The 121,896-nt window shown below is 38.1% G+C and overlaps 4 protein-coding genes across 8 annotated transcripts; 2 read left to right on the top strand and 2 right to left on the bottom strand.

The window, feature by feature from the left end:
- Positions 1-1,489: 1,489 nt before the first annotated feature.
- Positions 1,490-25,844, bottom strand: mfsd14a2 (major facilitator superfamily domain containing 14A2). 2 transcript variants are annotated; one of them, XM_065277087.2, is made up of 12 exons: positions 25,620-25,844; positions 21,019-21,114; positions 13,458-13,520; positions 12,823-12,950; positions 12,617-12,731; positions 12,162-12,380; positions 10,970-11,083; positions 8,848-8,919; positions 8,598-8,710; positions 8,033-8,130; positions 6,280-6,446; positions 1,490-3,245 (listed from the first exon to the last, which is right to left on the bottom strand). In XM_065277087.2, exons 1-12 carry the CDS (start codon positions 25,701-25,703, stop codon positions 3,033-3,035), a joined length of 1,482 nt encoding a protein of 493 aa, XP_065133159.1. In that variant the 5' UTR covers positions 25,704-25,844; the 3' UTR covers positions 1,490-3,032. The 2 variants fall into 2 exon arrangements, with proteins under 2 accessions (XP_065133159.1, XP_065133160.1); XM_065277088.1 differs by having other exon boundaries at positions 21,019-21,108.
- Positions 25,845-27,428: 1,584 nt separating this feature from the next.
- On the bottom strand, positions 27,429-90,094 carry myo9b (myosin IXb). 4 transcript variants are annotated; one of them, XM_065276987.2, is made up of 42 exons: positions 89,756-90,094; positions 88,450-89,346; positions 71,836-71,930; positions 70,341-70,403; positions 69,992-70,091; positions 68,546-68,646; positions 65,167-65,290; positions 64,553-64,642; positions 64,264-64,380; positions 62,733-62,867; positions 60,831-60,952; positions 58,681-58,822; positions 58,373-58,568; positions 58,220-58,295; positions 58,042-58,134; positions 57,716-57,823; positions 57,519-57,558; positions 52,168-52,290; positions 51,878-51,958; positions 51,677-51,787; positions 51,300-51,422; positions 51,052-51,201; positions 48,099-48,223; positions 47,517-48,014; positions 44,728-44,815; positions 44,329-44,526; positions 42,156-42,241; positions 41,029-41,123; positions 40,695-40,882; positions 38,506-38,613; positions 37,697-37,870; positions 35,309-35,356; positions 35,101-35,212; positions 34,793-34,866; positions 34,328-34,520; positions 31,543-31,671; positions 31,274-31,379; positions 31,062-31,193; positions 30,703-30,826; positions 29,814-29,914; positions 28,591-28,718; positions 27,429-27,952 (listed from the first exon to the last, which is right to left on the bottom strand). In XM_065276987.2, the coding sequence occupies exons 2-42, from the start codon at positions 89,284-89,286 to the stop codon at positions 27,717-27,719; spliced, it is 5,970 nt and encodes a 1,989-aa protein (XP_065133059.1). In that variant the 5' UTR covers positions 89,287-89,346; positions 89,756-90,094; the 3' UTR covers positions 27,429-27,716. The 4 variants fall into 4 exon arrangements, with proteins under 4 accessions (XP_065133059.1, XP_065133061.1, XP_065133060.1 ...); XM_065276990.1 differs by having other exon boundaries at positions 27,815-27,952; positions 28,579-28,718; XM_065276989.1 differs by lacking the exon at positions 44,329-44,526 and having other exon boundaries at positions 89,756-90,093.
- A 5,134-nt stretch (positions 90,095-95,228) lies between these two features.
- On the top strand, positions 95,229-102,612 carry myadmb (myeloid associated differentiation marker b). The gene is made up of 2 exons (XM_065277149.2): positions 95,229-95,358; positions 98,597-102,612. The coding sequence occupies exon 2, from the start codon at positions 98,725-98,727 to the stop codon at positions 99,604-99,606; it is 882 nt and encodes a 293-aa protein (XP_065133221.1). The 5' UTR covers positions 95,229-95,358; positions 98,597-98,724; the 3' UTR covers positions 99,607-102,612.
- A 6,059-nt stretch (positions 102,613-108,671) lies between these two features.
- Positions 108,672-117,212, top strand: ftr66 (finTRIM family, member 66). Its single transcript, XM_065277211.1, has 7 exons — positions 108,672-109,309; positions 111,303-111,307; positions 111,895-111,985; positions 112,066-112,287; positions 114,304-114,457; positions 114,555-114,614; positions 116,325-117,212. Exons 1-7 carry the CDS (start codon positions 108,728-108,730, stop codon positions 116,852-116,854), a joined length of 1,644 nt encoding a protein of 547 aa, XP_065133283.1. The 5' UTR covers positions 108,672-108,727; the 3' UTR covers positions 116,855-117,212.
- Positions 117,213-121,896: the final 4,684 nt, after the last annotated feature.

The following is a 121,896-nucleotide window of genomic DNA, read 5'->3' as shown; positions in this document are numbered from 1 at the left end:
AACCAACTTTTTTAGTTAATGATCTGTAAGAATGGAGCTTTATTAGTGCTGTTCATTGATTTTGTTAAGTTTTTTGACATTTGGATATAAAGTGTTTCAATACTACAATATATGATGTAAAAACGTCCGAGTGCTGCCCTCTTCAGGTTAAACGGTGGCAACTGCAGTTGAATTTTCCTATTGGATGTTGGGTCCAAAAAATAACTCGTGATGTAAGCAGGTTCAAGCTCAACACGCCCTTGTTACGATCTCACCACACACTTGGTACGAGCTTAGTATGTCCCCTCTATCTCCGTTGGGATCTGCCCACTTTTCTTGCATTTTTCAAATATTGCCAGTGGGTGGAGTCAGGCTCTGACCAGGGGTTTAGTTACACTTTAATGACCCAATAGTAATGGGGAACCCACCTAGCATCACCCGAGTGGGCACCAGATAAGGGCATTTAGTTTGCAGCACTTGGACCTCGGTCACAGTAAATTGACAGAAGTTTGAGCGAGAGAGGGAGTAGTCAGGAGTGATGATGTTACTGCGCGCCGAGGTCAAAGTGCTGCAAACGAAGTGCTCTTCCGCCATACAATATAGTTCTCATTTTTTATCCGCTTAAAAAATCACCACGTTTTATTTTGTGCCACCATACTTACTCATGTGGCTTCTAAATTCATCCCTGTTTGGATCCTAAGGAATGAATGGGGCTAGGCTAAATGCTAACACATTCACGACACACTGTAGAAAGATTAAGTGCACGCATTGAAAAAAGAAAGGTATGTATTAATTCATCTAAGTTGAGGTAAGAACATAGCAAAATATTAAAAAAACTGTGCTGTTTTCCTTTAAGCTGCAGTCACACTAAACTTTTTTAGTGTGACTGCATCACTCGCAGATAACCAACCACCCACCTAGCTCGACAGTAGTGACAGTTCATTCGTCACTCAAGTGGCCACTCCCTTAATTATGCATAATTTTAAGGATTAACATAATTTAAACAGATCAGTTACAAAAAAATTCACTCCCCTCACAGTTGTCATGAAGGGTAAATTTAGCTATATAGACCAAAAACACTTTTTGTACCAGGCTGTATTATTTTCTACTGTAAAGTTGGCCATTTTTAACATGGGAGTCTATTGGAATTGACTCTCTTTTGGAATCAGTCTTGGCTTCAGGAAAGAGATCGGAAAGTTGCCCCTTGTGAAGTGAATGCATCTTTACGACTATGTCTAACTTACTATGTCATGTGGGTGTCCAAAACAGGTTGAGGAGCTCTATATATGAACGGAAATGACAAAGCAGTCCTCAGTTCTGAGTAAAACAAGCTTAATGCAAATATTATATGCAAATTTAATTTTGATAAATCTGATTGTGTGCATCTCTTTTGGGTAAGAAAGAGAATAAATGCACACGTACATATTTAAATCTCCCTCAGAACAAGCAGACAAGACAGAAGTGAGTATCTATTTAAGGATGATCTGAGTAAATAAAAACACACAGTGACTTCAATATCAATAAACTTTTAATAAATAGTGTCTCATTAGTTCCTAATATTTACAGCCAGCTCACAATCCACACACACTGTTTGTATTCATTTCAAGCACATTTTAGGCACAAATTAATTGGCTTTTTTGCGGAGGCAAACACCAGATTTCTTTACAGATTAGTGGCTAATAAGAGTCATTATGCAGGTACGAAACAGCACGATAACCATTATCTCCGTTTCTAGTTGGGATATTTTAAAAAGATCATAATTCAAGTTTGGTCATACAGATCAGCAGTGATGACATTTAAACAGAAATGGTCCAAAACATTAAAAAACTGTTACAACGACAACGCCCGAAGATACTCTACAAATACCAGAAAAAGTGAAACACGCATTTAAACTTAAAAACAGAAATAGTTGTAGGTATGGCACCTAAAACAAAACAAAAACCCAGAGCTTAATTAAAAAATAGTTTCTAAATTAAATAACTGATCTGAATGCACTTAAGGTTTACTAAAAAAAAAAAACACCTGTTGAGATCTGATGATAAAAAAAATGCACCACAAATAGAAAGAGGAAATATCAGGGTCTCAAATGACAAAAACATACTCTCAGTTCTAATTATAATACCACATTTAGAATCTAGTATTATTCCACAGGACTTCCTAAAATAGCAGCATGTGAGATATTAATTGGATCGTCCAATCACATTTAAGCCATTCCCCCCCACATAGGTGCTTGCAGTAATAGAAAAACAGAGTATGCGAGTGGATGTTGTCAGTAAGACCCCTGCTGGCCTGGTGTAATGTGGCAGTGCTGATTTTCACAGAGAGGTCTGGAGGTGAAGCGGACAACAAACAAAACCTAACATGCACGGGCTCACACGGGAGCAATGTGATTACTGACCCCTCTCAGAGCGTTGTCTTCATGTGGGTTTGCTAACAGCAATGAAAAGTCACTTAAAGGCAACTTTTAAACAAATCTTTCTTTATAATAAAAGTCAAGAAGATGTGATGTAAAAGAACCCCAGGTGATTCTTCAGTGATGATGATGAAGACCTCGGTTTCTTGGTTACAGGAGGCAGTCTGAGGTGCTCGAAAGCTCCCAAAGCATCTTTCACCCCGGTTAAATACAAAACCCACAACAACCAGTAGAAAGCAGCACATCGAAACATACCCTGTAACATCTCACAACAGATATATCTCTACTGTTACAGTTACCAGGTTTCTTTGGACGAGGAACATTTAAATTCTGAAAGAAACACAGAGACTATGTAACAAGAAAAACCGTCACACAAAATCCTTGTCGGCACGGAGCTGCGTCTGCTTGCGTTCTCCTCGAACGAGCAAGAAAATGTCTTTAGCTCCACAAACCGGTTCCTCTCGTTCCCACACTGTTCTGCCTGAAGCCGACCCGGCAAGCCTTCACCGAGCTGCGGGGAACAAGATGTCATCTTCCTTAAGACTCTGCAAAAGGTGCACTGCTCGTGTGCGCCTGGGGAGGTGGGGTTAGTGAGCGCGAGGGGGTTTGGGGTCTTTGCCCGACCCCCTCGTCGGTAGGGTTATACACTGCTGTCGTCCAGGAGAGGCTCTTTGCCCTCACAGGGTCCGCCCTGCGAGCTGTGCGAGTGGCTCTGCGCGCCATTGTTGTGCTTTTTGTAGCTGCCGGGTCGCATGTTGGGGGCGTTGTGCTCCGGTATGAAGAGCGCAACTAGGAGGGACAGCAGCACTGAACACGCTCCGAACAAAAAGGGAGGACCGGGGATGATGGCACTCTGGTCAAACAGATAAAGACGGATTTATTAACAGACATGTGCAAGCATTCAAACAGAAAAACCTAGCAAGCTGCCTCCGTTCACAGTAAAGGTCTAAAGAAACGAACACGACTTGAAATGACCTGAATCACTTTTTTCTCAAACCCGACATGCATTAATAATTTTTTTATTTTATTTACAAAGACCTGACCCGAGCCGAACCAGAGAAAACTAGACCCGAGGGCCATTTTTTTCCGACTCTACCTAAACGTGTATGCAGTCTGCAACCCAACAGGCACCAATTTGCAACCAAATTGCAATCTGCTCCATTTATTTTCATTTGATATTTGACAACGACACCAATTAGCATTCAAAATTTATTAACACATCTGGCTCAACATTAATTAACCTACTGCCAGCCACACAATGTCGCAAGCGCTCTTGGCAAACGAGATATGTTCGGCAAAAACAGATTAGCTCTTAGACCCTGCCATTGACAAGATATCCTGTCAATTAAGAGAAAACATCTGCATAAAAAACGTGTTCCTGATGAATTTTTATGTTAAAGGATTAGTCCATTTTCTTAAAAAAATCCAAATAATTTACTCACCACCATGTTATCCAAAATGTTGATGTCTTTCTTTGTTCAGTCGAGAAGAAATTATGTTTTTTTTTAGAAAAACATTCCAGGATTTTTCTCATTTTAATGGACTTTAATAGAACCCAACACTTAACTCAACACTTTAGTTTTTTTCAACGGAGTTACAAAGGACTCTAAACGATCCCAAACGAGGCATAAGGGTCTTATCTAGCGAAACGATTGTAATTTTTGACAAAAAAAAAAAAATCTGCACTTTTAAACCACAATTTCTCATCTAGGTCTGGTCCTGTGATGCGCCAGCGCAACCTCACACAATACATCATCACGTCAAGAGGTCACAGAGGACGAACGCGAAACTACGCCCCAGTGTTTACAAGTGTGGAGAAAGAGGACCGTTCCATCGTTGTTGTATGTCAACTGATACTAATTAATGTCTTTGTGTCAGTTTATTGTTTACAATGGTCCGGAAATGTGCGTTTCATATATGTAACACGTGACCTTTCTACGTCACTACGCATTAACGTGAGGTTGCGCTGGCAAGGTACAGGACCGGAGATAGACGAGAAATTGTGTTTAAAAAGAGCATATTTTTTATTTTTCTTGTCAAAAATGACAAACGTGTAGCTAGATAAGACCCTTATGCCTCGTTTGGGATCATTTAGAGTCCTTTGAAACTCCGTTGAAAAAAACTGTTAAGTGTTGAGTTAAGTGTTAAGTGTTGGGTTCTATTAAAGTCCATTAAAATGAGAAAAATCCTGCAATGTTTTCCTCAAAAATATAATTTCTTCTCAACTGAACAAAGACAGACATCAACATTTTGGATGACATGGTGGTGAGTAAATTATCTGGATTTTTTTTAAGAAAATGGACTAATCCTTTAATCTGCAATACCGCGATTATCCACTACATGGCTTACCCAATTTATGAAAAAACTAAAGCCAAAACGTTATTTACTAATTTTAAACTCTATATGTGTTTTGATAATCATTCTAAATCTGATCCCCAACAAAATTCCTACACAAAACTGCAATTATTTCAGCTTTTTGTTTAAAAAAAAAAAGTATTCTTAAAAAAAATACCCATATTTAAGAGTTTATCAACATATAGATAATGAAAAATATAGATAATGAAATTTTTTCCCGTTTTGTTTGTTTGTTTGAAAGCAGAGTATCTTTTCTTTTCTTTGATATATTTTTATGTTTATATATTTTTAGAAGAACATTTTTGTGGAAGGCATTTTGTGAAACTTTTGTGAAAAATTACAAAAAATGCTGGTTTTCAAAAAAAAGGGTAGGGAATGAGTTCATTTAAAATTTCCCGAGACCGCAAATATTACACCTGACCCGTGTCCAAGCACACGTGAAACTTTTAGACCCCAACCATTCTCTGGTCTCAGGTTGATAGGGTTAACCTGAGACCCGAGAATGGTTGGGGTCTAAAAGTTTCACGTGTTTTCGGATTTAAGTGGACCTGTGAAGACCTCTAATTCACAGCCTATAAGCGATCACAGACATGCACAAAAAGGTATGAAACTTTATTATTCTGCTTCCTAAGATAGCTTGTTTTTGATACGGACTTACAGAGCACCGCATGGGACTTTCTGCAGCAATGCCAATCCCAGACTGCACTGCAAAAGCTGTCGGTAATATAAATCCAAGTTGGCTGATATTTTCAAAGTAAATGTCAACTGTAATATATATTTATTGAATACCAAGTAAGAAATAATGTATGGGAAGCAATTTGTTATGGCAGAAATAAGCCCAGACAGTGTGATTAAGAGGGTCTTGTATCACACTGAAGGGGCTTATTTCGCATTAACCACCTGGTGCCTGTACATTATACCGGCTATTTACCTAGGTAGGAAACATTAAATATTGATTTAAAATATTTTATTTGTTAATTTTAATGAATGCAGACCTTCCACGAGGAAAACACATTTACTTTTGGTTTTAAGTTGAATCAAGACGTTTAAAAATGTCACAAAAACACTATTTGGGGTTTAAATATAATGCCATACATGTTATTAAAAAGACATTTGTATTTAATTTTTGTCTAATATTAAACTGTACCTGTCAAAATGATTTGCAGCTTTTAGGTTATCATATGTTATTACTTTTGAGTGGTTGTTGTGGTCTGGGAATAACAAAACTCGCATATGTCGCGACTGGCCAATCAGAATCAAGCATTCCAATCAATGAGTCGTGTAATAAGATGTTTATATAAACTAAAAACCATTAACCCAAAATGTGTACATGTTTTTAAGTTTATGCACAGTGTATCACATCATTGCTTTTGCATCAACTGAGAGTCCCCCTGTGATGCACTGACCAATGCACAGTGTCCACATCAGTCACTTTTTCTAGTTTCATTCCAGTTAGGCTGCTGGCATAGAGAGTGAACAGCAGACATCTTACAAGGTTTCGGAACAGAGCCAACAAGACTTTAAATCATTACCTCATCAGTGGGGTTGGCCATGTTGAGTTTGGCACCCTTTCCTGGGCTATCTGCAGGGTCCATTTCATTGAGCTCCACGTGAAAAAGGTAGAAGACAAAGCCATAGAGTGCTGGACCGAGACCGTTACACAATCCTCTGATTCCCGTGATCATACCCTGCACCACACCTGATACACAAACACACAAAGTGATTGGAGAATAATGCAAACACTGACACCAGATAACGGCTCCATATTCATTCATTTCACAAGATTTTTTAAGATGTCAAATAAATCTTTGGTGTCCCCAGAGTGCACATGTGAAGTTTTAGCTCAAAATATCAAATAGATAATTTATTATAACATGTTAGAATTGACACTTTGTAGGTGTGAGAAAAAATTTGCCATTTGTGGGTGTGTCCTGTAATGCAAATGAGCGGATGAAATGCAAAAACTGATCACCATGATGGTGGTTTGTTAAAACTGTTTTTTCTCTCTCTCTCTCTTTCTCTCTGCACTAAATGGCTGTGCCGTGGTTGGATAGTGCAGATTAAGGGGCGGTATTATATTATAAAATCCCCTTATGACATCACAAGGGGAGCCATATTTAAATGACCTAATTTTTCACATGCTTGCAGAGAATGGTTTACCAAAACTAAGTTACTGGGTTGATCTTTTTCCCATTTTCTAGATTAATAGAAGCACTGGGGACCCAATTATAGTACTTTAAAGGAATATTCTATTTTCTTAAAAGAAAAATCCAGATAATTTACTCACCACCATTTCATCCAAAATGTTGATGTCTTTCTTTGTTCAGTCGAGAAGAAATTATGTTTTTTGAGGAAAACATTGCAGGATTTTTCTCATTTTAATGGACTTTAATAGAGCCCAACATTTAATACTTAACTCAACACTTAACAGTTTTTTTCAACGGAGTTTCAAAGGACTCTAAACGATCCCAAACGAGGCATAAGGGTCTTATCTAGCGAAACGATTGTCATTTTTGACAAGAAAAATAACAAATATACACTTTTAAAGCACATCTTCTCGTCTAAATCCGGTTCAGCGCGACTTAACATAAATGCGTAGTGACGTAGAAAGGTCACGTGTTACATATATGCAACGCACATTTGCGGATCATTGTAAACAATAAACTGACACAAAGACATTAATTAGTATCAGTTGACATACAACAACGTAGGAACAGTCCTCGTTCTCAACACTTGTAAACACTGGGGCGGAGTTTCGCGTTCGTCTTCTGTGACCTCTTGACGTCATGACGTATTGCGTGGGGTCACGTTCGCGCATCACGACCGGATTTAAACGAGAAGTTGTGCTTTAAAAGTGTATATTTGTTATTTTTCTTGTCAAAAATGACAATCGTTTCGCTAGATAAGACCCTAATGCCTCGTTTGGGATCATTTAGAGTCCTTTGAAACTCCATTGAAAAAAACTGTTAAGTGTTGAGTTAAGTATTAAATGTTGGGCTCTATTAAAGTCCATTAAAATGAGAAAAATCCTGGAATGTTTTCCTCAAAAAACATAATTTCTTCTCGACTGAACAAAGAAAGACATCAACATTTTGGATGACATGGTGGTGAGTAAATTATCTGGATTTTTCTTTTAAGAAAATTGAATATTCCTTTAACATGAAAAAAGTCAGAATTTCATGATACATCCCCTTTAAAAACATATATACCGAACAATACATAAACAAATGCTAAAATTAAGTACTAAGTAATATGATGGGTCTGTGACAGTGCTGTGTGTCTCACCCTGTTGGTCGGGGTCTGCGTTGCGGGACACTATGGCACTTATCGCTGGGAAGGTGATGCTGGACATGGCAGCCACAGCTCCAGCGGCCCACATCATCCTTAAAGAGGAATTAAACAATAAATTCATACACATACACTGGTATTCCTATCTTTTAAAGTCAGCAGGAATGGTTTTAGCGGCTTGCTTTTCAGGATATTTGTCCACTTAAACATGAACGTCTCTTCAGCATTAATCTTCATACATGGGTATCTGTTACCCTTTGTTTTATCAAGGTCTCTGTCTTGTGTATCAAAAGTGATGGCACAACACTGAACACACACGAGAGCACAGCCAAGAAACATAAAATAACGTCATGCAAGCAGTGACGTGAATATTTAACAAAAGCAGGATATAACAGCATACATATGTGTGAGATCCTCTTTATTCATTTTTCGAAATCACTTGTAAAGCATCTCATTCATATGCATTCAACAAAACATGGTGACTAAAAGAGAAATCAATCACAAACACACCATATCTAATCAAGACTTTGCTGCCCCCTACTGACACATTGTGAATACTCACCAAGGCTGGGAGCCAAAGCCGTACCAAGCCAGCTGCAGGATCTGAAAGCCGAGGCCTAATAAGATAGTGTTCTTATTCCCTATAGACCGCATCAGGATTCCCAGGACAACCGTCTGCAGAGAGAGACGATGCATTAATCGATCTACAACACCTGATGTGTATCGAGCAGATTAATACAGACGAACACATGCTGTGCTGCTCGGAGTCGGATGACACAAGCTCACAGTGGGCAGGAAGGAAAAAAACAAACCTGAGCCAAGATGGAGAGGATTCCCACCACTGCGATAAAAGCAGCAACCGTTTCTGATGTGAAACCAATGACCTGAGGGTTGACAAGACAAAAGTTAAACTGTATTTACTTGAGAAGACTATAAAGATATGTAGATATTTCTGCTCACAGGATTGAAAAAATTGGGAGGTGGGATCATCACAGGGGAAAAATGGGGTACAATCAGGCTGATAATCCTGTAGTGTGAGCCCAGCTTTAGATGTTGTTAAAAAGTATAATTTAGCCACATGGCACAGCTGTTTCCCTTATGCGTTTACAGAGCTGCACCATCACGTTCTGATTTTTTAATATGACGACTCTCCTTCTTTGGGTGACTCCTCTCCCATGATAGTAAAGTGCGAATCGAATGCAAAATCTGGCAAGATTTTTAGGTAAATCCTAAAAATCGCGTTGTGCCTAACAACGCCCCTTAGCTGTTATAAAATGCACTGGTAACCCACTGTTTCTTGGGGCTTATTGCTTTAGTTTGTACCTTTTGCATATCGTTAACAGCAAAAAATTATTTACTTTGTATTTTTGTCTTGTTTTCAGTAAAAATATCTAAAAATTCTTAAATTAAGATGTATTTTCTTGGTGAGCAAAATGACCTAAGAAAATAAGTCTAGTTTTTAGACAAAAAATAAACAATTTAAGTAAATTTGTGCTTAAAACAAGAAAAAATATCTGCCAAAGGGGTGAGAAAAAAAATCTTAAGTTTTCTTTTTTCTTAAACACTTAATTTAAGCTAAATTTCTTCACCCCATTGGCAGATATTTTTCCTTGTTTTAAGCGCAAATTAACTTAAATTTTTTATTTTTTGTATATAAACTAGACTTATTTTCTTAGGTCATTTTGCTCATCAAGAAACTACATCGATTCTTAATTTAAGAATTTTTAGATATTTTTTTTGCAGTGTAATACACACAGTGTATTTTTTTTTACAGCAGAGGTTTTATATGTTTATACATTTAAAGAAGAAAGTTTGCTGGAAGGCATTAAACTTTTGTGAAAATCATAAAAATGCTGACGCTGGTTTTAAAAACAGTGGCGGGGAAAAGTTAATCTCTCCATGTACTGGCTGACGCTATCTGAACATTTTGATTGAAACGTTGTATTACTGGCAATTCTCGTGTTTATTGCCTTTTTAAGATGAATTGCTTGTTGTATTGCTTTGGATAAAAGTGTCTGCTAAAAGAATAAATGTAAGAGGTTGTGCACACCAAAACTTTTAAACACGGCTGAAAATGCCTGGAGGACACAGATTGACAGCTGTTTTTTCAGCTGAGCGCCAGCTTTCTTCAGCCGAGCGCTTTGGTAGCTGTGATACTTGAACGGTGAGCCGGTTGGTTTTTGGGATACTTGTCTCGCCCCTCCTCCACTGTGATTGGACGGCCGTGTGAGAACTGACATTGACAAGCGGAGCTTTTCACCCAAAGTTGAATCTCTTTCAACTCTCGACGTTCAGCGCCGAGTGCGGAAAAACCGCTGAGCGCAGGTTTTCATGGCGGAAAAAACGCTAGCTGCTGGCTTATTTGAAAAAAGCCGAGCTTATATTAGAAACAATTGAAAACATGCGCCGGCCGCGGGCGTACAAGTTTTGGTATGCACGCCCCCTAAACGCATTTAAGGAATCATAATCAGTTGGTGTACCATTGAATCTAATCACGTCTGTATTGAATCTTTCATATTCCTCTATAGAAACAATTAACGTCTCCAGCAAACAATGCTGTTCATACTGTGGCCCACATTTACTTTCAGTCTGACAGTAAAAGGGAAAAAGCAGACCTGTGGTGCAATAAGCATGCATAACACAAAACCACACCTGCTACGACTTCGAAATACGTGCAAATATCCACAAATCTGCAGTCTGACAGGCTGTTTTCATATGGTGTAGTGTGTCAAGTTTATTTTGGTTTACTCAAGAGGGAGTTAACAGAAATACGTAATGTGTGAGTAAATCATGACTCACTTATGGGTATTTGCTTAAGCACCCCCCCACAAAAAAATCCCTTTTCACATAAACATCCCAGCATCAACATTAGCAACCGAAAGCTCAGACCTGTCATGCATTGCTTAAATGTCGATGTTTAGGTGTTTACTGTACCTGTCTGAGATACAGGAAGAAGCTGGAGTACTGGCCAGCCTCAGGCAGGTAGGACAGGAAGACTGTGATGCAGATCAGGAGGACAGTGGAGTCTTGACCCACCTTCCGCAAGGACTGCGTGTTTAAAAGAGATACAAAGAGAGCGTGATTCAATGACATTGAAAGGACAAAGTGGGCGGCACTGCAGCCATTCTTCAAATTCCAAATACGCCAACTTGTTTAAAGATGGTTTCACACCGACAGTGATTTGCAGCAACAAAGCTGAGTGATTCAACAAGTTTTCTTTTTATCTTTTACAAAAATGCAATGGGAATGCAAACAGCGACGCTCACACACAACCTAAGACGCAGCCGAGTAGGTGGTGACCTTCAGTGTCGTGCATTATTGTACAATGATCAACTATCCAACTGCCATCCGATTCTCATGATTCATTTTAAGCCCGGGATACACTGCACGATTTTTGGCTGTCCCAGCCCAAAGATTGCCATCGTGAAACAATCGTCGCGATTCCTGTGATCGTGGCTCTTCATCGGTCAGCGAGAGAGGTTCAAAGATGGCCGTTTTCCCGGTCTTGGGTCCAAAGAAAGCTTATGATAGTTTTCTGAGAGTGTCAGAAATTCATTATGATCACCGCACAGTGTGTTTGCTGCTACGACCTGCGTACTGGTATTGGTTTACCACTAACGCATGCTGGTAACGTTGTGCCAACGTGTCATCATCGTACCCAAGTTTAAACGATCCAGTTTGATGAGGTAATGATCTTATAGGAGTGCAAAAACCCTGCAGTGTATTCCAGGCTTTAGATGGTACAAGTGGCATCACATGACCTTGCGTTTGGATTGACATCAGTGGCTGTTTCTCAATATGCGTTCTTCAGCGATCTTGCGTCCTTGTGTCCTCGCTCTACGTCATCATTAACAGTCGAAGTTCAATTCCAATTCTCAAGAACGCAAGTACAGAGGACGCGTGAAAATACCCGGATGTGTTCTTGATATCGAGGATGCAACGAGTGCAGACTTGCGCGTTGAAATCTGGGGAAGTCACGTGACCAGCAGGAAGATCGCACACATCTCAATTCTCACAAGTGCGTTCCGTATTCTCGCGACCTGAGTTCGCCTGGCAAGACCAATCTCCACAAGAACGCAAGTCCGTTCTTTGCGTTCTTAGAATTGAGAAACAGCCAGTGACTTACCGCGAAAGGATCCGCCTGCTCCCAGGATATGGGGGCGCCCCAGGAAGCCGGCCTCATCTTCTCAGGCAAGGATTCGGGAACGGCTACCAGGATGAAACAGATGTCCAGAAGGGCTATGGCCGTGGCAAGGATCACCACCAGAGTATCTCCATATGTCTGGGACAAGTACGCACCAATCGCTGGGCTCGTCACCAGACTGGCTGCAAAAGTGGCTGACACCTACAATACAGAAGAAGATTCAAGTTAGGCAACATAACGCATCTAAAATTTCTGTAGCGGTCCTGTGATTCATAGGCTATGTTGACCACAAAGGAAAATATGACAAATCAACACATTTATCACATTCATGTAGGGCCGCAGGAAGTTGTCAAAAGTACAGGAAACCAGATTTCAGAGTTGCAATATGCAACAGCACAAACATCAAGAGGAAGTTTCGAGTCATGTCTTATGCTCACCAGGCCATATGCTGTGCTCCTCTCATGCTCCTGGGTGATGTCAGCCACATACGCAAATATCACAGAAAAGGTGACCGCAAAGACCCCAGACATGGAGATCACTGCAAAGTACCACCTGCAAAATAACAACAAAGTTAAATATAATAAGTGTCAACTTAAATCTAAATCATGACGGTTGTGGATCTTCATTCAAGCAGATGACGTACCATGGGCTGATCTTCATAAGAGGTATGGGTGCGCATGTGAAGAACACAGTGAGCAGCAGGAAAGACTTTCGGCCCCACACATCTGACAGAGCACCGATTAATGGAGCGCTCAAGAAAGACAGCAGACCCTGAAATATCAAGAAAAACCAAAATAAACTACTTGAACAGTTACTAAAACAGACCCACACACACTAGATCTCTTCAATCCTGCTCCTGGAGATCTACCGAGTTTAGATCCAACCCAATCAAACGCACCTGCCTGTAATATTTAAGTCATCTTTGACCATCTGGTTTAAGTGCGTTTCATTAGGGCTGGATCTAAACCATGCAACAGCCCTCCAACAGTGGGATTATAGAGATGTGCACTTAAGGTCTGGTCTCAGTGTGAAACGCTCAATGACAGTACTAGTTGGGTCAAGTTGATTTGCTTGTTTATCAGTCAGGAACAGGTTTTGGTTCAATGCCCATACAAGCCACACAGCATGGTACAAAGGGTACGTTTTGTTCCCCGTTTACTTTATTTAAGGGGTATCGAAGTGGGTTTATCGTGAATAAACATGGCAACCGGAGGAGCAGCAAGCTATAGGTGTTATCTCACATTAGAGAGGGAGGAAAGTAAAGAGTAATCTTCTTACCTTGACCCCATGAATGAGGCCGTTCATCAGGAATGTGTGCTGTGGGAATGTATCACGTAAAACCTGGGACAAAAACACAAATGAACAATCACTGCAGGCTGTAAATAAATAATCTCCTGGAGTAAAGTTTCAGTATAACCACTGTATGGTTAATGATTAGCTGGATCATGTAGATTTACTCTGTGGCAATACTCATGAAAGAAGCCGCTATGAATATATACTGCATGCTGGCTATTAAAAATTTTATAAAAGGGCATAAATGTGTTGAGATAAATGCAGTTCAACATATTGTCAAAGACAAAATGGCAAGTGTCAGTTTATATTACTAGTTTTACCTATCAAAATATCTCAAATCGGTTCAAAACATGACGCGTGGATTAGAAACATAGAGTACAGGTTTATGACAGGTGCATGACTCTATCTGCAGCAAGGATTCTCACAGTCTGGTTATTCATTATATGAACTGTATACAATAAAAGGCAAAAGTCCCTTTCACAAATACAGTCTTTACTGCTAAATTACAGGACTATTTAAAATATACAGGTAAATTGGTCCTTCTAATTGCTTTGTGAATGAGGCTACAGTTTAAATGGGTATCAAAAATCTCTGTTTGCAGTTTGAAGTGAAAGTGAATTAAAAACTGACTTTTGCAGTATGGAAAACAACTGCAAACATTTCTAGTTTGTCACCCTATCCCTTTAGGTCCAAAGCTCAGTGCGTTTACATGCACAGAATAAGCAGATAACTATCAAAAATCTACTTTTCATGTGTTTACATTCAAATCAATAAACTGGCTATGCAGAAAACTGTGTTTACATGGGATTAAAGGGCAATTCACATTATAACGATAACTGTAACGTTAACTATAACAATAAATATATTAGCGTTCACATCATAACGATAACTTTATGCTAATTTGTTCACGCGTGCGGCATTCGTGCAAATCACTTGCCTTTAATGGTTTGAAGTAATATTGGATGTTTCCTGTAATAAAAACTTTTGCAGTTGTTGCAAAAAATGTCTCTGTGCATTGCAATTACACAGCAGGTAACCAGCAGATGTATTCAACACACTGCATTTCACGTAACTCTCAACAGTGAATCTAGTAGTTTGTGTAATAAGATGTTACCTTTTGGCGTAGTCAGTGTGGGAGAAAAAAGCACTACGTAGTTTCAAATAGAGCCCGACCGATATATCGGCAGGCCGATATTAGGCATTTTCCAAACTATCGGTATCTGCATTCATAATGGCTGATAAATGAATATAAAAAATAATAATAATAAAAAAACGGACGAAACAGCCTTCATTAGATTTCCTCACTGTTGGTGTTTTTGACAGAGCGCTCTGAACCAGTAGCTGCTGGTGGGGTCCAGATTTAGGCGTCTAGCCACTGCCTGAGTCAAGTGATCAACAATTTATATTTTGCTGTTGTTGTTATTTATCAAAACTTAACAGAAATTGTCTCCAGTCCTATTCAAAGTTATATTTATGAATCAAGGCTTTTAAAACTGGTAACTTTAATTTGGTGGGTGTTGTTTTTGCGTTTTTTTTTTTAAAGGTTTTTACGTTTCATATCTTAAGTTTGTATTTTTATACATTTTATTTATCAGAACTTTAATGTATTTTGATGTTCCTCTGTTCTGTTGTGACAGTAAAAGAAACACGTTTCTTTTTAAAATGCATTATCATATTATTTTAGTTAAAACTCATAAATAACTACATGTAACTAATGTAAGGCAACTCTTTTAATGTTTTGTTGCGCGTTTCTGGGAAAAATATCGGCCGATATATCGGATTTAAAAACCATCAAACATTTGTATCGGTATCGGCCTTCAAAATCCTTTATCGGTCGGGCTCTAATTTCAAAGCAACTGCATAAGCGCTGGATACCTGAGATAATTTTATGTTATGGACATCGGCAATGAGCTCCACTGCCATTTCAAGTGTGCATGCACTTGAATTTCAAATCGATTTGATTGGCTGTGAATAGTTTATGGTTGATCAGATGAGAGAGAAAAAAAACAAACAAGTTCGCTCAGAAAGTGATCCCAACGATATCGTTCAATTTATATTTATTGTTATAGTTGTGGTGTGAACTCTGCCTTTCTCTTTAATATAAAACAGTTTTCAAAACAATCTTTTTTATATTTATCATTATAATGTAAATGGCCCTTAAGAGATTTGTAAGGTTTATCGCAGGTAGTGACACCCCCGCTATATAGGGCTGGGCAAAAAAAAATCTATTTTTCGATTAATCGTTTTTTAAAACGTGGTTGATTGAAATCAATTCTCAAAGAGCAGAATCGATTTTTTTCATATTTATTTCCGCAAACATTGACCGGAGGAATGGAAGCATTTTAGATTTCGCAAGCAAGACGTGTTGTGGCTTTTAATTTCTTTTTATTAATTACCCACTTGTAAACTGCTGTTCACTGTTCTTTTTTATTAATATAATATGTGTATTAAATCTATATTCATTGAGTTGAATCGAGAATCGAGTATAAAAACCTACCTGAGAACCGGAATCGAAAATTTAACTGAGAATCGGAATCGAATCGATAGCTTGTGAATCGAAATCGAATCGATCTGGAACATCTGAATCGATACCCAGCCCTACGCCTATAGTACATAAGTCGTTCAAAAAGCTGACGGCATATGTGTCTTAAGCTATACTGTTTTATCTCTTCTCGTGCCTGCAGAACCTGTAAATATAACATCAACTTTAATTTTTTACAGTTTCTCTGCCAACTGCTTTAGTCAATCAAAGACTTTTATGCATTAATTTCTCGCAGTTTTCTTCATGTGCGCTTGTCTCTGTGAAAGATAAACGTAACACACAGAGACATGCGCACATGAAGAAAACTGCTAGAAAGCAGGTTAAGGTTTAACATGCCACACAAAATCGGGGTAATGAGCAAAATAAGTACCTGTGCCAATCTGTTTTTGCTTACGCCATTTATGGGCTTTCCCCAGTAAAAGAAAACGTTTTGTTGTAAACGCGCTCAACATCCCAACCAAACAGCGCCCGAGGGCGTTAGACCCCCCAAAGCCTGGTTTGTTTGACTAGTGCGATTGCTCCGTACTGTGCCCGGGCTTGGTTAATCGTACTCTGGCCGGCTTGCAGAGGTGGGCTTGAGTGCAGTTCACATGGGCTCAGGCACGGAACGAGCAGTGTGATCGCAAATCGAGCCAGGGCACGGTTCAAAAGGAGAAACGTAAATTGCGCGACCACTATTCCTTCGTAAAAACCTTCTGATGCGTGCAGCAGGGTTACGTGAATGTCGGAGCTGCACACATGACAGAACAACTAGGCAATATGATTGGCATGTGAGAGGGCAGTGTGTCATCACCCACCAAACGACAAAGAATAAAAAAGACGGTATGATGGGTTCTAATGTTAAGAGAGTGATTAACTTCCTGTTTTCTTCAAAACAAGTGCATCCTAATGACGAAAGCGTGCCTGGGTGAGTACAGTGTGAGTGTGTGCTTCTTGGGGAGTAGGGAATAATCGAGTTTGGGCATTGTTTGGTTGGGTTAGGTATGATATTAGTGCGCCCTTAGTACAAACCCGAAAATATCCAGGATAGGAGCATAAACATGTCTTAGGTTTCAGATTCAAGAGGTCAACAATACACAGAAGACTGAAGTCCAGCTGATCACGTGAGCTCATTCGGTCCTGTATTCAGTTCCCATTCACTCCGGTAAAACTAAACCTCATTGAAGCTACTGTCAATGATTGAACCTACTTTACTCAACTGTCCCATGATTATAAACAGCAGCAGCTCTGTACAGTGTGTGAAAAGATAACCTGACACTATTACACCGCTATGTCTCACTGTTATCACTATGGGAATATAACCAGCCCATAATATTCCCATGAGGAAACGGTTTAACTGAAATAACTGAGAAACCAGAAGAGACATCTAGCTACATTAAGTAAATTAAGAGTTTTTCTTTGTTTAAATGTGTGATGATCTGTGGGTGAATTTGAAAAGAATACCATTTACACAACATTTGACCGCATGTTAAATCAGACTATCCACGGATCAAGATAGTCAGCCTACATCCGCTATCAAACTTAACTGAATGCTGTAAACAGGTTATTCCTTTGGTCTTTTGGGAAATGAAGGAGGTAAGTGAACAAGCATCATTCACACCTGCTGTGTTCATTTGATACCATACTCAGATATTAGGCCATTGTCTAGAGGAGACCACAGAGAATGAACCACAGAGAATTGAGGTCACTCTTTGGCTCACCTACACCACGTAAATGCAAATCATGCATCCACTTTAGGAAATAAGTTGACTGAAAGGTCAGTTTGTCCATATGACACAAAGTAACTACAGATGAACAGGTATGGAAAATTCAGGCATCTACAACTGAAGCAAATAGTAAAAGTGATGTGATGGTCAAGTATGGCAGCCTCTGCATTTAACCCATCCCAGTAAGCAGTTTACACATACTGGAGCGGTGGACATCTCTCACGTGGACATGCCTTACTCAAGGGCACCACAGTCATAACCTGACGGCCATGGATCGAAGCCTAACTCCTTAACCATTAGGCCACGAATGTCCCCGGACAAACCAGGGACACACTGGTGGGATAACACCACACAGCTGCTCTGGAAACCCCATAGGAGAACTGGAGGAATTGGCCGAGGTAATGGATGTGTCGCCTGTAGGTGTGTCAGAATTCTTCAAATCCTCGATTCGATTACATTTTCGATTCTAAGGCCACGATTCGATTCTCAATTTTTAAATTATTAATTTAACAAAAATTATATGCCTTTATTATTATTATAATTTCACATTAACATGCACATTGCCTGCTTTTCCTCGCATGGGGGTTTGTGGGCTTTACTTTACGCGAGAGAGCTTGTATGTAGAGAGGATTCCTTCTTGCACGCAGATGGACTTAATGCACGTGTCTTGGACTTCTCCTAGCATCTGAAATAAAACCGGTGCGTCATAAGCAGCTGCGCTTCTCTCTGTCTCACGTGCACGCGCTCTCGCATCTGTACAAAGTCTAAACATAAACTAAAGTAGTAATCCTTACGTATTTGTTCAGTTTAATGCGTTTTATGCAGGCTAAGCCAAACTATCCCTATTGTTTAAAATATAACCCGCTGCATCTTGGCGGCTTTCTCACGCACGTGCAGAGAGCTGGGCTCTGTCCGAGGGCATATCACTAGGTAGTAATCCTGTTTATGATATGCATTACAAGGAGTTGTAGCAATACATCCCTCATATTTAAAATATAAATCGCGTTCCGCTGGATCTATGTTTTTAAAGGCACCTCTGAGAGGTTTATTTTCCCCCGAACGGAAGTGACATGGGGGCGTGGCAGCATCGACGATCCCATTTTTTAATTCGAAGTTCGAGGTTGTGACTTAATTTCGATCGATTTCGATTTAAAATTGAAATCGTGACACCCTTAGTCGCCTGCCCTTCTCAACAACCTGTTGTCACTGCTAGGTCCTGGATAAGAGCTGCCATTGATGGACATTATATATTAATTTATTTAACTTTGAAAAATATACAATGTATCTACTTTCAACACTTAATCAACAAAACTATGAAAAATTACATCTATATACGTTTCAGTATCGTCACTGCAATGTGCGCAACAGCAAAGGTCACGTAAATGCAGAGCATACTCTCGAAAGGAAAACTATTTGGATGCCTTTGTCAGTGTTACACTATTTGACCAAGGTTTTCAAACTTTTTTTGTCAGCCAAACCCCCTTGACCAAAATGATTTACTTTAAGTTCCTCCTGAGATTTTAAGTAAATATTTCAATAATTTAATAGCACACTTGCATGTTTAACCTCAAAAACTTACATATACATATAAATAAATAAATAAATAAATAAAATACATACAATTTCATAATAATTTATCAAACTATAAAATAGAAAAATGTTACAATTTAATTATAATTGATTATTTTTTCATAAACTCATGAAGCCCCTGGGATCTACAACGGGTTCATAAACCATAGTTTAAGAATGGTTTTTAAATAGCAGAGAGAAATCACAGATTTAATACGATTTTAACCTTGCAAAAGAGATGGCGGTAACAATCATGTTATTATTATTTTCCTATATCTTCCTATAAATAACTGTAAGCTCAGCTTAAAGGGATTTTCAACCAAAATTACAAATTCTGTCATCATTTTCTCTAGCTCATGTTGTTACAAACCTGTATAAATTTAGTTGTTCTGAGAAACACAAAGGAAGATATTTTGAGAAATGTTTGGAACCAAACCGTTTCGTGGACCCCATTTACTGCCATAGTATTCTATTTTCCTGCTATGGAAGTCAATGGGGTCCACAAACAATTTGGTTACAAACATTTCTCAAAGTATATTCCTTCGTGTTCATCAGAACAAAGAAATTTGTACGGGTTTATAACATGAGAGTGAGTAAATGATAACAGATTTTCATTTTTGGGTGAACTATCCCTTTAAAACATTAGACAATGTTTTAGGGATGCACCATATGTTCGGCAGCTGACTCTAAAAAAGAATTTTGGTGTTCGGCCAAAGACTGAATACATTTTGCTGAACACATTTTAAAGGCTTTATAAATGCAGCCAACATGATGGCAGTGTGAAAGCATTTGAAAGTGTTAAGGCCAATTCACATTGGTCCAACAACAACCAACTCCAACATTTCCATTTACTAATTGTTGTAAGACTCTTTGTTCATACATAAAAAAACAGTTAAGGGAAAGTACATTAGAAAGAACTCAAACAAAATGTAGTAAACTAGCTGCTTTTGTATTCATTTCATGTTTGTTCTTAGCTCTTATATGAACACAAAACAGTCTGTAAATGAGTAAACAATTCTCAAAATCAAACACACTACAAGAACCTTATTTTTCTAAAACAGCTCTGAGGGGGCAGCGGACCTGCAGTGAAAGCAAAAACCAACACTCGCAACATTGCTTTCAATTCATGAATTATTCAAACAAAGAAAATGCAATGCCACTTTGCATGTTACACCTCATCTTGAGTAGATGCTGGTTACTCTCAGAGCCACACAGTTGACTTAAAGTTTAGAAATAGCAAGCTGCGACTGGGATCATGTGACTATACTGGATACAGTGTCAACAATAGCGTCATGCTGAATAAAACAAAGGACCAAACTACAAACAAAATCTCAGGTTCAGCCTCATTTGCAACTGTGCGGCCTGGCGAACCCTTCAGTTAGCGTTTATAATTAATAAAGAACGTTTTTAGCAAAACGCTATTTGATGTTGTGTTAATGTAACACTCCATTATCCATCTTCAAGGCCTTTGCCAACACAATTCATCACTCATCAGCCAAGACAGAGAGTGCGTCATCCTGGCCTTTCTATTTGATCAGAATTCATTTATTCATAAATGCATGCAGCCTGCTTGAGTCCGGGCAATGGGAAATGTCACTCTTTGTTATAAACTCAAAAGGAAGGGAAAAAGAGGGCGTCTGGATAAACCCAAACATTCATGTCTGAGGCTTTCCATAATTTGTTTATATGTAACAATTTTAAAGAGGGTGGAAATGTAAAACTGGTTTACCGTAAGCATCGGAGTGGTGAGTAGTCCCCAGGCGAAGAACTCCAGGAAGATAACCACCACGGCATGGTAAACACTGGGGTCGCCAATCCCCTGTGGCTAATAGAGGAGGAATTACATTACTAACAATGCTACCATAAACAAACCAATTACAGGAAGTATCAGCATGAACTACGGAAGCAATATGGTGGATGATTAGACAGGACAAATGAAGCTTAGGCACACCAAACACACCCAAAAAGACAAATATCAATATTCAGACCTTGTGTTTTATTACCATTAGATAAACAGCATAATACTGTGCAATAATAGGGTACAAGGTATATAAATATGCATCCAGGCTTATCTACAGGCCTGACGGCTTTCTTTCACATCTATTGAACTGCATACGCTTTCACATTAAGGGTCCGTTTACACAACATTGTTTTTAACCAAAAAGAGAACGTGTGTGTGAATTTTGGCTGTCCGTTTAAACGAAAATTAGATTTTTATGTGTCGCTGTGTGTACGTAAAATTTTTAAAGGAACAATTGAAAATAAAATTGATGTTTTGCAGATTGATACGTTAACTCATGATTACAACTTTGAGCCTGTAATGGGTTTGTATTATGAACGCAGAAGCCACTTTATTCGTGTTTAAAGGAAAACAGCACAGTTTTTGAATATTTTACTATGTTCTTACCTCAGCTTAGATGAATGAATACATACTTATCTTTTTCCATGCGTGCACTTTTAATCTTTGTACAGCATGTCTTGAATGTGTTGGCATTTAGCTTAGCCCCATTCATTCCTTAGGATCCAAACAGGGATGAATTTAGAAATTACAAAACACTTCCATGTTTTTCCTGTTTAAAGACTTTTACATGAGTAGTTACACGAGTAAGTATGGTGGCACAAAATAAAACGTGGCGATTTTTTCATACAGGGCAAGCTCATGTTTACCTCATACAACGCGAGAGGCACGTTTATTCAGGCGATCTTCTGAACAGCCGACCAGCTTGGTTTAAAGCATGAAAGCAAAAATGCAAACTAACACTGGTTACTTAAGGTTTCATTTCCTTTAATAAAAGTGACTTTGTATTTGTGTAATTGTTTATGGGTTTTCATAAAAATATTAATGAACCTCAAGCATCTTTTGTTAAGTTTTAGGGGCTGTCCACACGGAGACGCGTATCACTGTATACGTATACATTTTTTATCATATTGGCGTTTCGTCCACACGGATCCGGCGTTTTGGGAGACTGAAACCGCTATTTTTTTGAAACCGGGTCCAAAAGTGAATAAAGCTGAAATCGACACCCTTGCGGTTTTGTGTGTAGAGCCAATCCGTATATTTTGTGAAGCGAAAATGTTATAACATCACGTGTCGGAAGCGTCACACTTAACAGCAACAACAATAATGGCGGACTACATGATTGTGTTCATGCTACAGAAGCTATGAAGCCTACTAGCTTTATAAAAGCAAAATCTATTGCTTCTATTCAATTGTGGTGAGCAACAAGCGATAATGGACAACACCATACGCCACATGCTCTTAGATCCACCGCAGAAGACAACCAGGAGAAAGACTCCACTCTTTCTCTTGAAGTTGTTGCGTTCGCCATCACTTCTTCTTCTTGGTTCGTATACAGGGCGCAAGGTTATGCGCATGCTCAAAGTCTTCTTCTCCGTGTATAGTGTATATCTGTGGCAGAATTACAGAGCCCCATACTGGTCTGGCATATATACTACACCGCTTTCAGTCGGTTTCAGTGGTTTCGTGTGTGCGCAGATATTTCTTGAGACGACCCCGTGTTTACGGATTATTTTTTTAGAACAAGGAAAAAAAATTATTGGATAGGGAATGCACCGGCTTTGTGTGGACAAAGCCTTAAAGTAAGGGGGAAATCCACGTTTTTATTACTGTAACAACGCATGTAAATCACCACTTTATATCATAATGGCTTATTTATTTTGTTAATAACAAATAATTTTAATATTCATCAAGGTCTAAAGCTGAAGATTAAAATTAGTTTATTAATCTGTGGCAAAATTCTCAGCACACACTTAAAAACGTAATTCATTTTGTTAATTGCTATTTTAACATTTAAAAATGTTTTACTATTTAAAATCTGCACAAACAAAAATCAAAAATTATAGTAATTATTAGTAAACTCTGTAGTAGTGTGCGGCTTTTGCACTTTTAAAAGTACTTTGTTTTTGTTTAAAGCAACACTAAAGACTTATTGCTCTTTGCTCCCCCTACAGGTTAGAAGCGTAATGGTTCATTAGCCCTGTCGTAAATACTGCAGCATAGCTGGCTCTGATTGGATTGTAGGTCTGCCGTAAAGCAAGTTTTTGTAGTTTTCACTCGACCTACAGGACCACTACCCGACGGTTGGAAACTTCTTTAGTGCGGTTTTGGCCGAAAGAGGGCTGCAAAGCGAATGTGAAAGTGCCATTCACCCTGTTTTGAGTGGATAAACCACTGAAACTTTTTTGGAAACGTTATTTTAAGGTAAAAAAAACTATTTGGTGTTGCTTTAAGAGTTCAGTTTTTAGAAACTAGTCAGACTGTTAAACAAACAGAAACCGGAAGTAAAATTCAGACCAGATGCTTAATCGCGTCACGGCACGTTCGTCCGATGAAACGGTCTATAGTTCTCGTTTTTATCTGCTTAAAAAAAAAAAATAATCGCCACGTTATATTTTGTGCCACCATACTTTAAATAGGGAAAACATGGAAGTGTACACAGCGAACACACATTCACAACGCGATGTACAAAGATTAAAAGTATAGCGGAAGATTTTCCCGAATTATTTAAAAGAACCGCCCCTCGATATTTTAAAAAAATGCTCCCGAGAGGGAACGCCTGTTAAACGCGTGCACGAGACAGAGAGAGAGCGTGCAGGAGCTCAGTTCTTCTCTTCGCTCTGTTTACAAGTTTCTGTAAACAAGTTTACCGTGTCTATGCGGTTCGTGACTTGTGCCAGGGCTAGCATCGCAAATCATAGCTTACATCAACTTTTACCACCAGTGATTTTAAATGGATTTCTCCAAATAGCATGACAAAATGTACCTTTCCAGTAGAAACTTCGCGTGGGAAGCCCAACCTGTGCTTTTAGCTCATGCCAGCGTGTAAAATAGTCTCCCATAAACATCTGGTCTTGTTTCTTTATTTATAGTCCTTTCTCTTCTTGTCATACAATTCGTAGACACTTTTTCTCTTGCGACCCTCAGACATTTTGAAAAAAACACAGTGAGAACGCGACCCTCAATGAATGGTTGAAACCGTAGCACAACACACATACACGTGAAAGTGCGCATGTGCAGAAAGCGAACGTAGAGGCGAGCACGTGCGACGGTTATACGTCAACATATAATCAGAATGATTGACATCTGGAATGACCAATAACAGTGGTGATCCACCCGGAAAACGAAAATCTTCCACTATACCTTTAAGTGCATGCACTGAAAAAAAGATAGGTGTGTATTAATTCGTCTAAGTTGATGTAAAAACATAGTAAAATACTGAAAAACTGTGGTGTTTTCCTTTAACAGCCAACAGACTGAGCTCCCATGGATCATTGCTAATGAATAAAGAAAGACCGTTGGCCTGTGTTTAAGTGGTTAACTGTGCAGTACAGCTTTGTAGAGAAAGAACAAACAAGCCAGAGAGAGCTTGGCAGGTTAAACAAGCATGAAAGGTTATAACAGGTCTTCCCATCTAGCTGGAAATACTTAATATTAACAGAAGATATTGTAGCTGCTGTTGACACCAAAAGACAACGATTAATTTAGGCTATTTTGTAAATAAACCTTTTATATAAAAAAGTACATAAATTATATTGAATTGTAGATACAAAAAGATAATATCAAAATATAACAAGTGCAAAGCAACGTCCTAATTCTTCCTATAACGTTTTTGACCTTTGGAGCGTGTATGCAAAGCAACTGACTACTGTGAATTTTGTCCGTTGACCACAATGCTTTATTCCTAAATAACGTACACACTGACTGATGCCATAGACTCGCACTCATCTGTCCATGTGAACACATATGCTAACAGTTTCATGAAGCTAAATCTGACAGCATGTTAGCAGCTGTTTGACATCATTTAAGTTTTTTCCAAATAGCCCACAACCAAAATTGCATGGTGCGACCAAACTTGATCTTTATTGAGAACACATTATTTTAACACACATTTCAAACAGAACATATGTCAGGACATACACGTCTTTCTGGTTGAAGCATCCACTTCCATGAACATATGTTACTCGTGATAACACCTAACATTAAAGTCTAGCGATTTATTGTAATGCTTTTCATATTTCCAACCTTTCTACTTTTGCTATATGTAAAATAACGACAAAATTAATCGATCTGGTTTAATTTCTCGCCAGCTGCCTTGTTATGACTGTTGGCTGTCTAATGCAACTGTTGCCTTTTACAAATCAGTGTTAATTCAAATCTCTTGTAGTGAAGAGTTAAAAATCACACAACAGATACAATTATCAGGACCTGTCTATTTTACAGGTGTTAAAAGCTCAACATTTAAATAAAATAATGTTTTCGCTTGCTAGCACTGATTAGCATTATGGCTAATGTTGAAATGCTTTACTCACAGTGCCTCCATCTTTAATAATGATTTTCTTAGCCAGAAGAATGCTGCGGTTCAGCCGCTTTTTCTTCTTCTTCTCTCCAGTCATTGTTAACTTATATCCATTCTTGTTTGTGTGAGCTGGACCTGCGAGGTGTGGCTAAATCTTACAGTTTATCGTTAGCATCCACGCTAAGCTACGCGACCGACACTTCCTGTACTCCCTCTTCAGTAACAACCGCCCTCTTCGGAGAACTATTCCGCCAAACAGGCGGCTGATTGGTCAACAGCGCAAGGGAGCGGCCTGACTCGTGATTTGATTGGTCGAGTACATTATCCGTGTGAGAATGCCCGACGTGCTCATTACCATAATCGCGTACACAAAACAATGAGGAATCCTGTCAAAGTGCTGACAGTTGTGTTGTTTTTATTGTGTTATCCAAGTGAAAAAAAACTTAACATGGAGAAAAATTATTCAAACAGGAATGACAACAGCAAGAAAAAAAAAAGTCACGAGATAATAAAACGTGTCTTGAAGATAGAGATCAGTCAGCATGTACAGAACTCATGCACAACATGTGCGTTTTATTTCTCATCACTCGTTTATAATCTGCAGCTTTACAACATTTAGTAATGATATACAATACACCTGCTGTAACAATTGCTCCTTTCTACAGTAAAACATATCTGAAGTGTCTTTCTTATATTAATGTTATATGACACTGACATGTTCTCACAGATATCTCGGTGAAACTCTACAATAAGGTTCATTAGCTAACATTAACTAATAATGAACTGCACTTATACAGCATTTATTAATCTTTGTTAATGTCAACAATTATTAATACATTTTTATACCACGGGTCTGTTGAATGCTGTATTCTGATTGGCTGAGAAATGTTCAGTGGGTATGCATTAATTTCTGATAACCGCACACCTAACTTGTCAAATGTCTTAAAAAAAGGCACCTGAGCAATGTTTGTGGTAACTGTGGTATAAGAGGAATAATTGACTCAAGTCCTTTGAATTATTTGAAAATAATGCACACCCGCGGTGTAACATTGCACCTTGGGTGTGCATTATTTTCTTATAATTCAATGGCCCGTCGTCAATTATTCCTTACTTAAAATATTGTTAACGTTAGTTAATGCACTGTGAACTAACATGAACAAACAATTAAAAGCTTTATTTCTATTAACTAACATTAACAAAGATTAATAAATACTGTAACAAATGAATTGCTCATGGTTTGTTCATGTTAGTTAATACATTAACTAATGTTAACTAATGAACCTTATTGTAAAGTGTTACTGATTTCTCTCTCTAAATAAACATCAATATCTGTATATAAAGCTTTGCATGTAAATTTGATGATATAACATATGGAATCTGCTATTGATAATGGTGATTTATGAGACCTGCATTTAGGAAAAAAATCAAAGACTTTTTGACATGTTTGTCTTGCAGCAGCTTCACAGTATACTTCAAACATACAAGCAAAAACAATTATGTAAAAACCTCCGACCGGCTTAAAATAAGTTTAAAACAAATATATAAATATTTACACATTGTGTGAATCCTCAACAGTTGTCAAATTATTTTTTTTAACTTTGCATTTACTATACAGAAATTTATTTTACTAAAAACTACATGATGGGAATGATGCTTGTGATAGGGAGCAAATGCATGTGTTTTTGTTTAAAATTTGTGGTTTGAGAAAAAAATAAGATCAATGACCTTTTATTTCCTCAAGCTGCTGCTGCAGACAGTTATATTATCAGGTCTAAATGATTGCATATAGAAAAGTTGCAGTAGACAAAAAACAAAAGCATGCGAGTAGAAAAGCTGTTAAAATATTTAATAGTCCCAAAATGCTGTCAAGATTAGGAGAACATTTTAAATAAACGTAGAACACTACTATACACAATTCACAATGGCTTTAAAAAATTTTTTAAAGCATTCAAATGTTTTACAAAAGTATTTTATAAACACAAAATGGCAACAGCATTTTTTAGACAGAATTAATCTAGCATTTGATTTATTATTCAAAACAAACCGAGTGTTCATACGATCGAAAACGGATACTGACTTTTGCTTGAACGGCAACCGGAAAGACAAATAACTAAATGTCCTCCTCATCTATAAAAGGAATGTCAAGTTCAGAAAATCTTCTTCTGGCCTGACTGCTTGGTGAGGAGGATTTTGAGAGATCTTGGTTTCCAACGATACACATGGACTGGACTCCATCTCGGCGTGAGGCAGACTGGTTTTGGTTCCAGTTCCCAGGTGGGGGATGTGTTGGATTAGCAGGTTTAGCAGGTTCTCCTGGCCTGCTGGGGGTCTTCAAGGCAGGGCTCACTGAAAGAAATGCATTGGATTAGCCACTGCTGACCCCAAAATAGACAACCATGCTTTTAGTGCTTGCCAACAACAGCATTTAAAAACATAAAAGTCCCCCTGTGACATTTTTAATATGCTTTCAGATGAAACTCATTACTGAGTATTTCCAAAGACAGTTGGTTTCCTATCACATCAACAAAGTTGAAAGAGTGGATCAATAGTTCAAGCCATATAGATATTATATATGGATAACACGGCACTGAAACGCTCGCATAACAGCTGCTTCATGTGCATTGTGTGAAACAGGGCTTAGCAACAGAGACCAATTTGCATATAGATACACATACTAAATGAGGCAAGGGTGTAGAGCTAAATTCACACTATTTAAAAGCATGAAGAATTGACTGTAAGGAAAAACTTTTACATGTGCCATTCTGATGCTTAAAGATGAGTTTTAAGGGATAAAGTTATTAGCAACAGGGGGACTTTAATATATGAATATTAATATATTAAAATGTAAAAGCAGGCAAGTGCACCATGGTTAGAGAAATGGCTGCTTTAGTAATAAACTTGCAAGACCAGCAGATCCAAGCCTTCTGAAGCACAGCATGCAAGACTTGCAAGGTATTTAAAATGGTCTATACCTCAGTACTGACCTTCCGAGTCCAAACTCACAAAATGATCTTCCAGAAGACTCTCTGAACTGATCAATGACTCGCTGTCAAGGTTCTCACCATCCGAGCTGTCCTGGAAGAGCTCAGGCAGTCTGCAGGCCAAATCACTCCTGAACCATAAACAGGACGAGTTATGAACTGAACAATGCTGTCATTGAGAGATACACAAACTCTTGGGGAAAACTGGTTGAGGTTTGAACAGATCAAAGCAAAATTCAAAGGTTAACTAAATAAATTATTTTAAGGAAAAGCAATTAAAATTGAGGCTAAAGTTTTGTAATCAAATTATTGGAGATTAGGAGCATCAAAGCTAGATGACCTTATGGAGTCAATATTAAAGATATTAAAGGGACACTCCACTTTTTTTGAAAACAATGCTCATTTTCCAGCTCCCCTAGGGTTAAACATCGGACTCATACCGTTTTGGAATCCATTCTGCTGATCTCCGTGTCTGGGGCTAGCTCTTTTAGCATAGCTTAGCATAATCCATTGAATCTGATTAGACCATTAGCATCTCGCTCAAAAATAACCAAAGAGTTATATTACACAGTGCCTAAAAATAGTCCCCTGCTATTGAAAGTAACTAAGGGGACTATTTTTAGGCACTGCGTAATATCATAACGCCTGCTGCTGCCATGTTACGGCAGCAAAGTCCTTGATTATTATGAGTATAGAGAGTATAGTTCCTAGCCAAATCTGCCTAGAAAATCGCATCTTTTAATTTTCAGTCGGTCTTAGTACACGATGTAACTACAGAAGAGTCAAGTTTTAAATAGGAAAAATATTGAAACTCTTTGGTTATTTTTAGCGCGATGCTAATGGTCTAACTAGATTCAATGAATTATGCTAAGCTATGCTAAAAGTGGAGATCAGCTGAATAGATTCAAAAAACGGTAAGAATCAAATATTTAACTCTAGGGGAGCTGGGAAATGAGCATATTTTTAAAAAAAGTGGAGAGTCCCTTTAAGGTTATATTTGTACATAATGGTCTCCACATAATGTAGGATGATTTTATGTAGAAAACAGTAAAATCACAAAATGACGACTTTAGCTGAGTTTTTTACAGACTGGGTCACATTTTTGTTAAAGGATTGGTCCAGAAGTCATTTTGGGGTGAACTATTTCTTAAATAGAGTTCAATCTTTTACTAAAGTAAGAACAAATTAATAAAACCATAAAATATTAAGCATGCATTTCTACTCACTTATCCTTCTTTATGGACCTTATCCGATCAAGCAGGTCATTTTCAATTTTAAGTTCAGCATTCTCCGTTGAAGAGGAATTCAATTTCGCCCCCTCAAATACCTGATGAAAATTTAAATCATGTAAAATAGGAAGCCGAAGCATTCCACAACACCAAAATGGCTAAATAATACACAGAAAATGTCATGCATTTAAGAAGTGTTATAAGAGGCCATGCCATATTGCCAATAAAGTCACATCCAATAATGTCATTGATGCTGCGCTGGATTATCTCCAAGGCTGGCACTCAGGCTTGGACGGCGGTCTCTATAACCCCTAAATCCATGTGCGCTAGTCCACCAATAACTACTGGCAGCAATAGAAAAAGTTATAAAGTGAATTCAACTTCATGTGGCGCCGCAAAAACGGCAGGTGGATGACATCGGAGAACGATTGATATGCAGACTCCTCTGTATGATTTCTTGAATTACTCTTGCGGTACTTTAGATGTCATCCGCCTGTCGGTTCTTGCAGCGCTGCATGAAATCGAAGAAGCCTAACCTATATGATAAACATCGTTCAAAACTCTGCAGCTGACTGACTTGTAAGTGACGCTGAAATCGGTTATCAGGTCCTTTGTTTCCTGCTTAGCGAAACCGGCATGCAAAGACATGATGCAGGTATTTTGAAATGATTGTAATGCATTGTAAAAATAAAATTGGCTTTGTTCTGTGTATCAACGTCATTTCAGGACAGATTAAACTTGAGCGCTGCTGACACTTTGAATGCATGGCCACTATGTCCTGATTATACCACCGTAGCTAGACATACATATGAATGTTGCAAAGCTGTAACTATTTTTGTAGATTGAAGCATGAAGAAAACTATTTAGTATATAAAGACTCTCTTACCGTGTTTTGTCTCCTGAGCTTGAGCTGTTTAACGGCCATAGCTTCTGCATTTTCCAGCTGCTGAATTTCTTCCATTATCTGATTGTATCGCCTTGTTTGCTCATTAATCAAAATCTCCACACAGCTGTACACATAAAAGCTGGACTGAGATCCACGTGTACACAAATGCAATGGAATAAAACTTCCAAAATGTTTGTTTTATATTCTGATGTTATCAGCAATGCTCACACAAAATCAAACTTGCGAAACAAAAGTTATCTCTACATCCTTTCTCAACTATCAATCACTAGTATTGAGAAAAACCAGATTAACCAGCTAAACGCAAGTCATGAGGAAATCAAGAAAGAAATAATTCTCACAGGGTGGTCTTGTTTATATCTCTCATACTGAGGAGAGGATCAGATGAATCTGGGCAGCGTAAAATGCAGGGTGCAAAGACGATAGCCAGAGAGTTGGCTGACATCCGATTGTGGGCTTCCTCTTTTGTCACTCTGAAAGAAATGAGGCAATGGTGAGGCAATGTCTTATATTCAACCCAGTCATATGCAGTTGCAACTTTTTGAGTTCTTACTTCACAAGATGAAAAATAAGCCTTTCGAGAGTGGAGAAATTTGAGGGAGGTAGTTCATCTAACTTTTTGTAGACGGCACGTAATCGCTCGGATTGTTCTGGCAAATCTGAAGGGAAAAATATATGTTGTACAAATGTTTAGCCTTTGAAAAGGAATATGGGTATATTGAATAGTTGGTGTCACTTCATAGCCAATAGTTTGTCACAGCAACAAAGGCTCTGGATTTTAGTATATTTCATACTATGAAATGCATATGGTTAATAACCCACCTGCAGCATATAGGAAGTCATTGTAGAGACTGTATGTCATGAGTGGGTCAGGTAGCTCCCGTAACCACTGTTTGACCAGGCCCGTGATGGTGTGGATGGGGTAATTGTCAAGAGCGACAGTCTGAGGATCTGAGAAAAACAAACAACAAAACCTTTTAGCAATATTAAAAAAAGTTTAAGCTGATTTGTACGTAGGAGGATTAGGGCAAAGTAAAATTAAAAAATTAAAACGTAGAGACTAAAATCATTATAATGCAAGATTTCACTTTAGCAATATTTTCCAAGAAAAACATACATTTTATTAGCATTTTTTTTATTTCTTTTAAAAGTGGAAAAAGCCAAAAAATATTAGAATAAAGTCAGAGGATGTATTCACAGGGGACACAAAAAACAGCCAAAATTGTACTTGTAGGGATATGTGTAGACAAAGAAAAGCCTAATATTGTTTTTCAAAAACATTTATTTATTGCAATATTTTTGAAGTTGAAGCCACCAATGAAATTTGAACTTTTAAACATAATGATTATTAGCTAGGTCAGGGGTGGGGAACCCTGGGTCCTGGAGGGCCACTGTCCTGCAGAGTTTAGTTCCAACCCCAATTAAACACACCTGAAAAATCTAATTAAAGTCTTCAGGATTACTTGGAAATGAAATTCAGGTGTGTTTGATTAGGGTTGGAACTAAACTCTGCAAGAAAGTGGCCCTCCAGGACTAAGGGTTCCCCACTCCTGAGCTAGGTAATGTTATAATCAAAATCATATCGGACTCATGGAAAAATACATTAGTTACATGTATCTTTATTTTTTGTCATGATTAATTTAATAATGACTCTGTATCATCTGTATTATCAAAGAGAAAAGAATCACTTCATCACATGTTGACTGTTCGTTTAAAGTGAATAAAATAATTTTGACAGCCAACTTACTGAGGTTTCACAACTACTCATTCTCTCTCGCCAGACTTGTGTGTCTAAATGTGGTAAACAAGGAAATAAGGCAGCGCACCAAACTGCTGTGAGGCAAGGGCAAGGGACTAAATGTTTCTTAACTTAAAACACGTTTTTTCTGCCCAATTTGGATTTGTATTGTTTTACACAATTATTTAAAGTATATATGTTTATATTATTTATAATACAGATGGTTTATAATGATAATTTTAGGGGGGGCAACTCTAAAATGGAGGACCTGTCCCCTCAACCCCCCCCCCCAAGATTTTTGCCTATGGTGTATACTGAATTTGCTGTTTTAATATGTCGTTATGTATTAAGCCACGCTAAGCACTTTATTTATAATGATCTTCTATAGAAATGAAAACTTCTCATTACTTTTATATTCTAGAGACATATCTGCTTGCCTGTATTGTCATCTGCTTGTCTTGCATTGCTACCATATCCGGAGTATAAGTCGCATCAATCAAAAATGCGTCATGATGACGAAAAAAACAAATACACAAGTCACAATGGACTACACGTCAACTTTGGGGGAAAGCTCAGCTCGTCAATGTCACGTCTCACACGGCCGTCACAATGGAGGAGGGGTGGGATAAACAACCAATGGGAAAAACGTTCAACACCTGATAAACAAACCAGAAGTATCATAGCAAGCAAAGCTCTCAGCTGGCAATCCTCTGAAAAGAGGAAGTCGGTGTCCGCCTGCCGTTTTCAGCCACGTTTAAAAGCTTTGGTGTGCACGCCCCCTAAATGTGAGTTAGCTGCTTAGGTTGAGGCTGAGTTAGTCGGCTAGCTTGAGTGCACACAATGTACAAAACTACATATGTAGCATATACAAAAACACAGCATCTTCGTTTTCATAATGTTATATATAGGTGCAGTGTTGAGGGTAACGCATTACAAGTAACGTGAATTACATAATAATATTAATTTTTTGACGTAACGAGTAAAGTAACGCATTACTTTATAAATGTACACATTAATATTCAAGTAACTTTTTTTAAAAAGTAATGCGAGTTACTGTTCAGTTTAATTAATTTGATGTAAAAAAAAACAATGTACTGCATTAAACTGACATATTAACGTAGATTTATGCACTTTATGCGTAAGTGCCTGATCGGGAACAGTTTGAGTCAGAAACGGAGATGGCAGGCCAGAGCTTGACATTTTTACGATGGAAAAATGCAATTTCTAAATGCAGAACTTCTCAGTCGTAAAAGCCACCTGCAAGGCCTGAAAGAGATCAAGCCTCGGCCAAGTAAGAAAAAGTAATGCAAAAGTAACTTAAAAGTAATGTAAGCATTACTTTCCATGAAATGTATCTATGTAACTTTACTAAATAACGCAATTAGTTACTTTTTTGGGGAGTAACTTAATATTGTAATGCATTACTTTTAAAATTAACTTTCCTCAACCCTGTATAGGGGTGTATTCGCGGAGACCACGTGGTACCCATTGCCAGGCGTGAACTAGCAACTTTACGGAAATGGGATACTACTTGATCCAGGGACTTCAAATCGCCTCTTTCTTTTGAAAGCCAATAACTTGAGTTATGTTTCATTTTAGCTTTGCAGCTTTTGCAGAGTGTTTACATTCACGTCACACTGCATGAAAGGTAATTTTCGCGATAACACAATACCTGCTCTTTAAACTATATTTAAAAGAAATTGTCTTAAAATTTTAAACAATACCGTTCTCGTCTTAAGACAACTCTGATGAACATTTTGGACACCAATGAAGGACCGCCTACCAACTTGTCAATCATCCACTATGCTTGTATCCTCCAATCTCTGCTCATGAGGTGTTCATAAGCTAACAACCGGACCATACAATTACCTTTTTCCAGTATATGGTGAAGCTCTTTGGCTTTGCAGGCTGAGCCCGACTTGCGGTAGATGCCCTCTGTATACAGTCCATTCATTTCAACGTGCACCAGCATCTTGTCCATGACAAAAGGCACAGAGTCAGCGGTGTGGACCAGTATGCACAAAGGCACACCAAAGTGAAGAGCGCTTTGCTCACCCTCTTTCTGAAGAATGCAAGCATACAATGAAACATTGATTATGTTGGTTTGCTGGCATCATATATAACTATATTGATGTAATTGCTCAGTTGTATGAACATCTTCAACCTTCATGGTACAGAAAAACAGACTGGACTCTTTTTGGTTTTAATGAAATAACATTGTATGCAATATCTACATTGAGGGTTTCACTGACTGTAAATGGTTTTGAAGGTATAATGTGATAAGGAGATAAAGGTCACCACTGTGTATTACAGTAGTATGACAGCAGTACTCACCTTCCTACCACAGGGAGATGTGCAATTTACTGTTATCTTGCTGATACACTTCTTATGACACACCATCTTACAAGCTGAAACAAAAAAATAGCATGAAGTACTTTACTACACCTTTTTGTCTGTTTCCTGAACAGACATTCACCATCGACACATATGTAGCACACATTTGTCACACTACATACACATACATGTACTTAATAACTGGTAGAAATACGTAATACCTCGTAATTTTTTTTTTTTAAATAAGTCAAAGTATCATTGAATTCTCAGCGCTGTGCACTGTTTAGGAGATAACGTTGAATGCTTACAGCTGCACATGAAGGCTTTTTCCATTCCCCATATGTATGAACTGCACAGGTCACATGACTGCATGATGGTCACTTGGTATGTGCTAAATAAGTGATTTAGTGGGCTGTTAGGCTAAGAGAGAGACAAAACAAAAAACAACTTTCATTAAAAGGTGCAATAAATATAGATCATAAATGTATGTTTTGCATTATCACTAAAACAACTTACATATTTCCCATCTCCTTTAGTAGATTTTCTTCTGCTTCTTTCCTTAATCTGAAAAATGCAAACGCATGAGTCACTAGTAGGGTTGTGCCGATAGTAGTATTGTGTATCGATGATCGTCAGACATATCGCCAATAGGGGCTTTAATGACGATAGTTGCCGATGGTTATTATTATTAGTTTCACACTAACATGCACATTGCGTGCCTTTCCTCGCATGAAAGGGTGTGCGAGAGAGCTTGTAACACGCGGATTCCTTCTTGCACGCACCTGGACTTAATGTACGCGTCTTGGACTCTTGCAAAAAACCTGAATGCGCGACATGCATTCCTTATGTAATACGTATGATTGGGACTCTTCTTCGCACATGAGCTTGTAATACAGGCGGATCTGACATTTCCTTGTACTAAAGAGGTTGTTAGTCGCGCAGAGGGTTGAAACCAACGAGTGTTTTGTTCCTGCTCCCTGGCCTGGACTTTTCCGCGCTCTTATTAATGCCATCAGTTTTAAAGCAACACTATGTAGTTTCCATGTAAAAATGACTTACAGCTCCCCCATGTGGTTGAAAAGCGCAACAGTGCCTGGTATCAGACACTCTTCTGCAGGCAGGGGGAGGGGCAGGGCTGTGTTTCCTACCCTCCACCGCCACTTTCAGAGTGTGCTTGTAGCAGCTAGGAGGCTGCTCAGGTTGCAGCAACAGTACAATATGTCCAGTTAAAAGTTGTTCTATCACTGAAATAATTTTAGAGACATTATTTAAAGGTAAAAAAACTACATAGTGTTGCTTTAAGAAGGTTGCGGTCATGACAGTGTTGCCCTTGTTCTTTTTGTCCACCAATCAAGTGACTTGTCTTAAATGAGTAAAAAAATGAACAAATAAATAAATGAGTAGACTACTGTCCCGCCCCCGATACTATTGTGTATCGGCAATCTCACAGGCTGACGATAGGACGATCTCAAAATGGGGAATATCGCCCAACACTAGTCACTAGCTGTGTTTCCGTTACCCTTTAAATTGTGCAAACTGACAATGCAAATTGAAAATATGCAAGGTTTCGCAAAAAAGCTTTTACCCTCTCATGAAGTTATTTTTTAGGCAATTCAGAAAAGGTGTATTTTGCAAAACCGCAACGGAGCATTTTATTCGCATTTTCAGGTCACCTGATGCAAGTAGGACACATGATTATTATTTGAATATGAACACCTCAATACGTGTCTGCTCCCAACTGTAGTATAAAAGGCTTTCCTTTTACATCAATTATTTTTTCAATTATCTTTTTATTGATTTTTAACATTTTGTTAACATAGCAGACAGAAAGAAAAAGAAATAAAATTACAAGAAATAAAAATGAATAAATAATAATAAAAATTAATGAATAATAATAATAATAATTATTATTATTATTATTATTATTATTTATTCATTTTTATTTCTTGTTATTTTATTTATTTTTCTTTTTCTTTTTTATATATAGCAAATTAAATCAAGTCGGTCCATGGTCACAAATCACGATTCATTTTTTAAAGTTATGTAAACATGCAAACCCTGTTATGACATTGTAGCGTCAGAGGTCCATAAGCGGTTCCCATATCCTTCAGAAGGCCTCTCCCCTATTTTTTAGGGCGTATGTGCATTGTTTTACATCTATTTTGATTTAAAATAATACACCATTACCTCCAAGAAACACCTATACATTGCCGCTCCTAAGTATAAGGGGCTTTGGCATTAATGTTTGGATAATTCCGTTACGCCTCCTTTGGTTAAAAATACTGCCTAGTGCGGTGGATGTAATATTAGTAAACCTACCAACATCAGTTGACGTGATGTTTGGAATGACTTGTTGTGAGAGGAAAAACTATATTTCAGTCGTATATCATCGTTTAAAGGCGGGGTGCATGATCTCTAAAAGCCAATGTTGATATTTGAAATCACCTAAACAAACACACCCCTACCCCAATAGAATCTGGACCTTCTTTTGATAGACCCGCCCCACACATACGCAAGTAATGTGTGTAGTTAGTAGACACGCCCCTTACTGCTGATTGGCTACAAGTGTGTTTTGGTACTCGGCCAGACTCCCTTTCCAAAGTGTTTTTCAAAAATCATGCAAACGCATTAATGGAAACGCCAACATTTCGCAATAGTCATTTGTCGACATTTATAAAATAATGCTAATATTTTGCGCAAGTCTGCAGACTACTGATAAAGACTACACAAAATCTGCACACATTTTGGAGGAATATTAAATATTATAATTTGTCAGAATTTATAGTAATATACAGGGTAGGCAAAGAATAAAACGTTGCATGTTGACTGTTTGACAAAATTTCTTGTGGGCATTGAGAGTTCTTGCCTTACATTAAAAAAATTTAGCTTTATTACTGTAGTTACCTTACAAGTGTCAGCTCCTTCCAATCGTTTGAGCTCTCCCCTGATAAACCCATCCAGAACCGACTGGAAAAGATTCACCACCAGCGGTACCTCAGAGGCTTTCTTTAGACCTGCCAGATTGGACACTTTCGCCTGGTAGCCTGACATCAGTGTCTTGTAACCAATACTGGGATTCTTTTGGACACAGGGAACACAAAATATTGAGTTTTATAACAAAACAAGGCAACAAAATCTTTTGGTAAAAAATTATATACTATTTATTAACCTTTATAAGCTTTATAGAACTATGGTGGGCATAAAAACAAAAAAGTTGTGCCAGGTTGCGACACTTGTTTTAATCAGGTAACATGACACTACAGTGAACACACAGGCAGTGGTGTGCCGTGACTTCAATTCTGGGGAGGTTGGAATGCAAAACGCGTCAAAACATGTATGTAGCCTGTCATGTGTGGCTCGACATGTCAAAATTTTTTGCTGCATCATGTGAACATATGCGTCAAAATACGTGCCTGCTGCAGATGCTTCGAAGGGGTTTACAATAAAAAAAGATGTTTGAGCTTGCTATAGATACTCGCTTTAACTCATGTGTAATCAGAGTTAAATGAGTGTCTTGCGAGTATCGTGTGAACGCGAGCGTCTCTTTTATCGGAAAAACTTTTGATGCGCCTGCAGCAGGCATGTATTTTGACAAGACGCATGATGCACATGGTTCACACGACACCCCAAACACATATTTTGAATTCCTGCCTCTCTGAAGAGAAGTCACGGCACGCCGCTGGTCCATAGGTAGGGTCTATAATGACACTTACTGAGATGGAGTACATGCTTTTGATGGTGTCTCTGAACTGCGTGGTGGCCGTGAAGAAAATCTTTTCAGTCTCTGAGAGTTCCTTGGTGCGGGTGCTTAGATCATTCATCTGGATTCAGCATCACAACAACTTATTAAGTATTTCAAAAGTACAAAGCAGCATTCATTTCAACAAACAGAAACTAATTAGCTTGTCAAGTCTAACATCATGCACTTACGGGTCCAAACGCTCTTTCAAATTCCTAAAGCAAACAATAAGTTGGCTTTAGGCATCTAGGTCTTGTATCACACCAAAGTGAAGGGACTTGCATTGTACCACACTGAAGAGGCTTATTTTGCGATAACAACCTGTTGCCTGTACATTATCTGACTTATTACACTGCTATTTACCTCATAAGTAAAGTAAGGAACATTAAATATTGATTTGAAATATTTTATTTGCAAATTTTTAATGAATGCATACCTTCGGTGAGGAAAAACAGTTTACTTTTGGTTTTAAGATAGGACGTTTAAATGTCACAAACACACTATTTGGTTTAATAATTAGTAAATATAGTGTCACATGTTATTAAAAAGACATATTTATATTTAATTTTGTGTAATATTAAACTGTACCTGTCAAAATTATTTGCAGCATCTGGGTAACCATGTGTTATTAGTTTTGAGTGCTAGTTATCTGAAAATAACAAAATGCTATTGAGCCACTTTAACGCCCAAGACTGTGGTGTTAACCGCAATTTATAAAAGCTTATCCTATGGGTGATTATACAAGTCATTATTTTTTTTATGGTTATATATTTAATTATTTTACTAATTTGGTATAAAGTGTCTTATATAAGTGAAAATCATGATTTCCTGTTGTTCGAATTAGTCAGTCTCAATTTTGTCACTGTCAAAAAAATAGGACTGCAAATAAAATTTTTTTTAAATATATCGATTAATCTGGCAAATATTCTTTTTTTGATTAAAAACAGAAATATATACTCAATTGGATTTTTTACTTTTTTTGGCCATAAGGGACTAAATGAGGGTATTCACATGTAGAAGTATACTTTAAAAAGTGCAAAAGCCACACACTACTACAGAGTTTTACTGATATAATCATTCAAATTTAAATAGATAAGCCTTAAATAAAAAAAGTTTGTGCAGCTTTAAAATGTAAAACATCTTTAAATGTCAAAATATAAATAAACCTTTTAGATTGTGAAACCATTTGGCAAACATGTTTGTATGTTTGCCACCGTATATTGTGGAAGGTTTTGTTTTGTATTATTTGTTTTTTATTCTGTGTTTTTATTTTGTTATTATGGATCTTCCTGGGTCTGAAATAAAAGATATCTCTAAACCAAACAAATTGAGTTTGGTAGGGTGGTACTGGTGAGGAAATTTTGCCACAGATTAATAAACTCATTTTAATCTCAATTTTAGACCTTGATAAGTATTAAAAATTTTCGTAATTAACTAAATAAATAAGCCATTATGATATGGTAGTGATATAAATGCGTTGTTACAGAAATAAAAACCTGTTTATCCCCCTCACTTTAAAACGTATGCTAAGTTTCATATTTTTATGAAAACCCAACAACAATTGAGTAAATACAAACTCATATTAAATGACAAAATTAAACTTTTAATAACCAGCGTTTGTTTGCGCTTTAGCTTTTGTCATTGTCCTGTCAAGGTTTCCAAATCTGCATAACAAAACCAGCCTAATCGCAATTAAAAAAAACCATACGAAAAGCATCCCAATGACTATTCACAGCCCAAATATCAACAATTTGTGAACCAAATCCTATAATTTCTAACCCAAAGAAAAACATAAACCTGCCGAAACTAGCCCAATTAAAAACTGCGCCGAAAGGCAGAGGACCTGGCAACGCTGCGCTGCTTTTAAACAGGCTGGTTGCGCTATAAAGAAGCAGCCACTGATAAGCGCACAGCTCACGCAGTATGAAGCGCAAGTATGTACACATTGTCCGACGGTGGTGCGGGAGCATGTGACATCATAGACCAACTTGACAATGAATTTCATTATCGATTAGTTTTTGTAGAACAAACCTGCAATTATATTTTCACCCTTCCTTCTGTAATGTGATTAAATATCGCTCATAAACAGCTAATGAGATTGAGAGTACATGATGTTAAAGTGTCCCTCAAAAATAACGGAGAAATATGAAGATCGACACAAACCTGGTTGCCCAAGAACTCATCCAGATGACGAAGTTCATTAGTGTCATTGATCTCTCTGTCAAGTGAGGCGTTCCACTTCTCCTGAACACGAGTGGCTCTGCTGATCTTAATGGTGGGATTGCGCCGGGCTCCAGCTACAGTGGCTGCCGAGCCTTTGGCACGTGGAGAAGAAGACTGAGTGCTACCATCTATTTGCCAAAAGAGAGAGAGAGAGGAGGGGCTGATTTAACACAAAATTCATTGTATGTAGATTTGTACTTGGAATATAAGGATTTTTTATTTAAACTGAGCCCCTATATAGATTACATCTTGGGGATGTTTCAGTAAAATTCACCTAGTTCTTCTTTTTCTGCCTGTGGTTTTATCATGGTAGTAGTATTTCCATCCTGGGGTGACAGACGCCTCTTAAAACGTTGTAGGAATCCCCGCCTGGAGCACACAAACATTATTACATCACAATGGAAACACATTTAGTGATACTGACAAAACCATTTGTTGCCATTTGTTTTTAAAATCCAGATGCCTGATTAGATGCTTGAACATATAGAGACAGAGCGCAGCGCGTCATAACCTGAAAACCACGCCCACCGGGGGGAAAACAATCCAATCGTCTCCATTGACTTTGTATTGCGAGAGGCCGCCTCCTTGTCATTTCTGGCTTATAACAAAAAACAGAATCATGCCTAAAAGCTGCTGTGTGACAATATGTACAGCTAACAAGCCAAAAAACCCAGAAATAAGTTTTTATAAGCTGCCGAGCCGTAAAACCCAGCTTTTAAGGAGAATAAAGTGGATCGCTAACGATGTTTCCCCCTAGGGAACGCAGTTCTACTAATAGGAGTACTATGAAAAGTTGCCCGTTTTCACTTTTGTGTCTTTAAACGATCGTTTTTTGGGGTCGACAGCTTATAAAAACGTATTTACAGATAAAACTTAAAAACAGAATAATACCTAAAAGCTGCTGTGTGACAAGGTGTACAGCTAACAAGCCAAAGAACCCAGAAATAAGTTTTTATAAGCTGTCGACCTCAAAAAACAAGCGTTTAAAGACACAAAAGTGGAAACAGGCATAGTACTCATATTAGTAGAACTGCGTCCACAAGGGGGAAACGTCGTCAGCGATCCACTTTTTTCTCCTTAAAGGCTGGGTTTTACGGCTCGACAGCTTATAAAAACTTTTTTCTGGGTTCTTTGGCTTGTTAGCTGTACATATTGTCACACAGCAGCTTTTAGGCATTATTCTGTTTTTTGTTATAAGCCAGAAATGACAAGGAGGCGGCCTCGCACAATACAAAGTCAATGGAGACGGTTGGATTGTTTCCCCCCCGGTGGGCGTGGTTTTCAAATTTGCATAACTGCGCTCTGTCTCTAAAGTGGCATAAATATGTTGAAATTCAGTGAGAACTCCTCCTATAAAATCACATTATTTAAACATTTTAAAGTAATAGCAAGACTGATCACCTTTCTTGTGTAATAGTTGGTACCGGCAACTCCTCACTTGGTGTCTTGTTTGGACCCATAACTGACCCATCTACAGGGGAGTGAATCTGAAAAACCCAAAGTGTGATTATCATCGGATTACATTAAAAGGAAATTTCACCTGACCTCACCAGTCAAAGTAAACCTGTACATAACAATAATGATTCTGTACCAACAGACCCAGCATGCACTGCAACCAACCAATCAAATCACAGCTCTGGAAGAAAGCGGCCATAGTCAAGCAGATACAAAACAACTAGTTAGCTGAGGATGACTATGTAGCGAAGGATCTTTTCTTCACAGTACATTAGTAAATCAGAAAGAAGCTCCGCTTATAATTTTCTTTAATTAGTGCCACCACCATCATTAGATCGCCCACTGCGTAAAAACATCCCTGATGACCTTTTTTGCTATGGGTTACGAGGAAATTTGAGCAATATTTCATAATAACCCCATAGGTCTTGGGGAATTATGCATAAAATCTTTTAACAAATTAATGTTAAAGCATTAGTTCACTACGTGATTAAAAACTTTGTCATTAATTGCCCTCATAACATTCATCTTCGCAACACACATGATTAGATATTTTTTATGAAATTATCAAAAATATATTTTCGATAAAATCTGACAGCTTTCTGAGCCCCATAGACAGCGACGCAACTGACAACTTTCAAGGCTCAGAAAGGCAGTAAAGACGTCATTAAAATAGTCACTACAGTGGTCCAATCCTTTTATCATAAAGTGACAAGATTATTTTTTTGTGCTCAAAAAGGTGACGTTCACATTTTTCGATCCTATTGCGTAAGTACGTTATTTTAAATATAGACGCACGGCAAGCACGTTCACATAGGGAGCAATGCGTATGTTGTGCAACTAGTTTTTTCAGTGTCACGCCCCGCGTCACGTTTTATGCACATGCGAAATATGAACATGTATTTATAAAATCAAAAATGACTTAATATTAGGGATGCACCGATAGGATTTTTTTGGGCCGATACCGATTTAAACAGACAAATTCTGGCCGATACCGATGCCGATACCGATATTAAACACTTTTATACAATACTATACAGTTGGTCTATTAGCTAGTTTATTTCTGCATCAAATAATTTTTACTGAACATGGATTTGATCTAATTAACATTCAACTGACCAACATAATAAGAGAGGCACAAATTAAGCTAAAACAAATATAATAAGACAGCATGACAACCTTCAAAGGTGGTTTTTGCTATTCAGCATTTATTTTATTAACAACATTAACTAATTTTTTACATATAATGGATTTTTTTATGCAGTTAATTAATAAACAATCGGTATCGGCCTTTCTCGTGCTATTGTCGATATGCCGATGGTTTCAAATTCACCAAAAATCGGCCGATAAATATCGGCGGCCGATACATCGGTGCATCACTACTTAATATGCGTTCCAAAGATGAACAAAGGTCTTACAGGTATGAAAAGGCATGAGGGCGAGTAATGACAACATTTTCATTTGGGGGTGAACTAACCCTTTAAAATAAATAGCACAGCTTTTCAGAGCCACAGTATCTACCAATGTGAGATCACGTGGTTTTAAAAAAGAAATACACCTCACAAAAACAGATACTGCAGCTGTTCAAGGCTGGAGCCAATGAGTGAGTGAGTATTATAAAATATTAAGTATTAAGAAACTACCATGTTGTTATTATAAAACAGGATGTGTATATGGTTATTAATTATATTCTAGTATTAGGATCGTGATAATTAGACCCAAGTTATACAATCATAAACAGTTCCATTAGTAATATAATGAAGAGACATCAAAAGCATTGGTAGCCATGGTTTTAGTTATATAGTGTCCAACATTAAAACCAGACCTGTGACCACTGACTGCAGTGGCCTGACTCTCAACTTTATTCTTTTTACTACATTTACGACATTCAGAAAACATTACCCTTACTAGCGACAGCCTCGGCATGTCCCATACGTTGTGCTGTGTCAATAAATTAGCAAACAAAAAAGGTCAGAAACCAGCTTCCAGTCAGAAACATCTGAAAACAGGATCAGCTCGGTTTCCAAAGAGAGGTCTTTGAAACGGTCGAAATCAATCTGAAGCTGATTCTGATTGACTGCCACGTGCAAAAGCAAGGCCCACTACTGCAGCTCTTACGGACCTTGTGATTTTGACCGGCTTGGTCTTTTACCAAAGGCTCCAGTCTCATGCTGGACATGGGCGTTGAGGGACTTATGGGAGGTAAGGGAAAACTCCAGAACTCCATGTCATCTAGATCCTGTTGCTCCAGATGCAGTCCGCTGCGGGGACGTGCTAGCCTGCGCTTGTGTCTGAAACGCTTACGGCCCCGATCATTAACCTACGATACGTGAACCGGTTTAGGTGATAAAGAGAGTTCAACCTTTACCTGTTGATCCAGTTATCTATAGATACCACAAAATCTGTACAATTAAATGAATTAAGTAACTGTTGCTGGGAACAAAAATGTGTGCTCTTGTTTTTGAGTCGTTTTGTGATTTTATGAAGCGGTCAGATCACAGCTGGGTTTTGTACACGGTACCTCATTTCTGGAAGATGATGTGGAGCTGTCCGACTCTGAAGAACTCATTCTGTAGACATTTTCCAAGGACTGGGAAAAGCCACTTTTCCTAATATTTAATAAAACAGGTATGGAAAAATAATATAAAAGATCATTTAAGCAACAAAACTCCAGTGGCATCAAAAGCATTTGCACGTTTAAGCCACACTTTTAAAGGCATTTGAAAGCGCATTATATAATGCATTATAAAACAAAGTATTAAAGTAAACGTTACATATAAGGAGCTCAGATGCAAAAGTCATTAAAATCCATCAAAACTATGATAATGATATTGACAGAATGCACTCGACATGTATTATACGTTCATCAAATACCTTCAAAAATGCTTAATCCTGGCCTCAGGCCATTCAGAAATACTGCTTCATTGGCATAACCTGCTAACCCCCCAACGGGTGCACAAAAGATGAATTGAATAAACAATGGCCGCACAAAACAACCGTGTATCACATTCAAACTTGTGTCTATTGGACCTGAATGCAACCCGAATGTGGCAGTGACATGGATTACAGCACCCCTTAAAATGTGGTTCAGTTTCTACTTTTTTTAATTTAATTCATCATTTGCAATGTTTCAAGTTGCATCCTTAGTGATTTTACACATGTTTACCATGTCTTGTCCAAAGAAGTGGATTTTTTTAGAGGTGCTGGTTTTTGCCAACAAATCTCGCACGCACTTAGAGGGTTTTGCAGCGAAAGAGTCAAATTTAAAAGCAGGGTGCATGATTTTTGAAAAAAAAAAACACTTTGGAAAAGGGAGTCAGGCCGCGTACCAAAACACACTTGTAGCCAATCAGCAGGAAGGGGCGTGTCTACTAACCAACATCGTTGTCAACGCGTATGTGTGGGGCAGGTCGATCAACAGAAGGTCCGGATTCTTTTGGGGTGGGGGCGTGTTTGGTTAGGTGATTTTAAATATCAACATTGGCTTTCAGAGATCATGCACCCTGCCTTTAATGACTAAAGTGACATTTGGGAAAATAAGGCATGTCAAATTCTGACTATTAACCTTGTCATTGCCATAAAAGTGAAATTACTGAACCTAAACAAAAGAGCTTGATAAAAATGCTCATTTTCAAGAAAACATGTCAGACAAGGGTTTTGCATCTGAACTCCTTGTATATTAATCTTAGTTCATGTAGCATTTACTTATGCATTTTTCAAATCAAAATTGCGGAGGATCTTCTTTTTCCGGGTGGATCATCAAGACTGTTGGTCATCCTAGTTGTCAATCATTCTGGTGATATGTTTACGTAAGGCTGTCATATGTGCTCGTCCCTAGGTTCGCTTTCTGCAAATGCGCACTTTGAGGTGTATATGTGTGGTGGGCTATGGTTTCAGCAATTCATTGAAGCGCACCGTTCTCACCTTGTTTTTTCAAAATGTCGGAGGTTTGCAAGAGAAAAAGTGTTTACGAATTGTATGACCAGAAGAGAAAGGCCTCTGAAGAAAGAAACAAGACCAGATTGTTTTGGGAGAACAATTCACACGGCGGCGTGTGCTACATGCACATGTTGGGTCTCCCACGCGAAGTTTCTACTCGACAGGTAAAGTTTGGCATGCTTTTTGGAGAAATCCATTTAAAATCAATGCTGGTAAAAGTTGATGTAAACTATGATAAGCGATGTTAGCCCTGACACAAGTCACGAACCGCGCAGACACGGTAAACATCTCAATGTATGAGCTTTGCCGACAGCAACTTGTGAACAGAGCGTGCATGAGAAGAACTAGGCTTGTGCACATGTTTAATAGGTGTTCCCTCTCGGAAGCAGATAGAGTGTTGCGCAATTGCATTTTTTGCAGGGTGGTTCTTTTCAAACATTTGTGAAAATCTTCCGCTATACCTTTAATGCACGATGAACTAACATGAACAATTGTACTGGCACATAACATTACCTAAAGATTAACTAACATTACCAAAGATTAAGAAAAAAAAAAAAAAAAAAATTTATATATATATATATATATATATATATATATATATATATATATATATATATATGTTCATTGTTAGTTCATGTTATCTAATGTATTTACTAATGTTAACAAATACAACCTTATTGTAAAATGTCATCATGTTACTGGTTAAAACTAGACAATATATCTAGACAGGCTGTCAAACATTAGACATCGCCTATATTTAAATAAATGACCTACACTTGACTTCATACATCCACTAAACAAATCTTAATTCCATTCCTTAATTTTAAAAGTCTCTCTTACCGTGGGTTCACACCAGCCGCGTCTGAGGCATCAAAATCACGTCTACCGCGCCTAGTTTGCCTCTTGAACAGTTTGAGTTTCGCGCGTGAAATTCTAGTCAGAGAGACATTCACGCGGAAATTTGAGTCATGGGAGGGGTTTCTGCAACTCTGCTCACTTCCTGTAATCACGTCACTACTAGAGCAAGCTCTTGATTGGTTACCGTGGCGCATTTTTCAGCCAAAGTTCAAATTTTCCAACTCGCGTGTTTGCCGCATTAACGCTCATTTCGCGGCATTTGCGCAAACTAGACGCGCGAATGAGGCGGAATCGCGTCTACCGCATCGGGCTAAACGCCTCATTCGCGCCGCAAGACCTCCAGACGCGCGTCAACATGTTTGCACATTGACTTAACATTGAAATCACTCGCAGTTGACGCCTATACTGCGGCTGGTGTGAACGTAGCATTACGAGGCTTAGGAAAAGATCCCAATAATTTCACCTTATTTTAGACAATTATCAAAAGACATCGGGAAAAGACCCAACTCTTACCGTAATCCCATCGCCCTTTGATTCTGAAGTCGTATGATCTCAGAATCGATTTTCTCCAGCTGTATTTCACTGCTAATTTCCTTCCATTTGACCGGCTTCTCTATTAACCTGTTTGTCTTGTTGTGGCGCTGAAGTTGTACAGAATTGGATCCACTCTGGATCACGTTCAGTGGAAGCGAGACAGGCCGAGAGAGGCCGGGATGAGATCCTTGACTATCACTATTGTTGTCGCTCTTGTCTCTGTTCTGTCGACCCGTCTGGTCCTCATTGTTGATGTTGGGTCGCTCTGCCCAGTCAGAATTAATTTGTATGGTGACCTTAGGCCTCGTGTCTGTGTTTAATGACGGCACCAGTTCCTTCTCTCCTTTAGTTGTGCGGGTTACGTCTGGCAATGGAGGCAGCGGTTTAGTCTTGCTTCTCTGGGGACTTGGTTCTGGTTCTCTCGTCTTCTCTTGGGTCGTTTCCTTCTTGTTCAAATGGCCAATTTCTTTAGAAGATCTGAAATAAAGAGCAATACCACTGTTTTATCCTAAAGCAAATAAACATATTCAGGTGTCAGTAATGACTCTAACTTGGACGCACGTCTGTCCTTTGAGTGTTTCTCTCCTCTTCAGATAGTCGGCTCTCTCTTGGGACTTTCGCCACGCGGCCTGGATCACAATAGCTGCCCTGCATCGGGTCGTGTCCCGGAAACTGCGCCAGGATCGCTGAGGGTTAAGAGGGTAAAACATTTGTTCAGATCTAATATGAGCTAATGCAGGGATTCCCAACTAAGCAATGCATCGGATTCATGCGATTGGCATAAAAATTCGATTCAATTTGTTCAATTTTCACAATTTTGCTTTATTGCAACACAGCTTTACAGAAATTTACAAGTAACCAAGTAAAACTAAAAAACAAAATGAACAAAAATGTTTAATTTTAGTGAAGTGTGTCAGCATGCGTACACACAAATTTGTGTGCGAGATGGACGTTTTCACAAACAAATGATTTAACAAATCTCTGTATCAAAACGTCTTCTAAATGTACGAAAGAACAAATAATGCCACATGTATGCAAATATCACGTACGCTATAATCAAATACTAGGCTATAATTATACTGTTGATAATATATACAGTATATTATACATTATTATAGCCATTTTACAGGGCTCGAAATTGCGACTATTTTGGTATTGTTCAAGTAAACAGCGATAAACATTTGTGACAATGCGGCTCTGAAGACGATTTTATTTTTTTCCCCACCAATGTCAAAATCAAACTTACTTGGATGTATAGACACTATGTTAAAGAAACTTGCGGTTTAAAGAAACACCACTTTTATTTGTAAGGTGAAATTTTAGACCTAGCAGTGTTGTTGCAGTGAATTTTGTGAAATTCAATATTGTTTTTTGCAATGTAGCTGTTTTTGTTTTTATTTACTTAAAATTAAGTAAATATGTTTTGAATTCATAAAGAGTGATTTTGTTTTATCAGTGTGTTACTATCAGTTGACACTAATAGCAAAGTAAAAAAGTGTCAGTATTGTGAAGTATTAACCGTCCGTAAATTGCACTTTAAAAATTAAGTGTGTTGGTGAAATGGAATTAAATATATTTTCCGCTCTTTATATATTTGAAATCAAATAAGTTGTCAAAAGTAATCTAAATGTAATCCAAAAGTAGTCAGATTACGTTAGCAACAATGTGTAATCTAAGAGATTATATTACTGACTACAAATTTTGTCATGTAATTCATAATCAGTAACGGATTACAATTCATAAGTAATCTACCCAGCTCTGTCTGTATTATATATTATTATACATGATCTATTTTATTATTGTATACATTATATTATACATTATTAGGGGTGTCACGATTCTCCAAATCCTCGATTCGATTACATTTTCCATTCTAAGGTCACGATTCGATTGAATTCTCGATTTTTACTTTTTTTTGAAAGACAAGAAATGACAATTAAAATGCCATTAATATTTATTATTATTATTATAGTTACACATTAACATACACATTGCGTGCTTTTCCTCACATGGGGGTTTTTGGGCTTCACTTTATGCGAGAGAACTTGTAAAGAGGATTCCTTCTAATGTGCACGTCATCTTAATGCGGACTGGCATCTGAAATAAAACCAGCGGGTCATAAGCAGCTGCGCTTCTCTCTGTCTCACGTACACACGCTCTCGCATCTGTCCGGAGTCTAAACATAAACTAAAGTAGTAATCCTTACGTATTTGTTCAGTTTTATGCGTTTCATGGAAGCTGAGGCAAACTATCCCTTTTGTTTAAAATATAACCCGCTGCATCTTGGCGCCTCTCTCACTCTCACGCACGTGCAGAGAGCTGCGCTCTGTCTAAAGGCAGATCAAAAGGTAGTAATCCTGTTTATGATATGCATTTCAAGGATTTGTAGCAATACATCCCTCGTGTTTAAAATATAAATATCTGAGATGTTTTTCCCCGCTTGGCAAGCCGACCGGACGTGACATGGGGGCGTGGCAGCATCGACGATCCCATTTTTTAATTCGAAGTTCGAGGCTGTGACTTAATTTCGATCGATTTCGATTTAAAATCGAAAATCATAATCATAAAATCATTTAAAATCGAAACCGTGACACCCTTATACATTATTATAGCTTACTTATTTTTTGAGAAATCTTCACGCTTTCCTTCCTCACTTTTTAAATCTCTATTTGAAAGCGTCTGCTTAATGCCTAAAGTAAACGTCATGTAAATGTAATGAGAAGTCCAAACGTCAATCACTTGATCTCCTGTCTGTTTTATTTTAGATACAGATGCTGTCATATTAATTAAATGTCATATTTGTTTACGTATTCAATACTTCTTTAATGTTACTCCAGTGGACACACACTTTCCCCAGCGACAGCAAAACCTCCCAAATAAAAAATGCAAAGCAAAACGTAACTTTACCGATAATAAATATAATAAATTGTTTTGCTTCTATGACAAACTGCTATAAAATTTTCTGTGGACCAGCGCTGCGCTGCGGAAAGCCCTTATATTCAGCTGGTTTGGGCGTGTTTTATGCCAATTACCAACCTCGTGCCGCTCATGTAGAACACCCCAAATTCACTAACGTAATAACAAATATAAGAACAAACTCATCTGCGTACACACATGTGAATTAGGTGGAATGTTTTTGTGAGATGATCAAGTGTGCATATAAATACGAAAAACGTACAAAATTATTAGTGAATGCGACCCAATGATATTAACCAAATGCTCTCGGCATGCATTATAAGTTCATTAAATACTTAATCATGTCAAAAAAAACATGTCAGATGCACTTAAGAGGGTTTTTGCATCTGAGCTCTTTATATTTTGAGGAGTCAATATTACAATATTAAATTAAACTTCTGATCATAAAATTTGACCGAAAAAAACCTGCATTAAATCCTTAAGTCAAATTACATTTTAAACTGGAACACACTGTTGATTTCCTTTCACAAAAGGTTGCATTTGATTGCATGACAAAGGGAAAGTCCCCAACCAACTTTAACCAAACCAAATCAGTTACCTGTATGGTTATAATTCCTTTCCTATCTTGCAAGTAGTGCTTCCTTGTCAAACAAGCACGAAACCACCTTTGCAGAATGATAATGCGTTGCATCACTTCCTTATGAAGCGTTTCCTGGAGCTTTTGCCTCTCTGTTTCTTTCAAGAAGACCTGTGCAGACAGATAGACTGTTATTATTAATGGAAAACTGCATCTGAATTACACATTTGGGGTTGGGAGTCCTTGTTTAATAAAGAGTGAAAAAAAACCTTAGTCCGGCCAATCTGAAAACTGGAGCTTGGTAATCCCATTTTCCTCAGCAGGGCAGCGATTTCCTCCTGAGGTGATGATATTTCCTTTGGCAGCAGCACTCTGAACTGATCTATAAACTCCTTCATGTACAGGACAAACCAATACATTTCTTATAAATCAACTAATAAAAGACATTCACAATGCAGATTTACTAGAAAGACATGTTTGACTGTTGGATTGTGTATTGCTGTTTTAATTTTCGTGCAAGATTAGAAATCAAGATGCTTTTTATTGTCATAAAAAATAATAATACACTAAATACAAAATTAATTGTATTATTACTTTATAATATTGCTCACTTTATTCAATCAAATCATTTCAAATAATTGATTACCTTGAAGGTGAATTTGGCTCCATACCCAGACCTCCGTATCCGAACTGTTTGTAACATGCCTGTGTACCTCAACTGCTGCAGAACCAGAGCATCATCAAAGTGCATCTCCCTCTGCAAACCGACCAAAAAGACATCCCAAATTATTCACTTGTCCTTCAACAGATTAAAACAATTATAAACTATAACACCTATCCACTATACCTTATCAGCATTAGATCTGATGCAGCGAACAAAGAACGGTTCTGCTTTCCTGAGCGTTTCCAACAGCTTGCTTAGAGATGCCTGTACATCATAAATTGTATCAAAGCATGTGACTCATTGTTTTGTCCATCAGCGTCCATTAAACCCCTATAATCATATCAAAAACTCCCCACAGCATATGGTTCCAAGCTTTTATCTCATTTACAGTTACCACAAAAGGCTTTCTCACAGAGATGGAACAAGTGATGCGTGAGCGTTTGTTTTCAACACTTAAGAAAATAATATTGAACCTGGAACTGGGCGCTGATGCTTGGAGGTTTCTTCTTGGTGTGCAGGTGAAGCAGGGACCTGGTCACGCGATTGTGCTGGGTAAGGCCCATGATGAGCTTCAAAGATCGCGAATCTATGAGATTCTGCTCAGAAAGTGAGAAAGAGTAACATTTAGGGCAACAGCACATTTTAAAATATACAAATGATACTGAGAATGGTGCTTGTTTGTGTATAGTTGGCTGACATAATGTTAGGGCTTTCTTTGTAATTGACAATGTTGGTTCCTAGGGTGTTCTTACTGGTTATTATTATTAGCATGTTGCTAAATGATTTCCTAACGTGTTCTGATTGGTTGTTAGCACGTTGCTTAGGGGTTTAACAAGTGGTTGTTAACACACACTTATGCTAGTACAATACTATGCAGTTCCCAAGGTGTTCCAAGTGTTTGCTAGCGCACTGCTATGTGGTTCCCTAGGTTTTCAGAGGGGTTGTTAACATGTTCCACTGAAGTGCCTAACATGCTCAGAGCAGTTGCTAACACAATACTATGAGGTTCCTAAGGTGTTCAAAATGGTTGTTTACACATTGATAGGCTATGCGGTTCTCAAGGTGTTCAGAACGATTGCAAATCTGCTGCTATGTGGTACCTTATGTTTTTAGAGGGGTTGTTAACATGTTGCAATGTGGTTCTAAAGGTGTTTTCGAACAGTTGCTAGCATGTTGCTATGCAGTTCCTAAGGTGTTCAGAGTGGTTGTTAGCACATTGCTATGCTAGCACAATGCTATGCGGTTCTCAAGGTGTTCCGAGTGGTTGCTAACCTGTTGCTATGTGGTTCCATACAGTAGGTTTTCAAAGGTGTTGTTAGCATGTTGCAACATGGTTCCTACAGTGTTTCGAACGTAGCTAGCACGTTGCTATGCAGTTCCTAAGGTGTTCCAAGTGGCTGGTAACAGATTTCTATGCTAGCACAATACTATCCTGTTCTCAAGGTGTTCCGAGTGGTTGCTAACCTGCTGCTATGTGGTTCCATAGGTTTTCAGGGGTGTTGTTTGGATGTTGCAATGTGGTTCCTTAAGTGTTTTGAACAGTTGCTAGCACGTTGCTAGCGGTTTCTAAGGTGTTCAGAGTGGTTGTTAGCACATTGCTATGCTAGCACAATGCTATGCGGTTCTCAAGGTGTTCTGAGTGGTTGCTAACCTGTTGCTATGTGGTTCCATAGGTTTTCAAAGGTGTTGTTAGCATGTTGCAACATGGTTCCTACAGTGTTTCGAACGTTGCTAGCACGTTGCTATGCAGTTCCTAAGGTGTTCCAAGTGGCTGGTAACAGATTTCTATGCTAGCACAATACTATCCTGTTCTCAAGGTGTTCCGAGTGGTTGCTAACCTGCTGCTATGTGGTTCCATAGGTTTTCAGGGGTGTTGTTTGGATGTTGCAATGTGGTTCCTTAAGTGTTTTGAACAGTTGCTAGCACGTTGCTAGCGGTTTCTAAGGTGTTCAGAGTGGTTGTTAGCACATTGCTATGCTAGCACAATGCTATGCGATTCTCAAGGTGTTCCGAGTGGTTGCTAACCTGCTGCTATGTGGTTCCATAGGTTTTCAGGGGTGTTGTTTGCATGTTGCAATGTGGTTCCTTAAGTGTTTTGAACAGTTGCTAGCACGTTGCTATGCGGTTTCTAAGGTGTTCAGAGTGGTTGTTAGCACATTGCTATGCTAGCACAATGCTATGCGGTTCTCAAGGTGTTCCGAGTGGTTGCTAACCTGTTGCTATGTGGTTCCATAGGTTTTCAGGGGTGTTGTTTGCATGTTGCAATGTGGTTCCTTAAGTGTTTTGAACAGTTGCTAGCACGTTGCTATGCAGTTTCTAAGGTGTTCAGAGTGGTTGTTAGCACATTGCTATGCTAGCACAATGCTATGCGGTTCTCAAGGTGTTCCGAGTGGTTGCTAACCTGCTGCTATATGGTTCCATAGGTTTTCAGGGGTGTTGTTTGCATGTTGCAATGTGGTTCCTTAAGTCTTTTGAACAGTTGCTAGCACGTTGCTATGCGGTTTCTAAGGTGTTCAGAGTGGTTGTTAGCACATTGCTATGCTAGCACAATGCTATGCGGTTCTCAAGGTGTTCCGAGTGGTTGCTAACCTGCTGCTATGTGGTTTCATATGTTTTCAGGGGGGGTTGTTTGCATGCTGCAATGTGGTTCCTAAAGTGTTTTGAACAGTTGCTAGCACGTGGCTATGCAGTTCCTAAGGTGTTCAAAATGGTTGTTTACACATTGATAGGCTATGCGGTTCTCAAGGTGTTCAGAACGATTGCAAATCTGCTGCTATGTGGTACCTTAGGTTTTTAGAGGGGTTGTTAACATGTTGCAATGTGGTTCTAAAGGTGTTTTCAAACAGTTGCTAGCACGTTGCTATGCAGTTCCTAAGGTGTTCAGAGTGGTTGTTAGCACATTGCTATGCTAGCATAATGCTATGCGGTTCTCAAGGTGTTCCGAGTGGTTGCTAACCTGTTGCTATGTGGTTCCATAGGTTTTCAAAGGTGTTGTTAGCATGTTGCAACATGGTTCCTACAGTGTTTCGAACGTTGCTAGCACGTTGCTATGCAGTTCCTAAGGTGTTTCAAGTGGCTGGTAACAGATTTCTATGCTAGCACAATACTATCCTGTTCTCAAGGTGTTCCGAGTGGTTGCTAACCTGCTGCTATGTGGTTCCATAGGTTTTCAGGGGTGTTGTTTGCATGTTGCAATGTGGTTCCTTAAGTGTTTTGAACAGTTGCTAGCACGTTGCTATGCGGTTTCTAAGGTGTTCAGAGTGGTTGTTAGCACATTGCTATGCTAGCACAATGCTATGCGGTTCTCAAGGTGTTCCGAGTGGTTGCTAACCTGCTGCTATGTGGTTTCATATGTTTTCAGGGGGGGTTGTTTGCATGCTGCAATGTGGTTCCTAAAGTGTTTTGAACAGTTGCTAGCACGTGGCTATGCAGTTCCTAAGGTGTTCCAAGTGGTTAACAGATTTCTATGCTAGCACAATACTATGAGGTTCCTACGTTGTTCAAAGTGGTTGTTAGCACACACCAATGCTAGTACAATACTATGCGGTTCCCAAGGTGTTTTAAGTGTTTGTTAACAAGCTGCTATGCAGTTCCCAAGCTGTTTAAAACGGTTGCAAATCTGCTGCTATGTGGTAACTTAGGATTTTAGAGGGGTTGTTAACATGTTGCAACGAAGTGCCCAACGTACTCAGAGCAGTTGCTAGCACAATACTATGGGGTTCCTATAGTGTTCAGAATGGTTGTTAGCACATTGCTATTCTAACACAATGCTATGCGGTTCTCAAGGTGTTCAGAGTGGTTGCTAACCTGCTGCTATGTGGTTTCATAGGTTTTCAGACGTGTTGTTAGCATGTTGCAACAAGGTTCCTAAGGTGTTTCGAACAGTTGCTAGCACATTGCTATTTAGTTCCTAAGGTGTTCCAAGTGGTTATTAACAGATTTCTATGCTAGCACAATACTATGGGGTTCCTAAGGTGTTCAGAGTGGTTGTTTACACATTGATAGGCTATGCGGTTCTCAAGGTGTTCAGAACGATTGCAAATCTGCTGCTATGTGGTACTTTAGGTTTTTAGAGGGGTTGTTAACGTGTTGCAACAAAGTGCCTATTGTGCTCAGAGCAGTTGCTAGCACAATCATATGGGGTTCCTAAGGTGTTTAGAGTGGTTGTTAGGACATTGCTATGCTAGCACAATGCTATGCGGTTCTCAATGTGTTTCCGAGTTGTTGCTAACCTGCTGCTATGTGGTTCCATAGATTTTCAGAGGTGTTGTTAGCATGTTGCAACGTGGTTCCTAAGGTGTTTCGACAGTTGCTAGCACGTTGCTATGCAGTTCCTAAGGTGTTCAGAGTGGTTGTTAGCACATTGCTATGTTAACACAATGCTATTCTCAAGGTGTTCCGAGTTGTTGCTAACCTGCTGCTATGTGGTTCCATAGGTTTTCAAAGGTGTTGTTAGCATGTTGCAACATGGTTCCTAAGTGTTTCGAGCGTAACTAGCACATTGCTATGCAGTTCCTAAAGTGTTCAAAGGGGTTGTTAGCACATTGCTATGCTAGCACAATGCTATGCGGTTCTCAAGGTGTTCCGAGTGGTTGCTAACCTGCTGCTATGTGGTTCTATAGGTTTTCAAAGATGTTGTTTGCATGTTGCAACGTGGTCCCTAAGGCAGTTCGAACAGTTGCTAGCACATTGCTATGCAGTTCCTAAGGTGTTCCAAGTGGTTGTTAACACGCTGCTATGCAGTTCCCAAGGTGTTTAAAACGGTTGCAAATCTGCTGCTATGTGGTAACTTTCATGAGAAGTTTTTAAAGGGGTTGTTAGCATGTTGTTAACACATTGCTAAGGGGTTTCTAAGGTGTTCAGAGTGGTCGTTGGCACATTGCTATGCTAGCACAACACTATGGCTGTGTCCGAAAACTTAGGCAGCTGACTTGTTGTCTCACTGCCACATGAGGCAATGACTTCAGAGGCATGAAGGCAGCTCAGAGAAACCCTTTAAGACACACTTCAAAGGCAGCGTGTTTGAAATATAAACAGAGAGCGCCTTTGTGATAACTAATCACATATTTCAAAACTATAATACTAATTTCTCGCTAGAAATGCAAAAGGTGTAAAAAGTTAAAATATACATTTATTTACAATAAATGTGTGCTCCAGCTGCTTTCTTGGCCGCCATTTAATTTTTCGAACTCAATCAGGCTTGACCAATCACATTATCCATGCGCGCACACGCATAGAATTGTGGGACAACATCTCAAGAGTCAGGAAGTAAACCTAACATTGGATTCAGACATGCCTTGATACCTTCCTGCCTTGGAATGCTACCTCTTTGGACGCAGCCTATGTAGTTCCCATGGTGTTCCGAATGGTTGCATACATGTTGCTATGTGGTTCCTTAGATTTTTAGAAGAGTTGTTAGCACTTGGCAAGTGGTTTCCAAGTGGTTTCAAGCATGATGCTATGCAGATCCTAAGGTGTTCAAAGTGGTTGTTAGCAGATTTCTATTCCAGCACAGTATTATGGGGTTCCCAAGCTGTTCCAAGCGATAGCTAGCAGACTGCTGTCTTAGGTGTTGGTTCAGGTCTACAGCACTAAACTGCTCCTGTAGGTTGCAATGCTTTGTAGAGCAGCCTGAAGATTATTGGTTCAGTCCCGATGTATCACATATACTGATAAAATGTACCTTAAAGGCTTGAAGTCACTTTGGATAAGAGCATATATGCAAATGTAAACTGCATGAAAATGTGTTTAAACCAAATCTGAGCAATGGTAACAATGTTTGCATTGGCATGCCCTCCTGAAACAACATGATGCTTATATTTACCTTAGGAATTAGTTGCTTGTGTTTGTTTGGCCTGTTCTTCCTAAACATTGGTAAGATAAAAGTTAGGAGGCTGGACACATTTATTTGCAAAATAAAAAATAGCCTGTTAGCTTCAATTGTTGATTTACAGATAACAAGCACAAAGTGAAACAGAAAGTAGTGATGCAGCCACACACAGCTGGTGACAGAACACTCACTGACAGAAGAGACGAGACTTCCTCAAAGAAATTGTGGACAGACGCAGCTTGTGAGGAACTTCACCACCAGATTGCTGAATGGTGTGGATGACTTTGGCATGCAATTCCCTGATTCAACCCAACACCAAATGTAGAAAAGTGTGGAGAGATGTATACAATAACATTATGAAGAACACAGCTAAAATGAATCAATCACCCAATCACAGAGAAAGAACCTCATGTTAATTCACAGGAAAAAAAATCATCAAATCAAGAAGAACCCAAAGGCACAAATTATGCAGCACAAAGACCTCCGAGCTACGGGTCGACGGTACAGCTTAGCTTACTTCTTATTTTCAAATGAAGTGAAAATGTCCTCAAACGCTTCAAGTGGACCTTCTTCAGAGCGATCGAATGAAAACTCAATCACAGATTTTTGGCTGTTGAAATCATGATAAGCAATTAAAAGTCTTATTTGGTACGAATTACATTTAAACGATTCTCGAACCGACCCATTTGACTTACGTCTTCAGCGTCTCTACCGCTGTGCTGGTTCTTCTTATTTGTCCAAGTGAACGTCTGGTGTAGCGCTTGATCTGATCTGATATTAAAAAAAAACAATCATTAATAGCTGCACGTCTACTTCTGTGAACATTAAGAGTTAATATCAATCATTACCTGGATTTTTTCGTGCCCAGCGTCGTCCGGCCTCATTAAACACGGCCAAAGTGCGTATGGTGGCCCTGAGTATGCCCCATCTGAACACAGCCACTGGATCGGTACCGATCAGCTGCCTCAGGTAACTGCACTCACTGCTACGCAGCAAGGCAACGATATCCGGCCTCATGTGGTCCGTGTTCTTCTCTCTGAAGTCCTGTAGAGCAGTAACATCTCAAATACGGATTTCCAACCGCAAATGCCTAATTTCTTTATTGGGACTGTTCGTGCAAATGGGTATAATTTCTGTTCTGGGGTTTGTCTTTTACCTTTATTTGGTATTTGACCTTGCCAGCGAAATGCAGAATCACAAAGGCAGGCTCGCGCACCGGGGTCTGGACGAAGAATGGGTTTTCCTGGTGCTGTTGTTTAAACTTCTCCAGTAGAGTGCTATCTGTGGCTTGAGGAAAACTACAGAGGGCATAACACAGAAAATGTTCACAACAGATAAACAGCCTTTAAGTGTAAAATTAGTGTGCTGGAATTTATAGCTTATTTTATCTGCTGAAAAAAAGGATGATGGAGGATTTCTGGTGGATTGAACACAACCATCCTACACTGAAAAAAAACCCCTCTCCTTCCTATTAATACCCATTATACCAGAGCAGTCTCGTTAGACATTCTGTTTTGATTCTCTTGTTAATGTGATGTCACACTGATGAAGCCCCACCCATATCCACTGACTGACTGGTTAACTTTACCCAAAAGCTTTTCTAAATGTGTTTGTTAGCACACTGTAGTGCTAACGCGACTAAAGATACTATTGTCACAGACTGCATTCGCAGCGATCAGGAGCCTATACCATGAAGCCGGTTTAGTTGGTTAGCCAGGTAAGTTTAGGATTAAATTGTGCAAATCCTGGGTTTTGGGTACCATGAAAATAGCTTGTACCAACAAGGCCTGATCACATTGGCTTGGTTTTGTCAACTTAAAACAAATCCTGTAACCCTGAGTTTGTTTAACCATTTTCATGGTACAGGCCCCTGATCTGTTTAACCAAAAGTGCTCACTGTCTGTTGGTAAAGGACTTAAAAGGTACACACTAGTGATGAGCAGGTCGTCTCGTAAAGAAATTTTAACTTCAATGCGGGCGGGTCATTAAAAACAAAATAAAAAACAGGTATGTAGCATATATATTAAATATTTGGGAATATATATTTTTATATTTTATTACGGTCTTTGATAAGGTTAACTTGCGCAACGTAACTTGATATCCCCAAACCTATCATTTCACGGAAGCGCCAAATAGCTCCTGCTGCCAGCCACAACAACAAAACAAACAGAGAAAAAAGATGAAAGACGATCTGCGGGAGAATTTAAGGTAGGGAATTTGTGAATAGACAATACAATGCTTTGTAAATGTTGAAAATTTATCATTATCCTATTTCTATATTAATATGACCATGCTGGTTTCAATGGTTCATTCGCGCGTATGTTGTTGCCAGTTTACAGGGCGATGTAATCTAATGGCTGTTTCCAAGCACTTTTAGGATGAAATAAAGCCTCTTTTAATTTACATTACAAATGCCTAGTATGTCTATTTTAATGGTCGCAGGTGCGGGTTGTAAAAATAGATACAGTGTTGAGGCACGGGTTGGGGCGGGCGAAATATTTCATAAAAGCAGGAACAACAGGTTGAAAAAAAAACGCCCCCAAAATAGCGCTTTTTTGCTCCCACCCAAATAGGGGGCATTTTGGATATGCTATAAAAAATTATTTGCGAGGTATTTTGAGCTGAATCTTCACAGACACATTCTAGACACACCTGAGACTTACATTACTTTTTACTGTATATTATCTTGTAAAAATGGCCATTATATGTGCCCTTTAAAATATAAATATTAAATATTGTGTAACTCTGGCATCACTAAAAGTGTCTGAAAGTTTTCCTTCAATTTCTTTAAATATGCATACATTTTAATACATCAATCTAAAAAGAAAGTAACAATACAATTTTATGTCTTGTAAACAGTATTTGACAAGTAGGTTGGTAATACAATTATGCACAAATGGTCACAATGTGTCCAACACACAAGATAGTTTGCCATTTTATTATTAGTGACATACATACTTTATTGCATAAATAGACATGCTCAAAATTTGTATTTAGATTTTTTTAGTGCAGTTTTGGCTACATCAAGGTCATTCCCGTGGAAAAACACAACCTAATGAAAAACTTTTCCCCACAATCGATGTAGACCAGGGGTGGGGAATCCTAGGTCCTGGAGAGTTTAGTTCAAACCCTATTCAAACACACCTGTATTTCATTTCCAAGTAATCCTGAAGACTTTGATTAGATTTTTCAGGTGTGTTTTATTAGGGTTGAAACTAAACTTTCCAGGACAGTGGCCCTCCAGGACCCAGGGTTCCCCATCCCTGATGTAGACGGACAGCGTATAAAAATACATCCCGAACTTACTTGCTCTCCTCATCCAGCAGATAAAAGAGTCCTGTGGGTTTCTTGCTGAAGAGACTAATGCAGCCAATGTTGTCAGGATAGTCAACAGTGTGCCATGTGATGCCCTCAGACATGTACTCCGCCTAAAATACAATGCATGACTCCATGAGTCCAGGTGTGCATAGATGCCCTCATTCAGCACAATCAATCAGAGTAGACATACGCTGCATTTGAAATCGCCTACTTACACAGTAGGTAAAAATCAGTATGCTAGGCGAGTAGTATGTCCAAATTCATAGTATTCTGTATACTTCTGGCTCAATTTTTTAGCGTGTACTCGATGGCCACTTTAATATCCCATGAGGCCACACAAGCAGAGTAGCCGCCAAATTCAAAAAGTGAATATAAAAATCCCATAAATCTATGAACCTGACGTCTCTTTAAGTGATTTGGATACAAAGACATTTACACCCTCTAAAGTAAATTTACGCATTTGTAAATTATGGTTGCTGTGGTTCTGATTACATCTTTGGCTGGGTTTACACTTTGCATTAACATGCGATCTCGGTGATCTGATCACGCAGATTGGATAATCAGTTTATCAGGACACAGCGCGTTTACATTTTTTTACATCAAAGTGGCTTCTGTATCCGGATGTGTGAACGGATCCCGTTTGGGGAGACGCGCTGGATAAATAGCTGTCAAACACAGATGGCTACAGCTGTCTTTAGTCACATGATTTATGGTTGTCACGGTAACTGCAATCCCGTATTGTACAGTGTTACTGAGAATGACGTTATGTTCACATTTTAAGCTTTATATTTTTAGCTTTAAAGATTTTATCTTTGTTTGTCTGCAGGGTTCGCATCGCGGATGAATGTTTCAGCCGGTGTAACTTTATCTAAACTTGACTTTCACCCGCAATGCTTTCATAAATAACAAAATTTGTGTGAAACATTAGGATGACCATCCCAACATCTGCCTTAATAACGGGCTTTTGGCTCTGACTGAACTTATATGTTTTTGTTCTGTAGCTTATTTGTTTATTCATATATTTCTATATCAACCATAAACTGTTGTTAGTTATGTTTCCTGGTAATTTTAATATGATTTAAATAAAAAAGCTAACAATTTCCTAAATTTCCTGTTCATAGTGCGTAAGAAGTGAAGTAATGTAATTTACAAACACATTTCTAAGTAACTTACTTTGCATAAATGTATTTGGTTAATGCTATCATGGTTTGTACGTGTTTTCAAGTAACTTAAGATGTGTTGAATGAGAACAGTCGACTGACCAGAAAGCAGCGAAACATTCACGTAATGACCTTGATATGTCGCCATGGAAACTCAAACATTAATTAAATTCTGCCATTAAATATTAAATATCTCCATGAATAGTTGGAACATATTAAACATATGCCTGAATAACTTAAATACAGTCAGCAGTGTTAAAATGCTTTTGTATTTCGATTTATTTCAAGAGACTTTCAAGCTTAGCTAACATTGCTCCACAAATCTGCGTCTCTCATCTGCGCTTCATGACTTAACGTCCTTTATTTTTGACAGCTGTCAGTGAGAAGAGATGATAGTGGGTGGGGTTTTGTGTGACGTTGACCTTGTTAATGCAGATACGATGGCTGGATTGGGTTTACATTAAACTGAGATTCGATAACACACAGATCGGATAACGTTCCGAACACAAACGCGTTTACACTTGTCTTTTCAATGCGTATGTGGACAACATTCGGATACAGGTCGCATGTTTATGCCAAGTGTAAACCCAGCCATAGATCAAAGGACATACAAGTCACATGAATATAAAAACATGGCGGATGCAGTATGAATACACCCACACATACTGCTACGGTTTATGATTTTAGACACAGCAACACAGCATAGCACACGTCCCAAATCATAACTCACTTGCTCAAGTGTAAAAATGCGTTGGTTGCAGTAATACTGTAGCTGTTCATTAGCGTAATTGATGCAGAACTGTTCAAAGCTGTTTATCTTGAAATCTTCAAATCCAAATATGTCCAGGACACCAATGGACAGGCACTGTGATGAGACAGAAACATAAAATATGACATAACAGGAGTTGCTTTATATCTAGTGGCTCCCAAACCCCACGTACCTACACTATACATATTTATATATATGTATTTATATATATGTGTGCGTGTGTGTGTATATATATACGTGTGTATATATACGTGTGTATGTGTATGTGTACATGTATAAATACATACATACATACATATATATGTATATGTTCGTGTGTACGTGTATTTGTATGTGTACATGCATAGATGTATATATGTATATTTATATGTATGTATGTACGTATTTATGTATGTATGTACATATGTATGTATGTACGTATTTATGTACGTATGTATGTATGTATGCACGTATGTATGTACGTATGTATGTATGTATGTACGTATATATATATATATATATATATATATATATATATGTTCGTGTGTACGTGTATTTGTATGTGTACATGCATAGATGTATATATGTATATTTATATGTATGTATGTACGTATTTATGTATGTATGTACATATGTATGTATGTACGTATTTATGTACGTATGTATGTATGTATGCACGTATGTATGTACGTATGTATGTACGTACGTACGTACGTACGTACGTACGTACGTACGTACGTACACATATATATATATATATATATATATATATATATATATATATATATATTATATGTTCGTGTGTACGTGTATTTGTATGTGTACATGCATAGATGTATATATGTATATTTATATGTATGTATGTACGTATTTATGTATGTATGTACATATGTATGTATGTACGTATTTATGTACGTATGTATGTATGTATGCACGTATGTATGTACGTATGTATGTACGTACGTACGTACGTACGTACGTACGTACACATATATATATATATATATATATATATATATATATATATATATATATATATTATATGTTCGTGTGTACGTGTATTTGTATGTGTACATGCATAGATGTATATATGTATATTTATATGTATGTATGTACGTATTTATGTATGTATGTACATATGTATGTATGTACGTATTTATGTACGTATGTATGTATGTATGCACGTACGTACGTATGTATGTATGTATGTACGTGTATATATATATATATATATATATATATATATATATATATATATATATATATATATATATATATATATATAATATATATATATATATATATATATATATATATTTATATATATATTTATATATATGTATGTATGTGCATTTCTCAACTAACTTACTGTAGTTTAATTTATAAACATTTGCATTACCTGACTTACAAATATATATTTGCATAGACATTTGAACTATTCAGTATGGATACGGTGAAAATGTATCAACTTTTTGACAGATTTTGCTGTAAATGACTGATCAGCTGATCGTACCGGGACAGACTCCTCCAGATCTCTCTTGTTGAGTAGAGCGTGATTGATTCGCAAGACAATCCAGTCAAACAGGGCACTGTACAGAGATTTGGCCATGGAGTCTCTGGCAGTGATAGCCTAAAGACAAGAGTTTGAGGAAGTTCACAGAAATATAGAAAGAGAAATGATGTGCACAGAAAACCAACATGTTTTAAGGGGCTTGTTCACAAGATAAGCATGTCAGATGATGCATGTGATGTGCAAATAAACAAATAACACTACGTGGCATGCAAATGTGGTGCACACACACCTCATTGAGGCTGTAAGGCAGGATTAGCGTGTCATTAGCTGTCATTGCTTTTCTTTTTGTCAATGCTTCCACAAGCAGCTCCACTTTAACCTGTGAATACACGACAACTCTACATATAAATAAAATGTTTTGAAAGGCAAGACTGAACATTTTATTTGGGAAAGACAACAAGCTTCTTATAAACCGTCCCAGACAATGCAATGCTTTAAATTACTTATTTATAATGAGAAATTTCCAGTGTATTGTATTATTGTTTCAAAGTTTACTCTGTAAAGTAGTTTCGGTTCCACCTGTGTCACTAAAGAAACTGCAAAAAGTAATACATATATTTAACCCGATTTCATGAACATTCCCTGTCTTTCATTGGCCAGACAAACAAAAGGTCAGATGAATCGCTCAAACAAACAAAGCAAAATTTTTATAGCAATTTAGAGCCACTACATTTTGGAGAAAATCAACCTAAAAAGTCTGTGAAAGTCTGGGAAAGAAGAACCTTCTAGCACTTTTTACGAGTTTCTGTTTCCAATGCAGCACAACAAATCTACAGAAAAATGCTGTTAATCAGCTTAAGAGTCAAAAGTGATTTGGCAGAACTGTTGAGTATCGTCTGGTACCTTGAGAAGTTGAGAAAGAGCTGAAAGCACATGATCTGGCCCTACTTTCAGCCCCGGGCCATCTTCATTCTGCTTGTATGTCACATTCCCCAGGTACAGAATGGCTGACAGCACAGAAAATATCCTGAAACAGACAAAAAATAAATCCATGTATAATGATAACATGGTATCCCCACACCATTTAAAAATTATCTTAAAGTTGAGTGTTGCCTACATGCATTTACGTTTACATTTATTCATTTGGTAGGCGCTTTTATTTTGCGCTGCTTACGCAATGCCACTGAGCATATTTGACACATTTTGCATATTTAACAAGCAATTACTGGATACTATTCTTCTTTAACCCGAACATTTAAAGAAACACCACCGCTCTTGAAACAGCCCATAATGATACGCGTCGTGTATAGGGATGTTCACATTATAATAGGGATGCTTAACGATTAATCGCGATTAATCGATAGCAGAATAAAAGTTTTTGTTTACATCATATATATGTGTGAACTGTATATAATAACTTTGTATAAATAAATGCACACACATGCATGTATATATTTAAGAAATGTTTACATGTGTATATACATTTGTATATTTATTTATAATTTATATTATATATAAATATAAATACCTAATATATAAATATATTTTTTTCTTATAATTATACATGCATGTGTGCATATTTATATATACATAATTATTATACACAGTTCACACACATATATGATGTACACAAAAACTTTTATTCTGCTATCGATTAATCGCGATTAATCGTTAAGCATCCCTACATTATAATGCTAACTATAAAAATATAGTTTTAAAAATCATTTTATATTAAAGAGAATAGTGAAGTTCAACAACTATCAGATAAAGATACAATGAATGATATCATTGGGATGAACCATAAACCAATCAAATCTATTTGAACTTCAAGTGCACGTCTGCATGAAAAGACAGATGATACTGCGAAGAAAGTCATTGCTAAGGTACATAAAATTACTTCAGATATTCAATGCTTTTGCAATACGTTTTATTCTACTACATGTGCATTGAGTAAGCAAAAAGGTAAGATATTAAAGTTACACCAACTAGATTCACTGTTTAGAATTACGCAAAGGACACAAGACATCTGCTGTTTATAGCCGCTGTAAATGCAACAATAACAGCATATTTACACATGCAATGGCATATAAACAATTGCAAAAGTTTTTATTGCAGGAAATATGCAATATTAGTTAATGGCATTGAAGGTGAAAGTGATTTCCGCGAGTACTGCGCACGTCAATAAAGAATGTCAATAACATTGAATCCTACGGTTCTTGCGTGTCTCGTGACTAGATGTCAAATGCGTGTTTCATCACAGGACATGCAAGAAACAATAACACTCAGAAGTTTAACCATTTTGGCTCCCGTATAAGGTAACGTGATGGCATTTCATCATGTCCAAAATTATTTATTTGTTTACAAGGAAGTCATGTACGCATCTTATCTAATCTTGATATCTAATTAACATTGACTGAGAAAGGCCATGTCAAAGATTGAAATCAAACTTTGTTGCTCCTAGATTACGAGACTTTAGCTTGGATTTCACAAACAGGGTCACATATATTATCATTATAAGTACATGTGATCGTTTTTACAATGCTAGTGTTATATTAGACCTAATCCAGAGGCAAGTGTATGATCATTAAATATATTATTTCACACCATTTTAGTTCAGAACAAGGGTTAATAAAACATCTCCATCTTTTTAAATGGGATTAATACATAATGATCATTAAAATCTTTCACCAAGGTAAACAGAATCGAAAATCAACATAAAATATTTTTAATCACAGATGGTTTAAAGTCACCATGAAATTGAAATGGTTTTTTTTATAAAATATTGTAGTGTTTTTTATAAATGACTTATCTGGGCGAATCATATAAATAAATCATGTCAACTCATAATATTCAATCAAAAAAGTTAACCTCCTCCCCTCCTCAAAACAAACTCTCTTCACTTCCTCCCACAAGGACTGGTGTGAGGGCAAAGCTATCGGATACTTTTCTCTGCTCGGGAAAAGCCTGCAGCGCTTAGCAATTACCAAAATAGCCCAACTTTCAACAATTCAATCATTTCTCTATGGACAAAATCAAGTCCAGTCCCACGTTTTTTTTTTTATAATTTCTGAAGCCGTTTCACTCAGATGTACATCACAAAACAGAAAAGACGACAATCGCTGCTTCAGTTTCATGTAGGTATGCACCGAATCCAGGAATCGGATTCGGCCGAATACTGGGCTTTTTGACGGGGTTCGGGTTCGGCCGAATCTTAGATTTTTTTCCCACCGAACCGAACCCTAAGCTTGCGCTACGCTGGTCGACGTCACGCGGCAGTGTGCTGACGTGGAGATAAGTGTTTTTTACCCGGTGAGCCTTAGGGACGTTTCACATTTCGTGGACGTACCTGGAAAAACTAACGCATCGCAGCGCATCGCTTTCATTGTGCTTTGCAGTCGGGCTATCAAAATGCATCCCCGCCCTGCCCGTCGGGCTATCTTGATTTATAGGGAGGAAAAAATATATTTAAATGCCTTTGTATCCTCTCACAGATTTGGATGGGTAATTGTGGTGCATGAAATTCAGGCATTGGGTATTTACATTGCGTTTGAGCGCGCGCGCAAGTTTTACTTTCACTTTCGCGCGAACCTGCAGTACAGGAAGCAATCCGTACTGATTTGTCATGGATTTTTGTGCAAATCCTCCAACTTCGTCCTGTCAGTCATTACTATCCTCACGTAAAAAATTAAATCTCTCTCAGCAAGCTTTTAAGTGATATAGATTGTACGGGCAGTGAAGAGAGTTACTCTGTGCTCTTAAAGCGACAGTAGCCCCTGTTTATCTGATCGAAAAAATGATCCAATCTCTAACTGGATAATCCAAACTGTGAGTTTTGTGACCCACTGAACCACTTTTAAATGGTGGGTATATCTGGTGTGGGGATGAGCAGGAACAGTTGGTTTACATGGAAATCCAGTTTTTTTGTTTGTTAAAAAACCAACAGCATCAAAACAACAACAAGAATAGCAGATTAAACATTGTGGTTAGAGGACCTATTGGTTTGTATTGGCAAAATTTCGGGCTACCAAAAACTGAAGAGTGCCTGCCCGAAGGGCTACCATGGATTTTGAAATTTTGCGAGCCCTGTAATGGAATAAGGATGCGAGTAGGATTCGGTTTCGGATTCGGCCGAATCTTAAACGGTGGATTCGGTATTCGGCCGAACCCAAAAAATCTGGATTCTGTGCATCCCTAGTCTCATGATGACTTTAAAGCAATAACTTACTGGGTTAATTGGATTATTTTACATGAAAACATTGAGACTCTTTTACGGCACACTTACTGTTTTTTGGTAGGGGGCAGAAAGCCGACCATCTCCATGGCCTGGTGAAGTCTCTTAAACTCATGTTTCATTTCAGCTTCATCCTCTAGAAACAGATTTTCCTGCAAGAAGAAGAGCAGTGGGGAAAGCTCAATGGTGACATGTTGGACAATTTGGAGATATATAAAGAAGAAATGAACAAGACAATTGTTTATACACAGTAAGAGATACACAATTAATGTGGACAGCACAGTCCAGGTCAAATCAACACTGATTTAAATTTAAATTTAATTAATTAACTTGATTTAGATTTAAATTAAATCAACACTGCTGGTATTTATATGGGGACTACCAGGTCTGGTGTTACTCATATAAACACCAGCAGTGTTAATTTAACATTGGTGATTTTGCTGTGCATTTGGTTTTGAAATATTTGGGTTATTAAGGTCTCTTTCTCAGGACATAAATCAGTTTAAGCACAACTTTCCATTTAATTTCAATGCTTTTTACGAGATATCATTTGTGTTGTTTAATCTTCTGGGCATTGCAAATAGCACAAAATTTGTTTATTTAATATGGATGTTCCCCGGTCACCAAAAAGCATTATCGGTTTTGGGCCGCTTCTCAGATTTCAGTCTCCCTGTACACATAATCACAATGCTACATAGCAAATGTGATCGAGACGGCAGTGTGCAAATACTTAAAATGACACACGTTCTGTGTGATGCTCCACTGCCCGTGAGGGGGTTTTATTGTGTCTCTCCTCATGCGGAGATCACGAAGATCACGCGCAAAGACCTCAACTCTGAAACGCAACAGGCTAACAAATATGGTTGTTACTGTTCATCGGGTTCGTCAACAACTGATGATGAAGTGCACGGTTTTCGATTACTCATGCTGGACTGATAAGGAGCAGGTGCTGATGTCACTGAAGCCCATTTTAAGCCCATTGGCATAAGCAGAACAGAGGCCCACTGTCATGCTGTGGCATGCCTGTTGTTTTTATTAAAATGATTGAGTTTCTTAATGAAATGAAGTATTAACAAGACTACAGAGAGTTACTGCATTACTTTACTAATGTTTTGCATGAAATGGTTTTCTAGAACTTTACATTATTTAGATAAAAATATGTTAATTTTAATTCTGTTGCATTTAACTAAATGAAGAATATTTCGTTGTTTTTTTTCCCATTCCATTTTGGTGTGTAACTTTCAAAAAGTTTGATTGTTTTTAGTTCAACTCAGATCTTTATATTAATATAAATTCAATTATACAAAAACCTTTTTAAATAATTATTTAAAAACATTTTCGGGCAAAATGCATCTAGAATTGTCGGTATCGGCACATAATTTTCCTTTAATGCATAATTACGCAAAATGATTTTAGTTATTTAGAGATCAATGTGACAAAATATTAAAATGGTTTTGTTAGAGGTTTTTTCTCTGTGACGGTTGTTCTGATAGTTACTTGTTTGAGGTAGTTGTAATCTTCAGGCCTCAAGAGCATAAACTCATCTCTCTCCTCTTCTGAAGCCCCGGTCAACAGATAGTAAAAAACATGGTAATTCCTGCCAGTAGAGGATTAAACAAATACGTCATAAACCCACATATAGACATACACACATTTATATATGCACTACTATATACAGAAGCATAAAATTATTCAGAAAGATGATTATTTAAAAAAATACACCAGAAAGAAATGTATGCAGTACCACATAATATCATAATGTAATTTATAATATAATGTGTTACATGTTTAGTAACGATTAAAATGTATTTAAAGATGTTGCATCAGTGTGGGATATTTGTTTTACCTTTCTGTTTTTCCTCTGGATACTAGACGGCATTTCTCTAATAAGTACTTCTCAACAACAGCCCTGGAACAATACAACAAACAGTATAAGAAATTTCAATTTTGACATTTTTGCATTTGTCTTATTCATAAAGTAGATAGAGAACAGGAGATTTTGTGATATATTAGATTTAAACCTGCATGAGCAACACAGCTCAGTGTGTTGGAGCATGCACTAACCACAAGATCATGTCTCCTACCAATTCTTGCATTTAAAAGTATACTAAATTATAATTTTTTATTAAACACCAGAATGTTTATTTTCTACCAAGGAGGATCAGGGCCAAGCTAAATTAAAAAAATAAAACCATCTTGAGATTAAAGTCATTAAAATGCTAAAATAACGTCACAAAAAATATAATTTTGAGAATAAAGTCGTTATTTAACGAGAATAAAGTCGTTATTTACCAAGAATAAATTCGTTATTTACCGAGAGTAAAGGCGTTATTTAACGAGAATAAAGTAGTTATTTAACAAGAATAAAGTTGTTAATTACCGAGAGTAAAGACGTTATTTAACAAGAATAAAGTCGTTATTTAACGAGAATAAAGTTGTTATTTAACAAGAATAAAGACGTTATTTAACGAGAGTAAAGACGTTATTTAACGAAAATAAAGTCGTTATTTAACGAGAATAAAGTCGTTATTTAACGAGAATAAAGTCGTTATTTAACGAGAATAAAGTCGTTATTTAACGAGAATAAAGTCGTTATTTAATGAGAATAAAGTTGTTTAAAATATACTAATAATATTTTGCATACAAATTGCAACGTAGAAGACGGCTACGTTTCACTTGCGTGTTCTCATGAAAGCAACAGTATGAAAGCTTTAGGTTAAGTGGCTTAATGCATCTACAGAGTAATATTAAAACACCAAATAAAGCAAACATTTTATAAATAAAAACATTTTGTGTACAGGCAAGTGAAGATCCCAGAATAGGAGCACAAACGCAAAATGGCGTTTCAATGAAAACAAGCACATTCTGGGCTTTTCTGTTTCAACGTACATGCTTTTTAATAATATATTATAGTGTGTAGTGAATGAAGTGTATATTTATATCACTGCCTTAACAGAGTAAATGGCTACTCCTATCATGGAGGAAGCTTTCCGAGTTTAAAATCAAAAATCTCATTATACTTTATTCATGCTATATATTGACTTTATTCCCGTTAGATAACGACTTTATTCCCGTTAAATAACGACTTTATTCCTGTTAAATAATGAATTTTTTCCCCGTTAAATAATAACTTTATTCTTGTATTTGAATGACTTTGATCTCGAGATGATTTTACCTTTTATTTTAGCTTGGCTCTAATCCTCTTTGGTAATTTTCTGCATATGTTCAGTATGATTAAGCGCTTTAACATCATGTTATCAATGTCTTGAAAATATGGCTGATGATGAGCAGTCATCTGTTGTATGACACAGGGAGCGTGCAGAAACACACATGTGACTCACCCCCTCACAACGCCACTCTCCAGATAATTGACTTGAATGAACTTCCCGAAGCGGCTGGAGTTGTTGTTGTATGCTGTTTTGGCATTGCCAAAGGCCTGACAACACCAAAGAGACATGAATCAGATCAAAATGCACAAACAAAAATATTTCAGACAAAACATTGATACGGTTATCACGAATGCTGGGAGGCTAAAACAGAGAGGATAAAAGATGTGAACAACAAACATTAAAATCAGAATTTAGGCAAACCACAGAAACTGAGGTCACAGCAAACATAGTTTCATGGTAATGGTTTTGCTATTATTATCAGAAGCACAAACCACAGCAAGTAGCTGGTCAACAAAGTGCTTGGAATAAAAAAAACAGAGGCCAATGCAACAATTGGCACTCAAATACATTAATATGTAATATAGGGCTGCACTACTCAACAAAATATAGCAAATAAAATTAGTGATGCACCGATGTATCGGCCGCCGATATTTATCGGCAGATTTTTGATGAGTTTGAAACCATAGGCATATCGGCAATAGCACGAGAAAGGCAGATACCGATTGTTTATTAATTAACTACATAAAGAAATCCATTATATGTAAAAAATGAGTTAATGTTGTTAATAAAATAAATGCTGAATAGCAAAAACCACCTTTGAAGGTTGTCATGTTGTCTTATTATATTTGTTTTAGCTTAATTTGTGCCTCTCTTATTATGTTGGTCAGTTGAATGTTAATTAGATCAAATCCGTTTTCAGGTAAAAATTATTTGATGCAGAAATAAACTAGCTAATAGACCAACTGTATAGTATTGTATACAAGTGTTTAATATCGGTATCGGCATCGGTATCGGCCAGAAGTTGTCTGTTTAAATCGGTATCGGCCCAAAAAAATCCTATCGGTGCATCCCTATATAAAATATAATATTTGATTATGAAAATAGTTGTCAACTAATTTCATTATCAATTCGTAGGTCTGTAACGTCCCATGCTCCCACACAATCGTCGTAATGGGAGGACCAGTGTCTGCTTCATACAGCGAGAGTTGTTAGTAAAACTCAAAGTGTAGCTTTTGCACTTTAAGTGTGAAAAGTACACTTCTACACAAGGGGTATGTTTCTGAGGGACAATGTGGGCACTGCCTGGCACGGTGGTTTACCCATTTCTAGCACATAGCCTACCACTTTACATGGTATATTAATAATGCCCTATTCCCCTAAACATGTGTAATTGCTCATGAGTAGGCCAACCAATGTTTATTTTCTTCTAAATAAAGATTCATAATATTTTGAACATTTAATGAATTCAACGATTTACTTTAGTTATTTAATTGTATTTATTTTTCTTTACAATTTATTCACTTTAAATAGTAGTAGTACATTTCTTTATAAAGCACACATAAAAACAACCACAAGGTTGACCAAAGTGCCGTATAGGGCTGCACGATTAATCGAAAAAGAATCACGATCTCGATTCATACATATATGCGATCTTCATTTTAAATGACGGCGATTCACTTGCATTTACAGTATTTCCCTGTATTCAGTTTCTGCGTTCAAGTGTTCACGTATTTACATTACAACAACCCAAGAATATCAGTCAAACTTGCTAACACACATTCATACAGGGTAAAACCAAACCCTATTCATTCACCAATCAGACCCGATCGTTTCTCTCCTCTCTCTCATCTCATTTGCGGTGTTCCGCTGTCACTCGCGTGACGTATAACAAGGCGGCAGACCTAAACACAGTTGTTTACTTGGTGGATCTGGAGCGGCAATTTTCACAAAAAAGAGAGGATAAACGAGTGTCACTGTGGAAAATCCTGGTGGCGACGGAGAAAGTGAAGATGCAACAACATTGGTTTCGAAAAAAGGCAAGGAAATTATTTACCTCAGGCTCCGGACGTTTCTAAATCGGAAGGCTGCAACCTCAGGAGGTCGCATGCAGGCTGTATACGTCATCAAGCCTGGTTCATTTGAGTCAACGGAGCATTATGCTGCGTTCAAGGCAGGCTTTTAAACCCGTGAGTTACGACTTCAAAACCACGACTCTATGCGTTCCAGGCAGCATGTAACTCGTGTTTTTACAACCTTCTACCGGTGAAAGTGCACTGGAACGGCAGTCAAACCCGTGACTTCCCACCCGTGAACTCGTACTAGATCGATGTACTCCCAGTTCAGAGTCGTGAGTCGTGAATTTGAACTCGTGAGTTACGGGTTACCGGTTGCCTGGAACGCAGCATTACATTCGCAAGTCATTAAAGGTGCTCTAAGCGAATTGAAGCATTTTAGACCATAAAACATTTTTTGTTACATACCGGAAACATCTCCTCACTATCTGCTTGCTGCCTGTCCGCTGATCAAACTGTAAAAAAACGTGATCTCTGTAGACAGCCCAGGCTTCACAAACGGCAATATCAACAAATGGCCAAACCTAGCTTCAGAAAACAAAACAAAGTATTCCAGCCAATAAACGACAAGAAGGATTTGGGGGTGGGGGTTGGGCACGTTCATGAAAGCACGGAAGGGAGGGGGAGGGGGAGGAGTTAGCTACGCTCTGTCTGTTTGAAAACAGTTCAAACATCAACAGGAAGTGACGTCGCACATTATTCGCTTAGAGCGCCTTTAACATACTTCAACAATTTATTATTAACTAAAAATATTAGTCATCTTTATAACGTTAATTGTTAATATTCTGAAATTAGACAGTCTTTATGATACGCAGTTTAGAAATGCGACCTCCAGAGAGGCTGCAGCCTTCACATTGAGAAACGGCCTCTTTGCGTTCCCCATTAGAAAGGGTTTTTCGCACGAGGGGAACATTGTTACATGTCTGCGTTTCTCTCTGATGCCTCAAAATGTTGATCTTTTAGTCTTTTAAAGGTTTAACGTTAGTGTTTTTAAAGTTTTAAGGTTGGCCAGTTTGATAGTACAAAAAGCACAGGTGCAATTTAACAGCTAACAAATTTTAAATTATTCTAAATTTTAAGGGGTCTAAAATTAGAAAAAGAGACTTTTAAGAAACGTTATTATAACTGAAAGTCCTGTAGCACATTTTTTAGTTAAGTGCATAATAAATGTTTTTGTTAAAATAAAGAGAATCGGGTGAGAGAATCGGGATCTCAATTCCCCTGGAAAAAATCGGGATTCACATTTTAGCTTGAATCGTGCAGCCCTAGTGCCGTACATTAGAAAACAATCCTTAAAGGGGTCATATGATGAAAATGTTAGCATTGCCACTTTGTAGGTTTTGAGCAAAAATGTGTCGTTTTGGGTGTGTTTTTTTAAAATGCAAATGAGCGGATGAAGTGCAACCACTGATCACAATGATGGTGGTTTGTTGTAATTCAAACTCAATTGTGCTGTCAAGTCCTTCCTTTCTCTTTCTTTCTCTCTGCACTAAATGGCAGTGCAGTGGTTGGAGAGTTCAGATTAAGGAGGCGGTATTATTCTAATAAGATATCCTTATGACATCATAATGAAAGCCAAATTTCAATGACCTATTTTTGCTCACACCTACAAAGTGGCAATGCTAACATTTTCATCATATGACCCCTTTAAAAGTAACCACTTCAACACAGCAAAATAAAATACACACAGTAAAAAAGTATTAGTTATTAAACACTATAGATAAAAAACAGGATTTAAGCTTACATTTAAAAGTGGAAAGGGATGGTACCATTCGAATAGATTCTGGCAAGCTATTCCATAGTTTGGGGCCAGCCTTTGCAAAGGCTCTGTCCCCTCTATGTTTTAGCTTGGTCCTGGACACAGAGAGTAATCCAAGATCACCAGACCTAAGTGACGTGGTTGGGTAATGAGGGTGTACTAAAACAGAAAGATAGTTTGGAGCCAAGCCATATAGACATTTATACACGAAAACTAATATTTTATAATCTATTCTGGATTTAACCGGAAGCCAACACAGAGACCTCAATATGGGAGTGATATGATCATATTTTTTGCTGCTAGTTAAAAGTCTTGCTGCCGCATTCTGAACAATTTGTAAACGCCCAACAGATTAAAGGTATAGCGGAAGATTTTCGTTTTCCGGGTGGATCACCACTGTTATTGGTCATCCCAGATGTCAATCATTCTGATTATATGTTGACGTATAACCGTCGCACGTGCTCGCCTCTACGTTCGCTTTCTGCACATGCGCACTTTCACGTGTATGTGTGTTGTTCTACGGTTTCAACCATTCATTGAAGGTCGCGTTCTCACTGTGTTTTTTTTCGAAATGTCTGAGGGTCGCAAGAGAAAAAGTGTCTACGAATTGTATGACAAGAAGAGAAAGGACTATAAATAAAGAAACAAGACCAGGGGCTCTATTTTAACGATCTGAAACGCAAGTGCGAAGCGCAACGCGCAAGTGAGTTTGTGGGCGGATCTTGGGCGCTGTTGCTATTTTCCCGGCGTGAGAAATAACTCTTGCGCCGGGCGCAAATCAATAAGGGGTTGGTCTGAAGTAGGTTCATTATTCATAGGTGTGGTTTGGGCGTAACGTCAAATAAACCAATCAGAACGCTAGCCAACATTCCCTTTAAACGCAAGGGCGCAAGTTCCATGGCGGGTTGCTATTATTATGACGGATTTACCAGGCGCACGCCAGGAGCGGTTCACAGCCGAGGAGACCGACGTCCTTGTACGGGGGAATCCCACGCTTGCCAGCATAAATCGGGCACGCCGTGTAACGGGAGGTGGATCTGCCTCAGGACTTGACGCCAGCAGAGGACATCGCTGCATCCACCATCACCGCTGAAAGGGTTTGGGGGCTTTGAAATCGGACCCAAGAAACGCAAGCAAGGTCCAACCCCAAAGTACTCTTACAAATCAAGTTCATATACATTAAGGTTTCTTATGAAAACATTTTAACTATTATTTACATAAAATAAACGTAATACAGCCACACAACAAAGTTATGAAAATATTTTAATCGTTATTTGCATGAGAATAAATAAAAACTATCACCACAATGCTCACCACTATTTTTAAGTGTAAGTGTAACAATTTATGATTTGCAAAAATAACTGTTGCATCTGTGTAGATTAGATAAGCAAAGTGTATGCGCGTTGTGCACCCTATACATTATGGTCAATCATGCGCCCTTAAAATAGCATGCGCAACGCGCCACTGACTTTAGACTAGTTTTTTTTGGTTAGTAGCGCAATTGTTTTTTGAAACTGCAAAATAGCATCAGGGATGGTTTGCGCTGGAACACGCCTCCTTTTTGCGCTGAACCGCCCAGGGAGCGCAAGTTCATTCCCTAGTTTGCTGACGTGCATCTGTGGAGGGAAAAACCCAGCTGTGCGCCGGCGCAAAATACGAATGATACATGCGTCACTGACAAAGTCAATTGCGCTGGGTGCAAGATAGGGCCCCAGATGTTTATGGGAGACTATTTCACACGCTGGCGTGAGCTAAAAGGACAGGTTGGGCTTCCCACGCGAAGTTTCTACTGGAAAGGTACATTTTGTCATGCAATTTGGAGAAATCCATTTAAAATCACTGCTGGTAAAAGTTGATGTAAGCTATGATTTGCGATGCTAGCCCTGGTACAAGTCACGAACCGCACAGACACGGTAAACATGCCGACAGCAACTTGTAAACAGAGCGAAGAGAAGAACTGAGCTCCTGCACGCTCTCTCTCTGTCTCGTGCACGCGTTTAACAGGCGTTCCCTCTCGGGAGCATTTTCTAAAAAATATCGAGGGGCGGTTCTTTTAAATAATTCGGGAAAATCTTCCGCTATACCTTTAACTATTTGCTCCATAATAAAGTGAATTGCAGTAGTCAAGTCGTGTGGTAATGAAAGCATGAATAACAGTTTCAAAATTCTTAACGGAAAGAAAAGGTTTAACTTTAGCTAAGCGACATATAGATGAAAAAACATGACTTGACCACTGAATTGATCCGTTTGTCAAACTGGAATCCTGAATCAATTAAAAAGCCAAGGTTTTTAGTGCATGGAGTAACATAAGGGGCCCTATCTTGCACCCAGCGCAATTGACTTTGTCAGTGACACATGTATCATTCGTATTTTGCACCGGCGCACAGCGGGTTTTTCCCTCCCCAGATGCACGTCGGCAAACTAGGGAATGAACTTGCACTCCCTAGGTGGTTCAGCGCAAAAAAGGAGGCGTGTTTCGGCGCAAACCACCCCTGATGCTATTTTCCAGTTTCAAAAAACAATTGCGCCACTGACCAGAAAAAAACTAGTCTAAAGTCAGTGGCGTGTTGCGCGTGGTTCATTATTCTATTTTGAGGGCGCTGCTTGACCATAATGTATAGCGTGCACAACGCGCACACACTTTGCTTATCCAATCTACACAGATGCAACAGTTATTATTTTTTATTATCTCCTGACATCATTGTATTGCTTGGCGCAACGATGGGGATGCCAGCTGATGAGACAATTGTGGCTATTTCCTCCCACACCTGTTTAACCGACGCTGATTTGGGCAGGTTTCTCCCATCCCCATACAAAACAACTTCTCTGTCTTTGACTGCTCTTACAAGAACGTCGGTCTCCTCGGCTGTGAACCGCTCCTGGCGTGCGCCTGGTAAATCTGTCATAATAATAGCAACCCGCCATGAAACTTGCGCCCTTGCGTTTAAAGGGAATGTTGGATGACGTTCTGATTGGTTTATTTGACGTTACACCCAAACCACACCTATGAATAATGAACCTACTTCAGACCAACCCCTTATTGATTTATTGATTTCCCGTCGGGAAAATAGCAACAGCGCCCAAGATCCGCCCACAAAGTCACTTGCGCTTTGCGCTTCGCACTTGCGTTTCAGATCGTTAAAATAGGGCCCAAGGACTTAAAACACCTAGATCGAGAGTATAACGATCATAAAAGTCACTTGGTCCAAAGATCATAACTTTAGTTTTTTTCTCATTTAAGGCTTAAAAGTTTTGTGAAAGCCATGATTTAAGATCCTGTACACATGCTATCAAAGCCTTAATAGAACATGAATCATTGCGTTTTATGGGAAGATACAACTGAGTGTCATCGGCATATAAATGAAACGATACACCATAGAGAGCAGAGATCCCAGTGGTAGCATATATAAAGAAAAAAGTGTGGGAGCAAGGATCGAACCCTGTGGAACACCACATGAGAGGTGTGCTACTGAAGAAGTATACTTTCCAATACATACTGAGAAATTCCTGTTTGTTAAAAATGACCGAAACCATTTAAGAACAGTACCCTGAATGCCTACATCATTTTCCATACGAGAAATTAAGATATCATGATCAACCATATCAAATGCTGAGCTGAGATCTAAAAGAACCAAAGCAACAGCATTCCCATTATCCGTAGACAACATAATATCGTTTGTGACTTTCAATAAGTCAGATTTAGTACTGTGTAATTTTCTATAACCAGATTGAAAAGTTTCATACACTGAATTGTAGTTAAACCACAGAAACAACAGTAAAAAAACAGTCTTAACTCACAACTCCAGAGGTTCACGGAACGAGAATGTGGAGGAAGGATGGTGAACTTGCATGTTAGTAAAGGATATTAAGAAGAACCATATTTATCAGTTTTTACCAGAGATTTAAGGCAAGTTAAATAGGGTAATGAGGCGATAATTTACTTTTTTTTTTCCAAATACTGTTGCCACATTAAATGTGGTTTTCATAACTCTTAAGCAACTGAAATAAGTTGTTGCACGAGTAAGTGCTCTGTTTCGATTGAGTTCAGCTGAAGGCGCTTGCTGTTTTTTTGTTTCCCATGTTAAGAGCAGCTTTGTGCTTTCACGCTACATTGCCCCATTTAGTAAATCTGGCCGTATGTGTTTAGGTTTTAAACGAAAAATACTCGTCCAACTAATCGATTAAGAAAGTAATCATTAGTTGCAGCCCATAATCAAGAGTATTTACAAAAATAAAATTTCAACTAGATCAACAATTCAATCTACATCAGAAACTTCTAGCATTACTCTCTCAGGTGTATAAACAACAACAACAAGTAAGCCAAGTTTTTACACTATGGGTAAAACATGTGGGTGTGTGGTACTAAAAATGTCTCTCTTTGTAGCAGCCCAATAGGCAAACCCAAATTATTTTTGTAACACAGACTGCCAGTGATGCAGAAATGACACACTGTAGCTTTAAAAATATTATCTGTGTAAAGACTCTGACACAAGCGCCAAACATGCAACAACACGTTTGCATGTTTTTCCCTATTGATTTTCAATACATGCATACTTGCAACACAACCTGAGCACACACCGTGGAGTGTTGTTGCTGTAAACTTGCTTTAGTTGTTGTTTTACAGACATCTTGTATTTCACTTGCATGAAACCTAATACTGTATAAAAAATACTAACCTCTTGAAAGAGAGGAAAGTGAATGGGAATCTGTTAGTTTTTATCAGCAAGCCTATCACAACCTGTCTTAACATGTTGACATACAGCCATTCTTTCTGGTATTCTGACAAAGGCAACGCCCTGGGCTTCGACAACTGGAGCGGAGAAATTCAGACTTATCAGCTCACCCAGGCCTACATCAGATCTCTTAACTTAATGCTACAAAGCACAGCTTTAACATCCAGCAGATGCGCTTGAAGCTTCTCTTGAAAAGTTATTTTAGCGGAGAGGTGAAACCAGAAAGACATAGGTGACAGCCTCAGATATATTATTAGTATAATGCAATGACGCTGCACAGAGAAAAACCAATAACAAAAATATTCAGACTTACAACTGCAATACCATTACAAAGATATTACTTAACTTCCTTGTTTTGTTTTCCTTTTGATAGTTTTTACTTGTTTTATACACTTTTGACAGGTGCAGCAGTTTTTGGATGTTCCTCAAAAATCATTCAAGCACTTTTTGGTTAAATTTGACCTCTTCTAATTTTTCACTCTTAAAAATAAAGGTGCTTAAAATGTCCTTCAAACTGATGTCATAAAGGGGTTTTCAAGCTGTGGGTGGGGACCAACTTGTGGGTCGCACGGTGGAATAAGGTGGGTCACGCAAGTTGTAGTAGCGGTAAATAAATAATTAACAGTTTAGTCCAACTAATGACATTCATTTTGATATGATATACCATAAGGTATTTTCATAACTGTTCATGAGCCCCATTCACTTCCATAGCATTCCCATTTCCTACTATGGAAGTGAATGGGGCTCATGATTAGTTTGGTTACAAACATTCTTCAAAATATTTTTCTTCATGTTCATCATAACAAAATACATTTATACAAGTTTATAACAACATGAGAGTGAGAAAAATATGACGGTGTTTATTATGACAGTGAAAATTTGATTGGGTTTACGGGGTCAATATAACATGTGTTTACACAGTTTACTTATTTCTATACCACTGTTTTCTCTGTCCTAAAAACGGGCTGATGTCTTTCTTGTTCAATGAAGTCCCTTCTTTTAGAAATACATAGTGAGCTGACATATTCCTGTAGGCGGAGGTTAGTCAAAAACTCTTATATTGACGTCATATATCCGGGAAGTAAAACTAAAGTTTGGGGAAAAATCCGCTGCTATAAAGAACCGTTTAGTCTGAGGACTGTAGATGAACCGTTTCTTTTTTTATTATTACCTTTTTAACAAATAACCTTTGTAAAACAAAAAGGTTCTTCAAACTAAGGTTCTTTATGGAGCCATACAGCCAGAATGGTTCTAAGGCATTGCGAAGTAACTATGTTATTAAGAGTGTGTTCATATTTGTAGTTGGGTTCTTTTGGTCTTGGTTTTCTTTGTATTCCTAACTAAGAGAACGTAATGAACCTTAACGCATAAGAATAAGGTCACCACCGGATTTGTCATTTTTTATGAACAACAATGCTGCATGCTGAAGTAAACATGCGCATCTAATATCAAATCCTTTTTTTTTGGTTCATTGCGCCGTCTCTGGTCCAAGTGTGTTCACATCAGTCTTAACCCATCAGAGTTTGTTTGGATGCAGATCGAGACCCACCTTTACAGTGGTTTTGTTTAGTTTGTTAAGTGCGCACCAAAGTTGTGATGGCAGCATTCATATTTACTCAAATGAACCGCACCGACCGAGCAATCACACCAGAGTTTGTTTTAATCAAACCAAACATGTCAAGTATGAACATGCCCTAAGATTGTTTGTTGTTCTACAGGGTCCGATTTTACCGTCTTTGGGTCTCAACTTCACGGCTTATGGAGTTTTGGGACCAGTACAAACACCTAAATGAATCAAATGGGCTGGTAATGGATGTCTAATGATGGAGTCACCACACTTGGGGATAGTAATATCCCCATTACTGTATCTCCACGAGGTCTCAGAATCAAACCATAAACACTATCATTGAGGAAGTGGAGTATCTTGTGGGAATGCATAATAGACAATAGAGTACAGTGTGTAAATAACACTACTAGACAAACAATGTCCACGTTGTTTTGTGGGTTCACAGGAATACAACATACCAAAGTCACTATGAGATATTTCAGTCAAAGGTGTGAAGTACTGAAGTATTTTTCTTTTACTTCACTACATTCTGAAGCATAATCTACTTTTTAGTCCACTACGTTAAAGGTAGGGTAACAGATTTGATCCTGAAACATTTTTAGTTATGCTGGTTAAAAGTCTCCTCACATCCTGATAGCAATCACTGTGTTAAGTTGTTTAAATGTATTTGTAAAAATGTATGTCATCTGTGAAAGGCGTAGGACCAAAAAATGTTCAACAAATCATAGATTTCGGTCCGAACGGACGTTTCCTTTTATGTCCATCATACGTAAGCGTAATTTGAATTCCCACCGCGCAGCGAGTCCACGCAGATACCATACGTCATCGGCGCGTTCACGTGCGCTCTGTCTGTAAACAGCGAGAGAGAACACCAAACTTTTCTGCTGAATTGACAACCTACACAGGAGCAACCAAACTAAATGCATCTTTTATAACAACAACAGCAAAAACTTCCTGGATCAGCAAGAGCAAAAATCCAAATTAACATCAGTAACTTTAGTGCTATACCACGAGATGAAAACACCAAGGGTCTGAAAGGGTCGTTGCACTGTTTATTTTGGTAAGGTAGGTACGCGATATGTTTGTATTGAGATGGATTCAGATATTATACTTTGATGAAACGTTGTGTTGCTTATGAAATTTGTGTTCGTTTACGGATTAGCATAACGATATAGTTACTACGTCTACACAACCGAACGTGTGCTTAAACTAATTCTGATGTAGACCAGTTGTTTATGTTGGTTATTTTGGAAGTGTTATTCACTTTGTACTGCAAAGTTTTCTCACTGGTGAATGAGACATGAGACGTGACCGTCTGATCTGTGCGTGTTCATGTGTTTGGAAAGAGGCGTGACTTTGGAGAGCGATTTGACTTGAGGGTGGGATCGGGATTTCATTGCTAGGCGGCTACCGTTAGCGTTTTTCAAAATGTGTTACCCTACCTTTAAATATCACTTTATAAGTACATACAAATTCTAGTACTTAATTACTTTTACTTGAGTAAGGGGCGTAGTTTTTACACCATTACTGGTGCGCATCTTGAGACAAAACAATGCCACTGATATATGTTAAGATATGTCAGGACAAAGTATTTATAAATGAACAAGCATTTTAAAATGTTTGTGAAATTCTTGTATTGTTCTAGCTCCCTTCTATAACATATTAATATGATTAAGGTTAATGTTGATGTTATTAAACAAACAGAGAAAGGTCTTATTTAAAAAGGAAGCATTCAAGTAAACAGTACTAAACAGTAGCGTACTTGAAGCAAAAATAACATCAGAAAATGCGTTAAGCATGAGAGGTGATGCACAGCTGTACATAATGGTTTATTGCTTTAATGTAGCGAGTTCCTTTTCAGCCATTTCACACTGTTATGTTATTAATAGTTTACTGTTCATAGTTCATATTGGTGAATATGAACTATGAGAAAAAGCGCGGCTTGCCTGTGCACATCCTCCATTCGCGACATATAATTTGCAAAGAGTGCGACTGGCTTAAGTATTAAAAATGAATATGACGTTGATTTTTACAAGCCATACACACGCCACAATCTGTGCTGCTACATCACGCTTTGAAAGCCCATGCTTATTTAATTTCTGTGCACCAAAGGCACCGAAGGTTTTTGAAAAGCTCAAAAATATAATTTTGCACATTGTTAAAACAACAACAACGATATTATCCCAAGCGATATATCATGCTCACCCCTATAAAAAACACCAATTTATCATAAATTCTGTGAAATTAAACCACTCATTAAATGACAAAAAGCGTCTGGATCAGCAAAGAGCAAAAACCCAAATTAACATCGGTAACTTTACTGCTTTTCCACAAAACCAAAGGGTCTGAAAGGGTTTTAGTGTTTCTTTTAGAAAGGTAGATACGCAGTATGATTATATTTAGATAAATCTAACTTTAATTTAAAACAGTTATTTATGTTCGTTATTTTGGTAATGTTACTAACTTTGTATGTACTGCAAAGTTTTCTCACTGGTGAACAAGACATGATTGGGCTTCTGGTCTGTGGGTGTTCATGTGTTTTGGAGGAGGTGTGACTTTGGATGCTGATTTGAATTGAGGGTGGGTTTGATCGTGACTTCAGTTCTAGTAGGCTAAAGTTAGCATTTTTCAAAATCAGATACCATGCCTTTAATTCTAATTTTATGTTTTAGAATGTTTTGTCATAAATTTTTTTAAAGGGGCCCCAAAGGGATGCACTGCCCACAAGGGGGGCCGCAAGCCGAAAAAGTTTGAGAACCACTGACTTAAGGGACAGTTTACAAAAATCTGTCATCATTTACTCACCCTCAAGTTGTTTCAAACCTGTTTAAATGACTTTGTTTTGCTGAACACACATAGAAAGATATTTTTAAGTATGTTTGTAACAAAGCAAAACTGGGGCACCATTGACTTTTACATTATGGAAAAAATAATACTATGGAAGTAAATCTTGCCCCTGATCTGTTTGGTTACAAACATTCTTCAACATATCTCCCTTTGTGTTCATATTTATACATGTTTAAAACATGAGGGTGAGTGAATGATCACAGATTTTTTTTTTTTTTTTGGTGAACTATCCCTTTGAGAATTAAAGTTAAAATGTAAAATAGTGGAGTTAAAAGTACAGCATTATGCACACTTTTAAAGTACGTCCATTCACTTTACTTTTACTTATGACATTTTTTGAGTACTTAACAGCTCTGATTACAGGAAGCAGCCGGTGTTTGTTATTCAACAACACTAAAGAGAAAACTAACACCATTTTAACCAAATCGTATTACACAGTACATGCAAGTTTTTTTGGTATTCTTAATTACGACATTTTTTGAGTACTTAACAGCTCTGATTACAGGAAGCAGCCGGTGTTTGTTATTCAACAACACTAAAGAGAAAACTAACACCATTTTAACCAAATCGTATTACACAGTACATGCAAGTTTTTTTGGTATTCTTAATTACGACATTTTTTGAGTACTTAACAGCTCTGATTACAGGAAGCTACAGAAGCGGCAGGTGTTTGTTATTCAACAACACTGAAGAGAAAGCTAACACCATTTCAACCAAAACGCATCACACAGTACTTGCAACGGTTTTTTTGGGGGGGCTTCTTAAAAAAAACATTTTTGAACAAGACTTTGAAGCCGATGTCAATACCAATATCAATGCTGATGTGTAGTTGATAAAGAAGTATATAAAGATAAATGAATATATAATTAGTTGTTCCTATAGCTCAACTGGCATAGCATTGTGTTTGCAGCTCAAAAGTTTTGGGTTTGTATAAAACTGTCTGCCAAAAGCATAATGCATCTAAAGCCATGAATTCAAAACTTTAGTGGAATAAATCTGGAATTCAATCTTAAATCACAGAAGTGCGGTTGTTTATCATCAAAAACCTTATGGCCACATGATGTATGTCACAGTCCCCAAGGGTCACTTGTTTTACTTCCTTTATGCGTAACACAACCTCTCATAACCCGGCCTACACTTTTTCCATCCTACTTCATCAGAAAAAGTCCATGAATCATTAAGAAATAATACAAGTAGTTGTTCCTGGTTGCTATTTGCTTTCTTTGTAAATGTTTCTCCAGAACTGTAAGGGGGCTGGGAAAGTGTTCATAAAGGAAAATGGCTGTTAGAAATGCCGAAAACTCGTTCGACCTGTTTGGAGTCAGGCTGAGATTCCCAATAGATTTGCGCTGAACAGGCGGCAAATGACAAGTTGGTTCGGGGGCGGAGGGAATTCCCGGAAACCCCAGGAATAGTAAGTGCTTTCATTACAGGCACTTGAACATGAGAAAAATAAGGAAGTGGATTGTTAAAAAAACTTTTATACACATAAAAAAAGTGTATAAGATACTTAAACAATGATATCCTGGAGCAAAGTCGACAGTTTACTAAATTCTTGATATTGTGAAATAACTGAATGGTGTGTGACGCTTGAGGAAGAACAGCTTAAAAAACAAAGCCACAGGTCAACAAACCGGACCTTAGAACCCAGAAAATGAAGAAATATGCCACAAAAATAACTACTGACATCAGTTACGTCCAATGAAGACCACTGTACACAATGCAAAACCCACTCGGAGGTGAACAATGCTACTGTGAATCTGTCATTCACCTCATTGTTTAAGTTACAATAGCATTGCCTAAAAATATAAGGGCGTGATAAACCGCTGACTATTATTTCCACCCAACAAGAAGTTCACAATGATTCAATGAGGCCCATAATCTATATGCTACTTTCTATTTATAGCATACGTGAAGACAAAACTTTCGATTGGAGTAAGCAGAGGAAGCTGTGTTGCAGTGCCCTGTCCATGTGATGTGTGAACAGTTTCAAGATCCTCATACAGCTAATAGGCTTATGTTGAAAGCAAAAGGGGTAACGTAGACACTAACAGTGTCTCACACAATACGCAATAGCTAGATTTAAAGGCATCACACCTCTACACCTAAATATGTGCAAAATACGATAAGAGCACAAGCCACTTCCTGAGCAGAGGTCATTATTTCCACCCCTGAGAGACTCCTTATCACTAAATCAAGAAATAGAGACGAGTTACGCATTTGAATGTGATGAATGATTCGAGGACAGTTTTGAGAAACGAAACTACCGCTAAAGTGTCAGTGATCTAGGGAAGATAACCCTGTAATCACAACAACTGTAGTTACACTGCAAAAAAGCGAATGTCTGTCTCAGCAGCTTTTTTTGTCTTGTTTTACAGTAAAATGTCTTAAAATTCTTAAAGGTGCCTTAGAATATAAAACTGTATTTATCTAAGCAAAGAAAAATAATACACCATTGTTGCCTCCTTCTTATGTAAACCGTGTGCAAGCAAAAGACAGTTGAAAAACAGGCCAATCTTAACATAACACCAACTGTGATGTTATATTCGAGATATACGCCCCAACATTAAATTACTTCAATGTTGTTACAATGCTAAAAACAAAGTTGTGACTGCGGAGTCACAAATTCTGTATCTTCATCTGATACACGATTAAACACAAGGTCTGTTTACACACACAGAGGGCTACTGAAGGAGCTGCTCTGAGAAACAGCCAATCAGAGCAGAGCTTAACTTTATTGTTCATGACCTTTTCAAATATGGTTATAATAGACCATTTTATTCTAAGGGGAAATCTTACGGTTGTAAATGGACATGTAAAACCATCTCTAATTATTTTTTGCACTTAATAAAGACACATACCTTTTATATAGATATCTGAGAACAATTGAACATATTATTTCAATGCATTCTTTGGCACCTTTAGATTGAGATATATTTACTTTAGAATCAAAATTACCCAAGATAAAATAATAAAGTTTAAGTTTAAAACAGGCAAGAAATTGTTTCAACCCGATTCAATAAACTTGAATAAACTTTATGAGTCAGCTTCTCAGTTAAATTTGTCAACTAAGGAACATGCATGGTGACAAAGTTCACGCCAAAAAGAAAATTAGTCCATATTTTACTCACCCCCAAGCAACCCTGTGTATAACTTTCTTCTTTGGTCAGTTATATTAAATAATATCCTGTCTCTTTTCAGCTTTATAATGGCATTGAAGAATGACACTTTTTTTAAAACTTCAAAAAGCACATCCATCCATCAAAAACTAATTCATACTAATATTAAATGTCTTTTGTAATGTTGTGTCAGAGGTGCAGTTTGAAATATTAAGTTTATTAAGTTTATTAAGTTTAAAATATAAATGGTTTCTTTTCAAAAGTCCATCGCTTTACCTCAAAAAACATTTTAATAACTGTATGAATTGGGTTTTTTTTTGCGCGATGGATGTGGTTTTGAAGCATTAAAAATGGGGCACTATCCAAAGCCATTATAAAGCTAAAAAGAGCGTATGGGTAAAAATGGGCTAATTTTAATTCTGGGGTGAACTAAATCTTTACAATGACTTAAAATAACAAAAACAACCATTAACATAAGCTCAAAAAATCTAGTGTTTGATTATTTTTGTGATAAAAAGAAATCCATAGTTTTTTGTTATGTCAAGCTGGGTAGATTTGTGAGTTGAAAATACCGTTGTAGATAATGGAGGGCCTTGAAGTAAAAAAAAAATGTTGAGAACCACTTTCTACGTCCTTTTGGTTTACTATTTTTTCGAACAAAGTACAAAAACAAGCACACATAGCATACCTCTAACACAGGACCTGCTCCCAGTATGGTCCTCTCCACTCCACTAGTATAACCCTTCTGACTGAGAGCAGTCAAGCAGTGGATAAGGAAATTGGTGCTTTGCGTTTTGCCTGAGCCACTCTCCCCCGAGATAACAATGCATTGGTTAACCTGTTTGTTTAGCATAGTGTGGAAGGCGGCGTCTGCTATGGCAAAGATGTGCGGATCTAGCTTTCCGAGCGTATGGTTCTCGTACATCTTGACATATCTGGGATTGTATATAGGCAGAAATTTGAAGGGATTCACGGCGATAAGAATGTTGCTGGCAAAGGTGTAGATCTTCTGCTTGTGGAAGCGATGGCGTAGGGTGGCCAGGATGCTCTCCTCTGTTAGCTCAGACAGGTTACACAAATCATCGTATTCCTGAGGTTGGGGTGCCACAAAGCCCCTTGTCACGAGTCCCTGAGCTTCTTTTTCTCGACGGACAGATGGCATAACGTCATACCGGACAATTCCGTCGCGGCTTCCTTCCTGAAGGGCGAAAAAGTATCCGTCGCTTTGAGGGTGCTGCTCCTGGGCCTTTCTAGGCCACAGCAGGACTCTCTGAACAGGCAGGTCGTTGGCTTGAAGGACCCACTCCTCTCCACCGTACTCCTGGACCTCCACGAGGACGTAGGGTTTGGACGTGTCCAGTCGAAGCATGCCCAGGGCGTTCTTGATGACGCTGGCTGCCGTGGCTTCCTTTGGGACCTTGAGGATGCAGCATGGTGCTGGTTTGTTGGACAACCTGGGGTAGATTTGAAGCGTACAGAGCGTTTCATCCTGGCAGGTTGTCCCCTTGCCGTTGATAACATTCATTCTTCAAACACATAGACATACACTAGCACACCACACTGCAATGTACAGCATGATAAGTATCTAGGGCAGAAAGAAAAATGTGAGGTTAGAGACAAACAGCAGTCAGACCACCAGTCAAATCATGTACACACTTGCCCTTTATGCAGGAACTAAACGTAAAGATTTTTGGCACTAAAAACACACACACAAAAAAAGTAACTATCTTCTAAATGTTTAAAATATAAATACCTTATCGTTTTTTAAACATAAAATGTATGTAAAAACAAACTATTACATGTATAGACTGAGTTATCAATTTCATACACACCATAAACAAGTATTTAGTACACGAGAGACTAAACAAAACAACAACTTCCTGACGCGTTTAAACAAAAGTAACAACATCTACACATAAAGATCAGATAATACTCAAGTCAGGGGCTTGGCTTGAAAAATGAAACCATCCCATAATAAATCAAAAAATATATACCCGTTTTAAAACACTCTTGTTTTCCAGGTCACATTCATATCCAACAAGGAAAAATCCTGGGGAAAGCTTTCAGCACTTCAGATACTAATCCAAATCGTTTACCTGCATTACCGCGTAACCAAAACGCGACGCGTCGATAAATACAACACAGGTAAAACCTAAGCGCGCGACACTCTGAAGAGCGGACACAATACTCAGTCCAAAAAATAAGTAAAACTAGTATATTTCTCTAAAAGACTGACGACAGTTTCATTCCTGTCGGCGTTTTACTTCCTTACATCGCAGTTTGGTATAATTGTAGTTGAGGCGTGCGATGACGCGCCGCCCTCCTCCGCGTTCAAGCTGCTATTGCAGTTGTGTGACGCCCTGACGCAGGTACACACCTGTGCTCGACCTATAGCTGCTGTTATATAACACTGGTCAAGCATTCACGATTATTAGTTTTGACTGTTTATGTTTAACTTATGTAAAGTTTAAACCTGGACACTTATCTATATCACAAAAAAAATCTTTAAATAATTTTATTTAAATAAAGGCCTATGTTAACCCAAACATTGTACAATTATAATAAAACGTATACAAAAAATACAGTATCTATAAGCAAAAATGGTAAGACATTGCAAATCAGGACAAATTATTTATTTAAATTGATTGCAAATTATTTATTTAAAGGGACGATTAACTATCTAAATATTGCTAACCACCATATATTTAAAAAATATGATGCGAGGGTTTTTTTTTTTTTTTTTCAAAAAAAAAAAAAAAACTTTTAAAGAGTCAACATAGTTTTTCGTGCAGACGAGCAAAAACAGGCTACGATTGGACAATATCAGATCATGGATTAATATAACCTGTGACGTCAGAGTCAACGTTTGTTTTTCACCACTAGGTGTCAGCATACAACAATCAAACGGAGACTTCAGACTATTACTATCAGTCAACACAAGGACCACCCAGTTTAAAAATGTTTGGGTTTTCTCAATCACAGGTTCGAATAACTATATAAACTTCGATAATAACTTGTACAAACATTATTATCTACCACTTAAAAGATGATTCATGTACCTTATTAAATAAATTTCGTTTTATACGTATGCTTTACAATGCTTATACACTAATTCAACACATTTAAATATGATACGGGTTTTGTATTTTTCTGCGTAGTGTGTTGTAGTGTAGTGTGTTTTCATGTCTTTTATTTTGAAGTCGCGTTTTGTAGTTCATGTCCAGCTCTTTGTAGTCTTTTCTGTTACCAGGCCCCATGTATCGATGATGCAGATGCTGACCCCACAGCATGATGCTGCCACCACTATGCTTTACGGTTGGGATGGTATTGGGTGATTCTCGCTAAATTAGACTTATGAGGTGTCATGAAACACCAAATTTTGATTAAAAAAGTAAATGCAACCAAAATAAGAAGCATACAGTTACAAACATCTCTTCATGTATTATTTTGCACATGATTTCAAATGACATCATACAAACCAATTTTGTTGTTTTTTCCACATTTAAGGGGAAAAAATTAATTGCCGCAACGTGTCCATGACTGGATTTGGGTTCTTTGACATGGAAATATTTTATATAATATAAAAAAATCTTAAAAAACTAAAAAGCTTCAGTGCATGCATGTTAAACTATAAGCATTTACAGTAAAGAAACATGGGGTTTTTAGTGATCATTGGTAAATGTAGAGACAATAATAAGGAATATAAATGTGTCCAAGACCAATTTTATCATCCTCCGCAACAATTTTCAATCATAGTTTAAGCCCTCAATGAACTAACATTTTCAACAACAAAAAAATAGTTGGAAGGGACCTAATTGACTGTGACACACAAGATGGCTACCAGGTAAGCAGTTCATATTTTTTTTTCTCCAGATAAAAGTTGAAATTTTGTTTGTCATAGTACCTAGACAACTTTTTAGTTCTCATTACCGAAACATGAGTTTGTAAATGCATTTATTTAATGTAATATCATGTTGCGGTGATGATAATTTTTGTTAATGATAATCTAAAAAATGTAAATAATTCTATAGGAAATATTTTTAAATCCTCTAAAAATAATGGCTATAGTAAATTCAGACCTTAATCTTATATGTGCAAAAAAAAAAAATGGCTTCAAGGGCTTTTTAAAAAATCTGATGCTGAACACCTTCTAAATTTCGTGAGAATCAGCCTATTGGGCAGGTGATGACCCAGGTGATGACCCAGGTTATGTGTAAATTTTTCTTTGGGCATGAAGCAGTGTAATTGTCCACTTTTGTGTACAATAGGTTCCAGTAACACAGAATTATGGTGCAAACAACACACCAGGACACCAGGGATCTCATTTATAAAACTGTGCGTAAGATCATTACTAAAAGTCTACATACACACAAAATCCAAAAATTTCATATGGCAAAAAAATATTAAGACTTAAAAAACAAAGCAATGTTCCTTTTATCAATCACAGATCACCTGCAAGTGTGGGTACATCATCCTTAGATCCCACCCTTCAAGCCCTTTCTCCCATCAAGTTTTGTTTTTTATAGATCACAACAAGTTTATAAATGAAACCCCTGGTCTTAGGAGGTTAATGAAGCGGATGTGTTTTGTAGCCCTACCCAGATCTGTGTTGTGCATCCATCCTGTTTCTGAGCTCTGCTAGCAGTTCCTTCGACCACATTGCTTGTTTTTTTTCTCTGATATGCATTGTCAGCTGTGAGGCCTTGTATAGAGAGGTGTGTGCCTTTCCAAATCCTGTCCAATTCGTTTATTTTAGCATAGGTGGACTCCCATCAAGGGGTAGAAAAATTTCAGTAATGATCAGAAGAAAAAAATTCAAGTGTTATTGCAAAGGGTCTGAATATTAATGCAAATGCATAAAAGAAATCGATAGTTTGTCTTTTTTTAAACATTTGCAAAAAAAAATGTGTCATTATAAGGTACTAAGTGTAGATTAATGAAGATTAGTTTACTATTACCTATTTATTAGTTAATTGTTCTTCTTTATTAGTTATTAGTAGAGATTTCAGTGTTAATGCAGCACTATTTGTTCTGCATTAGAACTACCTATTAAGTATGGACTATAAAATTAAGTCAGCTCAAACACGCATTTTAGTCTGGGACTAGGATAAGACCTGTCCAGGAACTAACTTAAATGTTAGTGTCATCTTGATCGAAAACAACTTGCTCTGACATATCTTAAAATATATCAGTGCAAGCATTTGCATCTCAAGATGCTAATCCCTGTCTGGGAAACCACCCCAAGTACTGGATATTAAAACTCAAAACTTAATTTTTTATATTAAACTTTGTTATAAAACAGTAGAAAAATATTTTTGATAACTTTGATATCGAGAAATAATTAATAAAAAGCAGGTTGTCTTGTCTTGCAGTTTTTTTTTTTTACAAGCAGCTAACCTATAAAGAAAACCCATAGCCTACTGATTGTACACCATCTGATAATATAACATCTCAGCTGAAATGTTCATTACTTATTGTCCATGTGATACAGAAAAGTCATGAAATGTATATATTGATTTGTGTTGTTCATTGTAACAAATACAAAAACATTGTCCTCTTGCAAATGTCTGCAGCTGTTGCATGATGTTAAGCATGCAGATGCTTTCCCGTGAACAAATGTACACAAACACACTTGTGGTTTATTTATTTGTGTGTTTGTAGACTGATAAAATAAAAAATCTAAATTAATTTAATAATATTGTATATAAACCATGCTTGACATTTAATTGTATCATTCAGTGTTATTTGTTTTAATTGTATTGTTTACAAAACACTATCTTAAGTGTTACTTATATATTTTTTTACAACATCTACATCTCATTTCTCTCTCTCTCTCTCTCTCTCTCTCTCTCTCTCTCTCTCTCTCTCTCTCTCTCTCTCTCTCTCTCTCTCTCTCTCTCTTTCTATTTTTTCTTCTTGTTTCATGCCTCTCTATCTTTTCTGCATATAAAGATGGTAGCAGGAGGGAGGGGTCAGGAAAGGTAGAATGAATTGTTGTGTTTGCACAATAAATGATTGCAAAACATAAAATAAAAGTGGGGACAACTTGCGCAAAAGTAAACTCTGTAACACTGTTACTTGGTAATAATGAACTGGCCAACCAAACTCTAACTCTGAGATCATCTACAATGGCCAAACTATCACCAACTTAATACACAGCACTTAACACAAGTCACTGTTTCCGGCTTTTTGCAACAGCTTTTCTCTTGAATCACATGTCACTTACCATAGCACAGTACAGGAAAAACAAATATCTGGTTTCCATAGTTACATTCTCTGCATCCTAGTAACAGAAATAAATATGAACTGATACATAGTATCTAATAATAACTTACCGCAACCTTTTATAAAAAAACACACTTCTCTAGTTTGTAGTTTAGTTTTAATTACTTGATTATATTCACACCTAGTTTGTTTGAGCCCTCCAAACGCTCTCGGAGCAGTTCAGGGTGTATATGTGAACAAACCAAGTGATCTCAGATCCCCCTAAAAGGACCCAAAAGTGAACTTTTAAGTTAAATTATGATTCTGAATATGATTTACAGCTGCAACACACCATCCTCCAATCTTAAAATATTTTAAATGTAGAACGATTACAGAACGATGCATAAATGGATAAATAGTGCCAAATTACATCACTGTCACCTTTAATCTACATTTATTAACTCATGCTTCTGTATCACTTATAAAATATAACCAAGGTTTTCTTATAGTGAAAGTGTTAACATGTAAGGAATAATTGACAACAGGACAGTATTTTAGTTATATTTTCCAAACATCTGTACTTTATAAGTTTGTGGGAAATAGTTGACTAAATTATAAAGCATGGAATCATACTGTTTATTGCTTTATATTGCATATTAAAATGTGTTTAATACCTAATTACATTTAAATTGTAAGCTTTGTACTTTTACTCATGTACTTTTTACATGAGTATTTTAATGTATTTACATGTTAAATGTAAAACAAAAACTTGTATTAAATGTAGTGGAGTAAAAATGATGATAGTATGCCTTGTAATGTATGTTTTTCAAAGAAAACACTGATTAAATATGAATACTTTTTATTTAAGTAGAATGTAAAATACTTTCCTCTGATTGGTGCCAAATGTATTATTCATATCTGTACCATAGGGCTTTTTTTAAAGGGTATTCCCCCTAATGACAGCTGGTAACAATGTTTTAACTATAGTAACCATGTTTTGGTTTGTTTATCTGCAGTAAAATGTGAATATGTCATCCTCTTTTGAGAGAGAGAGAGAGAGAGAGAGAGAGAGAGAGAGAGAGAGAGAGAGAGAGAGAGAGAGAGAGAGAGAGAGAGAGAGAGAGAGACATAATAACTCTGTTAAAAACAGTTGATAAATAGGAAACGACATTTTTTCCCTCGTGCTCATAAATGCTTGTAAAGAGCAGTGGCCCTTTATGGGCGGGTTGGGGGTGGGGCGAACAGAGGAAGGGAGGGGATCCTCAAAAACTTGGGTTAAAGTGTGATTGAAAAATCTGATGCTGGACCGCGCCTACATGTTTCTGTTTCAGCTGGAGCTCGCACTTGGACGCAGAGATAACGGGACACGCCGATAAAATAACGGGACACGCCGGTAAGAAAGAGACACGGGATCATTTATATGCTTGAATCATTTGATAACAAAGTAAAAGTTTGTTTTCTGTTGCACTAGCGAATGTAAACGCATTTTACCTCGTTTTTACTACATCCTTGACGCAGATACCGTTAAAACAACTTATTGTAGTAACTGAACGAAGGCGTTAATGAAAAAGCGTACTGTTTAATAAATAATGTCCGATTGAAATCGGTTAAATCGTTTTAAACTTATATATTAGCCAGGGCGTTGTTAGCTTGTGAGCAATATCGATTTGATACGATTTGTCCGTTTGAAACAGACAGTAATAAAGCATCGCATTTTAACGTGTAGGGGCTACAGTATGTGCTGTACTATGGCTGGGTGCGGCACGTGGAGAGACACGCCCACCAGAGAGGGCTCGTCGTAGGAGAAAAAGATATTGGGGTGGTTTCCCTTAAGCCAGGACTAGACCTTAGCTTAATTATTTTAGGATATATAACTAGTTTTAACAACATGCCTTACTAAAAACATTACCTGGCTGTGTGCATGTTGAGGCAACTACATGTATTTATATGTCAGTGCAAGTTGTTTTCAGTTTGGACAGATCTTACATTTATTTTAATCTAGGACTAGACTAATCCCTGTCTGGGAAACTGCCCCCATATGTGTTAGACAAATGTTAAGATGCTAAGTATCATAAATGTCATTGAGTTGTACTTTTGTTAACTATTTAATTTTTGTTTAATTTAAAAGACAACAAATTTGATAGCCGTATAAATGTTTCAGATTTCATCAGTACATAATAAAAAAAACACATTTTACATTTTATCACGGCTCCTTACCATTATGAAAATCAACACTTCAGTTACAAACTCTACTAAACCATGGTTGCCACAAAATAACCACGGTTTTGCCACAAAAATCTGGAGGGTTACTTTTTTGTTATATTCTACTCAAGACGTTTTTCTTTTACTTGTTGATTTATTTGATTGTTTAATCGTTGTTCAAAATGTTAACATGCATAAAAGTATGTAATAAATAAATATTCAAATTGAGGCTATTAAAAGAATGTGCTTTGGTGGGCAACTTTGGCGGAAACCACTGCTATAGATAAACCACGATGATGGTAGTAAAACCACATTTTTACTAAGCAAAACATGGTTACTACAAAAAGAAAACATGCTTCATTTTCATTAGGGGGAAGGCTACCTTGTCGTGCCCGTTTTGACTTTAAATAAAAAAGGTTTGTCATGCATAAAGTTGTTGAAGTTATGTCTTCTCTAGTCTCTCTATCTTGTCCTTCTGCAACAGGCAAAGGCTCCCTACACAGCTCATGTTTTCTGTCCAGCACTTTAACCTGATTAAGAGAGAAATTGAGTTTCTTATGGCGTGACTCAGACAACCCCCTGACCTCCTCTGTAGCTCCGTCTCTTAGAGCTCATCCCTAATGTCGTGTTCAGCTTAAACATATGTTAGCTTATTTGGGCCTGTTTAAAGGTGTTTCCCAACAATTTATGCTGCATAAAAATCAATCTTGTGCAGTCAACATATAATGAGTGGCTATGAGTGGATGACAAAAACCATTGTAGGGAATTTCCTTCCACTGATAGTATTGTTTTTCTTAAATAGAATGTAAAACATGTTGAAAGAGAAAACAAGCCAATGCTGGGCGGCCTTTAGAGGAGCGAGACTGTGAGAAAAGGAGAGGAGCCGAGTTGGGGGAATACTGTGTGGAAAGAAACACCAGGCACACCCCGCACGTTTTGATAGGTCACAGAACATCTGAAACACATCAGCGAGTTGGAAAATGTGACACTAGGCAGACTGTAAGAGTAGCGGGAGAAATTCGGGAGGGTGCAACGGGGTATATGACTCACAGCTATGCTATTCCCGCTTGTGTTTAATATACGAGTTGAAGGCAAATGCTTTTTTAAACCCCGAGTCTGCTGTTTTTCCATATGTGGTTCTGAATCCATCTGCCTGTGCCTTTCTCTCCTCACTCAATAATTGCTGTATTTTTATCCTCTTTCCTTTCTGTGCTTGTTTCCTTTTGCGTTCTCTTCCATCCACTTAAAATGAAGGATTTATTACAAACAGGCATGCATTCACTGTTTACTTGAACGTCTCGGTGTAATCCAGGCGACAAGATGAGGGAGGAATTACAGGACCGTGTAGGGGAGCTAGGAAGGGAGGAGGCTCTCAATGCTACGATTGTTAGCTTCTTTGGCTCCTCCCACTGAGGTTGATGACAAATGGGCTGTGGGGTTGAGTTAAGGTCTCAGTTGTGCTGTGTTTGGCAAAATTGTACAAATTTGAATGCATTCATTCACCAGTCTGGAATCCAAATTGACACTCAGGGACATTTTGTTATTTGGCATTTATTCAGTATGTGAGTGATCATAGCTTTTGCATGATCTTACAGGCTTTGAGCCCACCCCCGCAGGCAATTGTGAGGAATTTTAACTACCCGTGTGACCATAACTAACTAGCATTAGTGTTGTTACAAATAAGAACATTTTTGATTTTATGTTTTTTTTTTATGTAAAAATGCATTTTCCTTTCCCATGTTTAGGCTCAATTGCCTGGAACGTAAACATTGGCACTTTGGCCTTAAAGGGGTCATATTATGAAATTTTTTTTAAGATGTAAAAATGAGTCTTTCGTGTTCCCAGAGCACATATGTGAAGTTTTATCTCAAAATACCTCACAGATAATTTATTATAGCATGTTAAAATTGTCACTTTGTAGGTCTGAGCAAAAGTGTGCCGTTTTTGGGTGTGTCCTTTAAAATGCAAATGAGCTGATGAAATGCAAATACTGATCACAAATATGGTGGTTTGTTACAATTAAAACTCAATTGAATGGTAGTGTCGTGGTTGGATAGTGCAGATTAAGGGGCGGTATTATTGTAATCGGCCTTGCTACCTACATCACAAACAGGCAAAATCTGAAAGACATAATTTTTCAAATGCTAGCAAAGAATGGTTTACCAAAACTAAGTTACTGGGTTGATCTTTTTCACATTTTCTAGGTTGATAGAAGCACTGGGGACCCAATTATAGCACTTATATGGAAAAAGACAAATTTTCATGCTATGACCCCTTTAAAGAAACTTTGCTCTGTTTGTTTGGGTATCCCAGCCAGCCAGACAGAGCAACATAATACCGGCCAATGCTATTACGGACATGACTTTCGGTTTGGCTGACTAAGTTAAAGTCTGACCATTAATTCTTACTTTTCCTTCTTTTGCTTCTAGACAACCAAGAAACCCAGAAAAGCAGAAAATAAAAGAGGACAACAGTTGTACACAGCAATACAGTAAATCAGAGCTGACATTAACGGTCCTGTAAATCTTCAGTTTGTAAAGCAGAATCATTGTCCATCATGGCGGTGGTGTTGCGTTCCTCTCCGCTCCTTTGGGCCCGTTTGGCTGCCATGATTTTTGCCTGCGTAGCATTCAGCGTCGCTCTGCACGGAGGGTATCTGAGCCACGGCACGGGTGACTGGTGCATCTTCTGTTGGAGTTTCAGTTTCGCTGTAACTCTTTTGATAGTCTTAGTCGAATTGTTTGGCCTGCAGACCCGCGCACCTGTTTCCTGGAAGAACTTCCCGATCACGTTCGCTTGCTACGCCTCGCTCCTCTGCCTGTCCGCCTCAATCATATTCCCCCTTTACTTCCTCAAAGGCTACGGGGGCCGCGACGAGACCAAGAACTATCGTATCGTGTCTACTGTCTTCTCCTGCCTGGCCACCATTGCGTACCTGACCGAAGTGAGTCTCAGCAAGGCCCGTCCAGGAGAGGTTGCCGGCTACATGGCCACGGCGCCAGGACTTCTAAAGGTGTGCGAGACCTTTGTCGCATGCATCATATTTGTCTTTATCAGTGATCCTATATCGTACAACCAGAACGGGGCAACCAAGTGGTGCCTGGCCGTCTACTGCATCTGCTTCATATTGTCGGCAGCCATCATCGTGTTGTGCGTAGGGGAGTTCACTGGCTTGCTGCCCTTTTCCTTCGCCCGCTTCCTGTCCTCGTTCGCCCTCCTGGCTGTGGGCATGTATCTGTCTGCCACCATCATCTGGCCCATATATAAGTTTGATAATAAGCACGGAGGTCAGAGCACCAGACCCAATGAATGTGGCCGTTACACAGGCCTGTGCCCATGGGATAAGCTACTTGCCATCTCAGTGCTCAGCGCTCTCAACTTTCTTCTTTATTTGGCCGATCTCATTTACTCAGCCAGGCTAGTGTTTGTCAGTGCTTAAGGTGTTTAGCAAGAATAAGGATGGAGTAAAACAAAAAGGCGGCAAGAAAAATGTATGACAGGAGGAAGGAAGTGGGGGGGGGGGGGGGTTGAAATGTTGAAATGCTAGGTCTTGAACTGTATCAGTGTTAGTTGTTTTATAGCTATATTTCAGTCATGCCTGTTTAGCAATCATTTGTACAGGAAGGAAACGTATGCTTAGTATTTTACAAAGCCTGACTATTTTATTTTTATTGGGTACAAAGATATGTGTTTTTTTAAATAAATTTACAAGTCAAAAGTTTAGACACAATTTACTGTAATAAAATAACCTTAAAGTGTAAGTGTGGGAATTATGTACTGACACAAATATGTTAAATAAATCGATGTAGTCAACCTTTATCAGCTTACCATATCCTGGGCCTTTCCTCGATCAATGTTGAAAAGATAGTTCACCCAAAAATAAAAATTCTGTCATCATCCAGACACTTCTAAATTTCTTTATTCTGTTGAACACAAATTAAGCTATTTTGACCACTTGATTTTTTTCCTACTATGGAATGAGTGGCAGCCGGTGACTTCTTTTTCGAGGGCGCACGATGCGAAGCTCGTCAAAACATTTAGCCTGTGATGTGTGTGGCTCATCATGTCAAAATGTGTGTTCCCCTCGTCATGTGAACCAATGTGCATCATGCGTCATGTCAAAATCAAGCATGCGGCACAAGCCCTGAAAAGTGAAGCCAAAACGTCTCCATCGCCCCCCAGTGACTGGTCCCAGTATCGGTCATAAACCCCTCCTCCCCCATGTTATTCAATGGGACTTGAGACCAAATAAACAATTTAATTACACTTCAAATATTTTTTTCCGAAGCTGGTTTCTCTCATTTACTGTAGTTTTTATCACGCTGATGTAAATTCAAGTGTTTGTTTTTAAAATAAGTTATTTTGAATTAGGTATTTAATCCTATAAAAAGTGGTTTCACGTCATAATTGGCAGCTGTGATGTGCGCATTCTGCCAGAGCGAGGGCGGGGCCTTGACCGAAATTGCTACTGCGCAGACTCAAGACCCAAGATGTCAGCACCAGAGGGACACTGGCGGCTTCACTTTTCACCAATGGAAGAGAGCGAATGGGCGTTGTCCATTTTTTTTACAGTCTATGTTCAAAATACATGTGTGCTACAGATTCTTCGAAGGGGTTTATGATAAAAGAGACGCGTGTGTTTGCCTAATAAGAGTTTAGTGTTAAGTTCGTCTCTTGCGAGTATTTTCGGAACGTGACAGTTTCCTTTATCATAAACCATTTCGACGCGTGTGCAGCCGGGTCGTATTTTGATATTACGCATGATGCACATAGGTTCACATGACACACCGAACACATATTTGGTTATCACGAGCCACACACGACACTCCAAAAACATTTTTTTAATTCCTGCCCCTCGAAAGAAAAGTCACCGGCCGGCACTGTATGGAAGTCAACGGTGCCCCTGCTTTCTGCTTTTGATTACAAATATCCAGTGTTGGGGAAACACATTACAAGTAACGTGCATTACGTAATAATATTACTCGTTAAGTAACGAGTAAAGTAACGCATTACTTTATAAATGTACACATTAATATTGGAGTTACTTTTTTAAAAAAGTAACGCGAGTTACTTTTCAGTTTAATTAATTTGATTTAAAAAAACAATAATGTACTAAATTAAACTATACGTAGTTACGCAAAATTAAGCACTGTATGCGTGCACGCCTGAGCAGGAACAGTTTGAGTCAGAAAAAGAGATGACAGGACAGAGCTTGACATTTCTGCGATGGAAAAATGCAACTTCTCATTCATATAAAAACACCTGCAAAGCCTGAACGAGATCAAGCAGTAACGCAAAAGAAAAAGTAACGCAAAAGTAACGTAAGCATTACTACTAACGCAATTAGTTACTTTTTTGGGGAGTAACTTAATATTGTAATGCATTACTTTTATAAGTAACTTTCCCCAACACTGCAAATATCTTAATTTGTGTTCAACAGAACAAATAAATTTATATGGGTCCGTATCAACTTCAGGGTGAGTAAATGATGAATTTTTTGGGTGAACTATACCTTTAAGAGTCGCATCCTGGGAAAATCCAGTGTTGAGAAAGCAGTATTAAAGGATTTTCTATATGCTGGACTCTTCTTGGCTACTTCTACAATCAGATCCAACTCTTGGGTCCAACTTTTATCTAATTTTAACTATTACTGTAGATCAAAGCATTTTGATAATGAGAAACTTTAACTCATTCAGCTTTGTCCAAACCTTTGACTGAATTTTTTCACTTTTGCTCATTTATAGTATTTTTTAAAGAGATTTTTGTAAATTTTGACTTTGCACGGCTTTGCATGAAGAATACATTTATTTTTCTTTGGGATATTGTACAAATGTCAAATTCCCACAGGAAGATTTTTAATACTGTTGAACTATCTGTTTGCTCTTGATATATGTGATATAACACTTGATATATTTTATTATATACTGTAACACTGCTATATCCTGTCATATACTGGATTTAAATTAACCATTCTCTAAAATATAACTTCCATGCCATAAGACACATTGAACATAAATACAGAAAGGAAATATAAATGTATATTTGGACTTATCATTTAAACATTTAAGCCACCCTATGGCATTGAACGGCCTGAATATACTGTCATTTCTATATGCATAGATGTTATGCTGTGTGGTCACGTTTTAAAAATGTATCTGCGAATGTTAACCATGTTTTCCTATCTCAAATCTTTGCTGTTTGATTTCAGCACACAGTATCAGTTTCACAAACACTCCCCGAGATGACGGTTACGGTGTCGAGTCTCTGGATGGCCTGTGCCTGCCACAGACTGTTACAGTTCTCAATGCTTGAATGAGAACGTTTCCATTGTGTTATCATTGTGCCTGCTCTCTGTGCATCTATCTGTGCTGACTGGAGAACGGCACACACCGCAGCGCTGTGTGAATGTGTAATCTAGCTCTGAATAAAAGCCACCAGAAAGAAACCAGTGTGTGTTTGTGGTCCTGCCTCGTGTACGTTGTTTATGTGAATCAGACTCCCATTCATTCATGCTTTGTTTAAAGTTACGCTCATGTGAAAAGATAGAGAACATCTGTTGACTACGTATGATCGCATGTTTTTTATCCACAGTATGAACACGTATGCTCTTCTCGACGGCAGTTAAACTGGGTCATGGTACGGTATGAGCAGTTACCACACATGTCTGCATACTGAGCTCTACGTAAACATATAGTACAAATGGTATGGTTTTAAATATACAAGCATACATAAACACAGACAGAAAGTGGATTAGGAGTTTTTAGCTTTTATAGCTCACAAGACTTAAAGGCACAATATGTAAGATTTTTGCATAAAAATATTCAAAAAAAAAAAAATTGTGCTAAATAGCACTAAAAGCTCATAATCATAGGGGAACCATTTTTTGTGCTATTTGCACTTATATACCACCTATGAAGAACCATTCAGGAGTGATATAGCACCACTATACCACCACATATGGTTCTACATAGCACAATATGGCTCCACACAGGTGCTATATGGCACTTAAAATAGTTCCCCCTATGAATAGGAGCCAGTGAACCACTTTTAGTGCTATTTAGCACAGATTGTTTTAGACTAGCATAGTGTTAGATATTTTGCTTACCCAGCTAACAGAAAAAAGTTCTAAGAACGTTCCCTGAAAGTTCCCTGAACTTTTTTCAAAATCTAAACCTAATAAGTGAATTGTGTGTTCTACAGAAATAAATTTACTGAACATTCAGAAATAATGTTTTATTAAATAATAAAATGCAATGTTTCTCTATCATTTACATAACAGTAAAACAAGTCAGCATAATAAACAGTTGTTGTTTGAAACATTGTGTGAACATTTAAAAATGGTAAAATGTAACATTCCTCTAACGTTGAGACAACACAAAAACGTTCTTAGAACGTCAAGAAAACTGGACACTTTTTCCATTGGCAGAACGTTTTTGGGAACTTTCAGGGAACGTTCTTAGAACTTTTTTCTGTTAGCTGGGTACTTGTGTACTGATTCAACTGCATTACTATCAACTCGCCATTGCAATACTTTGATGTCATACGACGATTGATCTGCACAGTGCTGCAAAAATTTTGTTGCGCTTACATTTTTAAGGTCAATCAACTTAGCTTAAGTTATTTCAACTTTAATTCATAAATTATAGCAACTTCCCACTAGTCAAGAAAGTTTAAATTAATTGTAAATTCAAGTTGATCAAACTTAAAAATGTAAGTGCAACAAAACATTTTTTACAGTGTATGCTCCCTGCTGAAAAAAACAGCATACCAGCATATGTTGTGTTTTGGTGCTGGTTTGCTAGTGAACACCAGCTAAACCAGCATTAGCACCAGCTAAACCAGCACCAAACCAGCATTAGCACCAGCTAAACCAGCACCAAACCAGCATTAGCACCAGCTAACCCTGCAAGTAAGCCTACAATGGCCCTTTATGGGCCCACTTAGGGCTATTCTAAGGGCCCCGCACAGGTTTGCTCATTGGCAAAACGTTGGCCCTTTAGCGCTGGCCCTGCGCGGGCAGTCCTCACTTAGCCCCCAGAAAGCCCTCATACAGAAAAATCCCCAGAGTTAAATGAACACTGCTGGATGTATATATTGTCCCATCTTACAGAGTGTTAAAAAGTAACAATGAAGCAGAATTAAAAGCTCTGTTATCCTCTTTCTCAACATCTCTGTCTGAAATCTAAAATTGCATTTCACATCTTACTTTAGAGTAATTTTCTTAACTTATGTTAGGATGTTGGGTGTTTCATTTAAAGTCACCATTATCGTGATCAGTGGTTGTTTTAATTGGACTTTGACTCTTGACCGTTGGCTTGTTAGTGTGTTCTAAGTGCTATATCTAAATGTGTTTAAAACACATGTTATAGCAAAGAAAAGGCAATTGTAGTTGAATATTGATGGTTGATACATAAACATTATCAAACATAATCATTTAATGAACAGATTTATTTATAGTTTCCCTCATCAGAAGCATCATTTTCTGTTTATAATGAAATACTACAGTGTAAGGTCCAGAACTCTCATAGCAGTTTATTATTCTGAAGGATTTTGATAGTTTGCACGTAAACATTAACCGCTGAACGATGTAGATGCACATACATCAAGTATCAGAGTATGAATCTCAACAATGGTGACAAAGAAAATGGTAAATAAAGGTCATTATTTATATAGTCCTGGATGAGATTTGTAATGTGTTAATACCCAGCATGCATTGCAGCATGAAGCTTTTCGTTTTATTGTCACCATCATTGTGATTCATACTCTGATTCTTGATATTTGTGTGTCTACATTGTAGAGCAGTTAATTTTAAGTGTCAGTGTTTCAAAATTCTTCAGAAAGACAAACTGCTAAGAGAGAGCTGGATCTCATACTGTAGTATCACATTGTCAGAGAAAGATCCGTCTGATAAGTGTGCAAACAATAAATTAATACATACGTTTTTATGTGATGATGTTCAGACTTTATTTACGGAACTGACCACCACCAAAGGATCGCATGCTGCCATAACAAACATGTTTTAAACCCACAAAGTTATAGCAATCAAAAGACTGAACAAGGCAAGAGTCAAGTTTAACTAAATCAACCACTGATCACAATAGTGGTGACTTTAAATGAAACAAAATCTCAACCTAAAGTAAGAAAATGACTCTACAAGTAAGATGTAAAATGCAATTTTAGATTTCAGACAGAGATGGTGAGAAAGAGGATAACACAGCTTTTAATTCTGCTTCATTGTTACTTTTTAACACTCTGTAAGATGGGACAATATATACATCCAGCAGTGTTCATTTAACTCCGGGGATTTCTCTATTTGAGGGCTTCCTGGGGGCTAAGTGAGGGCTGCCCATGCAGGGCCAGCGCTAAGGGGCCAACTTTTCGCCAGTGAGCAAACCTGTGCGGGGCCCTTAGGCTATGCCCATACAGGCCCATCGTAAGCTTACTTGCAGGGAAACTAGCACCAAACCAGCATTAGCACCAGCTAAACTAGCACCCAACCAGCATTAGCACCAGCATCCCATGCTGGTCATACCAGCAAGACCAGCATATGTTGTGTTTTGGTGGTGGTATGCTGGTGATCACCAGCTAAACCAGCATCAAACCAGCATAGACCAGCATAATTCCCATGCTGGTCCATGCTGGTTTGATGCTGTTTTTTTTCAGCAGGGCTAGTAGTAGCACTAGAATGTTGTTTCTTTCATCAAGCCAGTCTGTTGGCTTACATTATAATATAACGGTTAGAAAACTTAATTTCATTATTTCATCCATAAACAAGATTTGGGAGTCCTGTTGGATTGATTTACATTGATAGTGGAAGTGAAGACTATAACCCTTATCAAAGCATCAAGCATGACAGCTACAACCTTAAGTGGGGAAATTGTTCCAAATGGTACCCTTAACGCTCACTGTGTTCCTAAAAGTCTGCACTTTTGTGACGTGATGCCGATTTGGCTGCCGAAGAAAGTCTGCTGGGAAGCTTGCACAAGTTTGCCTGTTTTTGTCCTTTTGTCTTAGTTTACATTTACATTTATTCATTTAGCTGACGCTTTTATCCAAAGCGACTTACAATTGCTATATATGTCAGAGGTCGCACGCCTCTGGAGTAACTAGGGGTTAAGTGTCTTGCTCAGGGACACAATGGTGTGTCACAGTGGATTCAAACCCGGGTCTCTCACACCAAAAGCGTGTGTCTTATCCTCTGCGCCATCACCACTTAGTTCATTAACAGTTTCATTGTCTTCACCTGTTCTCCATTAGTTTAATCATCCTAAATTGTCATCACCTGTGTCTTTTGTATTTATACCCCTGCTTTTGTTCTAGTCTTGGTCCGATCTTGTCAATGTGATTACAGCTGTCATTCTGTTCGTTGGTTTTTTATTATTAAAGTTTATGATTTTTGGAATTTTCTCGTCCCCCTCATGTTCCTCTACACGAACCCTGACAGAAAATCAGACCAATTAACAGTGAACATGAATTAGTTTTAGTTTTCAGTCTCATAGTGTTCGTGTTTTTTAGTTTAGTTTTCCCTGTCCCCTGCTCATCATGGACCTCCCGGCTGGTCGCCAAATGTGCCTGGAGCAGGAAGATTGCTCCCTTGAGGATCACGTCAGTGAATTCTTGGGACAACACATCTCACCACCTTCCCAGACAGCTGCCTCTGTACTTTCCTGCGTGTTGGCATCAACTCAGCCACTCCAGCGCAGCTGTCCGGGGAGACCCTTAGGGGAGCTTCGCCACATATGTGGAGTGGGTGCTGGTATCGTGTGGATCTCTGTTTACCGTGGAGTATGACGCTAGCCCCACTCCCAGCAGTGACAAGGGGAACAGCGTTTACCGTGACGGAGCCTGTCATCGCCAAGTGTTAGCTGCTGCTGGACTTTGAGCTATTTAAATGTTTGAATGATGATGTCTACCTCTGCTGGTCCAACGCTATCTCAAGAGAACTCGAACATATTTTACGAATTGGTCTAATTCGTATTAATTCATACGTTTTTGTAAGTTTTGGTATGATATGCTTTGATCCCTGTGACATTGGGGTTAGGGGTTCGGTTTCGTTGTTGTTTTTTACATGAGAATCATACAACATTGCACGATTAACTTCATATGAACTGATACGAATTAGCCAACTTGTAAAATATGTACGATTTCTCGAGAGCTCAGCCTGGCTGGTCCTGCCCAGCTCTCCTTCGTATCCGCTGGTTACGCCCATCTCTCCCTTGTCAGATAGCACATCTGTAATGCCCACAAGGGTCCTACCCAGCCTCCCACACCCTCCTCCTCTTTCATCGTCAGCCTATTATTCAGGCCTGGGTCCACGGGCACCTGAAGACCCCTCAACTCACGCATTTGTTCTGTCCATTTGGTCTCCACCCCTAGCCTCCGAGACCCAGATTCCACCTTGGCCCTGTGACCCTTCGGCTTCACCTTAGCTCTGTACGCCATCATCTCCACCATTGCCCATCAGCCCAATAGTTACGCCAGGCTCACTCATTTCTCTGGACAAAGGTGGAGAAAGATTGGTCAGTTGTCGTCCTGCCTCCACCTCAGGACTCCCCAAGCTACACCTTTTTGCTCTGTCCCACTAGCTCTGTTGGGGTCCTCCCTCCCTCCATCTCCACCTTCATCCTCAGTCGCTCTGGCTCCACCGCTGTCTTCTGGAGCCCCGCCTCCACATCAGTCTACAAAGCCTTCAGCTCTGCCTTGGTCTGCTCGGCTCCGCCTTGGTCTCCACCTCCCAAGTCTCCGCCACCATCACTTGTCCCCAGGGAGTGCCAGATTTCCACCCTGGCTTTCTACCTCCTGCGACTCCACCCTGGGGCTGCATCCTGGCTGGACTCTGGACCAACATCTGGCTCCTCCTGCATTATTGAACGAAAAAGGGGCACCTTTTGAAACAAAAAAACATAACAAATGGGACACCCTCCAGTGGACTTAACGAACACGCACACTTCTTCAACCATTGTAAATATGGGGGCAGTGCCCACATTGTGCCTTTAATCAGAATCAGGTGTTACTTTAGTAAGTAGAAAAAATGACTAAAACATACACACAAAAAAGGTGATGAAATTAATGGATTTTTAATGTTCGGTTTTAAAAGAATTACATACGGTTAAAAAAATATAGAAATGTAAAAGTTTTTCACTTTTGTTTTTTGGCAAATCTGAACCCACAGATCTCTTCTAGAGATTTCTTGGGTCTTTGTCTATAAAGAGGTACAGTAAATTGCAGAAATCTTTCTGTGCATTGCTCTAGAAGTGAAAATGTCATCAGTCAATTATTAATAAAACGAACACCTTAAAAGCACTTTAAATCGCTTTGGATAAAAGCATCTGCCTAATGCGTAATTGACAAACATCTGAGATAATAATGCCAAATGTGATGGTCTCTTCAACAAGCAGGAGGAATAACATTTGCCAAACTCATAAACCCACAGAGTTTCATTTACCTATCTCTCATTTAAACAGGAAGAAAAGAAGGGTGTGGCCCTTTATGTAACTCTGGTAGCCCAGTTTCAGAACCTTTATCATTTCATTCATCTTGCTACACGAGAAAAGCACAAAATGGAAGGGCATCTGAACACACAAGAGTTTTGTTGTCCAATCTGTCTGGATTTGCTGGAAGGTCCTGTGGCAATTCCATGTGGGCACTGCTACTGCATGGACTGTATTAACAACTACTGGCACAAAGACGATCAGCTAAACATCTTTGACTGTCCACAGTGCAGACAGACGTTTAGTCCCAGACCTGTCTTAAAGACAAATGGCATACTGGCAGAGATGATGGAGAAGCTAAAGAAACCGGAGCTTCCAGAGGATTCTCACATTTACAGCAACTGGATTCCTGGGGATGTAACATGTGATTTCTGCATAAGAAGAAAGCTAAAAGCAGTGAAGACTTGTTTGGTATGTTTGGCGTCTTACTGTCAAAATCACATTCAGTCGCACTACAGCTCTCCTGTCCTAAAGAAACACAAACTGATCGAAGCCTCCGTAAACTTACAGGAGAAGATCTGTCCTCACCATGACAAATATTTGGAAATGTATTGTTGGACCGATCAACAGTGCATTTGTCCTATGTGTGTGATGGATGAGCACAAAGGTCACGATACAGTTTCAGCAGATGTTGAGAGCGCAAAGAAACAGGTAAACGAAAAAAATACCAATGTATTTTTGTTCACTATTGTATGGCATGGTATAACTTTTTACAAAGATGTTCAAAGAGAAAAATAATATGTCATCATTTTATCATCCTCATGTTGTTCTAAACCTGTATGAGTTTTAGATATTGTGATAAATGATGGTAAGCACACTGTTGACGGTCCCATTCATTTTTTATCGTATTTGTTTATCCTACTGTAGAAGTCAATGGTTACAATCATTTGTGCTTACCATCATTTATTAAAATATCTTCTTTTGTGTTTATTAAAAAAAGAAATTCATACAGGTTTAGAACAACATGAGGATGAGAAAATGATAACCGGATTTTCAGTTTTGGTGAACTATCCCTTTAAGTCTGAATTACAATCTCCTTACAACGTTCATGTATGCAACTCTTTTCATTGAATCCTTCTGGAACTAAAACCATTTTCCACTGCATGAGTCAATGCACATTTTCCAAAGTGCACTCCACCTCGACATGAACGAGTCTGACCGTATGGAAAAGTTCATAAAACAGAGGAACTGGTAAAAATAGATTATGTCCAATATGTTTTTAATGCCTTGGCTTGGGTTTCTTGCCCCAAACTATGAAATACCTGTGAATAGGAGTAAAGTTAAAATGCCAAACTTCCTGCAGTACATTCAAATTTTGACCCGTGTATACACAAAATGTCCTTTATTTCCGCAATGATGGAAATCTTCAGCTGTTAACCCAACAGAGACCGGATTGTTGTTTTTGCCTGTTATCTTCTACTTTGAATAATCTATATGCTACAGTGGGCATCCTCATTTGAAACTCATTTGTTTGTCACTAAGTTTATATTATATGTCATGAGCTGTCAAAATATGATGTTGTCAACGTATGACAGTGCAGTTTTTAAGAGATCTCAAAACAAATATGACATTATCTTGTCCAAAGTATCTCCATGAACAACGGTTAAATGGTTTGACTCTTCACTTAAACATCAAAAATCTGTGATTTCTGGATTTTCCTCACAGAAGGACCTACCCTGCAAGTAAGCCTACGATGGCCCTTTATGGGCCCACTTAGGGCTAGTCTAAGGGCCCCGCGCAGGTTTGCTCATTGGCAAAACGTTGGCCCTTTAGTGCTGGCCCTGTGCGGGCAGCCCTCACTTAGCCCCCAGAAAGCCCTCATACAGCAAAATCCCCAGAGTTAAATGAACACTGCTGGAAGTATATATTGTCCCATTATAAAGAATGTTAAAAAGTAACATAAAGCAGAATTAAAAGCTGTGTTATCCTCTTTCTCAACATCTCTGTCTGAAACCTAAAATTGCATTTCACATCTTACTTGTAGAGTCATTTTCTTAACTTATGCTAAGATGTTGGCTGTTTCATTTAAAGTCACCATTATTGTGATCAGTGGTTGTTTTAATTGGACTTTGACTCTTGACCGTTGGCTTGTTACAGTTTTCTAGCTGCTATATCTAAGTGTGTTTAAAACACATGTTATAGCAAAGAAAAGGCTGTAATAATTGAATATTGATGGTTGATACATAAACCTTGTCAAACAAAATGAATGAATGAAAATTAATGAACAGATTAATTAATATAGTTTTCCCCCCTCATCAGAAGCATCATTTTCTGTTAATAATGAAATACTACAGTTTAAGGTCCGGAACTTTCATAGCAGTTTACTATTCTGAAGGATTTTGATAGTTTGCACGTAAACATTAACCGCTGAACGATGTAGATGCACATACATCAAGTATCAGAGTATGAATCTCAACAATGGTGACAAAGAAAATGGTAAATAAAGGTCATTATTTATATAGTCCTGGATGAGATTTGTAATGTGTTAATACCCAGCATGCATTGCAGCATGAAGCTTTTCATTTTATTGTCACCATCATTGTGATTCATACTCTGACTCTTGATATTTATGTGTCTACATTGTAGAGCAGTTAAGTTTTGAGTGTCAGTGTTTCAAAATTCTTCAGAAAGACAAACTGCTAAGAGAGAGCTGGATCTCATACTATTATCACATTGTCAGAGAAAGATCCTTCTGATAAGTGTGCAAACAATACATACGTTTTTATATGATGATATTTAGACTTTATTTACTGAACTGACCACCACCAAAGTATCGCACTCTGCTATAACAAACATGTCTTAAACACACAAAGTTATAGCAATCAAATGATTGAACAATGTAAGAGTCACGAGTCAAGTTTAACTAAATCAAACACTGATCACAATAGTGGTGACTTTAAATGAAACAAAATCTCAACCTAAAGTAAGAAAATGACTCTACCAATAAGATGTAAAAATGCAATTTTAGGTTTCAGACAGAGATGGTGAGAGAGAGGATAACAGCGCTTTTAATTCTGCTTCATTGTTACTTTTTAACATTCTGTAAGATTGGGACAATATATAAATCCAGCAGTGTTCATTAAACTCTGGATTTCTCTATGTGAGGGCTTCCTGGGGGCTAAGTGAGGGCTGCTTATGCAGGGCCAGCGCTAAGGGGCCAACGTTTCACCAGTGAGCAAACCTGTGCGGGGCCCTTAGACTATGCCCATACAGGCCCATTGTAAGCTTACTTGCAGGGTAGGGATGACGCGACAAAAATACAAGCTCAAAATCCACACTAAAGAGAAAGAACTGCTGGAGCTTCAACAGGCTGTGGACTCCTTCAAAGTAAGAACTCATGAATCTTAACCATTATCTTCTAGCATGCCTTCTCATGAATCACGTCTCATCATTTTGTGCCATAAAAGAGCTCTGCGCAGTCTGCAATGGAGAATGGTGAGCAGATCTTCAGTGAGTTGATGCAATCGATTGAGAGGAGGTGGAGTAAATTCAGAGATCTGATCAGAGATCAGGAGAGAGCGGCAGAGAGCATGCTGCAGACTCTGGAGCAGGAAATCACTGAACTCAAGCAGAAAGAACATGAGCTGGAGCTGCTTCTCCAGTCTAAAGATCAGGTCCATGTTCTTCAGGTAAACAAATCTGTAAAGGTAAACATCTATAAATCTGATATAGTCCGGGTATGAGTATGCGACTTCTAGCCTAAGAAAAAACCTTGAATTTGGTTACATGTTTTGCCAAAATAACTTATGTATGATATTCCATCACAAAAGCAAAGTCAACAGCAATTACAAGGTGTTTGGTTTCATTCAATTAATTAATTTAATTTTTAGGCAATGGTTAGATCATAGGGAGGACGGGAGAAGTAAATAATCCGATGATGGAAGTAAATAAACAGCGACTAATGTTGCAGTTTGAGTTAAATCACTCCTCAACTTGGTCCATCTTTGTTCTCACCATCGCAAACAGAAATACCTATGACTAATTTTTTTTTACCTGATGGGAGTGGGCAAAAATTTGGTCAGGTGCACGTCAAGCTACGCAGAGGCTAGGGATAACCTACGGCGTAGCTCTGGCATAGACCTTGCACACGACTATAAATTGGACTTTAAAGGAAAAGGATCTACAAATAGTAATTTTCATAAATCTAAGTCATAGATGTAACAAATGAATCATCTATGAATCATCTACTGCAACAGTAAAAAAAAAATCTATTTGATGCAAAAGTCATCAGTTTATTGGAAAAAAGTAAGTTTCATATGAATATGATGTTTTCTCAAGTAAAACAAAATTTTGAAAGTCCTATATATTTGTTCTTTTTTGACACAATGCATGACTACCTTATGTTATTGGCTATACACATGATGTACTTAAAAATTAAGATAAGGATTTGTATTTTTCCATCTGTTTACCCTGCATACTTGATAAATCTTTGCTTGTGTCAAAGATCAGGGGTTTCCAAACTTTTTTTAGCGAGCAGGTATAATCTCAAGACCCACCATTAAAAAAATAGAAATATAGGGGAAAACACAAACACATTTGTTCCCTTTCAGTAGTTTTTGGATAAGTTCAATTAAATAAAATTAAAATACCTTATCGTAGGGCTGCATGATTATGGCAAAATCATAATTGTTTAGGCCAGTGGTTCTCAAACTGGGGGCCATTAAAATGTTACATTTTGGTACAAATTTTTCATAAATTTTCTTTGGGGGGCCACAAAGGAATGCACTGTACATAAGGGGCACATTGAAAAAGTTTACGAACCACTGGTTTAGGCTGTATTTGCACTGAACTGAAAATTATATATTTTAAAAATACAATGAATTTCAAGGGTGTAGAGAACAGTGCACTATTGCAGACTGATGTAGGATACTAAGGATTTAATGGTATTATTTTAAAATAGTCAGTCATGAACTAAAGTGGGCCGGTCTAAGGAATGAAACTCCAGGGCTGAAAATGTCGGTAATGACATATCGTTAGCCTCAAACACTATTGTTTCTTCCTTTTTATGTAAACCTTGTGCATGTAAAACAGGCCAATCTCAACAACTGTGACGTTACAGTCGAGATGTACACCTCAACATTCCATTACACATTAAATTAATTACAATGTTGTTACAATGATAAAAACAAAGTTGTGACTACTGAGTTAGCGCTATGTGCTAGTTAATGCTATATGCTAACGTTTAGACTGAAGTTCTACTATTGATGTTACAGTTACGTTTTGCTTAACAATTGATTATTCCTTAAATTCTGTATCCTCGTCTGATAAAGACTCAAACATAAGTTCTGTTTACACACACAGAGCTGATGAACTGAACTACTTGGTGAATCAGCCAATCAGAGCAGAGGTCAATATTATTAATGACCCTTTAAAATAAGGTAATAATAGACCGTTTATTCTAAGGGCAAATCCTAAGGTTGTAAATGGATGTGTAAAACTATCTCAGTTTTGTACTTAATAAAGCCACATACCTTCTATGTAGATATCAGAAGACTATTTAACCGATTATTTCAATGCATTCTTTGGCACCTTTAAAACGCAAAATTGCGTGCTGGGTACTGATAAATAGTATTTTATACAATATTTAATCTATCTATCTATCTATCTATCTATCTATCTATCTATCTATCTATCTATCTATCTAGAACTGTTATTCCTTTTCTACTTTTGTACTTCCTGATCCACCTTTCACAATAGCCAAACTCTCGGACTTTGGGAAGACGAACGATGCGATATCTGCTCTCAGAATGAAGCTTGAAGATCTCTTTAAAGGGGAATGGCTCAGAATCTATCAAGCTGGTAGGGGAAATAAGTTGATCCTTCTGCCAGAGCAGTTTCTAGTGAACCCTGTGAAATTATATCTTCTGGTTTAATGATTTTCATTTTTCCTCACCAGCCCGATCAATGAAGATCCTCCACTGCACAGTGCCCAAAATTAGATCAGAGTTCCTGTACCGTAAGTTTGTGCCATGCAATAGATTTTTTGAATGTTGGTTTTAAATCTGATGTTTATCCCCCAGATTCACAGACAAGACTTAAGGCTCTTCCAAGACGAAGACACATGTTTGAGTTGTCTTAACTGAAAATAACCAGTGGCGGCCAGTGCCTTCTCGGAACAAAATAAGTGTTTGGGATGTGGTGTGTGGCTTGTCATGTTAAAAAATGTGTTTGGTGCATCATCATGTCAAAAAACTATATCATTTCTTTCGTGGTATTTTACTCAAGTTAACGTCTGCTTCCCAGATTGTTAAAAAAACAAGTTTTTGTTTGGCCTCATAAATAGAGGGCACCGCCATCTTAACATCCCCTTATCAAAATTAACCATGGTTTTACTACAGTTTAAACTAAAAAATAAAACATGTTACTGTAGTAAAACCATGGTAACCACAAAATTTTCAAAAACCATCATTAAACCATGGTTAGTGTAGTAAAACACTAACCATGAAAGAAAGCACGAGCCGCCACTGAAAATAACTTGCGCTGACAGATCTTACAATGAGCCAATGCCATTGATTTGTCTCACACAAATCAATGCACACCAGTAACAACTTTTTCTAAGGCATGTTTATAAAAAGATGGTTAAACATCTTAATGCTGGATTCATGATGCGTTCACACCAGCCGTGGTAGAGGCGTCAAGCGCGGGGGATTTCAATGTTAAGTCAATGTAAAGATGAATTTACACGCGTCTGGAGGTCTCGGGGCATGAATGAGACATTTAGCGCGCTAAACGCAAATCTGCCTCATTCGCGCGTCTAGTTCGCGCGAATGATGCAAAGTGAGCGTTGCCGCTGGAAACGCGCGAGTTGAAAAATCTGAACTTAGGCGAAAAATAGGGCAGCGTTAACCAATCAGGAGCTTGCTTTAGTAGTGACGTAATTAAAGGAAGCGAGCGGAGTTGCAGAAGCCCCTCCCATGATGCGAATTTCCAGATAAATGTCTCTAATTACTAGAATTTCGTGCGCTGCTTTCACAGGCGAATAAAGCGAGTAAACTTACTGTGGGTTCACACCAGATACGTGTTCAACATTAAGCGCAAGTATATTACATACAAAGTCACAGCAAAGACGTGTTCCAATGTGTCCTCACGTGAGGCGATGCGAATGAAAAACAATGCCACTGATATATGTTAAGATATGTCAGTGCAAGACCCTTTAAGGCATCTCAAACATGCATTTTGGCGACCTGCCCAGGAAACTGCCCCTTTGTGGGTAACCAAACAACTGGGTTTGTCCATTTTTGATACAACGTTTGGTTTAAAATAACCCAGCATTTTTTAGATTGTTACGTGAAAAACCTGACATAAAAAGCCATAAAATAAATGGGTTGGAAGAGTATTAAATATTATTGCTTGACATTTTATTTTAAAAAATTATTATTAAATCATTGCAAATTAAATGTGCATAAACAGTGGGCTTTAAGAACCTTATATGATTTTGATAATTAATAAACTACATAATAAACATTTAAGATTCTTTAGTGCCAAATCAAAGCACATTTGGTACTTAGGCCAACATTTCCTTGCTTTCACTAATGCACATATAAGCTTTTAAATCCTGCTGTGATATTATAAATCATCAGGTTTGTACTAGTAAAGTCCATGCCAGCTCAGCTATTGAGCCCCACTTTAAAATAATATATATCTGTTTCCCTGTCTAATTTCCCAGATTCCTGTCTACTGCAACTAAATCCATCAACATCCCACAAGGACCTGAGTTTGTCTAAGGAGAACAGAGAAGTGACGGTGCAGAGCAGGGTGCAATCCTGCCCGGACCACCCTGAGCGCTTCGATTACTGGTGCCAGGTGCTATGCACAGAAGGCCTGACAGGCTGCAGCTATTGGGAGGTGGAGTGGAGAGGGATGGGTGTAAACATTGCCGTCGCGTACAAAAACATTGCCAGGAAAGGGGATAGCAGTAAAGCTCACTTCGGCTACAACGATAAATCCTGGAGTTTGTTTTGCTATAGGAAAGGCTACGCTTTCTGGCACAATGGGATCGTCAGTAAGATCTCTCAGCCCGGTTCGTCGAATATAGGCGTGTATCTAGATCACAGGGCGGGGATGCTGGCCTTTTACAGCGTGGGTGACACCATGAGCCTGCTCCATAGAGTTCAGACCACCTTTACACAACCTCTCTATCCTGGTTTTGAGTTTTCATGTTATGGAGCTTCAATCAAGTTTTGTCAGTTGGAGTGAAAATGAAGGGGTATTTGGTTTTGTACATTAAAAGCAAGACAATTTAAACACGTAAGGCATAAAATAACATTTTCTTCATAAAGACGTTTTTAGCAGTAACAACATAAACAAACGGCTTTCGTGGAACAAACTTAAATTTCGATAAACTTCCACAAAGAAATTAAATAAACTATCTAAATAAATAAGTACATTACTTTGTTCAAATCATAGCTAAAGCATTGATCAGCACGGCATGTTCAAATATGGCGGCATGTCGATAACGCAAAATCTCATTGGTTCTCGCATGTCTCATTCTGTAGCCTGTGTTTTGTCACGAGATAATGACGGCGGGGATGAAAGTAGTGCTTGGAAAAGATTAATCGCCTTTAACCCATTAAAAATAAAAGTGATTTTTTTTGCATGATGTGTGTGTGTACTGAGTGTAATTATTATGTATATTTAACCACACACACAAAACATTGGACAAAACATGTGTCTTTTGTAAACTTTTCTTAAGCTTATTTTGCAATAATTTTAAAGTCTATGTGAAAAAAGAATGGGTGAGGGAACCATAGACTGTAAAAAATATGAACGTAGTTTCCGTGATGTCACCCATAGGTTTGTGAAGAGCTTTTTTGAAGCCAATAGTAGGCGGTGCATGCCGATCGCCATCTTGACAGCACGTCACTCGCGAATAACCGAAAATAGGTAAAGAGGCGAAACATGGGTGAAGCTGAGGTGAATGGTTGCAGAAACCACGCCCACCTTGCAAGACTCCAGTGACAGTAGTCACAGGCCCTGTCCCAAATGGCGCACTTCATGTGGACTTTCGGTCTCGTGGCCCTAAATTGCGCGTTCTCGCTTAGTCTACGAGTCCGTAGGGTTTTTTACGCTTTGAAGTGTGCTCATCAGCGCCTCCTTTGCCCCCTTGATGTGGTCTTCAGAGAAGCCCGCACTGCAGCAGGCTTCGCGCACTTTGCCAACCCAGAAGTCCTTGCGAAAGGGCAATCGGACCAATCAGACGACGGAAGGGAGGAGTTCACACTGACGGGCAACTTCTCTACCTATTTCCGGTGTGATGCTCGAGTCTGTCCCAAAATACGATTCCGGTGCACCCACGTGGACTCGCATCAAGGGTCCCTAAAGTCTGAACTACGTGATGTCATCAAAGTGTGGACTCTGAGGAGGACCACAAGTCCGGAGTGTGCCATTTGGGACAGGGCGCTAGTTCACCCATCACTCAAGCGGCCACGCCCTTAATTATGCAGAAAGTTAAGGCTTAATATAATTTAAACGGATGAGTTACAAAAAAATTCACCCCCCTCACAGTTGTCACGAAAGGGCAAAATTAGCCAAAACACCAGACCAAAAACACTTTTTGTACCAGTCTTTAAACATATTATTTCCTGCTGTAAAGTTGGCCATTTTAGCATTGAGGTCTATGGTATTGACTCCCTTTTGAAGCCAGTCGATGAATTGCAGTTTAAGCCACTACCGTCTTGGCTTCTTCAGAGCCCTGTCCCAAATGGCAAACTCTGGACGTGTGGACTTCTTCACAGTCCACAATTGATGACATCATGTAGTGCAGACCTTAGGGACCCTTAACACGAGTCTACAAGGGTTCACCAGGGTCGTATTTTGGGACAGACTCAAGCGTCGCTCTGGAAGTAGGAAGAGAAGTTGCCCATCAGTGTGAACTCCTCCCTTCCGTCGTCTGATTGGTCGGATTCTTTTTCGCAAGGACTTCTGGGTTGGTAAAGTGCGCCGAAGTGTGCTGAAGACGCATCAAGGGTGCAAAAGGGGCGCTGATGACCACACTTCGAAGCGTGAAAATGACAGATGGGACACCCTACGGACTTGCAGACAAAAGCGAGCATGTGCAATTTAAGGCCACGAGACCGAAAGTCAACATGAAGTGCGCCATTTGGGAAAGGGCCAGAGAGATCGGAAAGTTGACCCTCAGAGGGATCCCATGTCCCGCTTCCGGGGTTAACCTACAAAATACGTCATCCCATAAAAAAAATACTTGTTTATTAAAGATGTCATATGCATCTGGGAGACATATAATTGGATAACTGTTCCTTTACAGTGTCAGGTTTTCACAGTGTCAGTCAAGCAAATATTTACGAAATATGAACGTCTGCGATCACGTCTTTATATTTTAAATACATTCTTAAATGTCACATTAGATTTACATGAAGTAACCCTCATCCCTGCCTTTCTTCTGTCAAGTCCAAGGATTTTTGTAAAAACAGAAATAAAATATGTTGATTTAAAACAAATAAAAATGCTTACCCTACATTATGATTGACTGACATTTTTTTGGAAGCCAACACATCTCAACGGCATACAGTGATATATGAGCAAAATAATGGAAACAGCGCTCTCTGGTGGTTAATTTGATGAACTCATTTAAGCATGCAGCATTTAAATCATCATTTAGGAACACACATAAACATGACTGTAAAAAATGCATAGCTAGAATTCACTGTAAGTCACTTTGGTTTAAAGCCAAATTCATAAATTAAATGCAAACGTAACAGGGAGGAACAGTGAAGGGGAAAGGATGAAGGATTTCTAAAATAAATAGTGTTTGTAAGATTAAAAGATAAAAACAGACTGAAATATATCTGCTGCTCAGGAGAAGACTCAGCACTTAATACGGGTCCATAAACAGAAGCTAACCTCACCAATATGGGTTCAGACAATGTTACAACAAAACAAAGTCCAAGTTTTGGGATGAAAATATGCTGCTGTTTGGCACGGTACCAAGATGCAGTCCTGCTTGTTTTGGAAACAAAATAACATTCCCATAAGGCAGATTTTCACATAGTTACTGAGGTGAATCAGATTCATTACAGTGATTTACAGCTGAAATGAAACTATTTGTTTATCGGCTCTACTATTGGGAGTTATGTAATCCAGATTTTGTAAAGGTCAGGTTCTAATGTAATTACAAAAGTTAAGTTTACCTCTAGACAGCACATCTCCTTTACTTCTTTGGTCAGTGTGATGCTAATGGTGTTCAAAACTTAATATTTTATATTAATATTTGATATACAGTTGACCACTGTTAAACATTTTGATGGCATAGAGATAGCATGTGTTTTATGAGATGTCAGTATTTCTGATGTTATGGTAGCCTACCCAAACTACAAAACTACCCAATACCATAAAAAATACCAAAAGACAGCTATTCTAATTTTGCATTTACTGCCATGGTATTTGGAAAGGTATCATGATATAATCATTCTCTCTGGTACCCATGGCCGGACTTACCATTGGGCTTGAGTGGGCTTGAGCCCAGGGGCCTCGGCCAATAGGGGCCTCCGTGCCGGCTTGCGTTCGTTTGATTTGTTCAGTCGTTTTCATTTATTATTTTACAGCCTATTGGTTGGTGCGGAATTGTTTGGTGCTGCATTTAATTCGTTAATATATATATGTCAGTCATCTTGGTGCTGAATATGACACCCTGCGTTTACTGCTTTTGAAACCCATAGATGCTAGTATAATAGCGAATACGCGAAATGAGAGTCATAAATAAGCTTTACAGATAACGAGAAAGAGCAACGCGAAAATGAAACGCTCCGTATGAAAGATTACTAGAGTAGATCTTGTAACTCTGTTTTTTCTTGTTTGTTTGTAATCTAACGTGATACGCAGCAGGTATACGCAGTATCCACTAGTAATGGTCAAGGATTTCCGTATACCCATTTAAAAAAGCGTGAAAATACTTAACAGTGTGTGACAAACCCTTGACACTTTCATTCATAAATTGACATCTGAATCACTCACCATTCAATCACTGCTCCACTTGCTACTTTGGCGGGTTGAACCTCATATACAGTCCGCTATTTGATATTTGGTACATTTAACTTCATGCGGCACTGCGCGATCCGATCATTATATGAAATCAAATTATCACGGCGCAAAAGTGATTGTAAAGCAGACGGGTGTATTCACGTGGTTCAACAACAGCCAAAAAATTACATCAGAGTACCGCGAGAGCTCACACGGAGAAGTCTGCTTTCTAATCGCTCTCGCGGTACTTCGACATCATCACCAAGCGGTCTGCGTAGCGCCAAATGAAATACAATCTGCTCGAAGTCTGCAGCTCACACGACCCTGTAACCAAACAGTTTCTGTGGAAAAGTGAACGAGTGGAGCAGGGCTACGAAACATAACAAAATCCGGAGAGTTAACAACGCACATATGATTATGTCAACATTTAAATCATCAGTCCAGTTTATTACTTCATCTGGAGGTGAGGATTCACTAAATCATGGCCATGTTGATGTCCTGATGCTTTTTGATATAATCCACTAGCTAGCTAGACTAACTTTCCTGTAGTTTCTCTTTCAGCATGTTTGCTAACAGAATCACAGTTTAAACTTCTGAAAAGTGTTCATTTTTATATCTACGTTCAAAGTATTAATGTATTACGTTCATATCAGACGCAAAATTAATTATGTTGGCTTGACAAAGCCAACATACTGTTGTTGTATCTAAACTTATTATTATGTTGGCTTGACAAAGCCAACATACTGTTGTTGTATCTAAACTTATTATTATGTTGGCTTGACAAAGCCAACATACTGTTGTTGTATCTAAGCTTATTATTATTATTATTATTATTCTTCTGGTACAAACTTTTTCTCACAGTAACTCCTCCTAGAGCTTTCAAGCTACACCCACAAAACTTTACAAAACTTTTAAGACTGGTACGTAGATTGTTGCTATGACTTTTCTAACTGATGGGACCTACCGAATTCCTAAACGGGGCGCTCAAACACCCCAAATTTTCCATTGACTTAACATTGCGACAAACTTTGACGGGTCATAGCTGCAAGCGAGAAATTTGTAGAAACTTGTGGGTTACCACATTTGAAGAGGCTGGCAGGCTCTGTAAGAACATACATCACAATGGGGTGTAAGCTGTACCCCTGGGGTGTAAGAGGCACCCAAATTTCCCCATTGACTTATAATGGGGCAGGAAACATGCCCATATAAGGGAATAAAAGTGTCCCAGATGGAATATCTTCACTTTAGAGTGTCGTAGAGAC

The sequence above is a fragment of the Paramisgurnus dabryanus genome, chromosome 6 (genome assembly GCF_030506205.2).
Source record: "Paramisgurnus dabryanus chromosome 6, PD_genome_1.1, whole genome shotgun sequence".
NCBI classification, from domain to species: domain Eukaryota; kingdom Metazoa; phylum Chordata; class Actinopteri; order Cypriniformes; family Cobitidae; genus Paramisgurnus; species Paramisgurnus dabryanus.
This window is presented reverse-complemented; position numbering and strand designations above follow the sequence as displayed.

Coding starts and splice junctions, on each gene's coding strand:
- myo9b (XM_065276987.2), bottom strand. CDS start 89,286: ATGAATGTTATCAACGGCAAGGGGACAACCTGCCAGGATGAAACGCTC. Junction 42,242..44,328: donor AAGCCGGTCAAAATCACAAG/GTCCGTAAGAGC, acceptor TGGGTTTTTCAG/ATTCACTCCCCTGTAGATGG. Junction 29,915..30,702: donor AGCTCAGGAGACAAAACACG/GTAAGAGAGTCT, acceptor AATTTTCATCAG/GTATTTGAGGGGGCGAAATT.
- myadmb (XM_065277149.2), top strand. CDS start 98,725: ATGGCGGTGGTGTTGCGTTCCTCTCCGCTCCTTTGGGCCCGTTTGGCT.
- mfsd14a2 (XM_065277087.2), bottom strand. CDS start 25,703: ATGACTGGAGAGAAGAAGAAGAAAAAGCGGCTGAACCGCAGCATTCTT. Junction 12,732..12,822: donor CTTATGAAGATCAGCCCATG/GTACGTCATCTG, acceptor GTTATTTTGCAG/GTGGTACTTTGCAGTGATCT. Junction 8,920..10,969: donor TCTTCCTGTATCTCAGACAG/GTACAGTAAACA, acceptor GTCAACCCTCAG/GTCATTGGTTTCACATCAGA.
- ftr66 (XM_065277211.1), top strand. CDS start 108,728: ATGGAAGGGCATCTGAACACACAAGAGTTTTGTTGTCCAATCTGTCTG. Junction 111,986..112,065: donor AGGCTGTGGACTCCTTCAAA/GTAAGAACTCAT, acceptor GTGCCATAAAAG/AGCTCTGCGCAGTCTGCAAT. Junction 112,288..114,303: donor ATCAGGTCCATGTTCTTCAG/GTAAACAAATCT, acceptor CTATCTATCTAG/AACTGTTATTCCTTTTCTAC.